Source organism: Azolla caroliniana, unplaced genomic scaffold, assembly GCF_043228905.1.
Source record: "Azolla caroliniana isolate FFs.n. ecotype wild unplaced genomic scaffold, voAzoCaro1.0.p SCAF_2, whole genome shotgun sequence".
Taxonomy (NCBI): Eukaryota; Viridiplantae; Streptophyta; class Polypodiopsida; order Salviniales; family Salviniaceae; genus Azolla; species Azolla caroliniana.
In genome coordinates, this window is record NW_028230437.1 from 26,739,286 (window position 1) to 26,882,626 (window position 143,341).

General features: G+C 39.2%; 14 protein-coding genes across 20 annotated transcripts; 5 read left to right on the forward strand and 9 right to left on the reverse strand.

The window, feature by feature from the left end:
• Window positions 1–4,082: 4,082 nt before the first annotated feature.
• On the reverse strand, window positions 4,083–11,874 carry LOC147867909 (uncharacterized). 2 transcript variants are annotated; one of them, XM_087315820.1, is made up of 15 exons: window positions 10,987–11,874; window positions 10,608–10,704; window positions 9,680–9,891; window positions 8,067–8,374; window positions 7,841–7,896; window positions 7,528–7,646; window positions 7,167–7,306; window positions 6,948–7,040; window positions 6,560–6,607; window positions 6,371–6,469; window positions 6,147–6,299; window positions 5,663–5,728; window positions 5,488–5,535; window positions 4,876–5,382; window positions 4,083–4,622 (listed from the first exon to the last, which is right to left on the reverse strand). In XM_087315820.1, the coding sequence occupies exons 2-15, from the start codon at window positions 10,697–10,699 to the stop codon at window positions 4,536–4,538; spliced, it is 2,028 nt and encodes a 675-aa protein (XP_087171946.1). In that variant the 5' UTR covers window positions 10,700–10,704; window positions 10,987–11,874; the 3' UTR covers window positions 4,083–4,535. The 2 variants fall into 2 exon arrangements, with proteins under 2 accessions (XP_087171946.1, XP_087171945.1); XM_087315819.1 differs by having other exon boundaries at window positions 9,680–9,900.
• Window positions 11,875–27,141: 15,267 nt separating this feature from the next.
• EIF3A (eukaryotic translation initiation factor 3A) lies at window positions 27,142–34,077 on the forward strand. Its single transcript, XM_087315821.1, has 13 exons — window positions 27,142–27,338; window positions 29,200–29,678; window positions 29,761–29,976; window positions 30,116–30,484; window positions 30,618–30,647; window positions 30,751–30,978; window positions 31,082–31,243; window positions 31,322–31,546; window positions 31,621–31,827; window positions 31,915–32,124; window positions 32,205–32,285; window positions 32,367–32,568; window positions 33,257–34,077. Exons 1-13 carry the CDS (start codon window positions 27,290–27,292, stop codon window positions 33,781–33,783), a joined length of 2,985 nt encoding a protein of 994 aa, XP_087171947.1. The 5' UTR covers window positions 27,142–27,289; the 3' UTR covers window positions 33,784–34,077.
• A 3,644-nt stretch (window positions 34,078–37,721) lies between these two features.
• LOC147867911 (uncharacterized) lies at window positions 37,722–39,432 on the reverse strand. Its single transcript, XM_087315759.1, has 2 exons — window positions 38,499–39,432; window positions 37,722–37,979 (listed from the first exon to the last, which is right to left on the reverse strand). Exons 1-2 carry the CDS (start codon window positions 39,396–39,398, stop codon window positions 37,722–37,724), a joined length of 1,158 nt encoding a protein of 385 aa, XP_087171885.1. The 5' UTR covers window positions 39,399–39,432.
• A 7,518-nt stretch (window positions 39,433–46,950) lies between these two features.
• LOC147867912 (uncharacterized) lies at window positions 46,951–48,575 on the forward strand. Its single transcript, XM_087315760.1, has one exon. It carries the CDS (start codon window positions 46,951–46,953, stop codon window positions 48,391–48,393), a length of 1,443 nt encoding a protein of 480 aa, XP_087171886.1. The 3' UTR covers window positions 48,394–48,575.
• A 1,233-nt stretch (window positions 48,576–49,808) lies between these two features.
• LOC147867913 (putative pentatricopeptide repeat-containing protein At3g01580) lies at window positions 49,809–52,356 on the reverse strand. The gene has a single exon (XM_087315822.1). It carries the CDS (start codon window positions 52,333–52,335, stop codon window positions 49,981–49,983), a length of 2,355 nt encoding a protein of 784 aa, XP_087171948.1. The 5' UTR covers window positions 52,336–52,356; the 3' UTR covers window positions 49,809–49,980.
• A 1,335-nt stretch (window positions 52,357–53,691) lies between these two features.
• PSAF (photosystem I subunit F) lies at window positions 53,692–54,738 on the forward strand. The gene has a single exon (XM_087315824.1). It carries the CDS (start codon window positions 53,787–53,789, stop codon window positions 54,534–54,536), a length of 750 nt encoding a protein of 249 aa, XP_087171950.1. The 5' UTR covers window positions 53,692–53,786; the 3' UTR covers window positions 54,537–54,738.
• Window positions 54,739–55,779: 1,041 nt separating this feature from the next.
• On the reverse strand, window positions 55,780–58,435 carry LOC147867915 (pentatricopeptide repeat-containing protein At5g27110-like). Its single transcript, XM_087315825.1, has one exon. It carries the CDS (start codon window positions 58,259–58,261, stop codon window positions 55,808–55,810), a length of 2,454 nt encoding a protein of 817 aa, XP_087171951.1. The 5' UTR covers window positions 58,262–58,435; the 3' UTR covers window positions 55,780–55,807.
• A 775-nt stretch (window positions 58,436–59,210) lies between these two features.
• Window positions 59,211–62,123, reverse strand: LOC147867916 (protein PHR1-LIKE 2-like). The gene is made up of 6 exons (XM_087315832.1): window positions 61,759–62,123; window positions 60,860–60,936; window positions 60,687–60,747; window positions 60,508–60,571; window positions 60,026–60,095; window positions 59,211–59,935 (listed from the first exon to the last, which is right to left on the reverse strand). The coding sequence occupies exons 1-6, from the start codon at window positions 61,985–61,987 to the stop codon at window positions 59,585–59,587; spliced, it is 852 nt and encodes a 283-aa protein (XP_087171958.1). The 5' UTR covers window positions 61,988–62,123; the 3' UTR covers window positions 59,211–59,584.
• A 2,646-nt stretch (window positions 62,124–64,769) lies between these two features.
• Window positions 64,770–75,919, reverse strand: LOC147867917 (Pseudouridine synthase family protein). 4 transcript variants are annotated; one of them, XR_015529393.1, is made up of 14 exons: window positions 75,746–75,914; window positions 74,330–74,387; window positions 71,920–71,947; window positions 71,793–71,839; window positions 71,437–71,527; window positions 71,162–71,324; window positions 68,876–68,960; window positions 68,701–68,767; window positions 68,480–68,555; window positions 67,682–67,749; window positions 65,870–65,939; window positions 65,462–65,731; window positions 65,327–65,391; window positions 64,770–65,221 (listed from the first exon to the last, which is right to left on the reverse strand). XR_015529393.1 is itself a non-coding variant. In XM_087315830.1 (14 exons), the coding sequence occupies exons 1-14, from the start codon at window positions 75,852–75,854 to the stop codon at window positions 65,335–65,337; spliced, it is 1,098 nt and encodes a 365-aa protein (XP_087171956.1). In that variant the 5' UTR covers window positions 75,855–75,918; the 3' UTR covers window positions 64,770–65,334. The 4 variants fall into 4 exon arrangements, 2 of the variants coding, with proteins under 2 accessions (XP_087171956.1, XP_087171955.1); XR_015529392.1 differs by having other exon boundaries at window positions 64,770–65,238; XM_087315830.1 differs by having other exon boundaries at window positions 64,770–65,391; window positions 65,462–65,555; window positions 65,647–65,731; window positions 75,746–75,918.
• Window positions 75,920–77,197: 1,278 nt separating this feature from the next.
• LOC147867918 (pentatricopeptide repeat-containing protein DOT4, chloroplastic-like) lies at window positions 77,198–82,476 on the reverse strand. Of its 3 annotated transcripts, none has more exons than XM_087315826.1 (4): window positions 82,359–82,476; window positions 81,035–81,547; window positions 80,046–80,102; window positions 77,198–79,932 (listed from the first exon to the last, which is right to left on the reverse strand). In XM_087315826.1, exons 2-4 carry the CDS (start codon window positions 81,075–81,077, stop codon window positions 77,945–77,947), a joined length of 2,088 nt encoding a protein of 695 aa, XP_087171952.1. In that variant the 5' UTR covers window positions 81,078–81,547; window positions 82,359–82,476; the 3' UTR covers window positions 77,198–77,944. The 3 variants fall into 3 exon arrangements, with proteins under 3 accessions (XP_087171952.1, XP_087171954.1, XP_087171953.1); XM_087315828.1 differs by having other exon boundaries at window positions 80,046–80,255; XM_087315827.1 differs by having other exon boundaries at window positions 80,046–80,715.
• Window positions 82,477–84,716: 2,240 nt separating this feature from the next.
• On the forward strand, window positions 84,717–87,532 carry LOC147867919 (two-component response regulator ORR24-like). The gene is made up of 5 exons (XM_087339632.1): window positions 84,717–85,058; window positions 85,559–85,711; window positions 86,347–86,613; window positions 86,772–86,848; window positions 86,973–87,532. The coding sequence occupies exons 1-5, from the start codon at window positions 84,950–84,952 to the stop codon at window positions 87,117–87,119; spliced, it is 753 nt and encodes a 250-aa protein (XP_087195758.1). The 5' UTR covers window positions 84,717–84,949; the 3' UTR covers window positions 87,120–87,532.
• Window positions 87,533–89,065: 1,533 nt separating this feature from the next.
• LOC147867920 (translation initiation factor eIF2B subunit delta-like) lies at window positions 89,066–93,043 on the reverse strand. Its single transcript, XM_087315833.1, has 7 exons — window positions 92,410–93,043; window positions 92,192–92,296; window positions 90,817–91,139; window positions 89,980–90,724; window positions 89,800–89,896; window positions 89,461–89,515; window positions 89,066–89,374 (listed from the first exon to the last, which is right to left on the reverse strand). The coding sequence occupies exons 1-7, from the start codon at window positions 92,957–92,959 to the stop codon at window positions 89,321–89,323; spliced, it is 1,929 nt and encodes a 642-aa protein (XP_087171959.1). The 5' UTR covers window positions 92,960–93,043; the 3' UTR covers window positions 89,066–89,320.
• A 12,656-nt stretch (window positions 93,044–105,699) lies between these two features.
• Window positions 105,700–108,910, forward strand: LOC147867921 (uncharacterized). The gene is made up of 5 exons (XM_087315834.1): window positions 105,700–106,763; window positions 107,511–107,611; window positions 108,245–108,328; window positions 108,506–108,616; window positions 108,760–108,910. Exons 1-5 carry the CDS (start codon window positions 105,983–105,985, stop codon window positions 108,802–108,804), a joined length of 1,122 nt encoding a protein of 373 aa, XP_087171960.1. The 5' UTR covers window positions 105,700–105,982; the 3' UTR covers window positions 108,805–108,910.
• Window positions 108,911–113,560: 4,650 nt separating this feature from the next.
• LOC147867922 (protein TIFY 10b-like) lies at window positions 113,561–115,342 on the reverse strand. Its single transcript, XM_087315836.1, has 4 exons — window positions 115,157–115,342; window positions 114,747–114,906; window positions 113,873–113,930; window positions 113,561–113,761 (listed from the first exon to the last, which is right to left on the reverse strand). Exons 1-4 carry the CDS (start codon window positions 115,220–115,222, stop codon window positions 113,662–113,664), a joined length of 384 nt encoding a protein of 127 aa, XP_087171962.1. The 5' UTR covers window positions 115,223–115,342; the 3' UTR covers window positions 113,561–113,661.
• Window positions 115,343–143,341: the final 27,999 nt, after the last annotated feature.

Genomic DNA, 143,341 nt, shown 5'->3' on the forward strand with positions numbered 1-143,341 from the left:
TTGATCTTTCGACGAACTCTGAGCGGGAAATTTGAATGTTTTTGGCGCCAACGGCAATTTCGTGTCCCATAGGATGATCGAAATCAGCGAGAATCGCGGTGATCACTTTTGCCCTGCAACGGCTAAATCTCAACAATGTTGTGTTAACCGGACGAATAGCTTGCTAATGTCCGGGCGATTAAGGGGGGGGGGGGGGAATTAAAACTAAACAAAACTGAAAATTAACTTAATAAAAATGTGAAGTAGTGAAAATTTTAATTAACATGGTTTCCTTTCTATTTCTTCCCTCGTTAAGTGGGTTGCCTACGAGTGTTTGATCACTCGAACTCGGCTTCAAGCGTCAGTCGTATCCCCGGCAACGGCACCAAATAGATGTGTAGGATCTATGTATCGATGGAGTTAACTCCTCGATGTCATTCGTAGAATTCGGACCGGCGTATACCCTTTTAATGGCGAATCGGGTGGAGATGGTTGTCGGACACCTCTGAGCCTCACACTCACTTAACGATTAGTAGATGATTAAGCACAATATCTCTCTCACTCTCTCAAGCTCGCTCTCATAAACAATAGGGTAATGAACGTAGACAATAAGTGTAATGAATATGTTATTAACCCTCTTTATTAAGAGGTCTAGCACCAACAAGGAAGAGAGATTAGTATTCTCTAACTAAACACTTCACTAATCTCTCTTAAGCTTAAAGGTTACAAGAAGGAGGAGAGGAAGCTCTAGCTCTTAATCAATAGGGAGATCTTTACAAATGGAAGAACCCTTACAAAGCCACCACCATGTGGTTTATATAGCATTTACATTTAGGGTATGGACCTTTCACACTTGGATCTCCCTTAGCCCTCTTTCCTCTTGTCATTTCCTCTTCGTAGGTCCTTTAGCCATACTACGTCCTTGTTGATGCGCTCTTCTTCATTACCGGTCGTGGTGCGATCCAAGCGCTTAACACACCACCACCTTGTTGTTGGTATGTTTGGCAAGGGCTACTGCTTCCCAAAATGAGAAGAGGTTGTCTAGGATGCTCCGATTTCTAACGAAACCTGTCTGGGATGGATGAATGAGTTGAGGGAGAAGTGGTGTTAAATGATGTGCCACGATTTTTGCTAGCAACTTATAGACAGTGTTGAGAAGAGTTATGGGCCGCCACTTGCTAATGTCATTGGCACTCCCACCACTTTTAGGAATGAGATGTATCATCCCTTGTCTAATTTCCTCTGGCATGTTTCCAGAGGTGATGATCTCCTCATATGCTTGGAGGAGGTCTTCTTTAATAGTGTCCCAAAGGCATGTGAAAAAGTGAGGGGTGAGGCCGTCAATTCCAGGGCAACTATCTTCATCCAAGTTAAAGAGGGCCTCCCATATCTCAATGATTCATAGGGGACGCACGAGCCATGTATTCATTTCCATCGTGACTTTCTCGGGTATGCTTTGGCGGATAATATCTTCTCTTATGTCTTCCCCTGTGGCCATAGTATATTCGGTAAGTAGACGCTTATAGTAATTTGTGGCAATATTCCTCATTTCGTCGCCATCCTCAGTGGTCGTTCCATCATCTCGGTTGAGGCTGCGCATCATTGTTCTAGCATGCCTCGGGCCTTTGGAGTGGAAGAATTCCTTTGTGGTTTTGTCCCCTACTCGAATCCATCACGCCATGGTTCCATGAAACTCCATGTCATATATTTCCTTTTCCGCCATGCTGAGTTCATGTTTGGCCATGGCAACTTGTCCTGTGATCCAATTACATGACGGGTATCTCTGTTGGAGTCGTTGTAAGGCTATTAGTCCCTGTTTTGTCCTCTGTCGCTTTTCCTGAGCATCTTTGCTTCTAGTCTTGACAATCTCATGTAGGAGAGTTGAAGCTCTTGTTAATTTAGCTAGAAGTTTGTCAGATGCTTATGAGTCATTGATGGGTAATGACCATTGGTTGGAGAGTTGTTCCTTCACCTCTATAACTATGTAAATAGTGTATAGGATGCGAGGCTGGAATGGGCCCCATTTTCGGTGCAATTGAAAATAACCAACGATCGGGTAATGGTCAGAGAAAGTCGTGCCTAGAGTCCACTATTCCGCCTATCTGATCGGAAAAATAAGAGAGAGTCCCTTTTTTGTTGGAAGTTGTCAGAGTGCCAGATGTCTCGCAGGTTAAGGTGTACACATAACTTCTCCCATTGTTTACATTCCCTTCCTTGTAGATCTATGGGGTTGTTGGAACTATCGTGAATGGATTTGATCATATTAAAATCCCCTCCAATGCACCACTCTTCCGCATCCGTTACTTGTAGGCGGAAGCATTCCCAGAATGTTGCCCTTTCTATTCTGCTATTTGGAGCATAAACATTCATGAAATTCCAGCGTTACCCTTGGATGGCCAACTTGCAAAAATGTGTCCTACCAAGTATAAGTAATTCCTGGTGTATTAAGCCTTGGGCTAGATGTTCCCGAATCAAAGTGCAAATACCACCATGATTTCCATCCTCCCCTATTGTTGGCTCCCAAATTGTTCGCCATGATCATGGTAGAAGGTCTCCGACTTCCTTTGATTGTGTGCTATCGAGGTGGTGTTCCTGCAACATGATGATGTCAGCAACAGCAACACTCCCTAATAAATAAATAAATATTCCTCAAGATTCCTTCTCAGTTTCCATCTGTTTTGTTGGTCTAATCGACTTCTGAGCCCTTGCTCGTTCCATGTTACAATCTTCATACTCATGGAATGGGGTGGGAGCATGCCAGTTGTTCCTGGTGCTTTGCACAACAAGTCATGAGTGGGGAGCACTCACCATTTAGACATCCAGTCATTTCCAGGGATAGAATGCTAGTCCAAATCCAAGAATGGAGTTTGTGGGCTATCCGGTGAGCTTCAATAGCCCCTCCCTGCTTCTCATAGAAATAGAAGAAGCCTGGAGTTAGTTGGGTGTCTATGATAGTCCGCAGGTGGATGTGGCAGAGATGAGGTTCCTCTTCATCCATGGTGCACCAGAAATCTGTGTTATTCCAATGCTTCTTTAGTTCATTCATGAGGGCTCCATCTCTAATTTTTGTTCAAAACAAGCTACTTGACTGCATAGGGTATCTTTGATCTTGACTTGGACCAGTCCTCTTGTGCCGAAAGCAAGAATGGAAAAGAAATTGAGGTCGTCGGTACTCCATTCTGACCCTTATTTTGTCCACTGTCGTATGCCTTATACCTAGCCATTTCAAGGCATTTTGTGGGTCTAGTTCAAGGTCCTGGCTAGATGTATCACACTCATTTATGTTTGGGAAGGCTATGATCTGAGGCTCGAATCAACTCTTGCTCCTGCTCTGGCACTATTCCCCGATGGCCTCTGCTCCGCTACTCCTCCGCTTCTTGCTTGTCCATTCCTATATATTTCAAACCTAGAAGTTTGTGGATAGAAGAAATATGATGGTTTTTTGGATGTTCTTTCCAAGAAGAAGTTAACTCCCTTCGGAAATGAAAACTTGCAAATCCACTAGGCAAATATGGTTCATGAGTTCATAAAGCATGATGGTAAAATCAATGTTAAAAAGTTGTCAACCGCAATCATTTGCAGAGTTTAAGAAAATGTAAAATGGTATCATCATAATGTTGGTCGCTACATCACACAAATGTATACCTTACTTCATATGTTGACAAATAACAATAGGTGAGACGGTTAAGCCAATGGCAACGAACTTGAGGGATTGTAAGAGGCACCCCATGACTACATCTAACAAACAAGAATGCAATTAGCGTAAACGTGAAATATAGCAGCAATTTCATGATGAGGTTAAATTCATTGTGTATGTTGAATTCAACTTACATTCGAAGCGTCATATGCTACAACCATGTGCAATTTTTCACATCATAAAATATTATTCTGACTACTGCATCGTATTCAATCAATCCCCTGCTGTAAGGATGGAACAAGGGCTTTTCAGAAGATAACGGAGAGCAGTTTGGAGAAATAATGAGAAGCTCTACAGTATTTTTCTGGGTTTATCTATACCTAAGCTGTAAAGATGGAACAAGAGCTTTTGAGAGGATAAAAAAAAGGTCCGGAGAGTGCATTTTGGAGAAATAATGAGAAATTCATCGGTATTTTTCTGGGTTTCTTCCTCTGATGGGTATTGCTGAGCACAAGTACAATTAGAAGTCAAAGTTTTAGTTTTTAAGACTCAACAAGTCTTTGTGACCGTGAAGTATATCCAAGTTTGGATTCTGATCTTTAACATGATTCATCATCCTCTACACTATAATCTTTAAATCTAAAGCCATTCAAAAATACCTCTAAATTCAATATATTAATTAACATTGACATTCAAAAAGCTCTAATGCCACTAGTAATGTGTCAATGAATAGGACTAGACTCCCCTAGTGACACTCACAACAGAGCTTTTTTGCTCACTCATAGTTTGATTGAACATAGATATATTCTAGCAGCATCCCTAAATAAGCATCCTATCTTTTCCCGTTACAGATAAATTCCTATATTTATATATATCATAAACACCCGAGCACTTTACACCCAATAACTCTTGTGAGTGTTCATATCTGAGAGAAGTTCTCTTTCTCTGATTGATCATTTCCATGCCACATCCTTCTTTGCCGAGCATCCATTAGGCACTGATTAATCTGCAAAAAAATAGTTTATTATGTCATAGGCCACACATGACAAATTTTAATTGATGTAGGTTAAATTTATAGAAGTCTATTAAAATATTACGTTACAAATATTCTGTTAAACAACTCTTTTCTTGTGTTCTTGCTCAATTTAATAGGTTTCACTTCCCCGAAGCTACAAAATTTTACTGGGTTGTAAATGAAAGATGGCAATCTAAAGTTGCAAATAAAACTGAAGAGTGTTAAAATGCGAGCATACTTCTACCTCTTTTAGCTTCACAATCTCCCTATGAGCAGCTGCTAGCAGATCATCTTTCAAAAGGTTACAGCTTTGGTCGTTTTTTCTTCTCTGCATCCTCTGCTGCTGCTGCTGTCGCAAACCACGCAATTTTCTACCACTTTCTTTGCTCTGAGAGCTGTAGTGGCCATCTAAATCATCAATACTCTTTTTGGAATGAGTCTTGTGGCATGAACATAAACTGACAGATCTCACAGTCTCTGTAGTTGGGGTCATGCATTCATTCCCTTCTACCCCTTCTTCAGCCCTACCTTTGACGTATAATTCACAGCTATCAACTCCATTATGTGAATGCCTTATTATTTCATTGGGTTGCAAATCTTTCTGACCCCCCATTTGCATTGAGTTCACACTATTCTTGGATGTCGATTGAGGCTCAGGAGGTAAACACATCTGTTGATTCAAGGAATGAAACTTTTCTTGCCATTCTACCAACTCTACTTGGAGATTTTGATTGCCATGACGTAACATTGCCTGAAATCCACACAAATCGTATTTGATATATTTGTTGGGTTTTAGTGTTCAATAAACACATCTTCACTGCTACAAGTAATATAAAAATTCACAAGCAATACAAACCAGTTCTGTGAGGAGATGTTGTTTTTCAGCTCCCAGCATAGCTCTCACCTTTATGACATGAAAAACATTTATAACTTTTCATTGCATATCAACCAATACACAGAACCATGTTGTATCTCTGGAACTATACAGTTAATAGGCCAAATGGAAATCACCATCAGAATTTGATACTGACCTTACGAAGTTCATGATCATAATCCGCTGCTGCTGATGCCATCCGTTGATTCTGGAGATCTGCTATCTAACATTGGCTAAAAACTGTAAGAACACTTTTTGTGCAGCACCCATTAACTTGAAAATAATTATGATGGTAATTATTTATTCATGACCCCTGCAGATCAACCCTGCTAATGTCATTGACAAACTATCTAGATGTCTTACTACATATGCAATCTTTGTCATGAAGCAAATTATATTTCTTATTGATCTTATTATTCTTAATCCTCCTCCTTGATGTCAAAATTGAAGCACCACAACTTATTATGCAACTTATCCTCCTTGATGTCAAAGTTCAAGTACCACAAATTAGGTTGCACACTTAATGAACTGACAAAAGTTGGGGCAATTCAATCTTAGTAGTGGAATCAGTAGTCGAACACATGGCAATTATTGAAGTATCGGGCCATCTATGGAAAAGCACAGGTATCACCCTGATTTACCTGTTGTTCCAACCGCTGGTTGTGGTTTGCCAATTCTGTCTTCTCTCTTTCAAGATTTTTCAGTCGTTCTTCAGCTGACTGAAGGGTCTTTAATTGTGTTTCAAAAGCCTCTAATGTATTGGCAAGTTTCTTGGACTTCTCATGACACTCAGTCTGATGGAACAAAAATAAAGTTTAAATGGAGAGGTAAGCAAATAAGATAATTTTAAGAGAATGGATCCTACCTTGGCTTCTTCCAGGGATTTCTGCAACATCATTATTTCATTCTCTGAAGATTTTAAAGCATCATTATTGGAATTCGACGAAGTTTTGATGTTCAGTTCCTGCAAAGGTCACAAAGAAACTCTTTGCTTCATAAAATCAACTATCCACTTCAGAAAAGACAAGCTATATCTTTTTCCAGAATAGCATACCAATTGCTCAATTTTCTCTTTCATTCCGTGTAATTGTCCAGCCCTAGCCTGTATATTATGAATCAATTTAAAACTTATTCACTACCACTAAAGAATATGAATATATATGTACTTTTGATAAGACCAGAACAATCCGGTGACTACAAATTAAGTGATCGGAAAGTGACAGAAACGAGGGAAGTATGAATAAAAGTCAATCAGTTTATTAGACTTATAATATAAGTATAGAAGTAGATAAATGTAAGTGTGAATCTACCCTACCAGAGAAATAAATCTGAATATGTAGATTTTGTCAGCTAGATGCAAAGGCATCTCTATTCACTTTAAAAAAATCCACAATCCCATGAGAAATTTGACCACATAAGAAAGAACTGTTATGAATACATACATGATAAAGAGTACGGCATTCCGCAACTTCCATTCTCAGCCTTTCTGATTCCTCTTCTTGAGCTTTGATCACTGAAGAAGCATGCCTTTTAACCTAGACGCAGAAAGAGGGAGCAGTTATATTCATAGAATGAGGTGAAATAAAGACCACAGTTAAGGCCTTATAGAAAAAATCAGCACAAGAAATCAAGGATATGGAATCCAAAGCAAAATGAAGTACTTTATCCAGCTCCATGGTCGCTTCACGTGCCGCAGCAACAGATTTAGCAGCCCTGGCAGTCTGCATTCGCGCTTCTTTGGAAACTTCCATCACAATTTTAGCTCGTAGCTGTTCAAGCTCCCTACACTCATCTTTTGCAGCTGATCATGTATCATAAGAAATCATGTAAGACAACATACATGAATTACCTCGTATTTTCTATAATGAACCACTAGTGAAGCATATATATGGTGGAAATAAATTATTAACAATTTATGTGAATTAAGAGCCAGCCAGGCACGCTGATTTATGTCTTCCTGTGAACAATTCAGAGGCATTTGAACTTGACTGGGAGCATAGTAAGAAAAGTCTGATAACCCACAAATTGTTATCAGATGCTCTAGCTCTTGAACTCTTGACTGGAGACCAGCTGCTGCAGCTTCCACCTCAGCAAGATACTTCCTCAATGCTTCAGTCTCCAGTTCACTTTCCATACGTGCACTGACGCATCCAACAACGCATGGGATCACCACTGTCAGTAATTTTAATGATTCTCCAAAAAACGTAGATTACATCACAGAATTGTTAAACAGTGGAACGTGTCATAAACATGAATTCAAAACTCTTCAATGTTGACAAAAATAATCTCTTAGCAGTATTGGATGGTGATTGGCACGAAACAAGCAATAAATCACCTCTCTGATGCTCGCAATGCAATTCTTAGCTCCGAAATCCTCCATTGCAGACCAACCTGTGTTCACAGGATCTGCTTATTGAATACTTAATTAAAAGAGGTTAATGTTGTTCCTTGTTAATTGCTTGGAAGGGAACATTCCTTCTTATAATAAAGATTCAACGATGATGGCAGCTCTGAAAATTCTTGCCAATTAATGCAAGGGATTAGCATTATCCAAAATGCACCTCATCAGCACTAGGTAAAATAGCATCAAAGACATCAGACTGTATGAGCATCTTTCCGTTTTTGTCTGTCCAGCGGCTTGCACGATCTTTTAGGCATGATGCGTCTTGATGCATCATCATATTCTCACCATCAATATTCCTTCCCCTAACCGATCTAGGACTCTCTATCCTCGAAGAAACCGATGAATTTGAACAGTCATATGTTCTTTCACCACAAACCGACGCACTGGACTTTGTCAATGTCACTGAATTTATTTGAGCAATATCAGAAGATTCAATCCTGTGATTATTTGCCATTGTTCCACTCTCTGCAGTATAAGAATAATCCATGTAAGAAATTTTGTTCTTGGAGTCTCCCTCATAGATAATTGGGATTTCCCTTCAAACGAAAAGGCTATAATATCCTTCAGCCAGGGTAATTAAGGAATTTTCAATGTGTATTATTTTTATGTTACCATCCACCCTCACAATAAGGGTAGTGCACATATACTAAAGTTCTTAGCCAAATAGATGGATGTAAAAAAGAGCATGAAATCCTATTTTTTCTGATTTCTTTGTAAATGACAATAGGTGAATACTATCTTTAAGAGAATATCAAGACAACCCAAGTATTCCTACAAAGAAAGCCAAAGGATACGTTCAAAATAATAAGCTTTTGAAATTGCACAAGTATTCGCATAGAATACAAAATTAACAGTTGTAAGTTTCTGACCTCATGAGAAATTTGCTTGTCTATTAAGTTATAAGAGGAAAATAGAGAAAATCATTGGATATATAGAATTTTAATAAATGTAATGGACATCTTTGTCAACGTGTCATCCTTATTGTCAATGCATTGTCTGATGTATGATGCTACATTAGGACTGTATAGTAGCCAAAACATTCTTAATCCATTGAGACCTTGTAACGTGTTAATAGGACACTAGAGCTAAATTCTAGATCCAATTAACAGTTAGCCTCTACTTGCGTTAAAAGAAATCAATGTAAACCACAAATACAGACAATAAAATTAAGTTTCAGAATTGAATAGCACATTTATGGAGGGTAAGAAATGCTTTGCCATAGGGCATATTTACCATTAGCTCATTCATGAAAATTTTATTCAAGTATTATAAATATTTGAATTCAACCAAGAAAAGAACATTTTTTCCTTTGATCAAGAAAATATGTAGATAAGGAGTAACTAGTATTAGATCTGAGGGAGTAATAATTCCAGGATATATCTGAATTGGAAATAATATTCAAGAAATCTTAAGTGTTAGAATTCAGTGAAGAAATTAATGAATTCTTGGCTTGATCACAACCAACAATGAATGACTATCCAATGTTAGATCTGTTGGTGAACACCACTATTGCTGAATTTGAAACATGTTAGACATACTAAATATTTGAAGTCGATAAAGAAAATGATGCATGTTACGTACAATCTAATGACAAGTGTGTATAATCAGGGCTTAATATCAGTGCCAAGAGTGTATACATGACAATCATTCTTTCAGTATAAGCAATTTCAACTATTGCTAAAACAGAAAAAAAGCATTCAAGCATTCTAATTATTAGAACACAATGAAGAAAACAATGAACGTTCAATATGATGAAGTAGTGATGACTACCAAATGTCAGATCGGAGTGTGTAGGAGAATCCAATTGATCTTTCGATCGTCCTCTTGATCGAAATCCTTCAGGAGCTTCCCACCAATGAGTCATGGACCGTCTGTTAGCTAACCCACAGCTTGTAGTGTCATGCAACAGCATTCCCACCCCATGACAAAGTTCAGAAGTCATAATTTTACTTTTCTCTTTGTGAAGACAATTTTCAACCTCCCTGTCATTGCTAGTTGGCAGGAGAAGAAATATTATTAGCGGGGACAACAGCTAAAGTAAGCTTAAATCGGTCAGGTTATAAATTTCTTTTTTAGACACGAGTTAATGGGGAAGTTTGAGAAAAATGCGACTGATGAATATTAGAGGAAACTTTTATTAAGCATTTTCCAATTTTATCTGTGGGATTTTGTTCCTATTATACATATTTCCCTGTTATTATCGTTCATGGGAGAACCAGTAAAATTGTCCCCAGTGTTCAGGAAATGAATCTTCTCATAATTTCTTCTTCATAGAAGAAATATAAATTAATATAAAAACATGAGAAAATTACCACAATTGTAAGACAGGGATTAAGTGGAAACTTTTTTGTTCCTTCTATGATCATTTTCAATAGGCAATGTCCTTATATTATGGATTTTTAAAAGGAGGTGAAACACTGTCTGCATGTATTAATAATATCATTTTCCAATTTCCTTTTTGTGCATGTATTAATATAGAGCTATGAAAAATATACTATGGTTTTATATATAGGAATTATGAGAAAATGACACGGTTTTAAACAGGAGTTCAGTAGAAATGTATGCTTGATTACATGAAGTTATGAGAAATTGCATATTTTTATTTAGGTACGAAATAAGTAAAATAACATTACCTTATGATAATAATAAATATCAAATGAAAAATTAAAGTAAGTTTTAGTGCTTGAGGTGGAAGTACCTTTTTCTTGAATAATCGTTATCATGAGCTTCATGATCGTAATGGAAATTTTGGTGGACATTCTTGGCATTTTTCTTGGCATGTTCAGACATCGTATCTATACGAACAGCAAGATTCCATGAATTAAAATTGATGAGGAAAAAAACTCTTTTTTTCATGGTTCGAAGCAAAATAATAGAAAGGCTCATATTCTCCATAGAAAAAAATTTAAAAAACTTAAGAAATATCTCTTATATCGGAAACCGAAACACTGACATTTATTCACCAAACAAACGACACATAGAGAAATCGGAACAAATCACGCAGAAGAACACTTTTCTCAAGCTTGAAACAAAACAAGCAGAAAGACCTCCAACACTGAAGTGGGGTTGGAGTTTACCTGCTTATTTCTTTCTAAAACTTTTTAGAATACAGATTTGAATTCTGCCTTTGGCACCGGTTGTGGCGACACCAAGAACAAAAAAATGGCTCAGAATTTCGATAAAGGTAATAGAGATATACAGCAGATTTCCTGCGAGGAGAGCTGACTAAAGATAGATTCGAACGGATATGGTTCTGGTATCGATCGCTCTAATGCCAAGAACAAACTACGCCACGGAATTTGACAAACAAGAACATAATATACACGCACAGATTCGTTGAAACATTCGCGAGGGGATACGCATAGGATGAGAAATTACGAGGAAAATAAGATGATGATGATGATGATGATGATGAGGGAGTAAAATAATGAAGAGGTTCGTGGAACGATATGAGAGATGATTCGAATGATTTTCTGAAGGACAATATGACGCCAAGAAGAGGCCAAACTCGTTCCCCTCAAAGATTACGTTTACTTCTGATGTAAAGTAGAGATAAAAATCCGGAGATATCTTATTCTTCTTCTTCTTCTTGAGGATGCAAAGTATGATGGAAAGCTCGAGCTCGCTTTCGTCGTCGTCGTCTTCTTGCTTTTATTCTTCTTTTGTTTCTCCACTGCTTCTTTCTTCTTCTCCTCCTCCGCCTATTCTTTCTTTCGTCGTCTTCTCCGACTCTTCCTTCTTTCCTTCCTTCCTTTTTATTCTCCTTGATGCTAAGTAGCCATGGAAAGCTGGAGCTCTTTGACTTCTTCTTTCTGTCGTCTTTGCTAGGTCGTCTTTCTCACCTACTGCTTCTGCTTCATCTCTGTGTCTTCCGCCTTTTTTCTTCCTTCTCTGAGACGAAGAAACGTGAGGAAGAAGGGGCGGCGGCGGCGGCAGTAGCAGCAGCAGGTGCAGGAACAGCATTGAAATTTCTGTGGGGTTGGTTTTCCCGCCCATTTTGCTTCACAATTTATTCTAAGCCTTCTTTTCTTTCTTTTAATTACGGTATTCTTTTATTTCTTATTCGTTTCTTTTATTTCTTTCTTTTCTTCTTTGTATGTACATGTTTTTTGCCTCCTCCTCCTCCTCCTCCTCCTCCTCCTCCTTCTTCTTCTTCTTCTTCTTCTTCTTCTTTTCACACACATTACACTCATGTATATCTATACATATCTTATTTGCAAGTCATTTCTTTAGAAGTTATAATCATCATCTCCATTACATACATGCATACCGCCGCCACCGCCTATCCACCAACGCAATACAAGAAGACATCGGACAAAACACATACATTTTCGAGATGACGAAATGGTCACTCACAATCCTAGGACCCGATCCCCCCCCCCCCAAAAAAAAAAAAAATGGAAAACAATGTAGATGGTGCTAAGCATGTTCGAGAAACGTATCATTTCATTAACTTCTTAGATTGGTTCATGCTCCAAATGATCAATAGTCCATGGGCGTGAGTGAGATCTTTGTCGACTTCACATGCTTGCCGCCAACATACCCAATGTGCCACCACCGAGAATAGTCGAGTTGCTTGATTTCATGGACAAAGTTGATTACAATGAAGCGCACGTCAAGTACATAAATCCGGAAAAACTCGAATGAAGCCGAAGCATGTCTCGTGACATGTGAGGAAGGTAGCTCCTCATAAGTACGAGCGAGAGGAATATCCTTGAGGACATTAATGTGCAAGTTGTTTTAGAGTTGCACCATGCCGTTATCCCTTTAAGACATGCTCTTTGTTGTACATATTTCCTCGTGGAACATAAAGTGCGAGTCTCGACTCTCTACGTGAAAAACCATTTTCTATGTTAGTTACGCCAACAATTCCACTTTCATAAATTAGATGAATCAAAACATGGACTTGAATATCAAAGAATATTAAGGCGATTACAATTTTGTAACACGAAGCAAGTTGCAAGTCTTTTCCAATCACTATTTCATATCTTACCCACATTTATTGTCTTTAGTTCTTATTTTATGCCATTGCATAAATTGTTTGTAAACCTTTTGATTCTTTGAAAGGGTGTTCCTCCCCTTAAATGAATTGAGAGTCCTAAATCTCTTCATTTTAAGAAGAAAAACAATGATCGAGAACAAGAACCAAATGTGATTATTTGTATTGTCAATTAGTCCTTATGTTAACGAGATGGTGACATTCCAATGGAGTGGTTTTTATTTTTGACTTTGTTGGATTGAGATGATTCTAGTAATTTTGCATCCCGCATGATTATAGGTTTATTTGGAAATACCCATGGAGTATAACATTAACGATTTACCAATAAATAACATACATGGGTTGATTGGCAGTGACGGGGTTAGACTCAGTTTTACAAGTTACAATTAATCTCGTGTACCATTTATCCATTGGGTCTCTTTGATGGTTATCCTATAATGCTACACAATAATGGAAGGTACATGAATATGATTATGAATGACACCATATCTCAGAATGTAGTTTTCATTCTTAATTGTCATTTGTGTTTACCTTTATGATTAACTCTAAGGAGACATGGACCAGCAACATGCAATCGCTTCTTTTGCACTGTTCAAGCGAAAGATAAAACACATCGTTTCATACATTGTCTAATTGCGTGTAAGATTTGGGGCAACATTTCTTAGATTTGGCAAGTTTTTCACATTGTTATTGACACCAATATATGGTGTGCTTGCACAATTTACCCAACTTGATCAAAGATCAATGATGGAGATTGGTTTCCTCTTTTCCATATATTTAGGATTGAATTATAATTGAAAGTTTTTGTATTTGATGCCAAGCATGGAATCTAGAGCATATCTAAAAAAGTCGAGCATCAAGGTGGCAAATTTGTTTATTGCAGTAACTTGAAATACTTTCCTCAATAGATTGTTGGTCTTGCCCATTAGCGCTTGAACATGTCCCACAGTCCACTACCCAAGCATCGATGACAACAATAAAACTGCTTGTTTTCACCGAGGAGAGCTTAAGAAAAAAAGCACCCACTCTCTCTCCATATTTAAATATCACGAGTACAATAATCTATTGTTAATGATTCCCTCCCCCAAATTCGAATACGTCTACTTTTTTCATGCATAAGAGCATAAATAATAATAATAGCTTTCACCCCAATGGCTTAGTATTATATTTTTGCATACTTGTGATAAATAAAACATTCAAAATGGATGTATTCAAATTTCATACATTTCACACTTAACAATACGATGATGTCTTTGTAAATTTTGCGACCATAAAAAATCGATTATTTAGACCAAAAACGTGAAAACAACCATCAATATACAACATTGAATATTGCAGACGTTGAGCAACTATCTATATTCAACATATGAACTAAACACTTGTGAAGCTAAAGCTTTCTTTGAACAAAAGTCCTCTATTGTTGCTAGTTACATGTTTTACAAAAGCTAAGCACCCCCTTCAAACAAAATGATCGAAGTGCACAATATGAGTATATGCAAGACATGAGCTTCCAAATTTGAGAAAAAATGGACAATGGAACTATAGAAAAGGAGAAGTTTCCAATGGAGATAAAACCACCAAAACAAACTAGAATGACATAGAACTATAACCATTTATTCGAATATGGGCATTAGAAGGCTCTAGTATACCCATGTTGTTACGAGTATGACCATAATTTATCCCGTGAGGATAAAGTGTGAGGGTTAATCAAGAGTGAAAAGAAGGGAGGATTACTTTTAATCCTAGGAATTGAGAGAACCCATAAGGGGCAAGTGTGAAATTGCTCAGGGGCCTTAGGTCTGACAGTAAATACGAGGCCTAGCTAACCTCATTGGAGACATCATTTGATTACATCGAGACTATGATTGTGTGGTGAACAAACTATTTTAGTGAGCACGCCAGTACCGAGTACGATTCGATGCCATGGCGGTAGTATGAGATGTTGATCAAGGCGCGAGTTCATCTCGATCCCTTTGCTCAGGGGTGGTGGGTGGATCTACACCCTTCTTTCTCTTTCTTTCTCTATCTACCTATCTTATATTTCCTTATTTCATGCTTACATTAGGATTAAGCCCTAACAAATGTTGATATTATCATCTAACAATTCAGATAACTTGGGTATGTGGTTCCTCATTATTAGGATTGGCTTCAGATTCCATGGCATGTGTGGCTTAATGAACCTTGGATGAACACATCCTATTTATCGTGGGAAGAAGACTCAACACCTTCTATAAATTTCAGCACCTCCCTAAAGCTTGGCTCGTATTTGGGTAAGAGCAAGCTACGCCCACCAACTCAAATCTCTGCTCACACCTAATCGTTTTATATAAGCCGAATACTTTATGAGTCTCATAAACTTATATCAATTACTACTACTTTCATCCTTTGCAATTTAGAAACTATTGATTCTTTCATCCTTTGCAATCTATAAACTATTGATTCTTTCATCCTCCACGATCTATCTTTTGGAACGGGAGTAGCATGTGCTTCACTTTCTAATCCAATTCTTTGTACTCGTAAGGATTTTCACCTATTTTCTCGTTACACTTCACCTGCGTTTGTGAACAATAGGGTGCTTATTTCATAAAGTTGACTAAAACCACCTCTACTTATGAGGGTATCTACTCTATGACAATCTCTAGTTCCCCTTCAACACCATTTAGTAATAATATCCTGTTTAATTAGTTTTATGTTTAGGAATTTCTTATTCTTTTAAGTTTAATTATAACTTTTCGTCGTTGCGTAAGCCAACTCATTCTTCAATGTATTTGTCTTTATCTATGTTGTTTAGGACTACTGAATGAGACGTTAAAGTCTTGAATTTAAGAACCAATGACCTTTTCCACATCCCTAATTGGCAAATTAATGTTTGAGGAAGCTCTATATAAATATTTTGTGACCTTGTTATTGTTGCGATCCTGGATCCATGGTCGATGTCGATAGGCCATCATCTCCCTTGTTTAGAGCTTCGTAAAAAACAAGTCACTCTCATATCCATGGTCAGTCAAAGGTTACCACCATTTTCGTAACATCCTTCATCCTTAATGAGCCTAATATTGCAACCCTCACCCTACGTGGTTACGTTTAGTTATTTTACACGATTTCATCCTCTTCAACCCCCTTATGTTACAATTGCATGTGATTCAACGTCTTATTGGTTTCTTCATTTGAGAGTTCTCTCCTTGTCTCCATGAAAGCAATGGGGTCCTAATGAGATTATTTGTTTGTTATCCACGAGAGTTCCCTCGATATAAACTCAATGTCACAATCAAGAACCATTTTCTCCAACACCTTTCTTATACATGTCCATGCGTAACTTATACATCAACCCAATTTTATCTTTCTCTTGTCTTTGGTTCGCTTCTTCATAGCACCATTTAGTGCTTCTCTCTTCTTGGGTTCACTTATTGTGGCATGCTTTTAAAAAGAACCTTCGTGTTTCATGTGTTCTTTTTCGTTCATCACCCACTAAGGCTTTGTACATCCAACATGATGCTTTGGCTAGACTCACTTTTCAATTGCCTTATTTTTCAGACCTATGGCTTCCTTCTTCATGGCACAATTTATTACTTCATTCTTATTGGGTTCCCCTATCAAGGTGTGCTTTTAAAAGGGGCCTCCCCTGTAACACATCCGATGTGTTGAGGGGTTCCATGATTGGAACCACAACACCCCACCTCGACGGATTGAGGTGAGGGCCTTTCTCGACGGATAGAGAAGGCGCCCATGACTTGAGGTAAGAGTCATGGCCTTCTAAGTCTTCTCGATGGATGGAGAAGACACCCATGACTCAAGGTGTGAGCATGGGGCTTATGGTACATGTACCATTCCCAAGGTAAGGTGCACATGGGGAATGTGACATCTAGTGCATCTAATACCATAGTACTCAAGTACCTAAGTGGGGAAAGGGAATCTCCCTAGGCATTTGAATAATCTTTAAATGAAGTCAACTACCTATGTGGAAGAAGGGAATCTCCCTAATGACTTTTATTAAATACCATTAGGACGGATGTAAGGTACTTATGTACTATATGGGAAACTTATGAGAGAAAAGGAGGATCTTGTATATAAGTTGGACAGAGGGTGGTTGGGCGGAGTTCAACATATCCAAGTTCTCTCCCTTAATTATATTTTCCCTTAGTCAAAAAACGTAGACACGCGAGTTCGAATCCAATCGGCGATCCACCCTTATCGTGAAATTTCGGTGGTGTTACATGGTATCAGAGCGAACTCACTAAAACTACACTTGCGGCTTGTGGGAATCGTGAATCTTAAGGTAGTATCCTTTCAAATAGCTACAATGGAGCTCGAGATGCCCAAATTTTGGAGAATTTCATTTGGGATTGCGAGCAATTCTTCCTAGCCGCCCATATCCTCAAGGAGGCGGACCTAGTCTTCCATTGCTCAACCTTCTTGGCCGGGGATGCTAAACTATGGTGGCGCAACTTCGTGGATGATAGCATTCGACAAAAGGGGCCCATGCCCGTGAATACGTGGGAAGAATTAAAGGAAGCTCTCAATAAACAATTTCTTCCTTCTAATTCCGAGTGGAAGGCTCGCCAACAACTTGATCTACTTCGTCACACGGGCCATATCAAGGATTATATTAAATCCTTTCAGGCTCTTATGTTACAAATCCGCTCCATGGGAGAAGAAGATCGTTTCTTTGCGTTTACCAACCGATTGAAAGAGTGGGCCCAAAACGAGCTACGCCGACAAAATGTAACGACTCTTGCGGCCGCTTACGAAGCGGCGGATCGCCTGACCGATTGGCATTCTCAAGGTGGCTCCTCCGATGGCAAAGACAAAGAAAAGAGGGGTCCTCCAAATTTGAAGGCACACAATACTCATCCCTTCAAGAAGGTGGCTTATAATTCTCAAGGAGGTGGATCTCGACCCCCCATCAATGGCCAAAATGTTGCAAAGAAGTTTCCTTCCGCGAAGACCACGAATGTGAATTCCTTCAAGCCTAAGGATGTTGCCGTGAAAAGGAAGTTTGAATGTTTCATTTGCCAAGGTGACCATTTCGCTAGAGATTGCCCTCTCAAAGGCCAACTCCACTCACTTGTTAAGGCTTCGGATGACGACGCGAATGATCGAACCATGGGGCACATCAAGCGTTTGTGTGCGTTTCGTGAGGTAAAGAGTGAGCATTCATTACTTTATGTTAGTGCTCTAATCAATGGTCGTTTGTGTCAAGCGATGGTGGATACGGGTGCGTCTCACGAATTCATGACGCCGACCCTCGCCAAAGCATGTGGGCTACGTATGGAGGTGAATTCCAAGGGCACTTGGAAGACCGTCAACGGAAAGGAGGAGCAAGTGGGGCGGATTGCTCCTAATGTTGTGGTTACTATTGGAGAGGTGACCGTGCGCGTTGAATTTAGCATCGTCGAGATGGACGATTTTGATGTGGTTTTAGGTCAATCTTGGGCGAGATTGGCGCGCGCACTACCCTACCCTTTTGGTTTCAAGACGTCATGCCCAACACTTTACCAAAGGAGTTGCCTCCAAAAAGAGAGGTTGATCATCACATCGAGGTGGTGCCGGGATGCACTCCTCCCGTGAAGAGTCCTTATCGCTTAAGCGTTGCCGAGAATGCGGAATTAAAGCATCAACTTAACGAGCTATTAGAGGCGGGATTCATACGCCCTTCTAGATCTCCTTATGGTGCCCCGGTGCTCTTCGTCAAGAAGAAGGATGGAAGCTTGAGAATGTGCGTCGATTATCGAGCATTGAACAAGCTCACTATCAAGAATCGTTACCCTCTCCCCAACCTTTGAGAGATGTTCGACCAACTAGGGAAGGCGCGGTACTTCACCAAGATGGATCTTCGTTCGGGATACTATCAAGTGAGGATCGCCGAAGGTGATGTGGAGAAAACCTCCATGCGAACACGATATGGCTCATATGAGTGGCTCGTAATGTCGATGGGCTTAACCAATGCCGTAGCAACCTTTAGTACACTCATGAATCAAGTGTTTGGGCCGGAGCTCGACAAATGCATTGTGGTCTACCTCGACGACTTGCTTGTCTTTAGCCCTACTTGGGACCAACACTTGAAGGATGTTGAGATGGCTCTCCAAATATTAAGGGAGAACCATCTCTATGTGAAGAAATCCAAATGTGACTTTGGTGTGGAAGAAGTGTACTTCCTCGGCTTCAAAATAGCTCGTGGTGAGCTACAACCCGAAGAGGAAAAGCTTCATGCAATCAAGGAATGGCCTACTCCTCTTTCTAACCTTACTCCTCGACTCTCTACTCCTCTTTCTAACCTTACTAAAAGTGGGAAAAAGTGGTTTTGGTGTGACAAGTGTGCTTGTGCTTTTGATGCCTTAAAAGAGGCATTGTGCACGGCGCCATGCTTGGCGCTACCCGACTTTGACAAGCCCTTTGAGCTTCATATTGATGCATCCGATTATGCCATGGGTGGAGTGCTCATGCAAGAAGGAAGGCCGGTGGCATTTGAGAGCAAGAAGCTCATGGATCGGGAGACGCGATACCCCACCCATGAGAAGGAGATGGCGGCCATCGTCCATTGTCTTCGTACATGGAGGCATTACTTGATGGGGAGGCACTTCACCGTCCACACGGATAACATCACATCAACGTACTTTGCTTCACAACCAAAACTCACCGCAAAGCAAGCTCGGTGGCAAAGACTTCCTTGCCGGTTATGATTTCGACCTCAAGTACAAGCCCGGAAAGCAAAATGTGGTAGCCGATGCTCTTAGTCGAAGGGCCCATTTGGCGGTCATGCATGTGTTGGTTGATACTAATATGTTGCCAACCCTCAAGAGTGCACATCATGGTGATGAATATGCACAAAAGTGTCTTCGTTCGTTTGCTAATGGTGAAAAGGTGACCCACCTATCTCTCAAAGATGGGGTGATCTACTTCAAGCAACAAATACTCTATGTACCTCAAGTAGTGAGGAAAGAAGTAATGTATGAGTGTCATGACACATTGTGGACCGGACACCCCGGTGGGGATAAAACCATGGAAATGTTGACTCGTAGGTACTTTTGGCCACACATGGACCAAGAAGTTCAAGCCTATGTGAGAGGATGCCAAGTGTGCCAACAAGACAAAGCCGAAAGATGCAAGCCCGCGGGATTGCTTCAACCCTTAAGCATCCCGAATCAACCATGGGAATCCCTTAGCATGGACTTCATAATAAGCTTGCCGGAGAGCCAAAACTACACGGGTATCTTCGTCGTCGTGGATCGACTTACGAAGTATGCTCACTTTGTGGCCTATGAAAGCCCCGCGAATGTTGAGTATGTGGCAAAACTTTTCTTTGCCAATGTATTCAAATACCACGGTCTCCCAAGAGAGATTATTAGCGATCGTGATAGCCGCTTCACCGGTAAATTTTGGTCCACACTTTTTGCTTTGATGGGTACTAACCTCAAGTTTAGTAGTTCCTATCACCCACAGACTGATGGTCAAACGGAGAGGACTAATCAAATATTGGAGGATTACCTTCGCCATTATGTTAGCTTGGATCAAAAGGATTGGTCCCAATACCTTGACATAGCGGAGTTCTCCTACAACCTCCATAAGCAAGATTCCACAGGATTTAGTCCCTTTGAACTCAATTATGGGTTCCAACCTTTGTCTCCCGGAGACCTTATGGCGTTACCCTTAGCTAGCATTGTTCCAAGTGCCAACATCACAATGAATAGGTGGTCCACTCGCCTCAACCAAGCTAATGAGGCTATGGAGAAGGCTCAAGCTCGGTACAAGAAATATGCTGACCTCAAACGTAGGCATGAAGAATATGAAGTGGGTGACTTAGTGTTCGTCAAATTGGATAGCGAACAATTTATTCTTCCAAAGGGTATCACTCCAAAGCTTGCTCGACTGTACGATGGTCCCTTTCCCATCATCAAGAAATGATCTCCTTTGACTTACAAAGTCAAGCTACCGGAACACATGGGTGTTCATCCGGTGTTTCACATTTCCTTGCTCAAGAGGAGCTACATGGATGAAAACCATGAGGAAATGGCGGTTCGAAGGGGTCCCGCTTTGGTGATTGACAAAGGTAGCGACTACGTCTTGGAGGCCATCCTTCGTCATTGGGATCGACCAAACCAAAATGGGCCTAATAGGCTCTACTATTGCCAATGGAAAGGCAAACCCACGGAAGAGAACTCGTGGCAACAAGGCGTGACCTTGTGGCAATTTGAAGATGTGGTTAATGCATACAACTCCCATCACCCTTTTAAAATGAAAAGGGGACGCCTTCTTCAAAGGGGGGAATTGTAACACATCCGATGTGTTGAGGGGTTCCATGATTGGAACCACAACACCCCACCTCGACGGATTGAGGTGAGGGCCTTTCTCGACGGATAGAGAAGGCGCCCATGACTCGAGGTAAGAGTCATGGCCTTCTAAGTCTTCTCGATGGATGGAGAAGACACCCATGACTCAAGGTGTGAGCATGGGGCTTATGGTACATGTACCATTCTCAAGGTAAGGTGCACATGGGGAATGTGACATCTAGTGCATTTAATACCATAGTACTCAAGTACCTAAGTGGGGAAAGGGAATCTCCCTAGGCATTTGAATAATCTTTAAATGAAGTCAACTACCTACGTGGAAGAAGGGAATCTCCCTAATGACTTCTATTAAATACCATTAGGACGGATGTAAGGTACTTATGTACTATATGGGAAAACTTATGAGAGAAAAGGAGGATCTTGTATATAAGTTGGACAGAGGGTGGTTGGGTGGAGTTCAACATATCCAAGTTCTCTCCCTTAATTATATTTTCCCTTAGTCAAAAAACATAGACATGCGAGTTCGAATCCAATCGGCGATCCACCCTTATCACGAAATTTCGGTGGTGTTACATCCCCCCCCCCCCCAATAAAAATATCCTCCATTGGTATTAAATAAAGTGGCCAAAGGCAATATACAACAAAATAGTCCAGTATTACAAAAATTCAACATAAACTAACAAACTATCGAACACTCGTGCAGCCAATAGTGGGCTCTTGAGACTACATTCCAAACCAAATGTTCATCAACAAATTCTTAAGACCTATCTCGCATTCCACATTTCACATACATAGTGATATTTAGTTTTTCCCCCCAACATGTCCTTCTTCACAATGTCATCATAAATCTTTGTTCCTTTATTGATGGCTATCCTAGTAATATAGGCCTTGAAGATACAATTGTATGTGATGTCATCCAATACGCATTGTGCAATTGGTCGAAGAAATCAAGAGTGTCTTCATTGCATCCATGTTGGAAGCAATCTTTGATGATCCTGAATCTATCATGATATTTTTGGCCTGTATGTTATCATCAAGATTCACTTCTTCAATATGCCCGGCATTGCCACCACTCTCAATCTTCAAATTGGTAAGCAGGTCAATATTCAGATTTAAAAGGGGCCTTCTTGTTTCACGTGTTTTTTTTTTGGTCACCCAATAAGGCATTGTATATTCCACATAAAGCGTTGGTTAGACTTGCTTTTCTTCCACAATATTTTTCAAAACTATTGTGGTTTGTGCCCTTGCTTTAGCCATATTTGCCTCTTTAGGCCAAAAGTTTCCCCTTATTAATGCCTTTAAGAATCGTTGACCAAAACCTAAACTCTTAGTCTTTTGGCTCATATTCTTCTACACCTAGTCATATTGCAACCATTGTCGAGTAACATATAACCCTAGCACATTTGGCTTGATTTGATCATTCATAAGATCTTTAGGGATTGATTTGTGACCTTATTCCTCCTATTAGGCTTTTTTCACACAATAGACTTTGCCACCACTCACGGATTAATTTATTCCCATGTTGGCTCATTGTTGCCACTTGTCAAAGAGACCACCACCCATACGAGTATTTCCCAAAATCCCGCAAGTATGTATAGTCAAGTCTCATCCTCAACTTCCCATTTACTCACCATCAAAGGTCATTGCCCTTCATTACATTGTGTGATCACCATGTCTAAAAGGGCCAAAGTCATGAGGGTTAACATACCACACACATATGTCAATATTGGTTTCCTAAATGGCTATCTCATAGGAGGGAGTTTCATGGAGTAGTCATTATTTTTTGAGTCACTTGATTCAAAAAGCAATATCTCAACACAACAAAAAGCTGATAATGGGCTTAAGTGAGCACCATGGGCCATACAAAGTAGATTTATGGTTCCCTTGCAATGGAATCATTTAGCATATGTCCAATGTATGAGGCACTATATATTGAAATTAAAGAATTATAATGGATGTGGATGATATGGTTTCTATGGCACCGTTGAAGTCTACATGGATATGACAATGACAATCATGGGAATTTGCAATTTTGTATGGGGCCAAAGATGAATCAAATGGACAAAGGGGTGTTTTTCTATCTCAAATGTGTTTAGTTGTCAAAATTTGACCAATCCGTCTTGTCAACACCTTTGTCGCGATATTTTTGTAAACATTAATGTGAGCTAACTCCAAAGGGGAGTTCTCACTTTCAACCAATTTCACAATTGACTTTTGGCATAAAATTCCTAACATGCAATTCTCACAAATTCATAACCATAATAACCAATATTATAAATTTTCTTTCCAACACATCTACATGCATCTCCCATGAGTGAGTATGCCATACATTTGCATATGCTTTACCCTTTTGCTTATACACGACCAATGTGTTCACTGTTTAGCTCAAACAATATGTCTCCTCACTCAATGGACTCAATTCAATGAAGTCGATTACAATGAACCTTTGCCAAATGATGAAGGCATGGGTGTACTAGTTTATCCCATTTGATGATTCTTATTTAAATTGATATATCTACGGCAATCTTGGAGCCCTTCACTAGTCTCTTTAAGGTTGGGTGGTAGGGGATGTGCACATTGGGCACTTTCCAAAGGTTCTTGGGAACCTTAGAAACCAAACCGCTCCACAGAACTATTGTTATACATGGTTACCTTGGTGTAGGTTTGCTTTGTTAGACACATGGGAATATATATATGAGAATCATACACATTGGAAACTATTTAAAGTGTATATATATTGTACATGACTATATGCTACATATTTTTTAATCAATACAAAGGTTCACCACAGTGCCTTGGCATGACAAATCACCAAGACGAGACTAGTTGTCTACTCTACACAATGACTCTTAAAACTCAAATCAATTGGTTAAGGGTTTTGTTTAATTTCAAAAAATTTGCACATGATGGTTAGAGTGAACTTTTAGGCTCAAAATGGTTTTTAGTGAACTCAAATCAATTGGTTGAGGGTGAGCTTTATACAAGGGTTTTTGTTTAATTTTGAAATTTTGAACATGATGACGAGAGTGAACTTTTACGCCCAAAACCTCGATTCAATGGTTTCTAGTGAACTCTATACAACGGTTGCTATTTAGCTCTACACAATAGTTTTGTTTTAGGTTTTGAACCTCAATACAATTTATTGCTTGAGAGCTCCACATGATGGTTCGTGTTCATGTTTGTGAAGAATTGGGTATGATTCTCGTGTAGCGGAAGAGATGTGTGTTATGTGTATGTGTGAGAGGAATTAGAGGACAGAAAAGAGAACACAAGATAGATAGAAAAAGGAATACTCAAGAAGAAGGTGTATATTCACAAGTAGAATAACAAATACAAAATGTAACATTACAAGGAGTCACAACCGACTTAGTATGAAGTATGAGGAGGGTGCTTTATATATAGTCACCCTCTCTCTTCGTTAACTAACTACAACAACTACTCTCTCTTGGGGAATGTGAAGACTCATAGTCACGGGGAATATGTAACTCATTAGTTATGTGTCATAGAATATGATTTTATGACACATAGTTAATGTGTAGAGAGCAGTGGTGTGACTCTTGAACTTTGAGTAATCATAGATTCTCAAAAGGTGTGTTCACATGTTGCACTATGTTGAGCTTGATTCTCAACAAATGTCGAAAACATAAACATTATAGTTCAAATCCATGTTGAAAAAATCAACATGATGGTGTCCAATGAGCTCTCTATTAACTTGCTAACAACCGACAACTATAGTTGACAAACACAATAGTTGAATGTTCGAATCCAAACGTTTTGACAAAAGATTGTGGTGAAGAGATGGATTGATCAATGCTAGTCTTTCACCTAGACTAGTTACTATGATATACATGTGATCAACAATTAGATGCAATACAACTTGTGAAGTAGAGACCGTAGTCGAACATTTGACATTGACACAATTAGAAAAACTTACGACACAATGTAGTTGACACAATGGATACTCTAACTACTAAAATTTACTCAAAATACACAGATACAATTATAGTGCTCTCAGGCCCTTTTACAGGTGATTCGAGAGTCTCTCTTCCAAGATTACGCTTGCCTAATTCGGCAAGAACTACAACCAAAATTGTCCTAACAAACTTACTATATTTTATACTTGGCAAAATACATTATATTAGTTTATGTCCTTTTCATATTCTGATTTTGTCTTTGTCCTTAAGACTACTGTTCACATTGTCGACTCTGACTCAAACCCTTGGACTCTGGGTAGCCGATCGACTAACACTCTCTGTGATGTTTCTAATTGAGGTTTTAGAACATCAACAACATTATTGCTAATGAGCTCTACATAACGGTTCATGTCGAGGTTTAAAACCTGAATGTGATGTTTTTGGTGGGCTCTACATGATGGTTGCATGTGAAATCTGTACAATGGTTCATCTTGAGGTTTAAAACGTCAATATGACGGTTTCAAATGGGCTCTACGATATGGTTGCATGTGAAGTCTACACAATGGTTCATCTCAAGGTTTAAAACCTCAATATAATGGTTTCAAATGGGCTTTACATGAACGCTTGAGTTTGAGGTTTAAAGCCTCGATGTGATGGTTTCCTATAATGTGCACACAATGAAAAAGTCCTTGAATGGTATCTTTTGAATATTGTCTATTTACATAATGATTAAAGGTGATAACAACGAGTGGCTGTTTTTTGCGTTGTTGCATTAAATGGTTAAGAGAATCCTTAAAATATACACTCAAGCAATTTCATTGCACTAATATTGTATATCTTAGGACTAGATCGTATTGAGAAGGGAATATAGTTACTACCCTCGACTATTTAGTAGTACTAATCAACAGTTATGGTTAGACTTATTGTTAAGTAAATGGATTATGATAGCAATCAAGCTTTTTTTTTTTTTAATCAACGATAGAAATAGAGAAATGAACATTGCGGTGCACTAATCTTCGTTGAAGATTATGTAAAGCTCACCACTAGCTTTGAGTAGTGGTTGCATGTACCGTAGATACCATAACATCTTATTTGTGACGTTTGGTTGATACTTAACAAATGCTCGTTGCATTTGAGAAGTGTGGGATTAGAGTCAAGATAAAATCAATTATCCTCATAATATCTACATACACGGACAAATTGTATCCATTAGACTTAGCCCCTATTAGCAAGTGTATAATGATTGGAACCGTATTAAACCAAAAAGTAGCAAAAAGGCCCTATTAGACTTGAAACTACTTTACCTTTCTTGAGTGCTCACAAAAGCTAAATGCATTCAATACTAATGAAACACATGGTCATTGATGCATTAAAAGGAAACAATCTCTTAGGCCATTCACTATCTTAGGGATTTGTAAAGGATTCGTGAAGAAGAGGGTGAAGGGCTTAAACATCTACCTAATTATATGCACATGGCCATCATTAGAAACAATAATGAAAAGCATTGGCGATGACTAGGCAGATGCATCGAGAGAAAGCAAAACCTTAGGAATTCGTAGAGTTCAACGAGAATGGGAGTTACGCAGCAAGGTGGGCCCGACTAACATCAGAAATGAAGCTAGACACGGTGGAGTCGACCGACACACATACACAGATGCACACACATCGAGAGTCAGGCGAGTGGCCGAAAGGCAACCGAAAACACTCTCTGTTTCTGCGCCGAGCGGCCAAAGAGAAGGCTATGAATGAAGTGAAGACACCAGGGAAGGCTTCAAACGCAAACGCTAAATGCGAGGGAGAGAGGAGTGTGTGTTGTGTTCAGTTCACACACACAGACCACACACACACACGCACGGAAGGAGACAAGCACCACATCACACGCCCACACACACACACACACACTCTTTCTCACCACCGTTTCTTAGGGATTAGGGAAGAAGAGAAAGAGAAGAAGAAGAAGAAGAAGAAGAAGAAGAAGAAGAAGAAACCCTTTTCTCTCTTTCTCTCTCGCCCCCTCCCCCTTCCTTACCTTACCTTACCTCCTTGCAGAAAACGCAGACACAGACGCAGACGCAGACGACGACGCCGACCTGGCCTCGCACCTTCTTCTTCTCCTCCTCCGAACGCCATCCCCCTCACCCCCCTGTACCAGATCTCTGTGTTCCCCCTCCCTCTGCTCGCCATGGCGACTACCTTCGCCAAGCCCGAGAATGCTCTCAAGCGCGCTGAAGGTAGGGTTTCTGCTTGCTGTCCTCGTCCCCTTCCCTTCCTCTATCTCCTCTTTCTTACTTGAAAATTCATGCTCGTTTTACGTCTATGTATCTATGTCCATCCCTGTGCGAGATCGGAGCAGAGTTAGCAACCTATATTGCACTGGGAAAGATAACTTTTACAAGCTTCACGTTTGCTGTTAGACTTTGGATTTTTAAGTGTTTTAGTTACTCTCGTTTTTTGGTGTTTTACCTTTAACGGGCTCGAAAACTAGTACTTTCTCCTTCATTCACCTCCATAGAGACGGGATACGATGTCCTACATATTATTAGATCTTACCGTATATATCAATATTAACTCTGGTTGTTGTATGATTCCTTGAATTAACTTGAGAAGTATGGGAGATTACACGCTCACATGTAAATAAATCAGAGTTTGAATGCCGTATTTCTCATTGACCTAACTTGAAAACTATTGGAGCTGATATTACCTTTGTTGTAGATCTTTTTACGTATGTGCAAATCAAACTTTCAATGTTTTTTTATGTTTCCTTTAAATGACAAACTTTGGGAGATTGTTTTTCATATATGCATGTTAGATTTCAAATAACGATTTATGTTCCCTAGAAATGTCTAAAAAGCGATGAGCTGTAGTTTTCTCTTCACCTTTCACCCTATTACTTAGATGAAGACCTACAGGAAATAGTCTACATATTTGATCTTTCTACATGTACAAATTGGGGTGCTTCGATAACGATTATACAAATGAGAGTTTAGGCTTATTCTTCTCAGCATTTTAGTGTGGGACATGGACAACATATTATATATTTCTACATGTAAAAGATGGACTTTTCATACTGTTGCATGCTTCCTTGAAATCGAAATGGCTTGAGTACCATAGATTTGGTGCTTGCATACTAGATCTTACCACATGTACCAATTAGACTTCAAATGCAGCACCATATTTAAAATGTTGTTTGGTTACTCAAAGTGAATTGTGAAGAATGAGAATTGTGGTATGAACATTCGGTAGTCTACATGTTCAGGTTATCCTTTGGATGTTGTATGCTTTTTTACTTCAAGCCTGGCAGCTACAGGAAAATTGCATGCGTGTTAACAATTATAGGATGATCTATAGGGGAAATGGTCTGAATTCATTGTCTTTCTAACAACACAAATCAGCCTTGGATAGCAGAGGTTAACTGTAGCATTTGGTATAAATGGTGGATGATCACAATTTTTTTGGAACTGAGTTGCTACCACTGTTTTGTAAGATTCCTGAAACTGAAATTAAAGAGAGTTTTCCTCAAGAAGATGCTCATCCATGCCTGAAAGATACTGGAATTGATGTGAGTGAATGACTATTGACTGTCATCCAGTGATAATTGAGCCGTTGGAGAGTTTTAACTTAATTCATTACAGTTTGGTTCAAATTTTAGTTTATATGCCCATATTTTCAATCCAAAAGAGCTATTATCAAAGCATTGCTGAATGGAAAGAGGAGCTTCACAAGCTATCCATGTCTTTTGGAAATTCTTCCCCCATTCTTTTTGGAACTGAGTTGCGACCATTGTTTTGTAAGCTTCCTGAAATTGAAATTAAAGAGAGTTTTCCTCAAGAAGATGCTCATCCAAGCTTGAAAGATACTGGAAACTTGATTCATTACGGTTTGGTTCAAATTTTAGTTTATGTCCCCATATTTTTAATCCAAAAGAGCTATTATCAAAGCATTGCTGAATGGAAAAAGGAGCTTCACAAGCTATTCACGTCTTTTGGAAATTCTTCCCCCATTCAAGTGTTCTAACATTTAGCACTTCTGTTTACTTAATCCTGAAATCTCTTTTTGGTTGGGCTTCTAATTTTGCTTTATTTTCTTTCGTAGAGCTTATGAACGTTGGACAAAAGCAAGCAGCCTTGCAAGCTTTGCACGACCTCATCACCTCAAAGCGTTACCGAGCATGGCAGAAAACCTTGGAAAAAATCATGTTCAAGTATATCGAACTATGTGTCGATATGAGAAAGGGCAGATTTGCCAAAGATGGGCTTATTCAGTACCGTATTGTATGCCAGCAAGTCAATGTTTCTTCACTGGAAGAAGTTATAAAATATTTTTTGCAACTCTCAAGTGAGAGAGCAGAGAAAGCCCAGGCGCAAGCAACAGCTGAAGTTACCTTGGATGTTGAGGATCTGGAGGCTGAGAAGAGGCCTGAAGATCTGATGGTTAGTTATGTCAGTGGTGAGAAAGGAAAAGAACGATCTGACAGAGAATTAGTTACCCCTTGGTTCAAATTTCTTTGGGAGACATATCGCACAGTGTTAGAAATTCTAAGGAACAACTCCAAATTGGAAGCCCTATACGCAGTAAGGTTTCTTGGGCCATCCACTATGTATAATGATTCTTATTTTTAATCTTCTTGTTTTTTAATGATTACATTTTATGCAGATGACTGCACATAGAGCTTTCCAATTTTGTCTTCAATACAAGAGAACAACCGAATTTCGAAGACTGTGTGAAATTCTCCGCAATCATTTGAGCAATCTCAACAAGTATAGGGACCAAAGAGATAGGCCTGACCTGACATTGCCTGAGAGTCTGCAGCTATACCTTGATACCAGATTTGAACAACTAAAGGTTGCAACTGAACTAGAACTATGGCAGGTATTGGAAAGATCGTCTTAATACCTCTTTTGGCATTTTGCAATCTCAATTATAAAACTTTCCCTCAGTTCGTTTGGCTAGTCATCTTCTTCTTAGTATTTTCTCACATAATGATGTATGAAATTCTATTTATAACCAGGAAGCCTTCCGATCAGTGGAGGATATTCATGGTCTCATGATAATGGTTAAAAAGAGTCCAAAGCCTCAGATGATGGCTGTTTATTATGCAAAGTTGACAAAGATATTTTGGGTTGCAAATAGCAACTTGTTCCATGCTTATGCATGGTACAAGCTATACAACTTGCAAAAAAGTTATAACAAGAATTTGACACAAAAGGACTTGCAGTTGATGGCATCATCAGTCTTGTTGGCAACCATATCAGTTCTACCTTATGATCACAAGCATGGGGCTTCTCACCTTGAGCTTGAAATGGAAAAGGATAGAAATGTACGCATGGCCAGCCTTCTTGGCTTCACATTGGACCCAAAGAAAGACGCAAGAGAAGTTGTAAGTTGATCATGTTGAGTCTTATAACTGTTCAAAGTTTATGAATTATTTCATTGTTTCTATTCTAAATTTCTGTCAAATTTTCATTCATTCCTTTTGTTGACACTCATGATTGTGATTTCTATTTTAACAGCTGTCACGATCAGCTCTTCTTTCAGAACTTGTGAGTATTTTGTTCCAATAATAATAATAATTCTATATGAGTAGACAGTTGTTTAAACTGCTAGAGTTCTTATGTATTGATGAGAAATTCTTTTGTTATTTAGATCGCAAAAGGTGTCATGACATATGTCGCACCTGAGGTTAAGGATATATACAACCTTCTTGAGACTGAGTTTCACCCTCTGGAACTTGCTGCCAAAGTCCAACCTTTACTTGCTAAGCTACCAAAAACCAGTGAGAAGCTGTCATCTGCTTCACCTATTCCTGAAGTTCTTTTGGAGCAGTATATTCCAGCTCTTGAAACATTGACTACCTTAAGAGTGTTGCAGCAGGTAATTTCCACAAATTTATATCGGCAATTCGACTGTTATGAGTCACGACTTTGCACACATTTGACTCCCATAAAATGTTGATTCTGGATTTTGGATGTTTTAGGTTTCTCAAGTTTATAAAACGATGAAAATCGGGTCTCTTGTGAAGATGATTCCGTTTTCTGATTTCTCTGTGGTTGAAAAACATGCTGTTGATGCTGTGAAGTACAACTTTGTTCAAGCAAAGATTGATCATTTGAAAGGCGTAGTCCAGTTTGGAAGCCAGGTTTGCTTTAGATGTGTTGAATGTGTCGTAACTTACAATTCCATTATCAAGTTACTGATATTAGAATTTTGCTAGCAGGATTTAGAGTCTGAGAAAATGAAAAATCATCTCACAATTCTTGCAAAGCGCTTAAATAAAGCTGTTAGCTTAGTGGGTTCTTCAGTTCCTGAAAAAGCATCCAAGCAAGTTTTGCCGTACCCAGCTTTATGTGCAGCAGTTGAGAAAGAACATAAAAAGCTTCTCGCTAGGAAAGTCCTGATCGAGAGAAGAAAGGAAGAACAAGAAAGACTTATGCTTGAAATGGTAACTACTTATGTTTCTTCTACTCTTAGAATTTTCGATTCTGATTTCATCTAATTATCTATTCCTTTCTGAAGGAACGAGAAGAGGAGTCAAAGAGACAGAAACAGCAAAAGCTATCAGAGGAAGCCGAGGCAAAACGTCTAGCCGCAGAATCCGCAAAGCGGGAAGAGGCGCGAATCAGGAAGGAAATAGAAGAGAAAGAACTGGAAGAGGCAAGAATGCTCCTTGCGGAGGCAGAGCGCAAGAAGGGAAAGAAGGGCAAGAAAACAGCAGTAGATTCTGTAAGATATTTCAAAAGCTACTAAAGCATCATGTAGTTTTTGGATGAATACTCCTAGTTGGATTGAAATATTTAAATTCTCTTTCAGGATGTAAAAGTTACAAAACAAAGCCTGATGGAAGAAGCTTTAAATGAGCAACAAAGGGAGAGACAAGAATTTGAAAGGAAAATTATGAAGCTTACAAAAACAATGGACCATCTTGAGAGGGCAAAAAGAGAAGAAGAAGCCCCTTTGATTGAAGCTGCATATCAAAAAAGTCTCGAAGATGATGCAGTTTTCCATGAGCAACAGCAACAGGTGAGTGTCTAGACTCTAAATCCACCCTTTTTGATACATTCGAGGATTTTTTAAGAATTTTATTTTGTGTCATTATTCAGCTTGCCATTGAGAAAAGCAAGGAGCAACATGTAGCTGATTTGGCCGAGAAAAACAGGCTTCTTCGCATGTTGGATGATAAGGTAATATTCAAGTGATTTAGATTACTTTCTGATGAGATGGAGAACGTTATGGTTGAGGTTGGAGATGGTTTCCATGCACAGAGCAAGTTTCAAGAACAGGTGGTGAGCCGAAGAAAGGATGAATTTGAGAGCAGGAAGAAGGAGAGAGATGAGAGGGTTGCTCAATTGAAACAGAAACGGTCCCAGGAACGTCTTCTGAGAAGGAAAATGGAGTATTATCGCCGACAAGAGGAAATCCGTATCGTGAAGCTAAGAGAAGAAGAGGCAGCAAGGAAAAAACAAGGTCTATATATTATAGATTGTTAATTTCTGGTTCTTTACTTGCAGAAACGTTTTTCCAGATTCTATTTAGATGTCTTTGTAAATTGTGTGCTTATTATATTAGGATTTAATTCTTAGATTGCATGGAGGATGGAAACTCTGTTTACTTGTCTCTAGGAGCCTTCCTGAATAAGCACCAATCACGCGGTTAGGCATGTCCTATAGCTGTTTGCTATGTTATGGATGACCAAGCTGATCTTTAGTATTGGAGCTTCATACTTATGGTGTGCGTTTATATGTTTACTTTCTTTTTTCATAGTTCACTAGCTTTGGTGAAACAGATTGAGGTTTGCATTCTGTCCAAGTGTGCTTACATTTAGGCTATGCATTTATATGTTTACTGCCTTTTCTTGCAGAACTCCAGATTTTCATTGTTCTTCTGAATTGTCCTATTGAATGCCTTGTTTTTATGTACTATAGTAAGTATATTTATATAGTTCTAGATGAAACTGAATTTGACGTGTGTAAGTCTGCATTCTATCTCTTTATGCTTACATTTAGGTTACATTCTCATTTGGGGTTATCTAGTTTGTACATGTGCTCTTTTTTTAAAACGTATTTATGTATGTACACATGGATATTAGATTCCTTAGATGAACTATTATTCAGGCTTTTTTTAATTAGAAATCTTTTCTGGATATATAATCTAGAGGAGGAATTGAAGAAGAAGGAAGAAGCAGAAAAGAAAGCGAAGTTAGACGAGATAGCTGCCAAGCAGATGCAGAAAATTCTGGAGATTGAGGCAAGAGATAGAAGAGATGCCAAGCTATCAGTAACACCCGAAACCAAATTTGTTCCTTCAGCCTTGCGAAAGAAGACAGAGTTTCCTTCAAGTGAACAACCACCTGCGGAAAAGTGGACAAGTTCAAGAGGTGATGATAGGGCGGGTCTGCCAAGAGTGCATGGTAGAGATGATGAGCATTGGGGAAAAGGTGATCAGCGTATATCTTCTTCTGAAAGAGTTGTTGCTCCGAATAATGGCGTCGGTGGTGAGAAATATGTGCCTCCGATCGCCAAAAATGTGCCTCCGAGTGCAAAAGATGTGCCTCAAAGCACAAAATATGTGCCTCCTAGAGGGAGAAGTGAGTTGCCACCTTCTGTAGGGTCAACAAGTCGTTCTGATAGTGCTCCACGTTCTAGAGCTTTTGGTAGTGGTCAGCGTAGGGGTCCAGGGTAATAATATAATATTCTCTTATCATTAAGGGTCTGTTATTTCTATTATCTTAGTCTGAGGTTCGAGGAATGTGGAAGTTTTGTCTTTGTTTGTCGGATTAGTAAGTGTACTAGTTTGCAGCATAGGTTTTGAGGGGATTGAGGTTGGTTTTTCTACTAGTTTGCCAGTCCATATGCATGTGAGGGTGAGGTGGGGTTGATCATGAGGTTCACAAATATTTTGTTTTCTTTCTTTTCAGGCTTATGTCCTTGTAACAAATAGTTCAATTAACTTTTTAAGGCTCATGTTTATTGGTTCTTTTATTCTGAAAGAAGAAAACGTACTGTGCATCTCTGCTTGAAATATTATTCCACAACACAGAAGTGAAAACGTGACAGTAACAAGATATGATTTGGTTGGAATGATTTTCTTGGAATTGAAGTTAAAAGTTCTTTCATATCAGTGTATTATGCATAAATGTGAAGTTTACAAACGTTTCATGGATATACAGGTGCAAATGTGTGGTGCCACAACACAGAAGTGAAAACGTGACAGTAACAAGATGTGATTTAGTTGGAATGTTTTTCTTGGAATTGAAGTTAAAAGTTCTTTCAAATCTGTGTTTTATGCATAACTGTGAAGTTTACAAAAGTTTCTTGGATATACAGGTGCGAATGTGTGCCATAATAATTGGAATAATGTTACTCTGGAAAAAGTATCATCTTTTCTCATTCTGTGAATTGTTTGTGTATATGGAATGTCAAATATACTTTTGTTTTGCAGATGTGCATATTATCAAGGGGGTTTATCCTCCACTTATAAGCTGTAAAGCATATGTTATATACATTTAATAATGCTCGCTATAGTTGTGAAAGCCCACATTGAATGTTTGTAAGATTCAAAGCATTATTTGATAGTTATTGAAAAAGATAGTTAAGTATATTGTAACCTTCATTTAGTTGACAGATATACTCATTCAACTGATGCTGAATGGTATTGTTTGTGTTATTGGTCTATTTTTTAAATTTCTATTAGATAGTTTGAAAACGTTTGTTAGAAGTCTTCCATCTTCCTTTTCATTAGATAGTGAAATGAGAGATAGATTGCTTCGTGAATGGTCAATTGCATTTGTTTTAGGTTGTCCTTCCATATGATGTCACTTTTATTACTGATTTGCTTATACTCACTTGAAATGTTGTGAACATTGGGGAGCTGTTGGCAATGGAATAACTGTTTATTTTGATGTATGCTGATGAATATGGTCTTTTAATGTGTCGACTGATGTGTTAATATACTTCTTTGGAGTTGTCGATTGAAGTAGGCTGAAAATCACTTATGAATGTGGAGTGTCTATTAAAATTAAAAATTTGTAGGCATGCAATTAAAAGATGTATGGTTTCTTTTACATTTAATGTTCACCATGAATGCTAACTAAAGCGAACAAATGGATTACATCATGTTGTGAACTTGAGCTGTCCTTGGAATTCCCTAGATAAAATCCATAGTATTCGAGAAGCTGTGGGGTGAAGTTGTTAGCCTTCTTTTTTAGTGAACAATCTTTGACGATATATAAATGGGTTGGTGATCTACTTATATTCAGCAAACATAACATAACATTATTTATCTCTTTAAACTTGTCATGGTGAGTCACAATGACAAGTTTTAGTCCAAGGCACTTTGGAATATTATATGCAACAAGTCGAAATGAGTTCTATGAGTTTTGAAATCCGATTGAAACACGGATTAACTCCTCTCCCTTGTTGATGAACTGTCTAGGTTGTGATGGTCCATGGACCGTAACAACATTGTGCACTTCATTATCACTTGCACCTTATATCGGCAACAAGCTTCCTGGACTATCATCTTAATAGACTACGACATGAATTTTGTTTCATGGGCTTTCAAGAAGGCAACACATTGCCTTTCTTGTCTCGTGGAGTTCATGACTCGACTAAGGCCAAAGACATATATTCCGCTAAAATCAGGCCAACTCAAAAGCTTTATAAGATATAACCTCTCTTCGAACAACTCCGAGGTAAAACATATCACTGTAGTGAGAATCTCGAATCCACTCCCCAAGGAAATCAAAGAAGGTTTGGGCCCTTGGGGGATCTAACAGTGTTCTCGAGACGACTGAGTTTTGAAACACTTGTACAATGGGTGATAAAACATCATGGGTGTTTGGCACATTTTTTTTTCGTGAGAGCAACCTTGGAGAACATTTTCCATAACTGGCAAACCAAAACTCCACACAATTTTATTAGCTGCCTTTCACATGAATCTACATTGCAGACAGAGTACTGCCAAATATTAAAATGCTGAGCCCATACTCTCCTGAAATTCCACTGTTTAAGCCGAAAACCTAAACTCACTAGAGTAAATTTCCAATGTTAATAATATTTTAACCCATAATCCTGAAGACCAAATCCTCAACGTTAATCTCTACAATTCATCACCCTAAAACTCTTAACCCTAAGATTGAAACAAGTAAGCCAAAAACGTTGAAGCTCCTAAAACTCTGAACTGGATGTCATGAATTGTCAAGAAATTAAAATGGAAACATTTGTGAGCTTTGTGCCTCTTGGATGCTCCTCCCTAGTTTTTATGAAGCATGAGAAAATGTGAGTTGTAATTGGAGCAATTAGCTACTGATTGGACCTAAAGGGGCAATCAACTATTGACTTGAGCCTAAAGGTCTAAGGGACTTGCTTTGAAAGTCATTCTTTAATCACCCTCACACTTGCCACCACCATTTGGTTGCTCCCAATACTGTGATTTCAATTGTTAAGTTGGGTTGTAACCATCTTCACCATTGCCAACACACTCATGTCAATGATCTAAATCATAGCATGCCACTTCCCCTAACCAAATTCGCCATTTCCAACTTCAAGGGGTCAAACGGATCTTGAATGTTACAAATCTACAATGTCCCCTCCAACTTCTATGCCCCAAGCTGTTGGTCACCCACGCGATATAAGCCGATCACGTGCAGCATTTACACTTCAATGATTTGGAAGATGAACCATATCTCATGAACCCGGAATTGAATGACAAACACCGATTACGTATGGCACTGAAGTTTGAGGATTTGGGATTCAGGCAATTTAGTAGCTTTAAAAGAATGTTCGGGAAAAAGGTTATCCATTCATGATTAACATAGCAGTTGAACTTTTGAAGCCCGAGTCCCACTGGAGAGATGTACATGTAAGTTGGGTTAAATTCCTAGTGTCAATGTGCACATAAATTACACAACATTCACAAGGAGCACACTCAAGCTAGAATTCACAGTACGAAACCGGTCCTCGAGTTGCTTTCCTAAGAGAAATAAGCACACATGAATTTGATAAAACATGAAAGGTGATGCACGAGAAAAATGTTAAATTAAAGGAACACAATCAACTACTAGCATTAGTATTAAGAGAACACATCCGCGGTCACCTACTAGTGAGTGAGAAATAAAAGTGCACGTATTGATCAAACAAGACGAAGGGTTTGCATGAGGAAAATTAAAATGCTTTTGACATCGATCCGAAATCTCGTAAAATAAAGATTTTGAAGGCGTTGAGCAAACATAAACGGAAGAGAATTCTATAAAGATAGTAAGTGTTTTTGTTCTTCTTTGGGTAACAAAAACTTTCTTCGATGATGACAAAGTTGAAGGTTTTCAATATGAAGTGATCTATTAAAATGTAATGGGAAAGTGGCCCCCCTCCCCCCTTTTTATTTGAACCAATGATCTTCTCGAGCATAGTTGTTGTTTAGTACAAGTAGGCAAGCAAATGTATATATAAACAAAGTTATTTTGGAGGAGGGAGGGAAGGGGGAGTATATATATATATATATGTATATATATGTATATGGGGGTGTTACACATAGAGAAGAAGGAGGGATGCTTATTTGATTAATTGGTTAGAGAGTGTGGGTTTTTTTTTCCCCCTAGGGGGATGTGGTATCTCATCCATCTAGATGTAGGCACAATTGTCGGGACGTTGTACGGTGGGTACGAACGGGTTGTCGCAATCGGTATAGATCCCTAGCAAAGCGGCTGTGTTGAGGAGGCTAATGACAGTGGCGGGCGGGAGTGTGGGCGTGCGTGAGAGGAGTAAGAGGTCGGTGATCGGCCCCCGGTCCTGGTCCGCATTGTTCGCATCGCATGTATAGGCGAGCAACACGGAATACTCCCCTATGCTCGAAGGGACAACCCCCTCCAATGCTATGATCTGCAAAGACTCCGCCAATGCTGTGGTCGATACGGTTGTTGAGGCATCGGTGGACGCGGACACGGACTCGGACTCGTTGTCCATGCTCTCCATCATCATCGTCGCCATCATGGCCTCCTTGGAGAGCCTCTCGACCTTGGCATGCCCCCTCCTCACCACCCTAGAGCTAGTGGTCTTGTTGGTTGCCGCGTGTAGATTCGTCCCCGTGCTTGTTATCATCGGTCGGCTCATCCGATAGTCGGCCGCCATCATCTCAACTAATGGTCCTTCGATTGTGATCAACTGGCTTTGCAATGTTGTCGCCTACGTTGGGGGGCATATTCCAATAAACATCATGCTAAGGTCAAGGGGTTGTGTTAAACTATGAATGATTCTCCAACACTAGGAAAGGAAAGGAAGGCTTTTGATTGAGCCCATTTCCCAATGGGAGCATGTATACATAAATAAAATAACCTTTCATGTGAACACACTCAAAAGTCATATTGAAATGATAGAATGAGAGCACAAATATTGTATTACCTGCCCAATCACATCATCTATTTCTTGATTGATCAACGACAACGCATCCCCTAGATAGTCACGTGCGTTCGAATTCTCGGTCGCCGGGATATGAGAAATAACTTGGTTGAGGACGCTACTTGAGAATGTGAGGTTGTACACGAGTAGGGAGGCAAGCTCGGTAACATCGTTGGTCGCCACGCCGACACTCGCCCGCACGGCACGTAGGACCGGGTCTAGGGCTGCGGAGGCACCTGCACCTTGGTTGAGACTTGAGGCGATGATTCCGGTGGCAATGTTGATGGAGCGCGAGAGGCGTTCGATGTGGGAATTGATGCCGCCGACTGAGGCATTGAGAGTCGACACGACTTGGTTGAGTGTGGACGCATCGATTGGGTTGGAGGACGAGAGTTGTTGGGCTACGTCCGAGATGCGGAGGTTCGCCTCGTAGATCTTGCTTTGAGGGGAGATCATGGAGCACATGCGAGCTGCACTTGAGCACACGCTCGCGGACAACGACGCAATACGCGTCAATGCGGACAACGTTTGTTGGCCTTGAACCACTGGAACTCCCGATGTGAGTACATTGACGGTCACAATGTTTTCGGACGAGGCAGAGGTATCGAGGGTAAAGTTTGTGTGGGTGCATGCCATGCCTAGCTCGTTACGAAGTTTGTAGTGGGCAGTGGAGCCGATCTCGTAGTAAGAGCCCAAGAGAGTGTTGAGATCAAGACTAGAGGGGGTGGGGGGCGTGGGACATGTCTTCTTTGGCTCTAACGCTCGATTGCAAAAGTCAGTATTAAAAATGGAAGGTGTATCGCCTTTGCTAATTGTAATGAATGTAGGTTGAGCTACTAGAATCACCATTGCAAGCACATTTAGTATTGAAGGGACATAAGTATTAGCCATCACCCCCTCCATGTGCTCTAAAAACAATAAACTCTCAAGTTCTACACAACTCTTTAAAAGACTAATGTGCTTGGCACAAGACACAATCTCACTTTTATCTTTTCATAGTTTCCCACCCCCACCCTTTTATACATCTCATTTGCTTCAATGAACTCTAGTTCTCTCACATACTTTATTATTATCCTTCCCTTTCCAAGCGTCTCATTTCCTTTAATCATTCATTCCTTCTTTAAAAAATTGCTAATCACACATCTCTCTCTCTCTCTCTCTCATGGGGGGACATTATATAAGCTTATACTATGAGCTCTATCATATCATTGTCCCTTAATTCTTTATAACAAAATTTACCAACCCCTCTCGTCGTATATTTTTTGTGATCTTTTTTTGATGCTATCATCATCATCATTATACGGTCACTATCACCATCCTAGCTTACATTATGCTTGAGCTTTACATGATTGTGTTGCTCTCAGAAAATAGCAACATGAAACACCTAAATTAGATCACATTATGTTTGAGCTTCATATAATTGGCCACTCTTCATTATCATGAGAACTCAATTTTTTTTTTGGTTCAATACTTTACTTGGAAGTACCCTAGAATTAAAAAAACAAAACTTGTAGTATAATATTTTAAACAATGCACACTATTTGTTTTGATATTCTTTCTTTCTAAGTCACATCCCACATTTTAAGTAGTCGGAAAACAAAAATGATTTGGATTTTGGATTTCTGCAAATTATGGGGCCCATTATTTAAAATGTCACACTTCTTTTATAACTAATGGAAGGAGTTTTTTTTGGAAAAAATAAAATAAAAATAAAATAATAAAATAAAATAAAATGTCACACTTCTTTGTTTTTCATGATAAAATAAGCATCATAATTTTAATCATCTTGAGATTCATACATTGAGCATTACAAACATTACACTCAATGGATTGTGGAGGGCAATGTGTGCTTAAAAAAGATCATGAAACTTATAAGAAAGTTGGTGGGTAAGTAGGTGGAAATTCATATGAAACTAATGTTCAAGAGTAATGATAAGCAAAATGCAACTTAAGATAGTTTTTTCATTACGAGAGAGTAATGTTTTTACAAACCAAAAAGCCATTTTCACACCTATATAAGTAAAAACTCAATATAGCACAACTTCAAAGTACCACGAGACACTTCATTTCTATATCTTTAATCGTGCAACTTCATAATATACTTGAAAAATCATCGACACAATGTTTATAAGAACACACACATTTACTTTCATTTTATAGTAAGATAATCTTATAACAATGTGTGTGTGTGTGGATGTAAAGAGCACAACTGAAGTGTAAATACATACTAAGAGCTACGATGTTTATGTGGTAGCATTAGTCATAATTGGGCACTCACCCAGTACTTGCACAATGCAATTGTACTTTCTCATGTTTCTTGTTGACAATTAAATGAAAATTACTTCCAATTTCTTTTTTGACAAACTCCATCACAAAATTAATGTCTTTATTATGAATGGTGCTTTTGGCATTGCCAAATCACTAACAACACGTACATCACAAAATTGGCAACCATTGAGAATCACATAATGATTTTTTTGGCATTGCCATATGCCATGCTAGCAACCTCATGGACGTCGCATAATTGGCAACCACATGGGTGCCACATAATTATATTGTAACCAATTTTAGGATAACATTTAAGTAAACTTGAAACACCACACACACAACTTCAAGAAATAATATGATCTTGTTTGGCCCCCTAGATGCGTTTGATAAAGCAATGGAGCTTGCCAACCCTTGTTCAAACTTGCTTAATACCATTGTTATTCTCATACTCTTTCATTTGAATTCTTTTTAATCAATATTTTCCAAACTAGTTACATATTCTTGTGGTGTCGTCAAGGCTAAACTAATGAGTAAAACCTGTTTGAACCCCATCCAAGTAGTCTGTAGTCTTCAATTCTACTATTTGAGCATGTAATCCGTTTGACATAAAAATGTTTGAAGTTGGCAATTTGTTTTTCTTCCTAAACACCATTCTACTGCATTTCCTTCGATAAGATTCAAGGAACGTACATAAGTTCCTCCCATTGAATTGCCGAGTTGTTTATACAATTCTATCAATCACCTTTACTAGACCAACCACATCTCTTATATAGCTAATTTGTCCCATAACCATCGTCATCTTGCAATTTCATCAGTATAATCACATGACGACTACATCACATGCTTGTGAACAAGTGCCATGCCTTTATTTGCATGGAAAGGAGGGGTTAGAGAATACAATACGAAGGTAAGATGGTATAACACAATGGAAAGAACTAGGATCATGAAAAAAGAGTTTGAAGGTTTGAATCTTGGATAAATATAAAATTTATATTTGATTTATAAGTGGAGTATTTCAAAAATTTGCTCCTCATTTATTTGCAAGTGTTTAGGTCCTAGTGTTAACCCTAATTTGATATTTTCCATTCTCGGCTTTCGTCATTATCATAAATTGATGTGTAGCATTGCATACTCTCCTTCATGTGTAGACTTTTGGTTGGAGAATCCTTCAAAAGATTTAAAGGTTATTCTTAGTATATCTTGGCTTGTGTGATATGCCTATCTTCAATGTTTATAACAAGAGAAACTATGGTGAAGTAGTGGAAATGAAGAGGATCACGACTTGTGTTACCCGACCCCTATCTTTCTTCCACTTTAGCCAATGTTAAGGTTGATATTGACTTTTCACATCCAAGATGAGTTGTTGAATACTTACTTTACTTTTAGTGAGTAGGTATATAGAAATCAAGAAGAAACTAAAATTGGTTTTGATTATGATCCCTCAAAGTTGAACAAACAATAAGCTATCAATGTGATTACCCCCGAAAGACAAATAATATGAAATGTTCCTAGAAAGGCAATTGCAAGAGTATGGCCAAAAGCCAGTCGAGGCCATAGCCAACTTGAACTTTAGTAAAGGAGTATGAAGAAGTTCATCACAAGTCTAATGGTGAAGATGTTCGATGTTGCACAAACATATAGTCAAGCTCCTATTGTGAGGACACATGGAATGAAGAAACCCTTGCAAAAGCCGAATGATAAACTATCATGTTGAAACAAACCAAGAAAAGAATCTAGTTACCAATGCATAACGTAAGTAGTTCTTTGGATAACATAAAGGGCAATACTCTACGAGCAAAGTCGCAATGATTGGAGGTGATTACCTGCATGTACGTATTTCATGTACAACCGTAGGGCGTTTTTTAATACTAATGTAATATTTTTGTCGAAAATGAAATAAAATCTAGTTATGTAGTTTGCGCACAATGTCTTCATGGTGCAATGATATGTGTACATGACGAAGGTAGTTGAAGTCCCAAGCCTGAAAGCTTCGTAGAGTTGCACAAGATCATGATTAACAAGGAGATGTGGGTTCTATATGAAAATGAAACATTGGACCTAGTTTTCAATTTGCTACACAAGAAGGCCATCAAATGCAAATGGTTGTACAAGATAAATTAGAACTCTCATGACAGTATCATTAGGTACAATTATTGCCTATTGGCGAAAGGATATGCCCAAACACATGACATGGAAAACTTGCAAATACTCCCCACACAATCACGCTTGACGGCCAAATCTAACCAATGAGACCAAAGTGAAACATTTCCACATATTATGTCTCCAATTGATTAATAATTCTTCATATTCAAGAATTTTATTAATAAATGTTGGGATTGAGAGTGCATATTTTAATTGCAAGAGAAAAGTGTAAAAGGATTGGCATGGGTTGAACATGTGAGGAATCAAACTCGAATATGGTCAAAGGTGAAGCTATATCGTAGATTTTGATACTTGGACACATAAACATTTTTAGGGAAAAATATGCATAGTCGATGACTCTTCTCCCTTGTTCTCGGATCCCCGTCTCACATAAAAGAGAATGATCATTAAGTGTTTTTTTCTAATTAACGAAGAAGGCGATTTTATATTTTGGTGCAACATATATAACATAATGTGTCAATGATGAGCCTTCATAAATCCTAATCCATGATATATTGGCAATGCAAAAGAGCATTGTTCATGGATGAATCTATTGAGGCATCATGAGGCAAGTGTATTGCGTCCCCTCTTCCAAACAATTTCTTGATATCTTACACCCATTTAGTATCATGCAATGAGTATCAAGTCATGTGAAACGTTGAAAAATCATGGGGTTCTAAACAAAGAGAAGTGGGAGGTGTGGAGACCATTCATATGCATTTTCGTTTGTAGATCGTTGAGATGATTCACGAAGTAACACATTTGATCTGATTCCTCTCTCATATACCTAAGTGAGGAGTTTTTTCGAAAATAAATTAAGCCTTTCTCCTTTTTAAGTAGTCATCAACATATACTTAGACAATCTTTGCCAATAGGTCAACTTATTGTGTTAGTTTGATTCTAGACATGCTAGGATCAACATCTACACACTTTACGACAATCTTGCAAATGAGCACTTTTGGCTCAATGACATGTAGAATTTGAACTTATGAACCCCAGTCATTAAGAGGACAATCTAACCAACTAAACTAGGATACTAGAAAACAGTTTTTGCAACAAGAAACACCCCACATGTCAAATGCAACATGACACTATGAAGTCAATTTTTTTCTTTTCTGTGCTAATTGAGTTATTTTAATTGCTTCTCATGCAATTCTAGGAAGTCGATATGTATATTCTTTAAACTTAAGCATGTACTCCACCATACCCAAATTCATATAATCACAACGGGAAGGGATTGATCTTAAGTAATCGGAACATGAACTTCATAAAAAAAAGGATTTTGGAAAATGTTGATGCTTATTCCAAGTGGACATAGAGATGCCAACGCCCCATGTGTTAACTCTCTAGAGGAGATTAGTGTTATTAAATTGCTGGTACAAGTATTTTTTGAGAATGAAACATTTTTGGATTTGGTAACAAGGTGATGAGTTTAAATTCTCTTTGTCAACACTTTGGGTTCTATATCCGTTTTTTTCCAGATCCAAGACTTGGGGATATAGAGTTTATAAACTTGACAAAAAGAATGATTATTTCATTCATTTATTTTGTTTTTATGGTCACTATAAGTGTCTTGAGGCAGACGATAGTTCTTTCTCCATATCCTTTATCATGACGGAGAAAGAAATTGTGTATAGAATTTGTTATATCCATCAAAATATCATGCGATTTTATTAGTCAAGCCGTTCAAGCTAATATTTGATGCAAATTACGAGGATGCAAGAACATATTGTAAATAAATATAAATGCGTGTACTTATTCCTTCTTTACTATAGTCGATAAATCATTTACATAGTCTACCAAATGTTGGTATTGTTAAAAGTTCATTATTAGATTGAATAGGCACCTTTATCATTGACAATGTGCCATATAAAGGCACAATGTCTATTAGTTGTGCTAGTTATGGTTTCTACGATGTGGTAGCCACCTTATTGGAATAGAAAGGTAAATTGTAATGGGACAATGCACTTGTCACTTGACATTAGTTTTTCATGGTCCTCGCCTGTAGCATATTTAAGTTGACATTGTCATGAAGATTGAGAGCTGTAATTACTTATGATGTGCTCATTAGAGAGTCGATCAACGATCAACAGGAACCCATATTTCAAAACATAGGACATACAAAACATTTGTTGTCAACATTGAAAGATGTGTCTTAACATTAAATGCTTGTGTCACAATAAAGAACTTGTACTCGTGCAAAAAGGAGTTTGACTATCTACGATTATGAGTTGGGCTTTAATATAAGTTTCCAAAAAACAATCATATGAAAAGTTTGATAAGAGAAACTACTAAGCATATATTCAATAAAAGCTACTACGCAAATGTTTGTTGTATTTGTCATTTTGCAAACATTCGACTAGCTTTAAGAATGATAAATCATATAGTTAATTGCCATAATGGAACCAATTAGATCTATAATATGATTTGCCAACCTAACCTAATACATAACTTGTTGTCTCATAGACCCATGGTCATGCATGTATTGGAAATGTGAATGCCTATTACAAATTTCTACCTGGCACTAAGCTTGCTTGATGAGGCAAATTTCGTAAGATTTCTTGTTGTGTTTTATGGCTTGCATTTTTGCAACCGTTTTAAAGCTCGCCTTTCTTGGTTCCTCCATATTAAATACGTCTTCAAGTTTCACGAGCACTTTTTTGTTCTGCTTCAAGGAGGCAAAATCCTAAAACTTGACCTTGGGGTAACCGAATGAAAAAATAGCATAAGTCAACATGTGTTGTTAAAGGAATAACAAGCCCCTTAGGCCTAATTCAGTGAAGAAAATTTCTCCTTAAGAATAATGCAGAAGCGCATGAATGAATGTGTGTTTTTCGAAGTTTTTTTTTTTCCAAAAATGTTTTTCGAAGTTTTTGGAATTGGAAAACAAGAAAATGCGCACATTTTACAGCAATTGGAAAACAAGAAAACCAAATTCATTTGTACACAGAGAGTTTTGCACAATCCACTTGAAATATGTGGAAACGAGAACTACGAAAGCAACTCCAACAAGGTATGGAGTGGACCTACGACGCTACCTTGCCAAGGTGTAGAATGGATGTTCTTTTTTTGCTAGAAAATTACGAAAGCAACTCCACCAAGGTATGGAATGGATCTACGAAGTGACCTTGCCAAGGTGCAGAATGGACGGGTTTTTTCTTTCCCTTTCGGAAAACTACAAAAGTATGCCATCGAGGTGTAGAATGTAATAATGAGGGGTTTGGAAAGACTACGAAGCTACGATTTGCCGTGGCAACAAATGTGAAAGGTTTCAGAAGGCGATGAAATTTACCCCCGCAAGGTGGTATACAAGTTTTATGTACGGGTCAGGCGAAGAAGGGGGGGGGGGGGGGGGCAGTGGTTTTGTTTGAGGGTATGCTTGTAAATATAGAAAACCCAATGGGGGAATTTCACAAGTGTGAAGAACCAAACATAAATTCATCATCATACAAATAAGGGAAAGAAAAGGTAATGATTTTGAAGTGATTGATGGTTGGATTCAAAATATAGTTATGCAACCCCAACAAAAAAACTGATGGAAAAATAATATACACACAAATTTGTTTTTTTGCATATGTTATCTGTTGTTGTATGCATAATGATAAGAAGTAGAAGAAGCAGAAAGCTGAGCAGTTTGAAATGATTCAGTTATATGTATTGAATGCTCTGTTTTTTTGGGGGAAAACACAATCCCTTTGCATACATATGAAGAAAAAAAGCTCTCTGTTTTTCCTCATCTGTCCATCAAAAACCTGCATTATATCTTGCAAGTATGATCATCAAATCTTTGTAATGAAAAGAGCCCATTTACTGTCTCTGTATATATACACACACACACACACACACACAAATTAATTTAGCATCCCCCCCTCGTTTTGTTCAGTTCAGTAGAACTACATAGCTTATATACAAAGAATCAATGGGTTACACCATTACTGGATCATCAAAATCCCATCCATTCATGCTAGTAATCCTATCTTTCTTCTCCTTCTCCTTCTTTTTCATTTTCATCATGAATGCAATGCATTTCTCCTTTCAAATCTCCATGGTGGAGGCCATGGATGATGACGATTACCGCGAAGAAGAAGAAGAAAATTCAATGAAGGAATCAGAGAGAATCGCTTTCTATAAAGTGGCAGAGGCATTGAACCCATCAATTGCATGGAGAGATCTGTACCCAGACCCTTGCCTTGATCCCCCACAAGGCTCATATTGTGAACAATTTGAGGACAATTTCTACTCTCTCACCGCATTAACCTTTGGTCCAATCTATGACAACACCCCATCTTGTTCCTACAATGCATGGATCCATCCATCCATCTCTAACCTCACGCGCCTCCGAAGCCTCACTTTCTACAGATGCTTCATTGGTAACACCACAAGTCTTCCCCCCGATATTGCGACTCTTAAGGAAACCCTAAGAGTCCTCTCGCTCAGAGGCAATGCCGGTCTTGTTGGCCCGATTCCACCTCAATTTGGCAACTTGCTCCATTTGGAGAGGTTTGTGGCCAATGGGAATGGTCTCCAAGGGCTTGTGCCTATGGAATTAGGGGACTTACAATACCTGAGACAACTTGATTTGAGCAACAACAAGCTACAAGGGGAAGTGCCTAGCTCCATTGCCAAGCTGAAAGAGCTTGTGGTGCTTGATTTGAGTAGGAATAGGTTGAGTGGAGAGGTTTCACCTCAAACCTTCATAGGTATGGATAGCCTTGTGAAACTTGATCTCAGCAAGAACATGTTGCAAGGGAGCATTCCTTATAGTATTGGATCACTGGGACATAGTCTCAAGCTCCTGGATTTGAGCTATAACCAATTTGTTGGGGAGATCCCAACATCTTTCTCGAGCCTACGGCGTCTAGAGGAGCTTAACTTGGGCCATAACAAGGGACTAGGTGGAGATATACCCACCCAGATATGGCCACATATGGAGTTCTTGATGAGCTTGGATCTCTCCAATTCTTCCTATGAAGGTCAGATTCCTTCAACTTTTGAGTCTTTGAAAAACCTAAGGTGCCTTGATGTGAAGAAGAACAAGTTGATAGGGGATATACCAATGGGATTAGAGAGGCTCCCATCTCTATACCTTCTCCATCTCAATGGAAACAATTTGTCTGGAACTCTTCCTTTCTCGCTAACATTCGTCAAGAAGCTTGGTCCCAATCTTTTGCTTGGTGATGGAAACTATGGGTTATGCTCTCCTTTACAAAACCGATTTCACAGGAGTGTTAAAGCTTGTCCAACTACTACCACTAGTAGTACTAATACTAGGAACCCAGAAACTCTCCAACTCACTTCAACCTCTTCTTCTCTCCTCAATGATACTAGTGCCAATTCCTCATCCACTCGTTCTAATTCGAACTCTTTCAACTCAAATCATCATCCTACAATTACTAACAATGCCAAAGTTTTACATATTGTCTCACCGATTATACCCATCATAGTGCTTCATTTGGGATTAATTCTCGAAGCAACAAACTTGTGTTAAAGCCAACATTTACGTTATATGCTAATGTGGTGCCAATGAGTTAACCCCCAAGTTCCATCTTCTTAATACCTTGGCTATTATATTTTAATCATTTCGGTTCCTATAGGAACTATTAGGACTTTTACACTAAAATTTCCCACCTTGTCATGGGCCATCCATCTGCAATTTTATTAGCACCATGTGTAAAGATCCTAATAGATATTCCTTTGTCAATGACATCTCTAATGCAAATTCTTGGAAGTGTAAACATAGTCATACTAATCTGGATTATTGTGGAAGATGCTTTCACTTGTATTGAAGGTGACCAAAGATTCACAAAAGTCTATACTCTACATGCAATATGTACTCCCGACAAGTCGCTGGGCTTTTGGATGCTCATATCATGGGCAATCAATTCCAAATGATATGCCCATAAAAGCTTAATAAACAAATAAATAAAGGCAACAAATGTGAATGCACCAAAGCTTTTAGTACGGATATTTATGCTCTAGATATATACAACTTTGAATTAGTATCAGTACATAAAGCATTCTCTCCGTCAACATCTCCTTGTTTATTCAATTGACTTTATGTAGTTGAATTCAAGTTTCCTGGACAACCAGAAAGTCAGATCCTATCACCAACAAATACCATACCATAAATGTCATGAACTCCTAAAGCAAATGTAATTGTATTTGCATTCACAAATCATTGTGAGCAACATGCTGCAATGTTTGTACTTATGTGAGGAATCATATGCAATGGTATTGGTTCATTTCAGTCACAAATAGCATAATTTATGTATGGCACCAGTGTCATATATGCAAAATTTTAGCTTCTGCACTGTCTTTAGTAGAATTTGAATTGATAATAGTACATGAGGGTGTGGAAATCTATGTATCCAAAAGTTAGAAATCCGAACAAAAGTTAAATGGCCGTTGGCTTCTACCATGATGGATACTACTAGAAATCATTGATTTCGGTTTCACTGTGGAGATATTTTGTTCTTCTGTCTAGTTCTTGTAAACATATCAGTCATTCTCATAGGTGAGCATTTTTAGTTATAATCTCCTGCTGATTATAATTGAACATTTTGGTATTTTAAAAATATTAATCCATCTGTCTGTTTTTCTTTCTTTATTCTTTTCAATCATTCACCTTCTTTTAGGGCATCCAAAGATGAGAGCATTTTCCGTTATAATCTCCTGTTGGGTCTCATAGGACATTTTGGTGGTTTAAAGATGCAACCCCATCTATCTGTCCTCATTTTCTTCTTTTCTATCACTCATGATATAAAGACATATGCGGTCGCACCAAAAAGGCTGTAGATGGAGGACATCCAAGGGTGCAACAGCATTTTCAATGATAATCTCCTATTGGGTGTCATAGACCATTTTGGTGTTTCAGAGTTGTTAATCCATCTGCCTATCTTTCTCTTCCTTCTTTTCAATCACTCGCCTTCTTGTAGGCCAGTAAGAGAATACAAGTATGATATCAAGACATGTGATACCATTCAAAGGCCGTTGATGGAGGGCATCCAAATGTGAGACAGCTTGGGGTTTTTGAGATGTAACTATCTGTCTACCTTTCTCTCTTTCTTCTCTTCAATCATTCACCTTCTTGTAGGCCTGTGTGAGCATACAGGTTTGACATTAAGACATATGCGGTTGCATCCAAAGGTTGTAGATGGAGGGCATCACGAAACACTAACTTTCCCATTTCTAGATTACCATGAGTCCGACATGCACCCAATAAGCCCAGCAAAATATTCATGTCGGCCTGCTTTGGCATTCCACTCAACATCATTTTCACTCCTTTGAGATTTCCAGCACGACCAAGTAAATCGATCATAATTGCATAATGTTTTAATGCTGGCGTCAAACAATGCAATCTGCTCATGGATCCAAATATATCCAGAGCTTCTCGTACTAGTCCTGAATGACGAAAAGCTGAAAGAAGAGAAAGGAAAGCAACTCTATCTGGCTCAATACCAGCAAAAAGCATCCTCGAAAAGGTTCTTAAACAAAGAGCACAATTCCCTTCTTGAGAATAACCAGCTATGCATGCACTCCATGCTACCACGTCCGGTTCAAAAAGTCCATCAAAGACTGATTGAGCCTCATTCATGCTAGCACATGTACCATAAGCATGAACAAGTGTATTAGCAAAGAGACGACTAGTATCTTGCCAAGAAGATACAGTGCTGAAATGAAGTTGCCTCACGATTTCTAAGCACCCAAGTCCTCGACACGCTTGCAAAACACTTACAAGAGCAATATCAGTCAAAGCTATGTGTTGTTTTTGCATATCTTTGTAGAATTGCAAAGCCTTATCTCCTAAACCTTCTTTAACGTAAGCAGATAGCATGGCAGTCCATGAGACAACATCACGTTCACATAAATTTTTGAATGCATCTTCTGCTTCTATAACAGCTCCGCACTTTCCATACATGCTCACAAGCATACTTCCTACAAGAACATCAGACTCTAACCCCTTTCTTCTCGCATCAATATGTACAGCACAACCGATTTGAAACGAGACCGACTTTATCGAGCATTCTTCTTCTGTGAGTACAGCTTCTTCTTTATCCGCCAAAACCCCACACGCTTTAAGGGCAAACACGAAAGTTAACTTGTTCGGACAGACACCTTGAAGACACATGTATCTATAGAGTTTTAATGCTTTCTCGCCTTGTCCTTGCTCGGCATATACTGAAATCATAGCTGTCCATGCAACAACATCACACTCTGAAACATCACTACATGCAATCTCTGCTTCCTTAATAGCTCCTAGCTTGCCATAGAAGTTTAATAGTGTACTACCGATAAACACATCTGTTGTGATACCATCTCTTCGAGCATCTGCATGCAAAGCTCGGACGATTTCAATTGGAGCTACATTATTTGATGTATTCTTTCGCACTGCATTGGCCTTTTCATCTTCTGCAAGGATACCACAAGCTTGGACAGCAGAGACAAAGGGTAGCCTATATCGGTCCACGCCTTCCTCTGTCATTTGTCTAAATAGCTGCAAACATCTCTCCCCTTGACCATCATTTATATATGCCGCAAGCATCCCACTCCACGCAGCAACGTCTCGAACCTCCATATCTTTGAACACAATCTCGGCCAAAACAATGTCCCCACATTTCCCATACATACTCACAAGAGTGCTCGCAAGAAAGAGGTTCGAAGTGAACCCTTTCTGTTGAGCTTCAGTGTGTAATCTCTTGCCTTGATCAAGATCCAGGAGGTTAGCACACGCTTTGAAAAGGCTAAGAAAGGTGCAAGCATCAGGTTCGACCCCATCTTGGACCATTAGCTCGTATGTTTCGAGCGCTTCACGATCCTTTGCAAAATCGACACAAGCCGAGATGATAGCTGTCCAAGAGAAAACACTTCCTTTGGGCAAAGACCCAAGCAATTCCCAAGCTTCATCAAGCCCGCCACATTTGGCCAGTGTGACGACCAAGAAATCGGTAAGGAAACCCGAGAGCCGAACAACATTGACATGCGACAAGATGTGGGAGTGGATGTGTTTGGCATGGGAGAGCGCACGTTTTTTTATGCAAGCCTTTAAGAGAGACATATACATACCTTGGGTTGGAACAAAGTAAAGCTGATCCATGAGAGGGAGCAAGGACAGGGCCTTGTCAAGGTGGCCATGTCGGGATAAGGTGAAGATCTCTTCCGAAATGGAGCAAGCCGAGGGGGCTGCGCATAGAGACTGGAGAATCTGGGATAGGTCTGAATCCACCCATGTGGGTTTGTTGTGATTGTCTAGCCACAGGGGCTCTCTGCTGAGCTTGTGGCGGAAATCGGGATGAAGAGGATTTGTTTTGCTGCGTCTGAAATCCCACCAGTCGGAAGGGTTGGAGAAGAGAGATTCCCATACTTTCTCTGCCTCAGCTCCTGCTCCTCCTCCTGCTGTTGCTCTGTGGAACAGAGTTGCTCGAGCTTCCATTTACCTCAAACGCCCAACAGCCAAAGCTCACACATTTTGAATGAATTTGGGATTGGAAGCCATACAAATCACTTGTTTGTTTGTTTGTTTTGTTTGTACACACAAATAATGAGTGCCAATGAGTTTGTTGTCCGTGGCCGGACAAAAGTCGTCCGTTCATAATGTCTGTTGAGACCAGTCGTACCAAGGCTTATACATTTTTAGTTGAAGTTTCGGCATTTGGTTAGCATGATAATTGTGTGGGGGTAGGGTCCCATTGACACCCCACCACACCCAACTACGTACAATATATGAAGCAGCCTGCCTTGATTGTAGAACCTTATAATTCTTTACATCGTATATAGATAGAAGCGTAAGGGAAAGTACCATGCTTGGGAAGGTCTGCCCAATGCCTCCTCACCTTGGACATTATAGGGAAACATCAAGGGAAAAACCGAGAATCGGAACACAATTCTCGACCCCCTTCCACTACCCACTCTTCATGTCCGTCGTGGCACCGTGAGAAGCTCATGGCGATGGACATGGCAAGGAACACCTGAAAGAAAAAAATGGTTGTTGAGAATGTATAAGAAACAAAGCTAGTCAGCTTCTTCCAAGTATGATGTGGGTCATGTTCATGGGGCGCAAGAAATAGATAGTTGGATTTTACTATTGTCCTCGAACCAAATATGGTAATATGTCTACTTGAACTTTCATAGCAAGTGCCATTGGGATGTTAAGGGTGGTAGGTAAGTTGGAAAATCTTACATAGGCTTTCATTGAACGAGGGCACATTTCGTCTCGGAATAGTCCTTTTGAGACAACAAGTATTAGAGGTGGCAAGTCCAATCGATTAACCTTGACTATTGTATTACAATATTAGCACCCTTCCTTTTTTGTGTTCATCACAGGTGTGTATAGAGAGAGCATGCATCATACACACACACACACACACACACACACACACACACACACACACACACACACACACATGTATATGTTCAAATAACTAGATCCATCCATCCATACATACATACATACATATATTCATAACATACATACATACATATATGAGTGATATCTATACATACATATAATACATCATACTTACATTATACATACATACATACATATAATACATCATACTTACATACATACATACATTATTACATATAATACATCATACATACATACATACATGCTGAATGTTATCTGAGTGGAGAGAGTGTGCTTCTGTTTCATTGGCCCCCCTTTTTTCTTCCAATCTCCACACACACACACACAAAAATCCCCTTATCCATCCCCTGCCCTCACCTTATCTTCTTCCACACAACTCTCACTCAGTAGCTGTGAAGAAAGAGAAGAAGATACAAACCTCCCCTCTCTCTTTCTTCACACACATACAGCAAACAACCCTTGTGATTCTGTACAGAGCAACAGCAGATCAGTTCAGTGCAGTGCAGTGCTGAGCTATGGCAGCCTCCACACTCACATTCATCACCCCCTCCGGCCTCTCCACACCCCTCAAGGATCTATCCTCCACCAAATCCTCCTGCTTTGCCAATTCCCCTGCATCCCGATTTGCCCCTGTTCTGCCTTGCAAACCACGCGTGTCGTGCTCCGCAAACCCTAATGCTAATAACCCCGAGCAGAATGATGGAGCCAAGAAGATGGCCACTGCCCTTGCCCTTGCTGCTGTGCTGGCCACGTCACCGATCCAGGAGGCCATGGCTGATGTTGCAGGGCTGACACCGTGCAAGGATTCGCCCGCATTCGCCAAGCGACAAGGGAAAGCCATCAAAAAGCTGGAGAAGAGGCTAGCCAAATACGCACCCGACAGTGCGCCTGCCCTCGCCATCAATGCCACGATCGAGAAGACAAACAAAAGGTTTGCTTTCTATGGTAGCCAGGGGCTCCTGTGCGGCAATGACGGCCTCCCTCACCTCATCGTCGACGGAGACCAAGCCCATCTCAAAGAATTTGTTTACCCTGGTATATTGTTCTTATACATTGCTGGCTGGATCGGATGGGTTGGTAGATCTTACCTGATCGAGATCAAGGCCACAACTAAGAAACCTGCAGAGAAGGAGATAATCATCGATGTTCCCCTCGCGACCCGTCTCTCGTGGAGAGGATTTGTCTGGCCCCTCGCTGCCATTTCGGAATTCAGGAACGGTAAGCTTATCGAAGATGCATCCAACATCACCGTATCTCCTCGATAAGCGCTATGCACTTTGTTGTCACTTCTTTCGATCCTTTTGATGATTGCAGTGGTTACACTTCACTTCATTTTGCTTTTTATGCTATGCTCTATATGCTTTTGTATCTTTTGAAATGTCCTTATGGTCTTTTAGTTTGGGACTAATTATGCGCTTTAGATCTACAATTACTTCAAATCAAAATAATATTTGTACATTCTCTCCATACACTCGTACGATGATGTTGGCATTGGACATGGTGAACTGGTACTAAAAACAGCCCAAAAACGATGTCTATGCCATGTTTCCTCATGAGCTATCATGCTACCCACAAATCAGAGTGGATCTATTGGTTATTGATTATCTCCACATTGATGTGATTTGATGACACTGGAGTTGTTTAGTATTAGTGCCCAAAAATGCTGTTTATGCCATGTTTTGTTATCTTCTCAGTGGGGAGCTCTGGTAGGTTAGGCGATGGCAATGGAGTTAATTACACAAGCTCACATCTAAATTTCTATTCTGCAAAATACTAGAAAAAACAATATATATTGATGCCCATTGATTGATCATCACTATCCACACCAGAGCGCAAAGGCAAAGTAGCTTGAACTCTTTTTTGAAGTTTTGGTTTAGCTGATACTTCTCCCTCTTACAATTCTGCCAATTTCAATGGAAGTGTGTATTAAGAGAGTTAATAGTTCAAAATTCAAATTGTTGTGAAATCAAATGTATGCAGACACTTGCCCTCCTTGGTATAGCTAAGTACATTTAGAAGTTGGATAGTAAACTAATCAATTCTGTCTGTGTAGCAAAGCTGAAGAAATGATCAAAATGTTAGATGATGAAATAGCATATTGTCCTGATAGACTATGGTCAATGTGATCAAATATAAAAAAGGAAGGTGTTCCTTGAACTGTACATCGTGTTCATTCTGTTTTCTCCATGATCTCTTGACATGGATGTTCCCGTCTATACACAATGGTTGTAATTGGCTATGTCCTATGTGTTCCAAGTTCCATGTATGTGTCACATCTGGGCATAATATGGGATCTGTGCAAGCCTGTTACGAGCCACAAGGCTGAGGAGAGATTTAGGATAATCCTCCATCCACACAATTGACATAGTTGATGTAGTCACTATAGCAAAATGGTAACGATTAATATGAGGGTGAATCACGTGGTGAGTGTTTGGCAATTATGAAATCAATTATGATGGTGAATCATGAGAACAAAAATATCTGAAATACAACATGTGGCCTGAAATTAAAATAAATGTTTTGTTAGTATTACACTTCAATCTGCCAATATGGCAGATTCAACATAGATATTTGACAAGACCACATAAGCTGCTGTATTTTCTGGCTTTGTTTCGAGACACTTCTTGGCTGCATGCATTCCCTTCTGCATGTCTCCATGCATTCTACATGCACCAAGTAAGGCCAACCATACAAGCACACAATTTTCCATTGATTTACATTTAATGAAGGCTTCAGCATCACCTAAACGCCCTGCCCTACCAAGAATATCAACCATACACACACAATGATCGTCGGATTGAGTGATGCTGTGATTTTTTGTCATAGACCCAAAACAGTGTATGGCAAGATCAGTCTCACCAGTATGGCTACAAACTGTTAGGATGCTGATATAAGTGATTGTATCAGGTTTAATTCCATAAAGCTCCATTTCCAAAAAGACATATATGGCCTCTAGAATGTCGCCACTTTGTGCAAAGGCACTAATGATGGCATTGCAAAGGACAATATCCCGTTGCCACATTTTATCAAACACATCCTTTGCCTTAGTTATACTTCCACACTTCCCATACATATTAATGAGGGCTGTTGCTACGACAAGGTCTTGCTCATGCCCTAAATATACGATGGAATCATGGATTGCATTTCCATCTTCAAAGGCTGCCAAGTTTGCACACGCATCTATCCCACATGAAAGGGAGACTTTGTCTGGCTTCATACCATGAAGTGGCATTTTATGAAAAACATCTAGAGCTGCTCTATCTTCTCCATTCTCAACATGCACCGCTATATAAGCATTCCAAACAGAAATGTCCTGTAATTTCATCTTCTCAAATGTATCTCCTGCCTTGTGTAAATCCCCACACTTACCATACATCCTGATAAGAGAAGTTCCAACAAAAACATCATGGTGTTCAGGAAGATGAGCAACAGAAATATATATTTCATGCCCTTTCTCCAAAGATTTGATGCTTGAGCATGCATCAAGAATAGCAGTAAAGGTAATGTTGTCTGGTGATATGCCTTCCATCTGCATTTGTTGAAACAGAGACAAAGCACTTTCGTTCTGCTCTTCCCTGGCAAACGCAGTGATCATTGCATTCCATGAAAACACATCGCGTGAACACATTTCAAAGAACAGCTTTTTTGCATCATGTAAGTTACTACATTTTCCATACATGTTTATAAGAACATTCTCAAGCATTATATCAGCAATCTGATTATTATGTAGAAGGACATGATGGACCAAATGCCCTTCCTCTAATGCAGATAAGTTGGCGCAAGCATTGATTGCACAAACAAAGGTGACATTATCAGGCTTCAAACCTTCATGTTGCATGTCATCAAACAAACATAGAGCTTCATCATCTTCTTCATTTAGAGAAAGGACAGTAATCATGGCATTCCAAGAAACAACATCATGCAATGACATTCTTTTGAACAAGCTCTTAGCATCAGCAAGGCTCCTACATTTTCCATACATGTTGAGGAGGGTGTTACCTAAAGAAATGTCTTGCACAATTCCAGAGTTGTTAACTAAAGTATGAACTTTTTTCCCCTCTAGCAAAAGCTCTAGGTTTGTACATGCATCCAATGCACATACAAATGAAATATTGTTAGGCTTGATACCTCGGTAATGCATTTCATTGAAGAGAAATAGAGCCATGTGGCTATACCTGTTTTGGGCATAAGTGGTAATCATGGCATTCCAAGACACGATATCTTGAGAGGTCATCTGGTCAAATACAGTTCTTGCATATACCACTCTTCCACATTTTCCATACAAAGTTACAAGTGAGGTTGCAATCACAATGTCTACTTCAAACCCATGAACCAAGATGGAACCATGAACCTCAAGCCCTATCTCAAAGGATGCAAGATTGGAGCATACATTGAGAATAGACACAAAAGTGATCTTATCTGGCTTTACATCTTTTGAAAGCATTTGGAGATAGAAATCTAGGGCCTCATTGTATCGCCCCCATTGGGAAAAAGCTTTTATCAAAGCATTCCATGACACAATATCCCAACATGGCATCGCCCAAAATACTTTTATAGCTTTATCTAACCAACCATTGTGGCCCAAAGCTTTTAGAAGAATGTTGAAAGAGAAAACATTAGGATAGTCAATTTTGGCAAACACATATTCCACTTCTTCCATACTTCCACAATTCCCATACATTTCAATGACCCAATTTGCAATAAAAGTAATATGATCGAACCCAAGTGAAGTGATTTGTGCATGCACGATTTGACCTTGGAAGAGTGCTTTGGATTTACCATGACTTCTCAAAAGAGAAGCAAGGAAATCATACATATCAGGGTCCCTTTCAAAGTAAGGTCTATTAAGCACATAATTGCATGGTTCCTCTGTTTTTTTCTGAGGCAATACGGCATCGTTAACTTTGATTCTCGCCCATTTACCATCAAAATTTGATGCTATAGCCATCGAAGGTCCATGCTGTTTACCATAAGATTCGATGGATTTCATCTTACGCCATTGGCCCTAAATTTTTTGAAGCTCCCAAGCGTCCCAGTTTCCAACAAAAAACCGTGGAAAGTCTGTAACTCTGTTTAGATTGAGCAGTTAAATGGTTAGTACAGCTCTGAGTGATCCACCTATTGGGAAACATACGTTGAAAACTCTAAACAGAGGGAGAGGATATTTGAAGAAACAGAGACTGAAATTTTACAAAATAATAGGCCTATGATTTTTTTTTAAAAACAAGCCAATTTGTCTCTAACATCATTTGATATTCTACCAAGTCTAATGGAATCGATCCTCGCCAATTCACAAATTTCACTCCCAACGGATCGAAAGTGTCGATGGCAACTTATCTTATTTTCGTTGTCCTAAAACCTCTCGATCTTGTTGGTGCTTTACCCTATCTAGAAAACCCATGACTTCTCCATGTCAATGATCTATTGACGATCATACTTCCTTGTCAAGATGGAGCTTTGTACCTCATGTCACGAGATACCTCTCGTCCCTAAGCTCCAGATCCCATTGTGTGATAAATCAATAGTGTGCTCCTATAGCCTAGGGGAACTTGTTTGTTTGCTCCTAGAGTTACTACATATTGAAACAATGATTGCTTCAATGTTGTGAAGCAAATTTTAAACGTAAGACCCTTGGCTTAAACCACAATGTTGTAAAGCCACCGTCATCCATAACATATTTTGAATTTCACTTGTGTCAAACTCCACTTGTGCAATTTGTTTGTCCCTCAACACTCTTATTTGTATTGACAATGGCCTCAAACTATGTCGTTAAGCATCCAGTTACTTGGACACCTTCAACGCTTATTTGAGCAAGCCACTAATAAAGTATGTCTTCGTCATGTTACGATAGATTTGGTTGAGGACAAGAGCAAGTCTAGTTGTTACTTTCTTGACATCCTTCATATGATAAGACTAAACATTTTGACATCTTTCACATCATATAAAGCTTTGGTAGTCTAGTTCAAATTATTTTTTCGCATGGTAGAGTCCTTAATAACTTATCTATTGATGCATGGATACTTTTCATGTCAACAACTATTCAACTTCTTATTATAAGTTTGTTGTGGTATGAAACAAATTTTTTAATCCTCATTACTAAGGATAAACTAGTAATCACATATGTGACACTATATCAAGGAGCTCATACAAAACACATGCAATGAGAACGATGATTGCAATGTACAACCTTGCCTAGCTGCTTTGTTCTCGTACTATCCGGGGATCCGACTATGGTTTGATTCATGGTGTCAGTCTATGCAATGTGCTGATATAGAAGGAACATGTAATAATCCAAGATGTAATCTAATTTCTGTTAGCAATGGGAGAGATCTTTCCAACTTAAATGGCTCTGACAATTCATCGGCATCGCAATCAGCATCTCATCCGCCCTCAGAGTGCTGCCTTCAGATTCATCTTCTTGATGACTCCTCTTTGATGTGTTGATGTGAGATAGAGAGGGATATGATACAGTTGGGAACTTTCCAAATGAGGAAACCAAGCATTCATTACTCACTTCTGACACTAAATCATCAACCTCCAACCTAACACTCTTAAGCTCAGCGAGGTTCGTTGCTTTGCAACCAAATGTTGCCTCTGCTCTCTCCAGAATTGATTGCAAATACTTGCTCTGAGCTTCCATTCGCATTTGAATCTGTCTCTGGACCTACCAAAACAAATACATTGGGAGCTTTTGTTACAGTTTATAGATGTCAAAGAGACCATTGCTTCCATTGACAAGACCGATGAGTTTTACCTCCAACTGTTCTTGTAGTTGTTTTTGCAAATCCATCTGAGCTTTCAAGGCATTGGCTATCTCTGAGGATCTGCAAAGTATGGTATCAAAATCCCACGTCTATCAAGCTAGAATGATGTAGCTACAGATCATTTCTCTTGCCGAAACATGTCATGACTTAAGAGCATAAGCACATGGATATTGTTATTATTAGGGATTAACTAACGCTGGAGTAGGAAGTCCATTAGCTATTGCACACTGATGGTCTGGACATAAAGACTCATCAGACTTTATGGCATAATAAAAGGTAGGCTGCCATTGTGCACAATTTTTTAATCTATTCAATCAGTACTGTCCCTAAATCTAACTACCATGAAGCCTATCCAATAGCCAAATGAGCCTAAACTAGCCTTAATTAACTCTAACCAGTATAGTTCTGCGTATGCTCATAACAAAACTTCTGCAAATGCTGAGTGCAGTGAGAACAAAGATCAAAACCTTACTCTCTGTTTTTCATCAGCTTCATAGAGGGATTTTGGCCATCTGTTGATACATTTGAGGTTCCACCTAAAAGTTCCAAACAATATAGTTAAGCATCATGATTCATAACAATGTAAGGCACGATATCTAAATTCTTAGAGTTAAGATACCCTTCTTGCATTGAGCATATAGCTTTCCTAACCTTCTTTTGTAGATTCACTGCGGGCATCTCTTACACTAGGCTGCTTTCCAAGCCTATATTTCTGTACATATCATCATCGCAATGATAAGGCACTACAGACGAAAGTATTAAGTTTTGTATTAATTAATGCCATCAAATAATGAACTTCCCCAATAGAAAATCGTAATTCATACCTGGAGATGGCTTTTGAGGTGGTACAGAGTGAGTCCTTTAACATTCATTATCTTCATGACAGACTTGGGAGTGGCCTCTAAACCAAATACAACTCAAATTGTTTAGGATGAGAAAATTATTCATCACAGTTAGAAACATTAGCCATTGACTAGAAACAGGCAAACAAGCATATCATGTTGACTAGAATGGAAGATCCACATAAGTATGTCTTATGTGACTGAAAAACAGAGATTGTGTAAGGAATGAAACCCACATATGAATGTAACTATTACTTTAGGGTTTATCGTGCTGTTGAAAGATGAGCCCTAAGTTTGGCTGACAACATTGGGTCTATTTTGAGACTAGTCTAGATCAAGCAAGGAGTCACCAATTCTCAGGATGATTTTGTTTTTCCTACTTCGTCTGTTCATATGCTTCTTCTGTCAAGTAGTCACCAATTCTCATCTCGCACCACCATTATCGGGTTATGAAGAATCATCCTTTGTGTTTACACACATTCTGATGGCATTGACTCTCCTCACAACTAGTAATCTTGTGAGCCAGTCTCTGAGTAGATGTTTCCCATATCACAACTAGTTACATATAGCATGCATTTTGGTTCAGGGATGTGCACAAAATAGCCTGAGCTTGCTGCCATTACAAGAATGGATGGAATGTACGCATAGATGGCCCTTATAAATATCCATATAAACCCGAAGGTGTACAGTTTCAAACCGTAGCCATCCAGAGTTGTGTGTGTTTCCACTTAAACAGGTTAGACATCGTGCGAAATCAGAGATGACAGTGCGCATACCCTGCTAATAAATCTTAGGCCCTAATCCATCGCAATGTGGATGGATGGCATAGTAGTGTGAGAATGTCCAATAACAATCCATCTTTGTGTGTGAGAAGAACTTACTTTCTGATCCGCCCAGTTGGGCGACTGCATTTACGAATCGTTCATGGAGCTCTGGTGTCCATCTGAGCCGCGGCTTTGGATCCATCATCGAATTCGCAACCATATTAATAGTATTTGCATCTTCGGCAGCAGCATCATAAAGATGTTTTGTTCCAGATATCATCATCAATTCCTCATGAGTCGACAATATATCAGCTGGTGTCTTCTTCTTCTTCTTCTTCTCTGTCATTGCTAGGGTTTCATCAAATTGCTGACATACAAATTTAAGTTCTAACCTCGAAAATATGGATGCCCCAGAAGAAGATTTTTGTGGTTATTATCAAAGAATCAAAGCCTAAAGGCTGGAATGGCTTTCATGTGTTGGATACAAAATCCATCCTTCCAAAAATTTCAATTCTGGACTGCTTAAAACCTGCATAAAGAATTTGATATACTCAAAGGATCGGGTTAGCAAGGTGAAGTGACAAAGAAGAACAAACGAATGAAGAAGAAGAGGAAGAAGATAGAGGTGGAGATGGGTTCTTCTGTGAAGAAGAAGAAGAAGAAGTGATTTGCTTGGTTTTTCTTCTTTTTAGTTCATATTTTGTTGTTTGTTAGGATGAGATAGTAAGGGAGGAATAAACACAAGTTCCTCTGTTTTTTTTTATGTACATAGTGGATAGAGTGCCTCCTCTGTTTTTAGTGGAGAGTGCTTCCCCTGTTTCTAGTGGATAGTGCCAACATTTTGTGGCCATTCCATTCAATGGTTGGTTTTCCATTTCTTCACACACAACACATTATCCATCCATCCCATAACTACATACTAGGGAAGGATGGAAGGGAAAGGGAAAGGGAAGGAAGGGGGTTGGCCAAAGGGTGACCGCCTTGCCCTGCCCTGCCCCACCCTTTGGCCGACCAAAGAAAGAACTCCTCCTGAAACCACGCTCCTCGTCACCCAACGCCCATCCCACTCCACCAGATGAGCCTGGTCTGGCACACACACCATGTATAGTAGTTGAAAAAGGAGCTTCATCGTTTTTCTTTGTGCAAAAGTTGCCCACAACCCTTCCTCCAATTCTGAAAGGGCCAAACCTTAGAAGGAGATCCATCTTCATTGGCTTGGAATGCATGGGTAGTTTTCTGAATTATGTGTCCAACGCTAACCGTCCGAATCATCCCTTATTAAGCATACATGCATATGCATCCAAGAGCTCCTTGGATTGAAATCATGTTGCATTCTTGATTCCACAAATTTGTGCGCCTTTTTTTCTAAATCTTATCTTGCTTTAGTTATTAACACACACAACATGTTGCATCACATATAACGAGAAATAAGTGAAGCAAACACAACTAGACATGAGCAAGCAAGGAAACTTAATGAAACATGTGGATCTTTAACCCCTTGGCCAAGACTTTTGGGGTTTCCATCATTGAGATTTGAAACTAACTTTACGAGAATTTCGGAATCACGCATTTGTGTACATGTCAAATTTTCTAGCATTATCTCCCGCAAACCTATTATTTTGAGAAGCCCACCCCATTAAAAGGACATGAAAGCATACTTCTCATCCCGACCTTTTATTTTGACAAAAAACAACTTGATACTTTCACAATTCACTTATAAGAAGGAAATGTGCCTCTATCTATTTCAACATGACTCATCATCACCATGCACAAAAAAATCATCATTAACTTCTTTGTTATGAAACCTTCTCTTTGGTGATTGTTTACGTTATACATTTTTCTTTGATGCAGTAGTAAACAAGAGGTTTTGTATTAGATTGTGTAAAACACATGTTTTATCAATGCAATGCATATTCACAACCAAACCAATGTTGCATGAAGAGCATAGATCCTAAACTTGTTTCTTTCACATTGATTGCAAAGCAAAGAGTTAAAAGAAAAACATACATCCATCCAATGCACACAAATAATGTGGTCTCATCCATTCGAATTGGATTTTACTATGTAAATGAAACTTTTGGTCAAACCTGCGTACACACACACACACACACACACACATACATATCCTTCTAAATTTGCACATGCACATTACGCTATACACTATATGGAGCATTAAATTGAATTCAACATTTAGAGGCACGACTTTATTTTAGATAATAAATGTGACATGATTTACATGTAAATATTTTTTATCCAATTGTCATTTCTTATAGAAAACAATAACGAAAAACATTAAAAATGTGCCTTTATCGCAAACTATTGGTGTATGGTCCTTTGAAAAACATAGATTGTTAAGATTCATGAACCTTGGGAATTTAACTATTTAGGTATTAATATACTGATCAGATTCAATGGCTTGGATGCACATGTCAACTAAAATAATTGAGCCCTCTAGGATTTTGGGGATATATACATGGCTCTTTTCTAGACAAACATTGCAATAATCATGACTTCATAAAATGTTTTGTATTTAAATTGATTATTGAAGGTTTAAAACATCAAACCATGGCATAAATTCATTAGATACTTTTGGATGTCAATGCATACGTAATTTGAAGAAAGGGACTTATGTGATTACAAGAGGCCTTGAGAAAAGTATTGTCGAATGCAAAATATTTAATGATATAAATCTCATTAAAAAATGATGTGCATTTGATCTAATAGACCCTCATGAGGGATTGATTGACCTCATTTTCAAGCTTAAAATCTAGCTCAACTCAAGAAAAAATAGAAACCAAAGCAAGGACATCACCACCCATAAAGAAGTTATAGGCACTCATATAGAATCCAATGTTCATAAAAAGTGCAACAATCTCTAGAGAATTGGAGATCACTATGCATGGTCATTCACAGGGTACCACCTCTGAAAAAGGATAATGATATCCATGAAACGAAGAAAACCTATCTTTGCAAAGTGCATTTCAACAAGACTCGTTGTATTACAGAATTCATAACACTAGAAACGAAAAAAAACATGACCTAAATCATCTGATGTACAATCCATGTGTGTATGGTTCATTTAGATTTCATTCAAGTGAGAGGTAATTCAAATTAAAACACTAATCACTGAAGGAAACCTCAATCCGAATACAAAGTGTTATTACAAGCAAATAGAGCTCAATATATAATCCATTGAATCCAACTAATTAAGATTAAAGATGAGCTGCAAGTTGAAAGGATAGGTGCGACAAAGAAATTGCAAGTACTATTGGAATGGCTATGATACTAAATCAAACAGACGTGAAAGGAGAATCAATAGTTGGTAAGGTACTAACGAATGGAGATGCATCCACATGCACATTAGGATATTGCAAAGGTTATCAAAATATGACATCGAGGGTTCATGCTGACCATGGTGACATAGGAATTGGCAAGATTATTAGATCCAGCATTAAAATATTGTTATTTTTCATGTTTCCTCTTTTTTGACACAATTGATCTTCATGATTTTCAGAAGAGATACAGAAGTTCAGATGATCCACACGACCTCTAATGGCTTTATATGGAAGTGCTCATCCTCCTATACTAGTAAGTATTCTTTGGGATGAAAGTTTCTTCAGTTTTATACAGAGCAAAGAAAATATAAGATAGATGATGTATGAAGTGATTGATATATTCCATTTACCTTGAATTTCACGTTTCTCCGTCTACATTGAGCACATCCGGACATGGTGCAACTATAATTAGGTACTGTGGAATAAAGCGATTTAGATATCCCATTGATAACCAGAACATGTGCTTAAGAAGCTTATTGCTTTACCTTTCCTGTAATGGGGTGTGTGAATGAAAGCTTGTATGCATGCAGATTATAACCGCACTCACCAGGAACAACATTCAATGGTTTCTTGTAGCCCCTATATCCATCAAGCCCATTACATACAAGCTGATAAGATTATTATTAAAAGAATCATATCAATGAAACAAAATGAATAAAATTGAACTTGCCCATCATCTGGATTTGTTTGACTCTCTTCTGTTAACTCTAAGGAGCTCTCATTAGGCTTACCACCAGAGATGTAAAGTGTATCACCTATTCAAACACCAATTCAATACTCATACGTTGCTGATTTATTAGTGAATCACTGAACATTTTCTCCATGTACATAACAACATATCTCAATTTCACACAATGAATACAAAATAATTCTCATTCAATGCTATAATATACCTACTAGAGGATGACCAATATATGCTAAATGGATCCGAATTTGATGAGGCCTTCCAGAGAATATTTCCACCTAGCCAAAGACAGCATGATATTATCGTTACTTTCAAAATGCTTTCAGCATAAATTAAGCCTTCCATTTAAGTTGCCAAGAAAAATGAATAATATTAAGATCTCTAATATGCTTTCCATGGAAAGTGAGAGGGATCCCATTTGTGAATGTATTAAGTAAATGGAGATTCAATCAAATTCTTATTATTAGTTTGATGAATTTCAAATTTACATAGCTCAATTCTGCAGTATTACATTGAAAGGAGACAGGTAAGATCTCTGCGTCTGAGCTGGAAGATGACAGAAGTGCATCATTTAGAATCTGCAGCTCTCAGGAGGGAGGAAAGGCCTAATTGACAGTGATGACATGTTTCCCACAACTATTATCTCTATATCAAACCTTGACGTCCTCGTGGTATTTCCCATCATTCTAATTATTGTTGTGCTTCATAGCTCTTTGAGTTCCTTAAAATTGTTAGGCATCTTTAATGAGGCTTTCTATTTTGCAACTCATCAACAATGGGAATGTGTAGTTTCAGAGTTGGTTGAGTCATGGCTCATGAACAAACCTCTCTCCTAGCATGCAATTATTTGATGAAATGGCAAGATATAGTGTCCGAGCCAATTAAACAGCTACTGAGCAACTCTATAAGATTCACATGGATGTAATTATTTTTGGTCTCATATGTTAAGATAACATTTCTTGTAACTCAGTCTGGAAAGCGGAACAAGAGACTGCTGAATAAAATGAATCAGAAAGCATCTTGCTTCGACCAAGCTCATCATGTAAAAGCAATTGATTGGTGCCATATGTCATTCTGATTAGTGGTTCACTTAACCTCCTTTTGCACAATCGCGGGAAGTGTATCTGTATTCCTTCAATTGTACAAAGGCTAGAAATGACTAAACAAATGGGTGGACAGCCGACAGAAACACAGGAAATATGAATGTGTGACTTGACTCCATAACATTACCTTGAACCATGTCCAGGCAGCAGCCATTGACACATGCACTTAAAAGTCATGAGCCCACATTCCTTAAGAACATACCTTTGCAATTCACATGCTTCTGCCAACCATGCACAATTTAACTATTAACAACCTCGTATTCTCTTATTATCTTAAAAGAGGCTAGGGAGAATAATACAGATGACCAAAATGACAGATTGCCCAGCAGTATAGACATTGTCTTCTGCAAACTATGCATAATTTGGCACATAACAACCTCAAATCCTCCTACTTGCTTATATAAGGTTAGGGAGAATTCAGATTGAACCAAAATCAGGAGATTTTCAATGGCACATGATTTTGCATCCCAAACCCCCATCCCTTGCGTACCCTGTGACTGAATCTAGGGTCTATTAGCAATCCATATTCCAATTCATGAGATGGATTACTCTCTCATGTCAGTTGATCATTCACACGGTTGGCATATCATAGTCTGGAAATACCTCATTTCATATGCGTGACTACAGAGCACTCTCAAGGAATTGCATATCAAATGGAAAAAATTGCATCATATGTTTTGGATAAGACACTTTCATTACTGATAGTTTGTGTTATCCAAAAAATGTATGAATTGTCATAGCCTTCGGTACTGAGAGCTTTCAATATTTAGTGTCTTGTTTACTGAGTGTGATATACCATGCATCTGCAATATTCTAACTGTTATGTCAGATACCCTTGAACTATATATTAATATCAAATCTGCAAAGTTATTGGGTTTCAGAATTTCTATGTGCAAAAGGGGTATAATGAACAATACCTCCACCAACGTGCAGTTACCCTCCAGATTACGAGACAGTACTTTAACCTTGCTCTGTGATGGTTTGCCTATAATCATAAATGAGACCAATGCAGATTTATATAGATGTCTCCAATTGATATGCATCATCATTCAGAGAAGAGATATTTCAAGATAAGCACATTGTCAGCCTTTTAACAAGAGACCATGGAAAGAAAAAAGCCTTTCATAGAGGATTCTCAATTATCAGATATGATGTTTACTGGCACAATCAAACCTGTGTCACATACACGGACATGTACTTCTTTTTAGTTGACTTTCTGTTGCAGAGGTAGCAACAGCAGATTATAAATATAGCTACATGTTTATACTTAGGAAGACAACATTGGCGAGATGGGCATACATGAATGGATAAACACACAATCTCAATCCACAATTATAGAAATAGACTAGGTAAGGTTATTATAGTGTAATCAACTACGTTGAATAGTATGTACTCATTTGGAAACACTCACAGTTGAGGACGATTCTAATGATGCCTAGAAAGAAACTTTATTATGACGACATAATATCACAACTATAAAATTTGAGGAGATTAACCAAGCTTCAAATTTTGTGCCATAACAAGTTTTCATGCAAAAATGGTCCTTCAATTGTTAAAGATTTATTTCAGCATCCTCAGTAAAATACAAATCACATCTAAAAAAGTATTGTATCTATTAGGAATTATCTCAAGTTAAGTATCAATTTACACTAAGGAACAATTTATACAGCATTAAAATACTAGCTCCAGTAAATAAAATAAAGCAGTATATTTACCACTTGGGCTCGCTACATAAAGACCATTCAATACGCCTGTGTAAGCCACTGTACCAATCGGCTGTGTTATCAGAATCTATAACAAGCAGAATGTTAAAGATGTCCTCTTGGAATAGATGGTATGGCAAGTGAAGGGGATCATAATGAAGGGTACATACTGTAAATGACAATGAGCAACATGATATTGTTGTAGAAACAAAATCATTAAGCTTCAATAATACCTCATCTCTTTCAATGATCCCTGCTGCTAGGGCACGGTAAACTTTTGTAGCACGCTTCTCCATGAAACTGTAATTCAGTTTCAGTAAAGATATAGAAAATCTATTTCAGTTTCAATTTAAGTTAAAAACATAATCCTATCTAACACTCTAATAAATCAATACTTGCAAGACTCACTTGTTATGTGTTGAAGATATTACTGCAGCCAAATCTGAAGAAATTTTTGACTTTGCTTCCTTTGTCTTTGCACAAAGTAGTACACCTGTAAAATCTTCTCAGCTCACACCATATAACCATGAAAAAAATCCACATACAACTTTAAAGAGGAAACGCCCAGTTCAAAACAATGATGTCAACTACAGGGAAATTTGATCACTAATTAACCAGAGATAATCATGATAGAAGATAAATTAACAGTTTCAATGTACTCATACAAAAATTCTGAATTTTTCATGAAGTAGTCAGTATATGAAACAGCCCAATGGCTCTTGCAACATTCAAATTATGAAGGATCACTTTCGGTTCAAGTTAACATACATCCTTCAGGCTTGACTGCTAGTATTATCAAATCAAATGCAGAACAGTGAAGAGTCTCCATGATATAATTAGATTATCACAACAGATTAATGGGGTTTTCACTCCTTGATATTATAATCACTAACCAACTCTACGTTAATGACAATCATCTCTCAGTTCAGAGACATGAAGGCAGTCAATAACATAAAAACTACGATGTCTTGACATTAAATCCTTGTTAAAACCAAGGTTAGGAGTTTTCATCCAAGCACGATAAAGAATGCCGGTTGCTATTTGTGATAAATGATCTTAAGCCATGTAGTGTTCAAGATTGGACAATATCAGAGTCAATAGTTCAATTCTACTACATTACTGTATCACACATTCCACAAGCATCAATATCGCATAATATTGATGGAAAGGTAAGAGTCTAGCTTTCTGATTTTTAAAGTAAGGAAAATAAGAAAACATAATTATGTGGAAATTACATATGCAGCCTTGCATCTCAAATTGTCTTGTGAATGGGATCACTATTGTGTTAAGTTTGTGAATGCTTTCACATAAACAAATGATCCATCCCACACAACACACCATTAGATTTGGAACTTTGCAACCTTCTTTATGACCCATTCATCAGTAAACCAAACCTCACAGTCATCCACTCCCTTAATCTAAAATTTTAAGCACTTCATCTTTCAGGTTAGGCATATATATAGATATATATATAAGCCTGGACAGTTGCAGATGAAAAACACCCCACCAAGAAACAAGTATGCCCTCTCGTAAAATTACTTCCACACTCAAAAGAGTGAAGAAAAATGGAATAAAAAGCTTTCATTGGGCATTTGGAAAACAGATCTTGCTGTAACCATGGTTTGAGAGGAAAATTGGTGGGGACAATCCAAGCTATATTGGAACGAGGGTAGTGCATTTATATTTATGTCATGTAATTAGAACCATTATTTCATTTCAGCATACTAACAATGATTAACTCTATGCTCACAAGCTGTTTTGATAACATTAGCCCAAATCTTGAGGACCTTTCTTTCGCACCTCCCAAATCCATTGAAACTAGGTCTCACTGACAGTAAATTATAAATGTTAAGAGAAAGGGCTTTTAATTAAATCTCCAGATTTTGCTTTTGCCATCTCCATTATCAAGCTTGTCTTAGCCAAAACAACCGATTGCACGGTGCAACTTGTTGGTTGGTTCCTGGAAATTTGGAATTTAAGCCTTCTCTGGTGAAAATTGGGGTTTATTCACATTGATGTTTAAGCGTTATATTGCAAAAAGAAATAGTCAAAGAAAGATGAAACACTATTTTGGCTGATGTGCCCTCATATAAAGAGAGATGAAATTGGTACCATAGGGCATTTTGGCCACTTAAGAGATGTTTGGGCAAGAATAAATTATATCAATGTGAAGAACTAGAGAATATAGTTCTATGGAGGACGGATTTAGTGTATTTACATAGTAGAATAGATTAAGATAGAACTAGAGAATAAATTGGCCCATGAGAGAGAGAGAGAGAGAGAGAGAGAATTATACACCAAGGAGCATAAACTATACTAAGCAAAATGGGGGAATATTACAATGAAGTTACAAATAATACTAAAAGTAAATCAATTGTAATCAACATATCAGCAACACTTTACACAGAAGAGAGGCCTTGGTTTATACAGAACTAGTACAGAAGTACACATAGAAGTTAGTAATAATGGGAGAGTGAGTGGGATATGCAAGATATCCACTTTATCCAATGCAAAGGCATCTTCCTTTTATAATGTCAATGGTTAACTCTAATGCCACATATGCCCCAAGGAGTGTGTTGATGAGCTTGTTATCCAGCAATAGGATCGTGATTGCACCATATAAATATATTTACAGATGTTCAAACTTTAATCCACATTAATCAGCTAAACGCAATAGCAGTGAAAGAAACACACCAGATGTCCCCCGCCCAAGACGATGGACAGGAGAAGGCTGACCAAGAGAAATATTTTCATAATGGTCTTTCCTATATCTCCATTTAAGCTGAGTAAGAACAGTTCGCTGTTGATAAAGACCACCTGGGAGAACTTGTAGACCTGTGGGTTTATTGATTGCCAGCTGATAAAGAAGGGCATTAATTAACCAATACTTTCAAATTTTACAAGTTTTTGTAACCAAATGCTTTGCCAAATTGAACACTCCAGACATGAGCATCCCGGCTACAAATTACCAAATAATCATCTTCATAAAGAATTTCCAACTTCCAAGGGGCTGGTGGTTCTTTCCAAGGCAATCTATGATATGTAAGCTTAAACCCAACTCTGCAAAGTTTGAAGTTGTCAATCCGCGGAGACCCCAGAATTTAGATGCTTACAAAAACAATTACAGAAAAAATAGGAGATAACAATACACACACATGATTATCTTGTCTAAATGGATGCATAAAGCAAAATAGGCATGTTTTCAAGCAGCTAATTGCAACGATACTTCTGAACATCAGTTTCATATTCAGATAGGATGTTGATGTACTCATTAAATACTTTATAATTACATAAACGGAACATGATTCTTTGACCAATAATGTACCTCACAACGGCATCTGGATCTTTCACAACTTCTTCATTGATTTTAATCTAAGAAAACATGGAATAGAAAATTTAACATCACAGCAGAAAGTTTAGGCTTAACATGTATATTTAAGGACACAAATCACCTGTCCATTTTGAATCCTTTGCACCCATCTGCAGACAGCAATAAATGGAAATATTTAGATATTTGGACGGCAGAGAAAATGGAGAATATTTATTTATTGCACATATACCAAAATTGTAAGCATTGTATATATATATATATATATATATAGAGAGAGAGAGAGAGAGAGAGAGAGAGTGTGTGTGTGTGTGTGTGTACCAAATAAAATAGGGTACATATATATACACTTGCTATACGTATAATTCACACAAGGGATGCTCCAAAACCTCACACAAGGGATAGCTATATCTATTACAGTCCATATAAGACCCTTTCTGATGAATCGATGGGAAGTTCCAACCTCAGAACCTTAATGGGGATTAGATTTTACATCCCAAAGGTCAATCTTCTCCCATTCCTTTGGATTGGGTGTCTAAGTATGTTCTCGAGTGCAGACATGCTCTATTGGATATTGTGTGCTTTCTTCACACGGTGTTGTACACAATGAGTGTGTCTCTCCCTGCCTGCTTTATTAAAGAGGAGTTGCTCTTTCCAAAGATGGGTAGGGATAACAGCAATCATTCTTCACCTTATTTGTCTTTTCTAAAGGAAAGAATCTCAAGAAGCATCATCAACAATGATCAACCAGTATCTACTCCACCAGCTATAAAACAATGGCCGAGATGATCAGCTATTCTTGAGATGTGATTTCCTGTCAGTTTTTCCACCATAGTTGCGTCAAACAATATATAATCTATTATACATATTCTATGTGGGTACCCTAAACATACCATTTAAATAATGAAAAGTATATTTATTTATTTTATATATGCCTATGATATATATTTTGTACACCTATAGTAAGGCCAAACTTATTTTGTACTCCTATTCCTATAGTCACCAATCCTGAGCTGAAGCACCAAATCCTACAAAACAAGTTGGCCGCATAGATTCACATAAGGCGAGATAAATTGGAAGGTCGGGGATTCAGGAGTAAAATCTGTGTTATAGGCTAGGTGGCAACTGTAATTCATTGAGAAAATTTTACGACCACAATGGTGGCTTCATTCCTAGAGAGTTTGTTGGCCTCAAGCTGCCCAACTGGTCATTGCACTGGAGTTTGACAACGACATGTCCATATAATCAATGATATACTATCAGGCCCCACCTTGGAGTCATGTCTGGGTCTTTACATCCGCATCTCCATTGATATTTTCTCTTGCAGGTCAAAGTTTAGATAGGCAGGCATTTGGTGGATGAGAAGAAGTCGGCCATTTGATGTTTCATGAATTTAAACGGCAGCACTTCAGCTACAAACAGAGCAAAAATTTGAAGGGTGTCATGCCCGTCAAAAATATACACTTAATAAAAATGTCCGTCAAGTGACATACAAAGTTTCAATTTCCATTTTCATGTGAAAGGCCCCTAAAAATTATACATGTCAAATGACATGTAAAATTCTATTTTCCATGTCATATATATTATATATATGTCACATATTATCATATAAATATATGTATGTACTATGAAGTGTGTATAATAATATATTTATATTATATGTTTTTTTATAACATGCTTAAAATAATATCATCATCATGTAATAATGATATATATTTTCAAATCTTTATTCTATACTAAATTTTAAACAATAACTTTTATTAAATACTCTAAGAGTGTAAACTCTAGGTTTGATTTTAATGTTTTAAGTTTTAAGTTAAAACTTAATTTTTTTCGATAACCTTTTTTCCAAAAAAAATAGCCTTATTTTTTCCAAAAACATTTCCTCGTTTTTTCCAAAAAAAATAACCTTTTCGTCATAGTAAAAACATTAACACGGTATTTATTTTATGTATTTCCTTATCTTTGTGAGGTAGTTATGCTGATTTGTGTATCTTTGTGTTATAGTAATGACATGTATAGCAATGTAGCATTATATAGAGCTTTTCATTTTTTAAATTTGCATGTCAAATGACATGTTAGTTTTTGCAATCTTATGTCATCTGGCATACATCTTTAAAAAATGCCCCTCAAAAAACTTTGATACTAACCTATCAAATTTAGGCCCTGGCTACAAATATAGAAGGATTAAGAAAAAAATCTAGCCTACCCATCAGAACAACTATCTGACTTGAGAGCATAGAGTATTCCCCAAAACTTGTGAAAATGCCACAAACATTTTTTTATTTAGCAAAATGACACTCTTAGATTTAGTTATACAGAAAGTGGAGTTTCTAGAAGTTTCCCTCAATAATGATATGATGACAACGACTCCCTCAAAAAGTAACATGGCTATCTGAACATAAACATCTGTACCCATCTGAACGCTCAAGTTCCTTGAGATAGCAGATTATTATGATTAAAAACCAGAAACAAATGCAGTCTACATATTTTACAAGATTTTGGAAAGATGATATATCAGAGAGAAAACTTGCCCTTCTCTTGGTGCAGATGATTTATACTTTGCGCAATAAAAGTCTAGAACACTGCATGCTGATACAAAAAACAAAAAATAATAATTAGGTGTTGATGTTCCTTTCTACAAATAATAGATATACAACAAGCCTTGAAAATCCAAAGGTACGCCTATGAGAATTTAAAAATAATGCAAAATAATAGCAGCATTAAGAAGTTATTGTATCACCTATGGTGTACATAATTTTGCAACGGAAGTGTTGATCGCATAGCTTCGCTATTGTAAGAGATTGTTTTGCTTACCTCATTTTCAAATGTATAAATCCATCATTCTACACAAATTAGAGAGGCCTAAAATTGATATAATGCCCCCATGCATACACACTACAAGTCTATTTTTCAGCCATGTCAACATTTTCCCAGTCATGTCATTTGTTGTACGTTCCTATTATGCATAAAAACTTCCATTATCAATATCTCTCCTTCTTGTTCTATTTGAGCATCACATGCAGTGCTGCATTTCGATATGTCGTGACCCGGGTCAAAATATCAGTGGACCAAAACATTGTGATTGAAGTTTTGCCATTGGCAGAAGGATCACGACAAGACACCAATGTGGCCATGAGTCAAAGTGGCTCTTCATGGCTGAAGATGTCTTCAAGCTATTTCACAAGTATGCTCATACACCGAATGTAGAATATAGCTGTTACTGTTAGATGCTCTTCAAAGAGCCAGTAACAACTCTAGTGGTTGCATTTACATTTGTAGAGGATGATTGAGATCAGCAATCGGGGAGGATCTCAATAAAGATTCCACGCCTCAATTGTGGAAAGACTGGACATTTGAAGGTAGGCATTTATGGATTTCCTAACAGGAAACAGTTGCAAAGGCACAAAGGAGGGCTTTTATGGCATTTGTTGTATCACTATATACAGATGCACATAGAAAAAGAGATAGATTCAGCAGAAAAACAGAAAATGGCGGCTCCATTTGACATCCATCAGATTATGCAATCGTACCAAAGATTTTCAAATGTACTACCTTTTCATGGGCTTTTCTTTTTTGAAGCAAAATGTTTTGATTTTCCTTTCCTGTTTCTTCAAGGATAGTGTTTTCATATACAAAGAAGGGGAATTTAGAGCAAAAATAGGTCAAACTTCTTTGCTCATGGATTACAAATAATTCCAAACACGGTAAAAACAATTTTAACTTCCTCTTTGTAGATGGATCAAAAAGATTCTATGAATGTAATGGATTTTTGTCCTCATCTATGCTGTTCGAACCTCCCTAATTTTCTCTTACCATCTCAATTCTCCAGCTCAATCTCGTTTTCAGTTATTTGTTCAGTGGGATGTGTATAGACAATCCCATTTATGGTAGGAAAAGAAGAAATTATGTTGACATAAAGGTAAGTAATAAATATAGAAAAGAAATACCTGTGGAGGAAGAAGCAGCAGGGGGCACTATGTCGTTATAGAAGATGCCATGGTTGAGGTCGGGCCATGGCAAACCAAACTCTCTTTCCTGAGAGAGGGAAGGTACCATGATGTAGGATGATGTATTATGGTGATGGTGTGAAGGTGTATGATAATATTAAATGATGTATGATTGTGATGGTGATGGATATGATGATGTGTATGATGGTCATGGTCAAGGACCAAGGTCAAGGTCATGGTCATGGTCATGGTCATGGAAATGGAATTGTAGGAGTATGGTGACAATAATTTGCTAGACACAACTTCCCTAGTCCAAAGGATAGTGTTCTATTTATATGGTGTGCATTGTGTCCTTATGGAGGTTCTTGATTCAAATATGTTCATTTGGGCCACTTTATGATTGTATGCCAACGAATGCCCTTTTTATAGTGGTGATCCCTAGTGCTTCCCCTAGTTATTCTACATTGTTGGAGCATGTCTATAAGCAAAGGGGTTATATAAGAAAATCAAACAATTAGTTTGGGCAATGTCAATGGGACTTTGTGTTAATGGAAAAGTCACTACACCCTTGGAGAAACAACCTTGGAAATTGTCATCATTCTTGAGTTATCAAAGCATAAGTGGCTAATCAACAACCTCTTATGTAAAACTGACGTTAAGTTATTTCTTTGGGGATATACTAAACATATTTGCATACCAAAAATGTGTTTGAGCCAACAAGAAACCGACTAACACTTAAGTTTCAAAGATAGTTAGGTGAAATGTAAGGGAGCTTATTCTCCTTTTAAGTTGTATGATATTTGGAGAAATCTTTTCAATGATCAATGGAGTATATTGTTTGCAATATCTCATCAATATCGTCCAAAATTAGGGTCTTCATTCCAAATTAAGGAATAGCATACGTGTTATGTTGCGGTTAACAACAGGACATTATTCTATAATTCAGCCAATTTTTTAATTGAAATTTGGACCTTTTAAGCTTTTTGAATATTCTCAAATCATTCTATCAATTAAAGAGAGGATATATATGTTGGGAGTTTCAATAAGGGTAAAATAATACTTATAGTATTTTAGTAAATACTTAAATAACTAGTTAGGGGATATTTGAATCATTATGCAATACCTAATTAGGGGCATTATGATATTTACAAATTTTGAAACTTTGGGGATATTATCTTCTAGGATATAAAAGCAAAGATATACAAAGAGCATATGTTGAGTTGGTAGTGGGACTTTACCTATTCTATGGAGCTATCTTACTAAGTTGAATACCAATCGAGAGATATATGCCTTTCGAATAGAGCAAAAAGTTCATTTGCCCGACAAAAAATAACCTCAAGCCTCTTGGTAGGTTGAGCATGCTTGTGTCCTCTCTCAGATTCTATCCTATCCTATCCTCTACATTATACCACTATTTTATTTTGAAATTTGAGTTTATTTACCACCTTAGGATAAAATACATGAGATCTCTCTTTTAATATTTGGTCTCATACACGATGACAACATGCCTTTCACATAGCTACATATCATTTTGGGGCTTTCAATAATGAGCATTGTACATGTATGACCAATCGACATTTGCTATATATGTGTATGAGTAGTGCGCTTGGGCAGCCCAAGATTTCCTACAACCAAACTGAGCTTGTCCACACAGTTGGTGGCTCCTAGGACTACAAGCCGGAAGTTGTTTCTTGAGGATTGCATCTTTTATGAAAAAGATGCACCAAATTCCCCCCACTGTGAAGGAACAGCTCACCTCTAGCCTTTTTGTTTCCATTCCTTCCATCAATCTCTTCATGCGTCCTTTTCCCGAAGTTGATTTTTGTCGGTAATCGAGTCTCAACCAGGTGAACCCAGTTTCCCTCAAAGTAAATGATGTTTTTCAGCTCGCCTTTACAAGACATGAAGTTTTAAATGTGAAAAGGAGCGACTCGTAGTTGAATATCTTACATGTTACATTACACCGAAGTCTTCAGCACTGCACAACAAAAACCTTTGGAATTTCCAACTTTTTAGCACTCAAGATTGCCATCACTCTTCTAAAGAATCAATACAATTCAAGACATCTTCTCGAAATCTTCGTTAGAAACATCAATATGCATGCATGTTCACAACAGTTTTACACTTTCTCTTTGTCAACCCTGATCATTAAGGCTAGCCATCATTCTTTAATTAATTACACACTCTCACAAGTTCTTCTCATGAGTTTGTCATGGTAATCATCATTGTTTCATCTAAGCATTCATCATCCAAGGCATAAACATTTGAAATCAACAATAGTACTGCACTGTTGTTTGGTTCCAATCGAAGAATGTGTGCGGCCGCATTTATTGCTAGTTCTACATTTCCATGAATTCTGCAAGCACCAAGCAAAGCCCTCCAAAGCACTGAGCTAGACTCTAATGGCATATGTTTGAGGAGCCCCTCTGCTTCATAGAATTGTCCACATCGAGCAAGAAGATCAATCATACACCCATAATGCTCTATTGCATGTTCAACATCTGTATACATCATCATAAAAATGAAGTAATACCAACCTTCATCAACTAATCCAGCATGGCTACATGCACTAAGTATAGCAACAAAGCTGACATGATTTAATTCCATCCCTTCATGCAACATTGTACCAGCTAAGCTTACAACCTCCTGACCAACCCCATGTTGGGCATACCCAGCTAGCATTGTATTCCATGAAACAATATCCTTCTCGGGCATTCTATACAAAACCCTATTAGCATCCTTCAGCTTACCGCACTTTGCATACATGTCAATAAGGGCATTTCCCACAAACAAATCATGGTCATATTGACTAATAACAATGCAGCTATGTACTTGAAACCCTTGAAATACTGATGTCAAATTAGCACATGTGTTTACCACACTAACATATGTGATCTCATCCGGATCTATACCTTCTTGGATCATCTTTTGAAACAATTGCAAAGCCTCTTGATCAAGGCCATGCTTGACATGAACAGCAATTATTGTATTCCAAGAGACCACATTCCGTATCAACATTTCATTGAATAATTGACATGAACTGCTTAAACTTCCACATGTAGCATACATATCAACAAGCGCATTTGCTATGAAAATATTTGTTGAGGCATTAGTTTTAGAGATCCGAGAATGGATATGTTTCCCTTGTTCAGAAGATTGTAAAGTTGTGCAAGCTGTGAGGATGCTTACATAGCTAACATCATTCGGAAAGAACCCTTCCATAGCCATCTGATAGAAAAGCTGAAGTGCCTCTCTACAATGGCCATGCTTAGTTAATCCTCCAACCATTGCATTCCAAGTGGAAACATCCCGTTCTGGAATCTCGTCGAAAATCTTCCATACACTAATCCAACCTCTACATTTTGTATACATGTCAATAAGAGCATTCCACATTAATGTATTTAACTCCAATCCACTCTCCATAATATGATAATGTATTTTTTTGGCCTGCTCCAAATCTCCTAGATTACCATATGCATTTGAGATGCTTAGAAATGTGACTATATCCGGTTTAATGTGCATAGATTGCATCTCTGAGAAAAGTGTAAGGGCCTTTTTTGCATCTCCATCTTTGACATAGCCTCCAATAATCACATTCCATGAGGCTGAATCCTTCTTGTCCATAGTGTCAAAATTTTGTTTTGCATCCTCAAAGCTTCCACATTTTATATACATATTGACCAAAGAATTTCCCACCAATGTACTCAGTTTCATTTTACTCTTTCTAAATAGATCATGGATCTGCCTACCTTTCTCTAGATTTCCTAGACCAGCACATGCTTTAAAAGCAGATACAAAGCTAACATCATTGGGCATTAAGCCATGCTCTTGCATTCCCCAAAATGTGTTCAGGGCATCCTCAAATCTCTCATGCCTACAATAGGCTGCAATCATCATGTTCCAAGTTACTTGATTACGCTCTATCATGTTGTCGAATGCAGCTTGAGCATCTTCTATGTTCCCACACCTTGCATACATGTTGACAATGGAAGTTGATATAAAGACATTAGGTCTCCATTCACTCCTTATGATGTGATCATGAAGAAATCTACCATCATACAATGCATTTGATTGAATGCACCCTTGCAATAGGCATACATAAGTTTGAGGGCAATTTTTGTAACCTTGTTGTTCCAACTTTCTCAGAATTTGAAGTGCTTTAGTGAGATGTCCTTGCTTCAAGTGAGCTGCAAAATGACTTTAATTTCAGACTTATACAAAAGCAGTTATTTGGAAAAACACCAACCAAGACACATCTTGTTGCTTCATAAATATCTCAGAATTGCTAAGAAAATGCTACCTTGTGTCATGTTGAGTTTACCCAAGCTCCATGTTTTCTTGAATCGCAATCCAGATTCTGTGACCTTGTCGTTAGCATATGTATATTGTCACATTGTACAGTAGTCACTCTCTTGGTCTCATAGATTACTGCGGCTTTTTGAAGACATTAAGACAGCCTTTTGTTTCATTTCTACATCTGTACTCACATTCTCTGCTTGGTTTATGGTTCCTATATCATTGTTCTTTGATGACAGCCTAGTTTAGATATGATGGTGATCCAGTTTAGGTCAAGTTAAACTCATTTCTCTATCATCTGATTGACGTAAATTTATTTCCTTTTCAGTAAAACATACAAAGGATCATATTTACAAAGAATTTACGTATATCTAGTGCATCACAATCTAGAGCTTTTGCACGTTGGTATTTTCTCCTTCGATTCCCCATATTTCTAGTTTCTAAACCGACAATTCAAGGATCTCTGCAGGTTTATTACCATGAAATGCATTGTATACTAAAGTCATCCTATCAGTTCAGAGTTTTGATGACAGATGAAACCTCCAATATATCTCCGAAATCTTCTTCAGGGGAACATCGCGTCAATACAATAATTGTAAGTTGTAACAGTAGCCTCCAAACCGCAAAGACACATATAAAAAGACATCTCTTCCGCTCCCAAAACTTCAGCAAAGCTAATGTTAATAGACACCCAATATGACCATATATTAGCTGGAATTTACATAGGACAGAGACGGCACATGCAGCACACAACCACACTCTGTTAGTCACAGAAACATCACCTCTATCACACACACAAAAATTCTCTGCTCAAGTTTCTATCTCCTTCCCTTACCAAATCTGGCATGCAACAGATTCTCTATTATACAAATAAACATCCTCTTTTATGAAGCATACTCTCTCCTTTTATCCTACATCAATAACTTAATAAAAAAGACAAACGAAATCATCTAGAAATATGCATATAAACGTGGGGACAAATGTCTTGTATACCTTGGTGATCATACGCTGAAAAGTTTCCAGTGTGGTGTTTCATTCAAACTTCATCAAGCTCGCCCCAAACACACCCCATTCTGCCCTGAATGCCACCTTCACTTGATCCTCTGGTTCCATCCAGACCAGGTGGTAGCAGTTGAATCCATCCAAAAAACTATGGGTGTCATGGCCCACCACTGTGTCCAAAATTGTAGCATTATCAATGGCAGAGGGATCATGTTGAACACTGTAACTGCATTTAACTTCCAATAGCCCACACAGATTCCAAGTTTGTCTTTTTCTTCAAGACAACTACTCTCAGGCTTAAACATGTTCCTCGTTTTACCAAACGGATGAATCCGACTCTTCATCATTTGTTAATTTATTCTCTGATTTCCTGCATCGTTGGGCTTCATCTAATCTCTGCCATTGTTAATTTGGCCTTCTCATTTGACTAGCTTTGGCCGTCCAAGATCTTTTATGACAGCATTACAATCCTCATCTAGGAATGTATTGGCCATCTTTATGTTCCTAGAGACAAGCCCATGGATGACTCATTAGACTCAAATACTTCATGTGCCCATTCGTTATCTCCAAGAGCATTCCAGAAGATGAGGTAAAATATATTGCCAAATATATATGACGAATGGCAAGTTTCAATGTTTGCAAACAATTTTTGTGTATGTTTAGGATCAATATCTCTGAACAATTATCCGAGATTAAGAAAAGAACCAAGGATTTACTAACTATTTGCCAAATATAAGCAAGAAGAATAGCAACAAAACCCTTAGAATTTAAAGGCCCTAGTGCAAATATAACAATAAGATTGAAAGTAGTTAGTTACATGTCCATAAAGATATAGTAGTTAGTTAGAACACTATATCTTTATTCCATGCATCTCGATCCATTCACTTGTAATGATGCAAAAGTAAAAATAATGAACGCTAAAAACTACATCAAAATGTTCTCTTGAACACATGGAAATGAGGGTAAATATCTCCTTTCCTAAATTGTCCCTCTGCCCTCCTACTTTTAGCTATACTTTTTCAAGTAATTTTCCAGTAGCTTTTTAATGGGCACTTTCAGACTTCTGAATGAACTTTTCCAACATCATCTTAACTGAGGACCCTTCCCTTAGAATGAATAAAAAATTTGATTTTTTTCTGCTTTCTAGATTAAATACGCAATGCCTTGAGCACATAGAGAGTGTGAGATTCTCATGGGGATTGAGATGCAATGCACCTCTGTTTCTCATCAAAGGAAATGGTGTATAATACAAAAAAAACCTGGAAAACCTAAAAAGAAAGAATACGCGATTAAATAGAAAGGGAAATGGAAATACCTTTGCAGAGAGAAACTCACTGGACAGAAGAAGAAATTGTCTGTAGCAGAGCATTGGTGTACATAAATTGTGACAATTACTAAACTATGCTTTATTTTATGAGGAATTACAAAAGTACTCTTGTCCATCCATCATTTTATGAAATGTGCACGAAGATGTAAAGAATTTAAGCCCTCCATCATTTTATGATTTATCTACACACACACACATCTTCGCGCACCCTCAACTCCGTATCATTAGTTTGGCACGATAAGAAATGAGTCGAGATTCTAATTTTAATCAAACCACTTCGACACCAAATTTCTCTCTGATTTCGAATGCAATGCTTGACCTTAGCAAGTCAAATTCGAAAGTAACATTTTGGCTTCCTATTAAAAAATTGTTTGACATGCATTGTGCATTGGGTTCTTGGAGTGATGTTGACTAGATGTAGATCTTAATCACGTGTAGCTTTGATTAGATGCCACATCGATTGGGATATTTACTAGACATAGCTTTGTTGTATTGTTGTTAATCCTAAGCTATGATATGTTTTTTAGATGCTTAATATGCCCCTTGTAATTCCATTCCACTTATATACATAATTTTGCAAAAAAGCAAGAAAGTTTTCTAATCTTTTTAGACACATATGTCCCACAAGTTGTTGAGTTGTGTGTATCTATCTATCTATCTTTTTCTTTTTACCCGTATACAATGGTTAGAATCCCATTATTTGCAATGCTTTACTAGATAATATTAGAAAATGTTAAAGGGGTTGCATGCATAACATGTTGTCCTTAACTATACTGACATCACCAAATGAACCCAAGTCACGCCTCACACTCCCTCTGTATCTATAAAGAAAATTTAATAACTTGTTTTGTAGTTTATTAAGACCAAAATGTTTGCATAGTGAGTGTCCTTCGGTCACAATCTATAAGTGTTTAAAGGAACGTTTTATTTGCAATGAAGCCACTTGTTAAGAGGGAAGAAAAACATGAGGACTTAGAAATTGTATTAATGTGAGGCTCCATCCCACGAGCACAATGTGAATGAACATATATATTTTCTAAAGAGGTTCAAACTGCAAGCCATGATGAAAGCAAATCCTCCACGTGTATAGAAGTTGATAGCATTTTAAGGGCACTTTCTCATAATACTCCTTTTTGCATAAAGTTCTCAAAATACCCTTACTATTTTCAAAATCCCAAAATATCTATCTTTTCCAAAATTGCAGCGAGGCCCTTAAAATGTACATGTTATACCTACTTATGACTTCCTAATACTAATCATTCAACATTTTTTAATTTACAGCCTACCATACATTATCTATCAGTATGTATGTATCAGTATGTATGTATGTAGGTAGGTAGGTAAGTAGGTATGTATTTACATATACACACACACATGTGCGTGCGTGTGTGTTTGTATAAGTAAATATAAGGGCATTCCTAGGAGTAGATTGTGACCCTTCTTGTTTGGGAAATGGGAAGTGCATGATGCTTATAAACATGTTTTAGGAAACACATGATTTTCAAGGCTTACCTCTTGTTTTCGTAGATGCAAATGTATATTGTCTCTTCTAGTTCCAAGCTAGCAAATATGTAATATTAAGGGTAGAGAAATTGTCATGAGTGACTATAGATGAAGAAATTATGCAAACACACACATACATGTATATGTATATGTATATGTAATATATACAAGATAATATTATATATATGAGAGAGAGAGAGAGGGAGTGTGTGTGTGTGTGTGTGTGTGTGTGTGTGTGTGTGTGCACGCGCGAGCATGCGTGCAAACATAGATTTACCAGATAAAAAAAAAGAGACTTCAAAAGGAGAGGGAAATTGTCCAAACCAATGAAATGAAATGAAAAATACATCTTTACGACCTAAAATTACATGGGAAGCATATACATGGGACCAAAAGTTGATATACCTTATTGACAAAACCCACTCCAAGGAGATGCACACTTATAGGCACATGTGGCCATTGACACAAAACTACACCAGGATCTGTAAATCCTATAATGGTAGCTTCATTGTAGATGTTAACGAGGCTAGTGACAGTGAGAGGTTCATGATGGTTAGGACTCCAAATAACATGTCCATTCTTATATGCTAGTAACTGTGAAATTCAAATTTAATAGTTGGGACTTGCAGTAAATCATTGAGATTATAAATCAACTCATGTTCTAACATCTTACCCGATGCTTATGTCATCACTATCATCATCATCATCATGCCATTGAGGTGAAATGTAGAAGTAAACCTCTCCCTATACGTGTATAAAACAGAAAATTATGCACCATGCGTTCATCATCATCATCAATGAGTCCATTTAAAACATGTGATATTTATTGTTATAGACTTATAGTTTTCTAATAAAAAATCATGAGTTTTTTTTAATAAAAATAATTTCAAATTCAATATTGAGAGGAGATCGTATTGTTCTCATGAAGTTGGAAATGAGCATGGCCCATGCACATGTTCACATAGGAAGAACCCAACATCTCCCTTTGCACCACACAACCCAAGTAGCAATATAGTTTTCTTTGTTTAGACTTGAGAATTGAGCATTGACACATCGAAACATCGATCGAGAGATCAATGGATAGTGACAAAATCTCTCCTTCCAATATTCATATCCTTATTGTCGATGATGATCCTCTTTCTCTCATGGTTATGGAGCGCATGCTAAAGCGGTGCCAATACAAAGGTTTCCTTATTTTTATCTCTTAATTTCCTAACTACACTCGATACTCTTCTAGCCAAGCCTCCATGGTGTATATATAGATCAATGTGTTTTCATTTAAATTCTGGCTTGAAAGGAAAGAAGATGTAATAACTTATACCTAGTAAAGCCAAAATTTGTCATATGAGAACAAAATAATCTCCTAATAATCTCGAATTCAAATACGAATGTTTTTGCTCGCCTCTCTTTCCTCATTATATGATTGATGATAAGACTCTTCACAATTTGAAAGCATGTAACATTACGCTTTAGGTTAAGGTTCCCATGTTACACACTAGGATGCAACACTATGAGTTTTTTGGTATGTGAGGCAACACATATCTAGCTAGGCGTTATGGTATTAGCATTGATCATTATATATTTTTGTCTGCGCGAGTAAATATGTCTATACTTTTTGTGTTTTTTATGAATGTTATATTTGTGGAGGTTGAGAATGACCTTACTTATGTGTGTTATTTCTACAGTCACTTCATGTAACCGAGTTGCGGCGGCATTAGTGAAGCTTAGAGAAAATGTTGATGCTTACAATTTGGTTATTAGTGATGTCTACATGCCCGATGACAATGGTTTCACACTATTAGAGGTTGTCGCTTTGGAGATGGATTTGCCAGTTATCAGTAATCTCTCTCTCCCTCCCTCTATTTCTCATTCTCTCTCATATTATTATTGTCACAATTGACTTATTGTAGAAGTAAGTTGTTATGCTATCTTGAGTTTTGAGTATCTTATACAACATTAATGTTTTAAACTTAGAACATCATCATCTCCAAATAGTTGAAACAAATATGTCAACTATGGCCCAATTGGCCATAGTTGAGATTTATGTTAAAGCATAATTAATGGATCATCCTTATATATTGCAAGAAGTTTCAAATAATTTTCCTTGTTAATTTCAGTCATATAATTGTCTTTGAATGCCAAAATGACTTATTAGAACAAATCAATACATCATGTAACAATTAGACCAAAGAAATTACACCCAAAATATAACCTCTTCAAAAGCCATGATGAAATTCAAAATCAAATAACTGCATTTGAAATATTTCACCTTTAAAAAGATCTAGGTAAAATTCAAATATGAAAACTTTAACATTCTAAACTTATAAAATGAGAAAAAATTTGCATCCTACCAAGAAACAACACAATATATTGAAAACAAAGGAGAAAGAAAGATAACAACTAGCAATAAACTAATCTTTAAAACTCTACAATGACTTCTAACTTCTCCATTTTATGTATGATTCATGTATAGTGATGTCCGCAAATGGTGAAACAAGTGTTGTTATGAAAGGAATAACACATGGTGCTTGCGATTACCTCATTAAACCTATAAGGTTGGAGGAGTTGAAGACACTTTGGCAACATGTCGCAAGAAGGAAGAGTAAGGGGGCAACCAAACAAGGAGCTCAATCCGTCACTAATGTAGTTGATTCCAAAAACAATGCTACTGAAGAGGTGAAATGGTCTGCAGTTCTCCATGAAAAGTTTGTGTCTATTGTCAGTGAGCTGGGAGTTGAAAGTGCGTATTTTTAACTTAAGTTTGTTTATTGTTTATTTATAACATATGTTTAGCTATTCTATACACCTTGACATGAAAAATAGTGAAGAAGAGATGTTCTTTGTATCAACTTTACCGTCATTATTCAATTCAGTTGATCTTTTTTGGTTTTTTCCCAGATGCTTCCCCAGAAAAGGTTTTAAGTCTCATGAATGTTCCAGGTTTAACAATAGAGCAAATCTCAAGCCACATACATGTATTTATCTCAATGCAACTCTTTGTTGTTTTTGGTTCCACAAACTCATGTGTCAACTTTCTATTTATGCTTTTCCATCTTCTTGCTGGAAATTAAGTCATTTGCAATGATTATGAATGTGCAGAAATATAGATTAACATTAACTAGGTTGAATGAAGAAATAGAACAAGGATCACCGGAGATGGCAATGGAAAATAATAGAAAGGCAAAGATGGAGGCGTCAAAGTCTAAACTCAATTCTACGTCAAAAACAACAAGCAATCAAAATTGAAAGGAAAGTCGGAGCAAAATGCAACAAGAAAGAATGCCTAGTGGCTTAAACAATGATAGTATATTAGCTATTCAGCCCCTTAATGGAGGGTTGAAATATGAATATTAAGTAGTAAATACTCATGTGCCCTAACATGGAGGCCGAAGAAAACATTTTTAGGCTAGTCATGTTTGTTTTACTCTATTGGGCCTTCACAAAATAATGATTGCTCTAGTCTTGGCATGCTCTATGTTAATGATGGAGGTTAGAGTAGTGAGACTTCAGAACCCTACTAATGGATGCTTAAGAAGGGGAACCTAAGTAGTTGTACTAGCATTTATTGGTGCCAAACAAGAACTTTCATGACCAAACTATGAAGTTACATAACACCAACCATGCCATGGACAATGTATAGAAGTGATAAACATGTTTTTCATATGATTTTGTATATGTAAATATTATGGAGTGTTTCATAACTTGTGCATTGTAAGTCTTTCCATTTCTATATACATTCTCTTAAATTTATATAAATGAACATTTTTATAAGGCATTTGGAACTTTTAGAATACTTGGAAAAACATGATTTGGGTTCTTTGATTTCACATGGGATACCCAAATTCTCTTAGCATATTGTGAAGGATAGTACATAGAAATCTGGCTTTTAGATTAACACATTTTTTCCAATTTTATTCATAACTAATCAACAAGGAGCAATCTTACCTAATGTAGTAATCACTCTTGGCTTGCTTTTTCTTTTTATGCATAAAGAGTCACGTATGAGTGGAGATTGTGGGTTTTTATAGTTCAATTGTCTCTCTGACTCTCATTTAAACCAACCATTAGCAAGATGAAATTTGATCAAGAAAGCTTGGAAGTTTGTGAGTGGCATGCTTCAATAGCCAAGGTTGTTGAAGTACATGAATTCATCAAACTTATTTTTATTGTTCACATATTGTTGCATCTAAACAATATACAATTTCTAGCTAAGAAGTTAAGATGCCAAAGGAACTTTGAATAGAGTCATGTAGGCATAGATAAGTAACCCAATGAGACTAACAATCTGACAATACCATTTCTTTACAAGAATATTGTTAAGCAAAACGAAATTCACTAATACAATCCCATGCAATCATAATAGCCTTCTACGACTAGAGTTTAGATTTGTTGAACATCATTATTGCTACCATGACAAAATAGTTACAAAGAAAATCAATCACATAATTGTCATGAAATGTAGTCCTTTTTATCCATTTGAACTGCATCCATTAATTTGTCATGGGTGCAGACTGTAGCCTTTGTAGCATCTTCCAAAGGTCTTTCCTCATCCATCTTTCTGACAATATAAGAAAGCTCAGGTGCCTGAAGCATCAAATTAAATGCTTCCCCTTTGCCTTATTTGTGCTCCCTTTACTTATTGAGGGAAAATGCCCAAGCTCACACCTGAACACCCATGCTCATCAACACAAGGCACACCAGCATGCTACACAAATCACATATTGGAAATAGAAATTGGGGGTGGGCCGAGTATCAAACCAAAATAGGTCACGTGACCTAGGTTGCCTCCAAGTACTAGAAACAAACGAACATGTCACTTTTGAGTTGGTCTCACATATGAGGACATATGGCATGCACTTAAGAAATTTTACCAAAGTTTGTGCTAACTTTTAAGAACTCCTAATGAGGGGGAACCATCATCATGACATTGGACATACTCTCTGCTTGTCTACATCAACCACACAACCAAAGTCATGGAAGACCTAAGCAGTGAAATTTGACAACTAGCTTAGTTTTTTTACTCACAATTTCTTTTGTTTTACCATAAAAAAAAATCCCACCTAGGTGATTGACAATAGTTCTTTGTAGCAAATTTTGATCCCATGGATCATGTTGGGGCCACATGGATGTTTATATATCAAAATTCATCATCTACACATACACTCAACATTTTTATTCAGCTTTTCATTCAGTTAAGCAATAACTTCCATCCTTTGAAAATTGAACTGAAAATACTCAGAAAATTTTACATGCTAGCTACATCGACACGGATTTTATTTGTACGAAATATCAAGGCTGTCATCTATATCACAAATTTCTTCTTTTTTTCTACCCATGTACCTACCAGGTGACCAAAGTAGCTAAGCTAAAAAATGTCTAACATCATATTGATTCCCAAAACCTATATATGTTATACAGTATAACCTCTATTCGTTGTCATGTCCACATTATGGTTCCTTTCTATGCTCTCGCAATATTACTGCCACACTTGTGGGGGGTACCTTGAAAGATGAAATGTTACACACAATCAAGACATTGAAACCATGAAAATTAAAGAGAAAAATTGAAACAATTTCCATCAACCTACCATGCCTAACTCGGTGATGATCACTGACACATAGGTTGCTGGCATTGCGTCATATCTGAATAAAAGAAAAGCAAGAAAAATCATCACATTAGAGATATAAAGGAAAACAAACACCAAGGTACATTTGCTTCTTTGGCATTTGCAAGAATACCCCTAAGTTTTCCAAAATTACAAAACATAACTCCTCTGTAGTACAAAATTTGGCTACTATACAGGGGTATTCTGGTGAATACAAAAGAGTATTTTGGTGTAATGCCCCATTAAAAATGGTAAGAGTACTATAGCTTTTGGAGTGTTGGTCTAGGATTAAAAAAGGAAAAATGACCACCAATAGCATACATCAAATTCAACAGCTTGAGATTGGTGTTTCTCGTCCATCCTTCAAGCTCGCTCAAACTTTTTTCCCCAGGAATTTTGAGGAGAGCATCAGGATCACCTACAACCATTGTCCTATTTAAGCCTATTTTCAATAATAAGAGAATCCAACTACCTTATGTAAGTATTATAAAGCAAACAAACCTAGCTCATTGAAGCATATTGAATCAAGTTGAACACGCTCATGGAATTTGTATGTTTCACAACAGATCAAGACTGGAATAAGGAAAGCATGCGCCACCATAGCGACACAAGCTGAGCCCACTCTAGAATAGACTGTCCCATTAGACAATACTGAGGCAGCCCCAAGATAAACTTTGGTGGCCTCTTGCATTACATAAGAAATTGCATTGATTTGAGCATACGTGCAATTTATACCTCTCGCAAGCAACCTTCGAAACAACACTTTTGCTTCAAATTTTGGCCTTGAATCAACAACAATTACCCTAAAATTTAATCCGAGCTCAAATGCATGAAGAATGACCATTTCCACGACACATGATGTTGCGTATGTGAGAATCACATCCCCATCCCTTATTTTTGTCACTGCCAGCTTTGTTATTTCCTTATCGGCAATGGTGATCTTTTCATGGATGAATTGATAGATGTCAGAGACAAGTTCAGATTTGCATTCTGTTTCGGACAAATGGTTAGGAAGCTTTGCTATTCGGGTCTTAAGGAACCGTATAGCATTCCCCATGCTTATTGATAGAGGTCTACATGTGTTAAGAAATGAGACATTCATGTTCAGCCGTGCGGTCAAGTCGCGAACCAAAGACTTTTGTTCCGGAGTAGAATAATCCTTTATGACCTCACAAAAAGCAAGCAGCATTGCAACACAACGAGCATTGCCACCTATGATATCCCCTGTTAAATATTGCAGACCCACCTACACACAAACTCTTTCTCATGACGCCAACTCCAAAGACCAACAAAAAATAATCAAATTCTGTTTTGATTTCCCAGTTTACTAAGCAAAACCTGATAAATAGAAGGATGTAGGCGCATGGTATCATCGTGAAAGAACTTCTCTTCCAATGAAGGAAGCTGAATTCCATGGACAAATTGAGGTAAATGCCTGAAAAGCTCGACCCTGTTCTTTGTTTCTACTTGCTCAATCAATGATTTCTTCTTTGCTTTGGCAACTCTATGCTCATCATCAAATTGCAGTCGAGGAGCTGGGATCTCCACTTTCCTCTCCTTACTAGAAGTCTTTTCCGCAGACTTCTTCTGGCCAGTCGATTCTTTAGTTTGACTCTGAGCTTTTGATTGCTTCACAGCAACATCAGTAGCCCCACCTTCACCTGTTAAAGTTACTATATAAGCTCCAACACGGTATTTTCCATTTTCCTATAGTCTACATATACGAAATCCAAATGTTTCAATGATGTAGATGATTGATCCTGATGCATGTAAATTATTCAATCCATCAACAATTACAATCTGCTAGTGATATTTTAAACTTTGTTCAAATAAAAGAAATCACGAAAGAAATTTTTTCAATCTAATGTTAGGAAATGTATATAGTCCTCTACATTCATACATTAGCTTGATACAGGCACATGAACCTGGATGGTTCCATTGATAAATCAATCCATGATTTTCAGACTCATTAAAAGCCCACTGGAGTTATACTCAATGCTTTTGAACATACATTCTAAGGTTGCCAAAGATCTAAAACGCATCAGAAAGAATGCACAATCGATGATTTACAGACTCATTAAAGGCCCACTGAACTTATAACCAATGCTTTTGAACATATATTCTAAGGTTGCCCGAGATCTAAAACGCATCAGAAAGAATGCATGAATATCTCCACAAGAAACAGGAAGCAAGTCCAAAAATACTCATACCTGTCAAATTCAGGTTTTACAGGATAAACAAATGTGGATCATGAACACCATTACGCAAAGGAAAAACATAGAGATCACGAAAGGAGGGTTGGACAATGTCTACACATAACCAATTGATTACTCAAATTGGTGTTTCACTGAATTGTTATATTTTCTGCATGTATAAATGAAGTGTCTTTCCCAAGTGCCTATTCATTAATAATACCCTAATGGGGTTCAGTTCACCAATACCTTATGTTACTTGAGCTTCAATAACATATTGGAATACTAGAAAGAAACATCATATTAAGGAAAATACATCCAAATTTCAAATGAGAATCAGCAGCCAGCAAATACCCAGATGAGGAAATCTATAACCAAATCAATGTTGTTTCATTGAGTATCATAATCTTTCTATATAAAATTGAGGTGCCTTTTCATCAACAATTAAAATTGACCTTCCTTTTGAAGAACTTCAAACACAGACACAACAAAAAAGAACAACGTCCAAGAAAAATACTTACTACTCTCTCTTGCCGCTCGTTTTTCTTCTCTATCTGCCTCTTGCTTTGCCCTTCTTTCAGCTTTAGTGGTCCTCTCTTTCAGCTGTTTGAGAGAAGCCTGCTCATCTAAGAAATCGATATATTTAATAAGTGAAATATCATCCTCATTGAATAGGTTTGATATCCTTAACGAATATGATTCATACAGAAAGAACAATCACAGCAAAAATGAATCATACCTTGAGGTACAGACAGCAATGGCTTGGATGAAGAAGAAACAACAACCTGCTCTTGCTTTGTGGAAGAAGAAGGAACAACAACCTGTTCTTTCTTTGTTGAATAAGAAGCAGAAGAAACGACAACATTTTCTTGCTTTGATGATGAAGAAACAACCTGCTCTTGCTTTGAATAAGGAAAAACTTCTCTTTCTATAATGACCTCGTTCAAGCTCATTCTGTCAATGGCCGAACTAACGATGCTAGCGTGTTCATGGCCATACTCAGAGAGATCTATCGAGTCAGATCCCAAAGCAGAAGAAACAGGGGAGGCATCAAGAACAGAGTCTGTGGGCTTATAGCTGCCCTGATGAAAATTCTGTTGTTTTGTTAAAGGAAGGGCAGGGGAGGGTACTGTCAGAGGAAAAGATCTATTATTATCATTGGGATTGGGGTTGGGGTTGGGGTTAGGGTTAGGGTTAGGGTTAGGGTTTTCTGTTTCTGCAGGGGTGAAGAAACCCACGTGGCGGATCACTGGACTCGTAACAATCCGAGTGCTTCTTCTTGGATCCATCTCTGTGCCTGATTCTTCACTGTGATGCTCTGCTCTCTGCTGCTTCTCTCATACTACAAAACCAAAGGGAAGGAGGGGTTGACATACATACATACATACATACATACATACATACATACATACATATCATCAGAAAATGAGAAGAAATGAGGTTTGTGCAATTAAATTAAAATTCACACTCTGGTGCAGAATATGTGCATATGTATAATGTATGTATGTAGTCACACTCTCAATGACTCCTTATCAGTTATAACTTATCACAAATGAATGCTTTCTTTCTCTCTCAGGTTGTCGGCCATGCCCATCTCTCCCTGCCATCGTCCGCAAGTCATCTCTCATTTTCAGGTCATTGCAGTAATAATGGCAGGCAGTGGATGAGAACCTATCGGTGGCATATGGATTTAGAGAGGGGGGAGGAGGTGGTAACAGATGGCTAACTACTACCTTAAACATGTCCCGTTTTTTACCCTCCTTATTTATTGACCCCCTTCACGGACATTGCTCCTCGTCACGTGGCATGTGCAAGGGAGAAGAAAACGCCTGAAACGTAAGTTTTATAATAGGTTAAGGTTTATAGCCGAAGGAGTGAATCAAAGCATTGAAAGAAGCGTTGATGAGTAAATCAATAACTAAAGATAGCTCAAGTGGCGAAAGTTATTCATTTGAGCAATGATGGCAAGGGTTGGAACCTGTTAGGTGTAAATTCTTAGGTGTAAACGGAGGAATGGAGGGGTGTCATCTGTAATATAGAAAGTCTTCATTGTAGCTTGATTTCAAATTTTTATGGTAATCGAAGGAATTTTTTTGACATTCCCGTATCAAATTTTTTATTCTTTGGTGAAAGGTTGTAATAGCTTTTCTTATTATTTGTATTTGTTCAAGGATCGCAAAAAAATACGAGTGAAAATAAATGTAAAAAATAATAATAAAATCAATAGCTAAAAGAAGAAGTTTTGAAACTTAGGAGATTCGTCCCTAGGCTCCAAAGGACTCCATGTCCCCTACGACGTCTCATGTTTAGGTCCTTTAGACATCGAGCGCTTCTTCGTCTCTAGGTTTGAAGCCTAGAGACGAAACATGAGGGGGACAAGAACGCAAAAGAATAAACAAGGAAGAGAAAGGAGGAAATAAGAGGAAGCACGATGGGCCTTGATGTTGCTCTCGAGGAGGAGAGAGAGAGAGAGAGAGAGAGAGAGAGAGAGAGTTGACGATTTTCTTCTTTTTCTTTTTTTCCTTTTTTTATTTTGCTAGACATGGAGTGAAAGCATATCTACAAAAGTTTATGGGAGTACTAATGTGGCAATTTTCTTTATTGGAGCAAGTGGAAATTTTTTCCTAAGTGGAGTGTTCGTCTTGTCTTGCCTATTGGCAATTCAACATGTTCCACTATCCATGTAGTGTAGTTAGTGGGTGACCATACTCCATTGTCACACCCATTGTGAGTTGTGTTTTTACACACATTTATTAATATAATTGTGTGTTTTCACCCAAAAAAAGAGAGAGTTGATGATTTAAGTTGTCGTTGGAGCTACAACCAAGTGACCCCTGCCTGTTTCACACTTATCTCCCCCCCTACATACATAGTACATACCTAAGGACATTCACTACTCGTAAGCAAACGGACCTCCACTTTTCCCTAATTACTCTTCCCCATGCACTCACTTACATCTACATAATATATATATACACGTACGTGTCCACTTAAACCTACATATAGTCATATACTTATACAAGTACATATACATATACTTATAACCTCACATAAACACATAAGAACAAATGCAAACAGTTGGATACATATTCACCTATACAGTATACTTAGACTTGCTCACATACTCATACAACTCACACACGCGCGCACAATCATTGATACATATACATACATATCTATCTATCTATCTATATATACACACACACACACACATTTGCAAGCACATACACTTATATTTATTCTTACCCATATATGTACATACACTCGAAATATACATACATTTATACATATGCATACGTATAAGCACACATTTACATATATAGGCACATTTAAATATACCAACGCATCTTTCCCTGCATATAAATTTGCACATCAGCATCAAATCCGTAATTAGGCATAAATAAAAACACAATCTAAAATCCTCAAGGGCAATCAATGGTTGAAGAACATTCTACATTCGTGATGAGGGAAGCTACAAGCATTTGTTTTTTTTTTCTTGAAGATTCACCTTGGTATTAATGGAAAGATGACCAAAGGCTACAACGAATTCATGCAATAGATTCTAACCCCCATACCCACAGCAACCAACGTGTCAAGTATCCAAAGCCCTCACGTAGGGTTGTTCCAAGACGAGGGGCGGAAAAAGCCATCTTGGTGGAGCATATCTCCACTTTATTCTCTCTCTGAAAGAGGTGAAGACAGAGCTCTGCCTTTTTCCAAATTTCTCGATATTGTTGTTGTTTACGAATCACAACCTTAGGCTCACTAGTTATTGTCTCATATTGACCTCTTAGAGTATGTAAGGGCATTAATCATATCTCCTTGACTAACTCAACCGCATTCTGTTTTACTTTCTGAAATACACATTTACATCTAGCCTTCCACAATACCCAAACTACTAAAGAAGATATTGTAGACCAAACCTTGTCCTCTTCCAAACAACGGATTGTTGTGGTATAAGAGACCTCCAATACATGTCTTCCATCAAAGAGGAGAAGAAAATCAACATACTCCTTTTCATAGTTCTGCATTTCTTTAGCCAATATTCCCCATCTCACAAAACCCCATGTGTACACCTATTTACCATAAATAGGGAAGCTACAAGCATTTGACATGAACAAGCGAAAAATTAATCATTGTTATTCTTTGGAAAGAACAATGTCTTCTCTAGTTTAGGTCCTCGTGGTCCTGCTCACATTTCACACACATGCACATAACTTTACAACATCATTACCTCCCATCAAGCGTTTTAATGTGTTTATGAGCCTTCCACAACGTTCCTTGAGGTGTTGGTGACTAATTAGGTCGAGTTATTCAAGTGTCTACATTTTTCAATTGGGGGTTTCTTGTGTGTGGTACAAATCACGACTATTAAGGTTGAAATATCAAAACAATTCAACTTTCCTAAACTTGATTAGAAAAACAAAACATAATTTTATCATTCTATTGTTGTACATGCATGTGTTTGTCTATGTACTGTATGTGCACACGTATGTGTATATGATCATTTGGTAGATGTTGTATTGTGTTAATGCATTGTTGTATATTTATATGTGTATCATTATATTGTATACAGGCATGTCCAAGTGTATCATTTGTGCAAGTATGTGGTTGTGTGATAGTATATTTGTATAGGTGAATGTATAAAGTTGTATTGTTGTATTATATGGATGCATGTGTGCACATGGGCGATGGATTTTATGTTGTTTATTTGTATTAAAAGGACGAAAGAGGTAGTACAAAAGCAAAGGCATCAATTTTTAGAAAAAAACAATGTGGTGTCAAACCACAACCCTGATGTAAAAAAATGCATAAATATACCAAACAATTAGGAAGACAATAAGGTGGATAATTACCTCAATGGTAACCCAAAGGTGATGACATAGTTTGAGGTGGCATTGCATTATCTATTGTTGTTGTCCAATTTTAACAATGAGAATTAGTTCCAAAGAAGATGAAATGAAGAAAATGGAAGAGCAACCACCCATTCGATCATTTAATCATCTAAGATAGGAAAGTTTTAGGAAAGAGAACTATGAATCCCAAACATGGTAAAGGCATAAAAACTTGAGGAGTTGAAAATCAAATTTGAAGAACAACCAAGGATTGTCAAATTCATTAAACAATTGTTCTATTCTACTATGAATTGATTACCCTTGTAAGAAAATACAAAGCTATGTTCGTGTGAACATATGAAGACATCAAGGGGGTTGATCATAAGTTCCAAAAACACAAAATTTTATTAAAAAAACATATAATATCAACCGAGCAACAAAAATACCAAGTGAATCTCAACTGAGCAAAAAACACAATTTCCACAAAGTCAATTTTATCACTCTAGAAATCAAGCTACACGACTATTACAGAGAATATATGGTTTTCTTATTTTTCTAGGCAATTAGAGAGTATATGGTTCCCTTACCACAATCTCGACATGTGCCATCTTGTTGGGATGGTACCAGAGTATATAATGCATTGGGCTTGGTGATCCATTAAGGTGGATGAATTATTTTCTCATGGACTGGCTATTTAGGTGTGGGCATGTTGATTTGGCTTTACACTTGTCCATTTTAGGGCGTCTAATAGTGTATGATGTGGTAGTCCTCTTGATAAAACATGAAAGCAATAAATGTGTGATTTGGTTTAGGATCACCCCTTCACTAAACCAAATTGTCTCATTTTTTTTTCCAAAGAAAAGATACACCTTGGTATTATAAAATCCTTGGCAATACAAATGTTGATGGCTGGTTCGGCGAGAACAACACCACCACCAAAACAAAGCTAATGGCAACCATAAATCCATCCATCCATTCATGGGGAGAGAAGGACCTAGAAAACATTTTCAATTCTGCTTTTGCTTCAAACATGATGGCTGGTTCGGTTAGAACAACAACACCACCAAACCAAAGCTAATATGCCAACCATAAATGCATCCATCCATTCATGAGAGAAGGACCTAAAAACAAATTGTCTTATTTATTGTCCTTGGTTCAAGTAAGGTGGTGGAAAGCACTTCGAGATTCACATATAGCTTTCTCTTCACTCATTCTAATATATGGATCATGGCTCATCATCTATCATTACGAAGCTCTTCCAACCATCAATTTTCATGGTGTATTGATCTCCTTCTTCTCTCTTGTGTTTACATTGTTCATGTTTCCTCCTTGTCTTGGAAACGGTGATATCAAAGTTGTTTGGTTCCATTACATAGGAATACAAGTTTCAACCCTTGGAGAACTTTTCCATGACTCAGAGGACCAATGCAGTTTCACCACTCTTATGAAGCCATCGGTGCATACATAATTGCCATTTGAATTACAATTTGCAAGCTGCATTTCAACTTTGTTAATTTCAAATCTTGCTACTTGTGAGTTCTTTGGTGCAATGACAATCAAGGTTGATTGTTTGACATGATTTGAGTTGAAGAAAAATTTTATGGGACCTACCATCCAATGTGGTCTTACATGATGAACCATGTTCTTGTTGCGCAACAAACGTGGAGCATAATTGCATATATTGATAAGTGATATGGTAGTTCTTTTACTATACAACCTTTGTCATGGATTCAAGTTCCTCAATTACAATGACTATGCCAATTCTACCTAAGCGGCAGCAAATTAGATGGTATGGGAAGGATGCTAAAGCTCATGTATTGATCACTCTTTATGCGAAGCAACATATTGTTCCATACCTCTAATCATGCATTACTATAATACATGATTACACTACTCTTGCTTTTTTTAATGCAATGCATAATGACGCAGATGTTACTTAATTAAAAAAGCAACTTGAAGACATATATATGGCTGAAAATGAGTCAATGAATATGTATGTTACACGCATTAAGGATTTGAAAGGGTAACTCTCAAACATTTATGAAATCATCATGGATGCATTAGTCATTTCTATATCAGTCAATTGGTTCCTAGAATACTTTCAAAGCTTTGCTACTACAATTTGTTTGGTTACAAAAGAGAAATCCAAATATGTATAATTTTGATGACGTTATGTCTCTTTTTTTGCAAGAAGCGCAATCAAGAGTGAATAGAAGTGGTTATTGCTCGAGGGAACACAAGCACTTACTAATGGAAAGAGAAAGTATGTTCAACTTTGTGTTCATTGCAACTAAAATCTCAATCTTCCTCTTCACTTTTTCTTCTCTTGATGATGATGATATCCAAAAGAAGAAGATATGCAAGTATTGTTGAAAGGCTAGAAATAGCATTGACAAATGCAAGAAGGGAACATATAATAATTCAAAGAACAAAGAGATAATTATGCGATGGAAATGATTAAGGATGACAAGATATAGAGAACTAATTTGTAAATGATTAAAATTATTGTTTTTTGATATTAAGAAGGGAACATATAATAATTGAAAGAGCAAAGAAATAATTATGCGATGGAAATGATTAAGGATGACAAGATATAGAGAACTAATTTGTAAATGATTAAAATTATTGTTTTTTGATATTAAGAAGAGAGCATATAATAATTGAAAGAACAAAGAAATAATTATGCGATGGAAATGATTAAGGATGACAACATATACAGAACTAATTTGTAAATGATTAAAATTATTGTTTTTTTATATTAAGAATAGTTGAAACACAACCTTCTTTGTTTCACTAAGATAAACAACTACACTACCTAATGCAACAATTGCCTTCATGAGCACATAAAGAAGGAAAAAAAGCACGAGGTTTTATTGTAGTGACAAGAAATGTGTATGTGGAAATTAGAATGATGGTTGTGAGTTCAACGTATTGGTAGTGCTTTAATTTCATTGCCTTGTAAGTTTTTTTTTCATGGAAAGGACATTCATTCAAATGTATTGTGTGTATATAAATCCTATCGTTTTTATTTGTTGTTTGTTTTTCAGTGGAAATGTAAATCAATCCTATTGTTTTTATTTGTCTTGTGCGCCTCAATCTGAAGAGCGGACACCATTATTTTGTAGCTTGACTTTTGGTAGAAATGTAAAGCATTGTCGTGGACACTTAGTTGCATTATGTGTTAGAACCTTCTTGAATTATGTATTGGATAGAAGGGTTTTGGAATGACCATTTGATTTTCAATAAGGGAATCCTGAAGTATATGACACTCATATTTGTCTTTTTTAATAAAAGTGACATCAAAGTATATATACCTTGACCAAGAAAGAAAGTGTCTTGATGAACCATTGACAATTCAAACACTTCAGGGACATTCTAGAGCTTTGTATATTGCAACTTGTATATATTTGTTACGATGATTTATGTAGTCATGAGTATGTGCTATCAATGCTTGTTCATACGTGGAATCTCTCCCAACCTTGTATCCATTCACAATCAAATGTATGATTCATGTGGTTGCCTTCATTTGGGAAATTACTCCAACTCATGTACACAAAATAAAACAAAGGAGCCACTATGTATTGTACAAGGGTCCAAATAAATCCCCAACTTTAGGTGAGCACTTCCCTTGGAAACACAATTTTAATTGTGCGAATATGATAAATGGAGTCCAAATGAAAGGCTACTTCTACATGCACATGAGCTCGGGAAGATAATGTCCTTATTCACAATAGATGTGGTTGGTGTTTTATGTCGTTTATTAAGTTTATTATAGAAGGAAAATAATTGGATTAAATGCAATTCTATGATACATCCTATAGAAATCTTATGATTACTTTAATTTCATGTAACTTGATTTAAAAGGAAACTCAATCATTTCATCACATACTTACATCCATTAGAAGACACTACATTTATTTGGTTAAAATTTTCATAAGAATTCACCATGCCAACACTAGTGATATTGTTCATGCTTTTTAAATATTGGATATTTATTTGCTTGGTAGAACCATGGATGTTTTATGTTATTTAGTTGGTCTCCCTCTCAATCTACAATATGATATCCTCAAAGAGTTTCCATATCATAGTGCTTCACATCTTTCATAGCTAGTCGCCTCGACATTTGATTGCTTCTTATTTACTTAGGATAATAATTGACCCTCGAGAGAAACATAATATAGATGTAGTTGTCGTTAGGTCACCAACCCAATTGAATACCTATATATTATCAATTTATTCCATTGATCAAACTTTATGCCAAATCCAATCATACTCGTTAGGGATATTAGAATGTGTAGATCGTATTGCCAATGACTATTTTACTTACCCACCATGAACTTTGCTAGCATCCCAACTATTACCCTAACATCGGCATTGTGGATCATAGATACAAGAGACGAGTGACTAGAACTTGACATTGTTTTCTCATTTCATTATCTTAGATTGATATCCATTGTCGTCAAATTTACAATACTTTGTTAATGCGAAAATTTGATAAACAAATATTTTCATCCCTTTTATACATTTATAGTTATCGATCGAAGTGCATCAAACCCAAATCATTCATGTTTGAGTGTGACTTCAACTTCTTTGTTTGAGGTCTTCAATATTTGCTTCTACACTTCTAATTAGGATGAAAACATCCACGCATATCACAAGGAAGAACTATATGTTCACTTCCTAAAGTCACTTTCTCCCATGATGTAGTGGGTCATATCTATTGGACACCTCCTAATTACATTTTCTGTGAGGAATCTATCCATTAGATCATACATGTAAAATAATTTGTACCTATTTAGAATTTTTTTCTTATAGGTCCAACACACCACATTGCCTTGACCTTAATTATTTTTTCATAAAAAATATCCTCCATTGGTACTAAAAGAGTCCACTATTAAAATGAATATTGCATGTGAATGTGGTTGCATTAGGGTTTAGACCTGATTTCAACATACATTTGGTTTAACATTGGACAACCATATATCCATCGTGGTTTATTCCAAACCCTTTTATCATTGCATTCCAAGATGCAATGTCCCTTGCAGGTTACACAACATTTTGCATATAAGTCGACTAAACTGCTTCCAACAAAAAGATCTTTTTCATATCCTTTCAGTATGATTTTTTACCTTCATTGAGAGCATAAATGCTACTACATGCTTTTCAAACAACAACATATATGCCATAGTCCACATGTATCTTTTTTAATTACATTTTTTCTATATAGTTTCCTATGTGTGAGCTATATCCACAAACTAAGAGTCCAGTAATTAGTGCATTCCATGAGATGCCATCATGTTTAGACTTATAAAAAACCATGCATGCATCTTGAAGATACTCGTATTTGGCATACATGTCAACCAACATACTAGCAATAAACCTATCATTCTCATATCCGGCCAATCAGATCTAGATACGTATATTTTGTCCAATGATAATATGGCTTACTTGAATGCACATGGCTACCATTAGATTATAGAATATGGCCCATGGTTGATTTTCTCATGAACATTTCAAGATTTGGAAACTTCAACTCCGCACTAGTAGGCGAGAGCAAATTAAGTCATATTGGTTGCCAAGACAAGGTCTTGAACTAGTACATACACATTCTCATTCAACCCCATATGGTACTGACTTCTAAGCATATACATATAGTTGTTCGAGTTCTCTGAACTTTTACGTGTATAGATCAAATTCCAACTCTTCCATGGATCTCCATTTCAAAGTCATAAAGGCCATCATATTTTGGGGAACCAGAGTATTAATCGGTTCTAGAATGTACAACAAAGCCAAATGTACATGTGTGGTGAAAAATTAACATAATTCCACTTGTGTGAATATGAAATGTATGAGACGAACAATTATATGATAATCACACAACTTAATATACAAATCTTACGAGGATAAAAACAAAAGCAAGGCTATGCTATGAATTAATGTCAACCAAACATGAAAACCAATGGAAAATAGCTTATGTAGTTTTAGATCATTTCATGATACATGGCATGCATGACAACGCAACTATGAGAACATGACGTAGACCTTATATTAACTTCGGTGAATCAGTCATGTGACACATATAATACACACCTCATAGCTACAATCTCATCACAACGACAATAAAAAGATCATAGAATACAATGTAAGGGGAGATCTAGATTTAGAAGATAGAGAAAGTATCCACTGTTTTTTAAATTATTATTATTATTATTTCAAAACACGAAAGACAAAAATTAGGTAGAAAACAACTCACCTCCCCAAAGCAAAAATTAGTTATGGATAATGGTACAACTATGATAAATTAATAATTTAGACAACACAACAACATGACATTGACCGTCCTCCCAACAACAATATATATTAATCTTCCCTAGCATCAAGCTTTTCTCCCAAGTTTAACACTTGGGGCCAAATACATGATGAAAATTTATAGCAATGTATGACTATCATATTGGAACTACCTTCGTTCTTGCAAGATCAACAATATTAGTGCAACCAATAATTTCATTCGTTGTGGCCCTATTATTGACTACGTTGTGAATGGACCCAACAAATCTCACATCAACACAAACATGTTTGAATCAAATGGCATATGTTGATTTTGATTAGAAGCAATTAAATGCGTTGTTCAAATCCAACCTATCCTAATGAAGTTGGCGGTAAACTAAATTTCCGATTTGTAACTAAAGAATCAACCAAGCTTATCTGTCTTTGTGGAAAATGTTGGTAAAACAATTACCAATGCAATTGATCATTTCCATTCAAGATGATGGTTTTCCTACTAAGGTAAACATGAGGATATCTTGGAGGTGTAAATGTGCATGTGGTGTTTACAATCATTCATACAATCCAAGAGTTATTTTTACTCTTAGCCTTTTTAATATTTGAATTGAGTCCGAGCCATATTTTTGGCACGAGTCTGACATTTGGTTATATGGACATTCTAGTCTTCGCTACAATACATTTATATTAGTGTCGCCTCTCATGACATTCTTGAGCATATTAGTGCCCTGTTTTTTGAATGTTTCTAATTTGACATTGTCAAATAAAAAACACCATTAATCACATTTAGTTACATATTTATCTTATCTTTCCATCATACTCGTGAGTCGTGACTCAAAAATCCTTAGATTTGCACTTGTTTCGTTAATGAAGAGACTCATTGAAGCAACATGTGATGAAGCTCGGTCCATCCAAATTTTGGAATTTTTTATTAATCCGTAACACACTTATATATTTGACTATACGTATGGTGCTTTGTGATTCTCTATTGAGGAACAACTCAAATGGTCATAATATTTGCATGATCATCGTAAGATTTCTTCTTCCATTGATAATTTGCACACATACTTGAGGATTATTGCATTCATATATTGTTTTCCATGGTATATTTTATTTTAGATTATTCACAACCTCGGTGATTGACATGGGACCGTATTGTTGGATGAATGACACATGGTATACTTTTTTATTAAGGTGGCCTTTTTAGGAAACCTAGTTTGTAAAGCCATATAAACATAAGCTCTTTTCATTATTGTACAACAATAACAAATTTCATGTTGAAGTTTTATTTTAATTGATATTCCTTTATGAAGGTTGTATGTTCTTAAACCATTTATTAATGTGCAAATGCGAATTGTTCTACTTCTCGAGAAATCCTTTGCTTATCTACATACAATTCTTCTTAGGTTTACGAAGGTTAAATAATCTCGATGTTCGAGGCATGAATGCATTGCAGTGCGCGTTGCACGTAAAAGAAAGTTGTCAACATGATGCAATGAGATATTGACTCATTGTTAATTGCTCACATAATCAATTTGTGACAAATTGGTCATTGTCTCATTTACGTATATAATGAATATATTGGCCAATTGAAATCTTCAACAACATTTCTTGGACATATCATGTGATTACTACATGTTGGGGTTCTCAATTGATTCTATGGGCTAAGGTATTCCTTTGGAGAGTTGTTGTTAGAGATTTACCATTGGGGAATGCATTAAACAAAAGAAAGATTGCTAGTGGAATGCATTTCTTTTGTTCAGTGGAATTGAAATGTAATAAACATCGATGTCTTTCATGCCCTATGGCTAGAATGGTTTGTGGGTGCATCAAATTAGTTGGATGTTTATGACTGGTGCAACAATATATTCATTCAATTGTGTTTTTGGCATTTGCACATGTGGAGAGTAGTGGAGCGATACACCATTTCCAACTTTTTTTTTGAGTTCTTGAGGTATTAAGGGCTATGGTTCAATTGGAATATGTGGAATGCATTTATTTTCAATAGACAAGTTGGAGGAAATGCGTTGCAAAGTTAAAAAGGACTTATTTTGTAGCAATTGACAGGTTTAAAGAAGTCAGGGAATCTAAACCACGAAGAGAGACAATTGTGCAAGGGGACATGTCATCATATTTTGTCATCTAAATTGGTGTAAGGGGGGGGTGGGGTGGGGTTGAGCAAATTTGTAGTATTTAGATTCGCGGGGCGCTAAAGTTTGTTGTAAAGCTAGTCATGGAGGTGTTTTCTTTCGTAATGGAAGGCATTATTTACGGAGAGAGAGAGATTTTTAATGTCCACGAGAGAGCGATTGTGAGAGGCCGGGCCCATTATGAGAATCGAAACGAGAGAGAGAGAGAGAGAGAGAGAGAGAGAGAGAGAGAGAGAGAGAGAGAGAGAGAGAGAGAGAGAGAGAGAGAGAGAAAGAGAGGTAGAACGAGAGAGAGAGAGAGAGAGAGAGAGAGAGAGAGAGAGAGAGAGAGAGAGAGAGAGAGAGAGAGAGAGAGAGATCCCATGTATTTTCCATGTAGTAGCAAATTGGGTGGGGTGGTGGATCACATGTGATGAATCATGATGCAAACATAGGCTTTTTTGGCCACTTAACAAGTAGAGAAAGAAGAAGAAGAAGAAGAAGAAGACAAGTCGTTGTCCGGACAAGTGTGAAAGCGCAGAAAAAGTCAAGCCCTAAAAATGGAGTGAAGAGCAAGGCAAAAAAAGAAAAATCTAAAATCTAAAAAATAAATAAATAAAATAAATAAATAAAAAGAAGCAGCAAGAAGAAGAAGCAAAGGAAGGAGGCGGCGCGTTGTAGAAAAAAAACAGAGTAAGTAGGGAAGGAAGCTTCGCTCTGCCATCGCTATCTCCGGAAGCGACAGCTCTCCTTCTGCTCTGCTAAACCTAGTTTTTCCTCCTTATGAGCAGGAAATACCCTTCTCTTCCCCTCCCCTTCTCTTATATTGCCCCTCTTCTTATGTATACACACACGCGCATCTACTAAACGCTTCCGCCATCGCTGTCCAAAGTCGACAGCTCTCCTTCTGCAACCCTAATCTCCCCTCTGGGAAAAACCCACTTTTCTTATATATATATATATATACATATATATATCTCCCCTCTCCTTATCCTAGGGAGTTATATACATACCCTGACCTGGTTTAATTTTATCTGACTGATCTTGTTTCGTTTTAGAGATCCCCATGGCTCATCTCTACCCTAATTATTTGCCTTTTGGTGACGACATGAATTTCCATCATCATCAACAAAGCAAAGGTTTGATCAACAACAACAACAACAACAACAATTATTATAATGGCAAACTAGGAAATTTGGATGAATCAGATAATATGGTTCATGCGGAAGATCAGAAATGGAATATGGCGGCTGCAAGGCTAGCTATGAGCGCCAATATGAGAGCAAAATTTGACAACAAAAGTAATGACAATAATAATGCATCACATGCCAGTGTTAATGGAGGGGGGAGAGTTATGGCTTCTTCTCTCAACAATAGTGATAATAATAAGAGTTCAAAGAATATATCATCAAATAGTAGTAATAGGCCAAACTCATCTGGAGGAAAAAATAAGCATAAGGCCAATTCCGCTCCTAACCATAATTCAGCCCAGAATGAGATTGTGAATAGTATGATAAACAAGATCTTGAATATGGATATGAAGCAACACAATCATCATCAAGCTGTCGACTCCTATGTTCCGTCTTCTCAGAAAGGGATTCTTTCACATGAAACCATAGGTTCGAAACCTAGTGGGAACATGATGACTAGTCAGAACTCACAACAAGGAAACTCCAATTCACAACGAGCAAATCCTAATTCTCCAAACAACTCTACACCTGTGGTAGATAAGAGATTCAAGACACTTCCAGCCTCAGAGAGTTTGCCAAGGAATGAAACACTTGGGGGTTACATCTTCGTATGCAACAATGACACCATGCAAGAAGATCTGAAACGGCAGTTGTTCGGTAAGTAGTGGAAAGTATTGTTTCTCTATTATATAAATAATAATTTCGTGTGCTCGGTTTTTGACATAATCTGATATTTGTTTTTATGAGGATTCAATGGATGGTATCAGAAGATTCTATGTCTCTAGTATATATATATATATATATATTTATTTATTTATCCCAGCTTTTACATATGTAATCAGTTTGTTCATTGCATCTAGATTTCTATGTTAACCTTTGAAACCTATTCATGGTATCACAGAGATCTATTTCAATACTAATGGGCTTTGTATTTGTGAATAAGATTTTGTCTAGGCTTCTATGAGGGCAGTATTATATATGTCTATAATTTCTTACTAGTTTTTCATGGAAAGTACAGGTGTTTCTAGAATGTTGAATGGTAGTAATGGCTTCTAGAACGTTGTCAGATGATTATGTGGCTCTTAGGGTTTTCCTGATGGTATTAAGAGGTCAATTGTCTTTAAAGTTGTTTTAAGGTTTGTATCCTCAGATGATGGTATCTGAGGATCGTGTCTCTAGATGAGGATTCTATGTAGTTGGATTCTTTAAGCGAAGTTTGTGGATGATTCGACGGTTTTATGCATTGGAATATGAATCTATGTCTCTAGTTTCTGTGATTAGTCTTATGTTGATGGCATCGTATGTCACTAGGTTTTGTTAACAGGATTAATAGATGGGTTTGATACAGTTATTATGGATAAATGAATATATTCTGATTTGACACTTTCTTTCTTCGAACTGCAGGCTTGCCACAAAGGTATAGAGACTCTGTCCGTACAATACAACCCGGGCTGCCATTGTTTCTGTACAACTACACCACCCATCAACTCCATGGAATCTTTGAGGTTGGTTTTCTTTCCCTTCACAATATTAATAAATTGTGCTCATGGGGCTTTGGGGTTTTAGGACGTTTCTAATATGGGAACATGCCTTATGTATTTCCTTTAATCATTTCTATGACACATTAAAAGTGAGATCTTTAAAGACTTGAAGTTTTGCTGGTTGGTTGAATTTGTCCTATGGAGTCTGAAATTGAGTGAAATATTGGGCTGAGCTTTCTATGACATTTGATGTATTTTTGGCAAATACTACTGGAAACTTTCATAATTCGTTTGAAATATAGACTCATTGAAAGATTTTTTGGCCAATTGCCCGCTGATCTTTTTATGACATTTGATGTGTTTTTGGCAAATACTACTGGCTACTTTCATATTTCTTTTGAAAATTTTCAATGAATCATTCAAAGATATTTTGGCCAATCACCCAGTGAGCTTTCTATGACATTTGATATGTTTTTGGCAAATACTACCGGCAACTTTCTTTTGAAAATATTTCAGTGAATTATTCAAAAATATATTGGCCAATCGCCTGAAAATCTTTCATCTTAAAATGAATACCTAAGATACAGCTGCAAATTCTTCCTTGTCCTTTGGCATTTATTAGGGATTTTGCATATTCTGACATAGTTGCTCTTACAGGCAGCAAGTTTTGGCGGCTCGAACATTGATCCTACAGCATGGGAAGACAAGAAAAACAAAGGAGAATCAAGATTTCCAGCACAGGTTTGATATATTATTATATGCAATCAATATCTTTAATATTTTGATGTCATATGTGTTTAGGATTTTGGGTTTAATGCTAAAATGTAGTAATTACCAATACAATTTATTTTTGGCATATTTCTTTGTGTTTCATGAGAATTTGTTTCAAAGTTGATGGGACTTCTCATTTGAAAATAGGTCCGTATCCGAGTCCGAAGAATGTGCAAACCATTAGAAGAGGATGCATTTAGACCAGTTCTTTTCCATTATGATGGTCCCAAGTTTCGGCTACAACTCTCTGTCCCTGAGGTAAAGTGTCCTTCTTTTCCTCTTAACAATATCCAATCCAATTTTGTTTTTATTTATAACGATCTCTTGCAAATCTCATTTATATTGTTTTTCGCTGTTGTCATAGTTCATTTGCAATGATAATATTTGTTTTGTTTATGTAGACGCTCGCTATTATGGATTTGCTGTCGCAGAATGGATCTGCATGAATCTTCTTTTTAGGCTGAATTTTGGAAGTAATTTAATCCTTACAAAAAAGAGAAGGAATATCATTTCTGCCCCCTTGGGCAAACTGCTTTGTTTTAGATACAGAGGGGGAAAATAGCGAAGCACTTACTGGACTTTTTTTTCTACTTTTTCAATTTACCAACAAATACTTGGTAATATATAACAATCTAAACAATGGGGTCATTTCGTGCAGAAAATGTTGATTGAGATCCATGTATTATATATATAATATTGAAGACCTACATAATAGTCTAGGTCTCCCTCTGGTATATAAGGTTCAAAAGTTGTACTTGTTAGGCCAAGATTTTGTATAATGTGGCCCGTGCAAAGAGAGATTGAGGAATGCAGAACATTTTGGATCTTTTTGTTGACAATCTTCAGAATAATGTATAAACCATCTTGTGTGAGCAATAATTTGAACGTCAAACAATAAATCTGATGCGTTTTATGTGGACACTTGACTTTTCCTCTGCATGATTGCTTACCTTGTTACAATGTTTGTAAGTGTAGAAAGAACGCATCTGATGTGTTTGCGCATTGTGTCAGGCAAAGTTTCCCCCGGGAATATTTTTTAACCTGGTTGGCCAAGCAGGATTTTGTGTGTAATTTGGCACATTGCAAAAGGATGAGGAATATACAGCACCAGCAATCATATTCTTTTTGCTGACATAAATTTGTGTGTAGCCTGCTCTATATGAACATTAACTCCAAATGGAGCAAGAAACTTTTTAGTTGATTTGGTGACTCTTCCTCAACATGATTACTTTGAAAGCAATGCTTGTAAATATTGAAATGATGGCATGGTCTTTTACTAATACAATCATTTTACATAATGATGTTTGTGGTTGTTGAGGATGGATTTATACTTTTGCATAATTACTTTGAAAAACGTGCAATTCTTGTGAACGTTGGATTGCTTTAGTATTTTGTAATAACCATTGAATGTTCATAACAATGAACTATCAAATCTGAGAGCTGCCCAATAGAAATAGAAGACTCCATGATCGTTGGTGATAAAAGAAAATGCCCCATCATATGGATGTTACTAGCAAAGTTAGAATCTGTATTGCTGTTTTGTCAATTTATACAAGTTTAATGCAGAACCAGTTAAAGAGTGGATTTGAGCATTGGATGAACACACCTTCCAAGAATTTCTGGGAAAAAAGTAAATGTCTCTTACACAGGATCAGACAGGAGGATGCTGCATTTTAGAAGCGGTGGAGAATAAAAACGTAGATGCTGTATTAAAATTGATGTGTTTCCACAACAAATAATACAGTTTTCCTGACTGGCCGTTATGATAGATTTTCGAATCTATAGAACTGTCAAATGCCATGAAGATTTTTACAATTTCTTTGAAAAACTACAATTTGCAAGCAAGCTTGAAAATGTTTTTCTACAATGCTTCATTGTTGCCGAACATTAGATGTAATCAATAGCCGAGTTTCACCAAACCATTTTTACTGATAATTGTAAGAAGTCATAAAATGAATGGCTGTCTTTGCGAGAAAAAACTGAACTTAGGTGCAAATCACACATTTCAGAATGGAGGAAACAAGAATAGAGATGTATGAACCCTGAAACCTAAACCCTAAACCCAACCACCTAATTGGAGTGCCCTCAAGTGCTTAATTGTTTCTTAAAAGTAGAATAAAGCCGTTAAGTTAGAAGTAAGCCTCATTCCTAGACTAAGTTCTCTAGGTATCGATACTTTAAAATGAGCTCATAATTAGAATTGATGCCAACCTCGACATCAAATTATCAAACTTGCATTGGACAGGTTAAAATCTCTCTCCAGATGAGAAAGAGGTACCTTTGATCAATAAGTGACAGTACAATGACAGGAGATTTGAGTTTGACTATACTCTAAAAAACATAACAAGTTTGTAAAACTCTATAGCATTTCTTCCCAGTTGTCTTACATTGTGAGCTGCCAAAACCATTATGTCTTGTGTAATTTGTATATGTATGTGTGTGGGGAAGTGCATCTGTGAGCTTGGAGTATTATATACTCCAAGTATGTGTGTATGAAAGTACGTTTTGCGAATTCAGGGTATGAACAAAGCTTAAACTACAAAAGAAAGAGCTCGTAAAAAGGAAACAGATGATGCAAGAAGATAGTAGCAAAGAGATGAGATGCCATTGAGGACAAAGCTCTACTTTTCGATGATTTGGTACACATCCCATTATTGTAATCAATTTTCTCATGGGCCAAATTTGGTCTTAGAAGACGTTAATATATCTTTCTTCTTACAAGAAAAGAATCTATGAAAAATCAGGCAGTGTTAAGAAAACCTAACAAACCAAATTGAAATTTGTTTTATGCTAGCAAATGTCCTACATTCACACCCACCTTGTTCAACATATCGGAAGTTATTTCTCGAAAGACAGTTAATTAAGCAAGCCAATATCTTATGCTCTTCTTTCTCTCGACTTAATATCCGATGTCATATCAATGCAGCAATTTACTTTTAAGTTCTCATAAGAGGGATGGTATAATAGATAATGAATTATAAAACTTTCTTTGACTTGAGTAAGAGAGAGAGAGAGAGAGAGAGAGAGAGAGAGAGAGAGAGAGAAATCAATGAGTGATAAACAGAAATAGGAAGGCATGACATGAGAGAAAAGTATAAATCTACATTTTCAACATGAGCAGGATTTGGACATTCCTCTAACGCGATAGCTTGATCCACATCTCGAGTCTCTCTCTCTCTCTCTCAACAACTGCCCACCCAATTGCATGACAAGCCTCGAGAAGATGGATAGATGTATAATAAACCTTCAGAAAACACTTATAATTTGATAAACAGGCACATGCTTATGAGGAAGCACAATATTGAGATTGATTTATACTACCTCTTCATGAGCAAAGACTTGGCCAATGCCTGATGATATTGTAACAAAAACCCCAATGCCAATCAATCAAGCATCCACAACTATGGCATTCTAATGCAAAATGATTGTGTCATGTTCCCTCATCAACCCTCCTTACTACAACTATTGTAGTTTCAGTCTTTTATCACCTCTTTCTTCAACTCATACAAGGTTAAATCGGCCATCTAGGGGCCTTCAACATGGACAATTGTTTGACCACACAAGACTACAAGGCAAACACCTTATACATGCAGCATACTTACCCCTATCCTTGCACAAATTTTTAATAGGGCCTTTGTGGAGGCCCTCCAACACATGGACCATGCACACGGTTGTGCCCATCCATAAGTTAGGAAAACCCCTTTAACTAGGGAACTATCAAACTATCATGATTGATCACTCATTCACCAAACTTTATGTATGTATTGGAACTCAACAATTACACTGAGATCAAAGAGATATGAGCCATCGGCCATGCAGGATTTAGGAGAGCCTTCTCTACCAGAAGCAGACTACCACTGATCACATCCTAACATTACATTGCTTGCTGAAACAAACAAAGATGCAAAAAAAGTGATTGCATGGATGATTTGAAGATTTCCACAAGGCCTTTGATCTTGTACCAAGGGAATGCCTCCTACAAAAACTCCGTTTCATGCTCTATATAAACAAGTGCTGGGATGAGTTGGGTGGATATCCAAGGAGACTATTGGAAGTAATCCCAAGTACCATTAGTGTGATGCAAGGATGCTCACTCTTCCCAGCCTCTTTCAACAGTACATCAACAAGGTAGCAGACTACATCAAACATGGAGGTGGCATGAAATCAGCATATTAGGTGGACTCATCCACATTTATCTTTACGTCGATATGATATAATCTGATCTCTGAGTCTCCAACAAGTCTACAATATTCTCTCAATGCCTCAGATTGTGCTTCCTGTGAAAAAAGGCTTACAATAAACCTAAGGTTTTTCCACACATCTATACTGACTCACCAACAAGCTATCTTGTCTTCATCCTATCAAGAGGGCAAGTTACCCATCAAGGCCAATTATATGGCTCCAGTCCTCCCCATGTCAGGTGGGCACAAATAGAGAATCCACAAGTCATGATGTCATGGTTGATACGTAGCTGAATTGGTAGACATCCCCAAATTTAAGCACCAGCCGACAACACCATTATCTCTGAACAAGAAAATCACACTCATCTGACCCCATTCCCTTGTCCACCATTCAGGCCATTGAATAACTAGTCTCTCAATAGGAGAGACATCAGCTATGCATGTTTCATCCCAAACAAGTTTGCAGTCTCAATACACATTCTAATGCATACTCCTTCGTAAACCATATTTGAGTTTGCTTTCCTACAGATTCATTGGTAAAAATCTTGAATGACAAGAGTTTCTTACCAGCACACACAACAAGATAATGCTTGACTTTGAACCCATGGATCATTATTGACCCCTAAGGAACAATAATAAAATCTATGTCTCATAGTACTAAGCCATCTTTTCTATAAGCTTGCTCCACCATGTTTCAAATCTCACTGACTAATCCAATTATTTTACTAGATAACCAAGCAGCATATAGAGACCGAGTCCCATTAATTTAAAATAAGACCATGCATAATATACAGATTAAAAGTGATGACCTTCTCATCTCCAGCAGAGAAACTTACCAACTTACCTATATTCATCTAACTATCATGTATGGAATGATTGAGGTCGTATTTTTTTGAAATACTTAAGACAGTTTTCATATATATGGATAGATAGATACATAGAAGATTATGCCAACCACGATCAAAGAATATAAGTATGGAAGGTCGTTTGCTTATGTTAATTCGAGACAAAGGGCTGGACATAAAATATAATAGACATCTTGGTTCAGAATGAGTAGACCGAGGTGACCATATCAATGCAAAGTTGACATCAGCATTAGTCGGCCATTGTCCTTTTCGCACTCTATTGACATGTTTCATTCTCTGAGGAGAACTTTGCCTTCTTCTCCAATGGACTGTTAGTGTCCTCTCCAGACGCAGGTGACTCTAGCTTGGCGTGGACTCTGAAGCAAGTGAGCCACATATTGATAGAAGGATTAGAGACCACTTTGGCATTATATTAATTTTGTTCTGCATTTGGCACTTAAGACCCTAAGAAGTAAGGTGTTTTATACCTGTCTTTTCGTTTCTCTAAGAAGCGGGCGAGGGATGCTTTTCGTGCAAAAGGCAGCTCTGCATATATTCACACCAGATATAACAACCAATTTCTGCATATTTTTTGCATCTCCAATTATGCATACCAGATGAACAAGAAGCAAATGAACCATATTGTAGAAGTATCCCACTACTTAATGACAATGTATGGGCATAACTAGGACTATACCATTACAATATGTGAATGTGTGGCCACGACCTGAGAGTGCCCCATCATGATACATGGCTATATGTACTGCCGTACACTGATATTATGTAGCATAATATCAGTGTATGGCATTGAAAATCATGAGTGCTACATTACACGATGTAGATGCACAGGGATATAATACAGATACATTATGTCAATATGGATGCATGCTTATAACCAAGAAGAAAGTACATCATTAAAACATGTCGATGCATGATCAGAATGTATAGGTCCGCACTCCATTACATCCACAAGAAGTCTTAGAGCTTTTCTCAATGTTCATGGCATATTGTAGATTTGGACCTAAAATTAGACACAGCTATAGGCAAGGCTCTGCCTACCTAGCCAAAGAGAAGTAAAGATCACACCTATAGAACCCCATAACGTTGAACCTCTTAAAGATCCAAAACCTCCAGGGTTGACATAAGGGAAAAGGGGCAAGCCTTGTACATGGCACTAATAAAGGCCTAACGCATGTTGTCTATATTTAAAAATTCTAGTGTTATCTATCTCTCTCTCACTCTCTCTGTACACACACACACACACACACACACACACAAACCTTGTGGGTGTACACAAGCAAAACAAATTGCATAATTGAATAAGGGTGGTTACAAAGACAGAGGGAGAGAGAGAGAGACAACCAGCTTGAGATCTCTTGCACACAATTTGTTGTTTCTTTTCAACATGAGGAGCAGGGTTCAAAGTGGTCGAAGGACGGCGAATACGATCATCATCATTCCCATGATTGTCACATTTACCATTTCTCTGAGGATTATTCAGAAGAAACATGATGGCATGAGCCTGAGGAATTCAGCAAGGAAATAGTTATTTAGAAAACAGAAACAGGGGAGAAAGAATAGAAAGGAATAACAGGGCATACATACATACATACATACATACATACATACATACATACATACATGCATGCATGCATGCATGCATAGGTACGTACATATATACTTACATACATACATACATACATAACAAACATAACATACATACAGAATATATGTATGTATGTATGTATGCATGTATGTATGTATTGTATTACCTTGTCTGCAGGGACATCATCGTAGACATTGACTGTGCCAGAGTAGAAAATGGTGAGTTGGGCCATCACATGTGGTAACAAGAGGAATGCTCTGTTCTCAGTATTTCTACCTGTTTTCTGTGGATAAAAGCTCTTTGGAATAGGAATACTCGTTCTGCCTTTGAAGAGGGAGAGAGAAAAGAAGAGGAAGGAGGAGAAAGGAAGAAGAAGAAGAAGAAGTGTATGAACGTGTCTAAAGTGAGAGAGAGAGAGAGAGAGAGAGAGAGAGAGAGAGAGACTCACTAATTCCTCCTTCCCACTCACTCCTCTTCCATCCTCCCAAGAAGAAGAAGAAGAAGAAGAAGAAGAAAAAACACAGCACATAAACGTGCTTGAAAAATGATGTGTTTTATTTACATTGTGTGAACAAATATACATGAAATGCATGTGGGGTTCCTTTGGACCCCACCCACCCACCACCCCCCCCCAAGCAGGACAAGCCGAAGCCGAGACACGACTTTTATGCTTTGCGTGCCGATGCCTTGTAATCAACATGCCTCTCGCATCCCTCGAAACCCGACTCATTCAACACCGACTTTACATATTCATATATCTGTTCATGGGACGACTCTTGCCAATGGATGTGCCTCGACAGTGTGTGGCCTCGCCTTTTTCTTCCTCCCGTGACCCACCAACTTTTTTAATGCTTGGTTTGTTTTGTAGGTGTGGCATGTGAATCATCAGGCACGTAGACAACAACAGTGTTTGCTTTCCTTTGGACTAGCTCACACTGTAGGATCTTTGCTTCTATTTTAAAGCCGGAATGCCATTTATGCATGGCTTTGTCGTCTACATTAAGGTGTGCATCCACAAAACGCTGATAGTTGCACTCGTTAAAAGGAGTTTTTTCGATGAAAATTAAGTGGACCATGTGTGTGGTAGGTAGGAAACCTTCCGAAGAGAAGTTAATTGTGAACCCAAAACATAAAGTCCTACTTTATATAAAAAACTGTGTGAATGAAGATAATAGAAAACCCTATTCCTCTATTTATTGTGGTGAAATATTTTTGTACGAATCAAATTTTGAAATACATTCAAAGAAACACGAGATACATGGTTTTTGTTCATGTGCATTTGCACAACTTTTTCTTATTATGTGTTTTTGAATAGGAGAAGCACATGGGGCAATTGCTTGACATTGTGATTGAAATGTCTTGTCGTGGGTTTTGATTAATCCATCATGTAGAGAGAGGAGAGGTAGGTGAGGAGGGAGAATATGTAAAAAAAAGAGGTAAAGGGAAAACGACTCTCGATTAGGCCTCAACGTGCGTGGAATGTGGGGCCATAGCTTAGGGATCCAATTATCTTGTTAGCATTTCTTCGCGGCCACAATTTCATTAGTTGCAGGTTGATAATGCGCGAAGGGGGGTGAATTTGCATCTTCATATATAAACCTCCAAGTGTTACCTTGCAACTTGCATACACAAATAAAGATTCTCTACATTGACTAATAAATACACAAAGGTATCAACATTAAGGTTAACATTACAGATTGTACTAGACAAAGATTCTATCCAATTACAAATAAATAGACCTTGTGGTTTAAACTTTAAACTTAACATTTGCATAATGAAAAAGCTTGACCCTAACAATGAACTAAACAATATAAATACACTAACACAACCTGGATCATGGAACATTCTCAAATAATATAGTAACTTTGTATTAGATTGAAAACAATTAACAAAAAAACATTTTCATTGGAAGCAACGTTATTGGCAACATGAAATGGATATAATTAATTACGAAAGAATATGGAATTGTGAGAATTCCGTGAGGACAAGCCGAGTCTAAAAAAAAGTTGCATGTGACACAAATCCCTCATATAATCATCCGTCCATTGCGCCACACGACATTGTTACCCACGTTATGGCAAGTGCTTCGATTAGCCATACAAAGTCATCGTAGACTATTTCGAGACCAAGAAGTGGTTACATACTAATTTCAATGTGAGTCGTTGCGTAATATACTTGGATTTCCTCAATTTTCTCACTCCCAAACAAACATATGGTTGGATTGGTGGGTTGCATGGTACAGTCCTACCCCACCCACAAAATATAGCCATTGTCTTTGGTAATTGGAGAACTTTTCCCAAGTGTGAATCCATGAATAGGAGACATGTGGTCATGGTCACATGTTCCAAATGAAGTATACAAATGTAAATCGCACACATGTTTATATTAATCGAAAACACTAAGATTTTAAAATTAAAAAAGCATTGAGATTTTAGGACAAAAACAATGTCGCACATTGTACTCAATGTTAGAAGTCATTGAAATGTATGTATCATGGTTACTATTAGAAGCCATTAAAGTGTATGCATCATGACTAATATTAGAAGTCATTAAAGTGTACGAATTAGGATGAATTAAGGGTGTTGTACCACATCAACTAGCTTTGAGCAAAGGACAAGGGACAAATACAAACATGTGCCATGAAATATGGCCTTGTGTTATAAGTTATAACTTATACCTCAAAACTCCACCAAACAATGATTTGAATTACCATCCAATTAATTATGAATCACAAATAATGTCTCTACGGTCATATGTGACAAGGGGGTAGTAGCTTAGTCCTCTTTATATAGTTGAACTCTTTAGGCTCCCCGATCACCACATGTCCTAGATTCTCATGGCTTGTCTCAAGTTCTAGGATAACCAAACTCTCATTTATCTTACCTTAAATTCATTCAAATTAGTATTTAGAATTAGTCTCTCGAGATTTTCTTGTAATTATATGCATACAACCCTATGAAATATCAAGTTTATTCTAGAAATGTGTCAATTAGAGTCAAGAACTCCTTTACAAGTGTGAATGCTATTTCACCAATTCTATGTTGAATGATTGCAGTCACATACACTATTACTGTTACTCCTATTGTTCATGTTAACAATTGTTGATGTTGGTAGGTCAACCAATATAGTTGTTGCATGTTAGGGTGTGGCAATGCACGCGGTTTGTTATCTCATTTTTGTTCCAACATTTGGTGCCACATGAAGGCCAACATAAATAACGCATAGGGGGAGTTCAATATTTACACAACATGCCTAAACATGGACCACAAAGTCAAAACAAATTAAACACGCAGGAAACATACAATAACTAGATCATTAAATATTCTGGCTTGTTACCATTATGATTGTTTCCTTAGCTTTCAACCACCATTTCTTGTGGCTAAATTTTATCGACCCCATCTTCAGTGAATATGATTATGCTATTTGTGATAATATCCTCATCAAAGAGGATCTCATCTAACTATGGATAATGGCCCAATCTTGAACCCCCATAAGATCGTTGTCCATGATCATTCTATTGTCTACCCTTTAGTGGGCTTGATGGGTGAGAATAATTGTCAAATATACTCAAGCTATTAAGGAGAACACTAATCCACCCCTTCACCGTTCTAAATGGCTCACAATTCTTGAACGATGGGTGTATAGTAATATTCATGTTCGTGCAAGCATTCAAACGTTTGGAAACGAACACATTTGAAATGGGAAAAATATGTGCTCCTTTATTTTTTCTTTTATTTATTTATTATAATTGTAATTTTGCTCACCCTAGTGGTAAGGAGTCAACACTTTCATTTTGCTCACCCTTTATTTTTTCTTTTTTTTCATTTATTATGATTGTTGTCTATGTCTTGGGTTCGATTCCCAATATTCTCAACACTTTCTCTCTCATTAGTACCATGTCATAGAAACATTTTATGTTAGTGTTATAATAGTTTTTTTGTTTTATTTTTTTATTATTCGAACTAAGTACAATCTAGTGGTAAGTTGTTGTGCTACCATTACTTGTGTCTTCGGTTTAATTCCCAACTTTCTCATATCCTCTTGTTAGTGTCATGGCAAAATTTTATGTTAGTGTCATGTTCCTTTTTCTTCTTTTTCTTTCTTTCTTTCTTATTAGAAATTAGCTCACCTGTAACAATCGGCAACGGTTCGGGAGGGTCCAAACCGAACCGTTATTTCTTTTTGAAACCTGAACCAAACCGCGAAACTGTTAAACATTTTTCAAACCGTTAAACCATTAAACCGTAAAAATTGCGGTTTCGTGGTTTTTATGGTTTCGGTTTTCAACATAGATCACATTTTTAATTTTTTAAAATTTATAATATTTCATTATTTAGAATTTTTAGAATTTTTAATATGTTCCTAAAATGTGAGAAAAAGGTGTAAAAATGAAAAGATTGTTTAAAAACTATTTTTACATTAATTTTTTTAAAAAAAAAAATTAAAATTTTAAAATCGTTAAATCGTTAAAATCATTTAAACCACGGTTTTTGACTGTTGAAACCAAACCGAAACCGAACCGTTTAAAAAAAACCTAAACTTGAACCAAACTGAATCGAACTGTTAAGCCGTTAAACTGCGGTTTCACGGTTCGGTTCGGTTCAAACCGAACCGTTGCCGATTGTTACTCACCCGAGTGGTAAGTTGTTATGCTACTACTGCCTATGTCATTGCAAAATTTTATGCTAGTGTCATGTTCCTTTTTCTTTTTTTCTTTGTTATTAGAAATTGTCACCCTAGTGGTAAGTTGTTATGCTACTATTGCCTATGTCATGTTTTCTTTATATTCTCGAATATACGTTTTATGAGTTTTTGATCGTTTCTTTTTTTCTTTCTTTGTTATTAGAAATTAGGTCACCCTAGTGGTAAGTTGTTATGCTACTTTTGCCTATGTCATGTTTTCTTCATATTCTCGAATATACGTTTTATGAGTTTTTGAATGTTTGATTATAATTTATAATGACATATTTTGATTCAATCTCTATAGTTTATACTCATTTTTTTGTAAAGTTTTAAAGTGAGGATGATAGAGATGTCTTGATTCGCATCCCAAAAGTATGCATGTGATACAATGCAAATATCGCAACCATACTTATGTTGGTGGTTCACAATGGATTAGAGTCCACTTATTGGGATTGAGAGTGAATCAATATATAATATAGACCCTAGTCAATCCAATCCAATTTTGAGATGATTTACCATACATGTTTGATTGAATCATTCTCGAATGCGAATGCACGTATGATACATATGGTTCATTCTATGGGTGTACTATATCTTTTGGAAGTTTATGGTACGAATTGCAAAACTCCAACAAAGTTAACAAATAAGACAATAAAAAAACGCCACAAAAATTGTGATGCACACATAACGCATGTGAGGATAGATCACTAATATTTACATAAGTGAAGGGTATGGTCACTAATGTTAGAAAGGAACTAATGTGATTGGATAGAAGGAATGGTAGGTGCGCACTATCATGATCTTGACAACCAATGACTGGAGAGTCTTTTAGAAATGCACATCTATTCAAGGGGCCTAGGTAGAGGTATAAATATGAGGCCTATCTACCCCCATAAGCACATTCTATCGGAAGGTTGTTGTCGTAAGGCACTGGTTGTGCAGGTGTAGCTTTTGTCGTGACAATCGTGTTATCTCTTCCAAGGTATTGGTCATCCTAATATATGACAATTGAGACGTTTGTGGTAGGTTGGCTATGTCTTGATCATAGCTTGGGGGTGGTCGGGTGTAAAGGGTTCTTCTATCCAAACTATTTACCTTATTTTACTTATTTCAGTCTATTGATTAGTAATAGACTCTTAATAAGATTGTTATATTTCCCTTGTTGTATTATGGCCTGAATTTCTAATTCACGATGTCATAAAAAGGTCACGGTCCATGCATCAAACTGCTAGGGTTTTGTGCGAGGTAGCTCATAACAGAAAGGGAAATTGCTTCACAACAACGGAAAGTCATAATCCCTTGGGATTTCATCTCTGTTGAGTATATTATATTCATGGAGTATAATAGTGCTTGATGATCCACACAAAAAAGAAGGCGAGAGGCTAAGTGTTAATGCCTTGTTTGAACACCATAAATCATCTTTGGTGCTTCCCACTTTGTTTTGGAATGATTGCTTTCCACTTGATTGAGTGGACAACTAGCAAACATTATAGGGAGCGCCATTTTTGTGTCCCTTTTTGAGCTAGTATTGCTTACATATTAATCTATTCTCTTCTTTAGGATGAAATCAAATATATGATCTACCCATCTTTATCAATGCTCAATGCACTCATCAAGCCAAATGGAATATTCTTCTTTGTGAAAGTGTCAAACTTAGGGAATGTTATTTATGTTGGTCTTGCGGTATAGTCACTATTTTGTTGTATCTAGAGAACCATCTATAAGGTTACTTAAACTCGAATAGTAGCTTCATTTGCATCATCCTATTCATTGTTAGGGATTGTCTCCTCTGTTTTATATTGAGGATTATATAGCTCACCGTTTACTATGATCTTTAAGTGTAGTAAATCCAAATTGTGGGAATGTTCACTCTTCAAGTTTCTCATGGAGCTTCCTATAACATTTTGGAATGTTTTTGTTCCTCATGGAGCAACTAACAGTGAACTTTTTGAATTTCAATGTACGATGTCGTGAGGATTTCTGGCAACGGTGAGAAAACCGGGTGGAACGGGCAAAGTCGGTGAAGTGCAACATGTCCACATGTACCTTAGAAAATGTAGATAGAAATAAAAGGGAAATTGTAAGGATGCTAAAACGCACGGGAGTTAGTGAGGAATAAGTGTCATGTGTGCATTGGTGCACTTGCATACGTAGTGGGGTTGTGAAAGTGAGGACGTTTAATGTACCTCTTCGAAAATCAAGGCAAATATCTCTAAAAATGAGGAATATTTGACTGATTTGTAACCCTCCTCGAGTTGTAAAAGAGGGGGAGAGTTCCTCGTTTTTGGTTTCCTACGAGTTGTTTTCTCTCTATTTTATTTTTTTGCATAAAAAATATTCACCATTGGTATTAAACTTAAAGTGGCCAAAGGCAATATACAAAACAGTTCACTATTACAAAGAATATTGCAACATATTTAACTAAAAAACTATTGAACACTCATGTAGCTTCAACAATCCAACCACATTTAGCATCCATATCAAGCAAGGAATTACCACCAACAACACCGGGTTCAAAAAAACCCTCTTTTTACAAGCTGAATAAGGATTTTTGGCCTTTATCACTGGAGTCTATGCCACGACAAACTTGAAATCCAAAGAAACTATTATCACATCCGGAGACACTCCCTCAAGTTGTGAACAAGCTTTGATAAGTGCCACAAAAATATGTGTTGTACCATATATTGCTCAACATTCCTTCTATTTTGATGTAGTTTGATAGCATCATATGGCATTCTCCGTCTCACATAATGCATGCTAAGGACAATGGATGATTGCTCATTTTGATTAGCTAACTTCTCCAAAGCACGTCTCAGCCCTGCTTCCAAGGTTCACAAAAACAGGTTACATCTCTCTAGCATGCATACAAAATCAGCCACCTTTAGAACTCCCTACAATCGGAACAAAACTTTGCCGATGAATTCCAATGGTTGCTGTCGAAAAATGTATGCCGATGACAACAACATGTAGAGTTTGCTACCAAAGATATATAGATTTTCACAGTTTTTCTCCACTCATCTACATCAAAAAAATAGGAAAGCTGTTGAGCGAGGAAGCTCAACCGGATTCGGATTGGCGGAATAAGCCAGAGCCGGATCAATATTTAGAGAGAACCGGATGGGTATCCAGATGATATCCAGAACTAGGAGCCGGATCGGATTGAAACCGGTACGCCGTTAGAGGCCTGTGGATCGAGCCTAGTACGTAGGCATATTTTTGGGAGTCAGTGACAGTCACTCATATGAGCATTGCAGTACTTGTTAGTCGTTTATGGACTTGTATAAAAGTGCTCTCTGTGCACATTCTATGTACACAGAGGATTATTATTTTAGAATAGAGTTTTATGTTCTACTTTTTCTCTGTCTCTCCTGTGTATGCCAAATATTCTCAAGCTTCCATTGAACCTGTTTTTGTATTCTCTGTTGCTGCCCGGCTAAACCGGTTTTGTCAAGCTTCCGCATGCTAACTTTTACATGGTATTAGAGCGCGAGGGTTGAGACTCCTCTGCAACTGACAAACGCTTTCAAAGACAAGCCCTAACACCCGGTGAAGAACAATAGAGAACCGAAATGGACAGATGTATGGCAAGTTCGCTTCCCACAGAAAAGCTCGACCAGAGCAACTATGCATCTTGGTCATATAAAATGCACCAGTATCTGCTAGGGCATGGATATTGGAGCTATGTGGAAGGAACCAACGAGGTAGCACCGGAGCCGGCACACAAAGACTTCTCGGCATGGAAGCAAGGAGCGAGCCGAGTATTTTACTGCCTCGTGTCTGGTTTGCACGATCAGATGCTCTCGACTACATCAAGGATGCAAAAACACCAAAGGAGGCTTGGGAAAATCTACGGAAGATTTTCGCCGCAAGTACCACAACCCGTAAGTTGCAGCTCTGGCAAGAGCTGAACAACATCTGACAGAGAGATATGTCGGTTACGGAGTACACCACCAAGATTAAGGAGATCTGCGATGCACTCTAATTCATCAACGTAACAGTGGAAGAAGACGAGATGGTTCAGATCTGTCTTGGTGGTCTAGCACAATGGTACGGGTCAATCCGGATGGCAATTTGCACCCGAGAGAAGCCACCATCCTTCTTTGACTTACAATCCATGTTGATGGTCGAAGAAAACCACGCGAGTGGGTCGACGACCACTCAATCGGACAACGGGATGTTGTACACAAAGGTGGATCGACCCCGTGGGCGTGGAGGACTAGGTGGGTTGGCACACAATGGAGGTGGCCGGCAAGAACAGAACCGAAGGCACAGAGATGGTGCCGACAACAGTTCCAGACCTTCCACAAGCAGGGGGAGTCAAGTCGGAGCCGGAAACCGGCAGTCGAAAACTAACACGAAATGCTCGTATTGTGCCAAGAAAGGCCACGGAGAGAGCGAGTGTTGGAAGAAGCGTGCCGATTCGGGTAAAGCCCAATCCGGCAAGACCGGACAAGGGAACCTGCAAAGCTCGCACTACGCAGAATGATCAGAAGGATCCGGAACCGAGAAGACTAGAAAAAGGCCAACCTTCGTGATGAAGCACAAGGCGAACTCGATGAAGAAGACCACTTCCGGATCGGGGGAAGTATGGTATGCTGATTTCGAAGCATCAAACCACATGACGAGTCATGAAGAGTGGTTCTCATTTTTGGAGAAACCAGAACAACCGGGAATCGTCGAAACAGGAGACGACACCCCTCACTCAATTATGCATGTCGGAGAAGTCCCTTTAAGCCATGTTGGACAAAAGGGAAAGCTGATGAACGTACTACACGTTTCGACAATCACAAAGAACCTAGTGTCGGTCGAACAAATTGTCGACCAGGGAATACATGTGTGGTTTACGCACCTCAGGTGCTTCATCGAGGAAGAAGGCCGGATAATCGCGCAAGGGTCCAGGGAAGGGAGGATGTTCATCCTCAACACTAATGACATTGGCACCACCATTTTTGCCAAAGGACAAAAGATTGAATCAGACATCGATCTCTGGCATACACGGATCAACCACATCAACTACCGGAGGCTTCAAGATCTGCAATAGAAACAAGTTATGTTTGGAATCCGGATTGCCGAAGTTTAGTGGCCGGAAGGGCCAAATATGTGAAGCTTGCCAACTCGGGAAGCAACACCGGCTTCCATTCCCCACCGAAAGAAACCGGAGCCGTAACAAGCTCGATCTAATCCATTCGGATGTATGGCGACCGGCACAGAACGTTAGTCTTGGCAGGAGTCGGTAATTCGTCTCCTTCATCGACCACTATAGCTGGCACATGTGGATCTACCTCATTGAGAAGAAAAGCGAATTCTTCGACGGTTTCCGAAACCTTCAAAGCTTAGTCGAAAGGGAAACGGAGAGGAAGATAAAGTGCCTGTAGTCGGATGGCGGAAAAGAATACTTTTCCGGCCAATTCAACAGTTATCTGCAACAAAAAGGAATTTAGAGAGAATTTAGCTGCCGATATACACTGGAACAAAATCGTGTGGTTGAAAGAAAGAATCGGTCGATTGTCGACGTTGCAAGGGGAATGCTGAAGGAGAAGAGCATGCCCAAATTCTACTGGGCTGAGGCAGTCCGGCCGGTTGTCTATATCCAAAACCGGATCGGGGATGAGGTGTCAACACATGAGCTGTATTTCGGACGGAAGTCGAATTTGAGACACCTTCGGATATTCGGTAGCATAGCATATGTGCATGTACCAGATGAGAAGCGAAGGAAGCTAGATCCAAAATCGGAGAAGTGCATGCTCATCGACTACTCGCATGAACAGAAGGGGTATAAGTGTTATAATGTCGGGACTAAATAGCTATGAGTAAGTCGAGATGTTGAGTATGATGAGTCGGCATCATGGTACTCCCTATCGACTCCAACTCCCGACGAAGGCCCGATTCTAGAGGATGAGGCTAATGAACTCGGAGAGGTTCAAGAAGAAGATGAAGGATACGGTACTCTAGATGAGAGTCCGAATGAGCGACTGAGTCAGGATGACCAATTGGATGAAGAACCGACGAGTAGTGGTGACTCTGTCGTGCTCTCTCCGCACAAGGAGCCGAGGAGACGGTTCACGTGCAAAGAGAAGGGGAAGAAGAAGATGTCGGAATATGATACCTGTAGTGAAGGGTCGGATCGGAATGAATCTTACCCCGGAAAGGAAGAAGGCGGATCTTTAGAAAGGTAGTCTGAACCGACCAAGAAGGGCCTCAAACCGGCTAACGAAAAGTTACACCGCTCAATCCAGCAGAAGAACCTCGTCTAGATGTACGGATACAATGAGTACATGGCACATCACTATGCATACATGACTAAGGTGTCCGTAGTACGTGAGCTGGAGAGCTATGTTGAAGCAGCAAAAGACACAAATTGGCGTGCTGCTATGGAGGAAGAAATGCCGACAGTTGATGCCAACAACACATGGAACCTGGTTGACCCTTCCCGATAGTGTAAACCGATCGGTTGCAAATGGGTATATAAGGTGAAGTACAATGCCGACGGTTCGGTCAACCGGTACAAGGCCCATTTAGTGGCAAAGGGATATGCACAGACCCACGGAATCGACTACGACGAGACCTTCTCTCTAGTAGCGAAGAAGACGATAGTTTGTGTGGTACTGGTTGTTGCTGCGGTAAGGGGATGGCATCTTTACCAAATGGACGTGAAGAATGCATTTCTTCAAGGTGATCTTGAAGAATAGGTGTATATGATCCAACCCCCCGGATTCCAATCGGAAATGAACAAGTCGGCAATATGCCGACTCAAGAATTCGCTTTACAGTCTGAAGCAAGGCCCTCAAGGTTGGAATGTGAAGATCACAGACCGGTTGCGTAAGGTGGGGTTTGCGGCCTCAAAGTTCGACTTGTCACTGTTCATCCGGACGGTCCGTTTTGTATCCAGCTATATGTTGATGATTTAGTCATCACCAGAGTCAGATTGGATGAAATCGGTAGAGTGAAGTTCCAATTGTCGGTGTCACGGATCATAAACTCAAGAGACAACCAAGAAGATAACTAAATGGACAAGAAAGAAGATACTACTAAAGGAAAGACTCCATAACTGGTGTTGTTCACCTTGAATTCCTTCAAGGTGAACTCCTCTATTTATACTACATGGCATGCACACTTGTTGCACGCATGTGAATCTACAATAGAGCATGTAGGTATGCATGCATGTGCCAAGTGTAAATACTACAAGGGAGCAACTATGCACATGATGCTAGCAAAATAATAAGGACCAATTACATACATAACTAGTACTAGATATCTTGGTTAACTCATTATAGTAGATTATAACATGGTCGTGTCAAGAGTTCGAATCTTGACATTATCCCCCCTCTTACGCCGCCTTCCCAAATCGGCCGCTGGTTTGTGGGGATATCGGTGATGAAAATCTTGGACGACCTCTGGGGCATTTTGTAAATTTGCCGATGGTTCCCATGTGGCCTCAGACATGGGGTAACCCCTCCATAGGACGAGGTATTGCAAGTGTCGACGGTGTCAACGCGAGTCAAGGATTTGGTCGACCTCGTATTCCTCCCCTGTCGTCAATTGCACAGGTGGTGGTGGTGGGGCTTGACGTCCTGGGAGTTGTGAAGCATAATGGGGTTCGAGGAGGGAGACATGAAAAACATCGTGAATCCGGAAGTGGGATGGAAGGGCGAGCCGGAAGGCGACGGGATTGATGCACTCGATGATACGGAATGGTCCCAACTTCTTGTAATCAAGTTTCGCACATGGACGAGTAGTAGAGATGTGTCGACGTAACAACCAGACCATGTCTCCAACGACAAAGTGTGGAGTGGAAGATCGATGGCGATCAGCCTGCTTCTTGTATCGTTCATTAGCAAGACTAAGCTCCAAGGATAAATCATGATGTACTTCTTCCAAAATGCGGGCACGATCCTCCGCCGAAGGGTTCACGGAAGTGGTAGGAAGGGAAATGTTGAAGCGAGGATGTAAACCGTAGTTGGCAAAGAAGGGAGTGACGCCAGTCGATGCATGGAGAGAATTATTGTAGGCGAATTCCGCGAGCGAAAGTAAGTTGACCCAATCATCTTGTTGGTAACTAACCGAGCACCGAAGATACTGCTCAAGGATTTGGTTGACACGCTCCGTTTGCCCGTCAGTTTGGGGGTGATAAGCGGAGGACAACTTGACAGAGATGCCTAAAGTTTGTAGCAGGCGCTGCCAGAAGTGAGAGACAAACTGGGGTCCGCGATCCGAGATGACATCATCGGGGAGTCCATGCAAGCGTACTACATTGTTGAGTAGGAGATGCACCATTCCTTCTCCGGAAATGGTTTTGGAGCATGGAATGAAGTGAGCCATCTTCGTAAACCGATCGACAACGACCAACACCGAGTCATAGCTATTGACCAAGGGTAGATCAGTTATCAGGTCCATAGAGATAGAGGCCCAAGGACGACGAGGACATGGAAGCGGCTGTAGTAAGCCGTATGGCCGATGATGAATGGCTTTGGAGCGAGCACAAACCTCACAACTCTTTATGTATTCTTTGACCAGCTTCCATGGTTGTGGCCACCAATACCCCCGAGAGATTAGCTCGAGGGTTTTCGCGACCCCGAAATGACCTGCAAGTGGGTCATCGTGGCATTCCCGCAACACCCGGGTGCGACATGGGCCCTCTGGGACGTATAAGAGATGATCTCGGAACAACAAACCCTCTTGTATGGTGAAGGTGTCAAGATCCTTCCTTTTGGTCGCCTTGGAGGGGTTTTGCAGACTATCTCGAATCTCGTTGGCGAACGCATCGGTCTTGGATGCATCAGTGATTTGTTGGAGTAAAGAATCATCCTGCAACATACAAGTGGCAAACATATGCAATTGGTCGGGTTTCAACAAACGTCTAGATTGTTGAGCATAAGCAGCATCCCCAGGGCGGAGTGCAAGGTCAGCTCGGCGAGAAAGGGCATCAGCCTTCCCATGTTGGCCACCAGGTCAAAATACAATCTCAAAATCGTAGTCAGCGAGAAATGTAGACCAAGGGGCCTGCCTTCGATTCAAAGTACGAGTGGTGGAAAAATAAACTAAATTTTTATGATCAGTCACTACCTGGACACGATGTTGTGCGCCGGCCAAGTAGGGTCGCCATTCTTCAAAGGCAGCAATGATAGCAGCAAGCTCCTTGTCGTAAATGGGATAATTGATTTCGGATGCCGTAAATTTTCGGGAATAGTAAGCCACTGGGTGCATTAGGTTGTTGTCGTCTGCTTGGGATAAGATAGCGCCAATGGCAAAGTCAGAGGCATCGGTTTCGACTCGGAAGGGTTTTGTGGGGTCGGCATGTACCAGCACCGGGGCAGTGATGAATGCGTGTTTGAGTGAGTCGAACGCATTTTGTGCCTCCGAGGTCCATAAAAATGGAGTGCCTTTATGGGTGAGAGCGATAAGAGGTTGTGCTAGGGTGGAAAATCCCTTGATGAAGCGACGGTAAAAATTTGCGAAGCCGAGGAAGGATTGCACATCTTTAAGTCGCCTTGGAGTCGCCCACGCCTGAATGACAGAGACCTTCTTCATATCCATGGTGATGCCAGTGGGCGAGATGATGTAGCCCAGAAATTCGATCGAGGTACGGTCGAACTCGCATTTCTCGCCTTTGGCATAAAGGCCATGCTCGCGAAGTTTGGCCAGAACTAATCGGACTTGGCGAGTGTGCTCCTCCATGTTTGGCGAGAAAATGAGAATATCATCGAGGTAAATGACAACAAAAAGATCAAGATATTCCCGGAAAATATCGTTCATCATATGTTGAAAAACTGCGGGAGCGTTAGTAAGACCAAAAGGCATTACCTTGTATTCGAAATGCCCATACCGTGTTCGAAATGCGGTTTTCCATTCATCCCCCGGCTTGATGCGTACTAGATTGTACGCGCCACGCAGATCAACTTTGGAGAAGACACGCGCAACTCGGAGCCGATCAAGGAGTTCGGGGATCAGAGGTAGCGGATAGCGGTTGCGCATAGTGAGTTTGTTGAGACCTCGGTAGTCGACGCATAACCGTAGAGAGCCGTCCTTCTTCTTCACAAATAAAATGGGGGCCCCGGCTGGTGACTTAGAAGGTTGAATAAAGCCTTTCGCGAGGTTCTCATCAAGATACACACGAAGGGCCTTCAACTCTGGTGCAGACAACGCATATAGAGGACCAAAGGGTGGACATGCGCCTTCTTGAAGATCAATCGGACAGTCGTAGAGCCGGTGTTCAGGCAACCGATCAGCATTACATTTTTCAAATACATCGGAGAAGTTTTGGTATTTTTCGGGAATAACATGGAGTGTGTTAGAAATGGCGCCACAAACAAACCCATCCTGGACGGATGATGGGGTAGTCAATTCGGAGTCGACCATCTCCGAAGGATAGGAAATTGAATTTACCTTCATACTTTTGCACGAGGATCTTCGCTTGCTAAATGTGATCGAGCGGTTGCACCAATCCATTATTGGATTGTGCGCCTCCAACCACGTTAGTCCTAAGACGATCGGATGTCGAGGAGATGCGATGAGGTAAAAGGTGAGCTCCTCTTGGTGTGAGCCCACCCGAAGCCCTAATGGGATTGTAGCTTGAGTAATTGCACCTGACGAGAGGACGCACCCGTCGATGGCTTCAACTGGAATGGGTTTTGAGAGGCCAACGACAGGTACGCCATGTGCTTGGGCAAACGCGACGTCGATGAAGCAAGAAGATGCCCCAGAATCAAGTAAAGCAACAGACTGAATGGAACTAGAGTTAAACGAAAGCCATACCTCCAATGTGAAATTGCCTGATGGTCCGGCAATGGAAGCAAGAGAATGTGGGCAACGGGAGATGTCCAGTTGCATGGCTCCTACTGCAACCGAACAATGTCGTTTTCCGGATGTTGGGGTCTGTTAGCTCGATGGAATTGTGGGCGAGTACTCCTAGGACAATGGCGAACGACATGACCGGAGGCGCCACAATACATGCACAAGCCATTAGCCCGCCGAAATTGTCGTTCAGCATCAGTAAATGACCGAAATCGGGCTTGATCAATTTCCATGGGGACAGGAGCATCTGCCGAAGTAGGCGAGTGTGAGGATGCTTGGGGTTGTATGACCGGGGCGTGGCGTGGAAGTGAATGAGGTGGAACCCAAGTCCGGCGCTCTTCTTGGCGAAATTCGAAAAGACGATTGTCACAATGGACTGCTTGTGAAATCGCTTGGGATAACGAGGTTGGCTCCGGAAAGTTTAAGAGAAGATTATTGACATTGCTTCGAAGACCGCACCGAAAGTGATCAACTAAAGCTTGATCATCCCAATTGACGTCGCATGCTAGTTGTCGAAATTCGGAAGCATAGACCGAAGCTGCACGTGAACCTTGTTCGAGTGCATAAATCTTGTTAAGAGCTGTACGTCGTCGGTCCGTCTCTCCAAATGTGGCCTCTAACTCGGCAAGGAAGGCGGGAAAGTCCTCCAATAAAGGTGATGAGGTTTCTACCAATGGTGCAAACCAAGCTTGGGCCGGACCGGAGAGAAGGGTGCCCACAAGACCGACTTGTCGAAGACCATCTCCATAACGTTGAGGTTGTAGCCGAATGATAAGTCGAACTTGGTTGATGAACCCTCGGAAACGCGACCTCGTTCCATCAAATTTTTTCTGGGAGGCTAACCTTAGGCTCAAGAAACTGTGACGAAGCTAGGCTAGATGTTGGTAGAAGATCGGGCTCTAGGCTAGGTTGTTGTGGGAGACTAGGGTTCGGGGGTTGTGAGGATAAGGAGGTACCGACTTGAAGTTCTTGTAAAGAATTTCGAAGAGCTTCATTTTCAAGCTGTAGTTGTCGTAAGGCTACCATTATTTGGCCTAACTCACTAGTTGAGTTGGACATAGCTATGGCTTATGAGAGGGAGAGCTATGAGGATGGGAAGGTGAACAAACTGTCACGGATCATAAACTCAAGAGACAACCAAGAAGATAACTAAATGGACAAGAAAGAAGATAGTACTAAAGGAAAGACTCCATAACTGGTGTTGTTCACCTTGAATTCCTTCAAGGTGAACTCCTCTATTTATATTACATGGCATGCAGACTTGTTGCACGCATGTGAATCTACAATAGAGCATGTAGGTATGCATGCATGTGCCAAGTGTAAATACTACAAGGGAGCAACTATGCACATGATGCTAGCAAAATAATAAGGACCAATTACATACATAACTAGTACTAGATATCTTGGTTAACTCATTATAGTAGATTATAACATGGTCGTGTCAAGAGTTCGAATCTTGACAGTCGGACGCATTTGAAATGAAGGACATGATGGACCTTCATTATTTTCTTAGAATCGAGGTGATTTGGACCCCCGATGGCATATTGCTATCAACCGGAAGAAGGCCAAGACCCGGACGTGGTCCGATGTGGTGAAGGGCCTAAAAACGGAAGACGAGTTGTAGACTACCAACTCGGACAAAAGCTGGAACGAATCAGAGGAAGCTGATTCGGTTCAACAGTTGGATTCGGAAGAGCCGGATCGACTAAACGTCAAGCAGACGAGAACGCAGCGGAAGTCGACACTAACACGGAGGAACCAATGGGTCGATAAGCCCCGAAGTCATAGCAACGAAGGAGCTGAGATGGGCATGCTGAGTAGAGAAGCCGACCAAGGAGGACAAGGTGCGCAGAACCGGAAGGGTCGTGGGAAGCAGAACCGGACCAGACAACGAGCGCGACCAAGGCGGGAGGACGTCAAAAGGAGCCGGAGGAAAGGACCGGCTACTGTAGACATTGACACCACGATCCGACCTCAACTTGAGCTTGAGGGGGAGTGTTGAGCGAGCAAGCTCAACCGGATCCGGATCGGTATCCGAACAGAGAACCGGATTGGTGTCCGCATGATATCCGGAACCAGGAGCCAGATCGGAGAGTTGAATCGAATTGAAACCGGTAGGCCGTTAGACCGTTAGAGGCCTACGGATCTAGCCTAGTATGTAGGCATATTTTTGGGAGTCAGTGACCATCGCTCGTATGAGCATTGAAGTCCATGTCAGTATTTCTGTTGGTCATTTATGGACTTGTATAAAAGTGTTCTGTAAGCACATTCTATGTACATAGAGTATTTTCGAATAGAGTTTTATGTTCTCGTCTCTCTCTGTCTCTCCCGTTGTCGTGAAGATTTTCGTCCATAGGCGGAAACCGGGGTGGAATAGGCAAATCGGTGGTGTGCACCATGTGCACATGTATACTAGGAAATGGTGCATAGAAATAAGAGGGGAAATTCTATCCCACATTGTAAGGTCCCTCCCTCCTTTGCCTATAAAAGGAAGGGAGGGGTCACTTATGAGGGGTTGCCTATTTTGAGGGAGAGAGGCATACCACTTAGGTCGAGGGTTTCCTATTCGGTTTTAGGGTTTCGGTTAAGGTTTTCCTCTTGGGTTTTCCTTTAGGGTTTTGATATAGTCGTTTGGTGCGGCCATGGCGGCCACCATTGTAAAGCGTTTGTTTTTCCTTAAGCTAACTTGTTGAGCATCTTGCCCGTCTATTCTACGTTATTGTCTTATTCTTTCTCACCTCCTCTTGAGCTAAGCTTCCATTTTGTGTCTTATTCTTTCTCCTCCACTCCCTAGTCCAAGACCCCCGTGGTCCCGCCCCTTCTACACGCACGCGCGTAACAACGCGACATCTTTGGTGAACCCGACGTGAAGGGCGGCAAGGGAGCATGGAGATGGAAGAAGACTTCGACTTCGAGGAGATGATGGCAAAGATCGTGATGGAAGCCGGACGGAAGATGGCGAAGCGAGATGCGGCTCAACAAGCCGTCGAAAGGGTGGTCGATCGAGTCGGCCGGTTCAATGGGAATGAGGTCCTAAAAATTTTGGGAGCCTACAAGGCCGAGATGGCGAAAGGGGCCGTAGACTAGGCAATGCGGCTAGAGTATTTTCCTCGAGTGGCGGCCATATCGGTGCACAAGGAGGTCAAGGAGCTACGAGAAGCTCATGAGTCGTGGGTGTCCTTTGAGGGAGCCCTATTGGAGGCATACGGGTACACGGAACCGGAAGGAAGAGGTCGACTTGAGTTCGATCAGTGGGTGTGCCGGCAACATGATGCGAGGCGGTCGACCACAACACGGCCCGCGAGCGGCGGAGAAGAGAGAACGACGAGTGAGTACGCACTACCACCGGAAGAGAGCTCAACGCAAAACGGTTCGGAGGAGCTCGACCTAGAGGTGCTAATACAGGAGGCATGCGAGCTTGTGAAGGCGAAAATCAGAGCTGAAGAAGGGCTTGTTATGGAGTTGGGCTAGAGGCGATCGGAGGATGCGGACGAAGAAGCCTTCCTAGACGTAGAAGACGGGGCCTATACGGAGGCCGAAAGAGCGTATGACGGCAACATGGGAGAGGGTGCGGAGCAAGCGACCCTCTTGCATTGCGGTGAAGGGACGGCCATGGAGGCCGATAACTACGGATTCGGGACACGGCGGCCCAAAACATCAAGCGGGAAGCCCAGTGGCCGAAACGACGACGAAGGGGAGGCGGCAAGCATAATTGAGGCTTGCATAATTGGAGGCAGGTTAGCCGCGGACAACGACGTCCGAACGGAAGCCGCTACGGACACAACAAGCGGCGGTGCCGGGTCGTTACCCACACCGGTCCTAGAGTCTCCGGCGGCCGGCCCGAGTGCCGGCATGAGACCTAGAGTGACGGGCGGTTGCGGCGGCAAGGCGGGCTACCACGACGGCGAGAACGACGAGGAAGAGGTGGCGACAAGCGTAAACGGAGACGGGGTAGCCACGAACGACGATGACCGAATGGAGGTGGCTACGAACGAAACGAGGGGCGGTGCCGAGTCCTTACCCACAATGGTCCTGGAGGCTCCGGTGGCCGGCTCGAGTGCTGGCGTGAGACCTAGAGCGACGGGCGGTGGCGGCGACAAGGAGGGCAACCAAGACAACGGCGAGGAAAGCGAGGAAGAAGGGGCGACAAGCATAATCGAGGCTTGCGGAATCGGAGATGGGGGAGCCGCGGACAACGACGTCCGGACGGAGGTGGCTACAGCAACGACGAGCGGAGGTGCCGGGACCTTACCCACACCTATTCTAGAGATTTCGGCGGTCGACCCCGAGAGCCCACGTGAGGCCGGAGAGACAGAAGGTGGCGGCGGCAATGCGGACGATCGAAACAACGGCGAGGAAGGTCATAGCAGACGGAGGAGAGACCCCTCGACATTGGGGCCGGAGACTATGGTGGTTGCGCTCGAATGCCAACATAAGACCAGAGAGAAGGACGGTGGTCGTGAGGAGGCATGGCCCGGAGCGAACACGTGCGAAGATGAGGATGCAAGGCCCGTAATGGGGATATACAAGAGGACCGACTGAGAGGTTGGGAACGGCAAGGAGGAGAGAGTCGGGAACCGACCCGACTAGAAAATGACCTGGTCGATAATCTGACACGACCGGAAGACGAGGCGGAAGAAGATTGGAGCGGGGTTCAGTCAACCGGGCCCGAACCGAAGAAGAGTCGGCAAGGCTGGATTTGTGCGGACAAACATGTACCGAACGGTTACGATTACGAAAGGGAGCCGACCAAACCGGAACTCGATCGGCCGAGACCGATCCGGGCAAAGGCTAAGTCGGCATGACTGGAGGTCGAGGCGAACGGGCTACAACACTCGGTGGGAGCCGGTGAGCGCGAGAAGGAGGCTAACCGGGCACGGTGATTACGGCTTGGCGGAAGATCGAGAGCAAGAGGAACCCTCCACACCTATTCTTGAGACTTCGGCGGTTGCGGATCAACATAAGACCGAAGAGACGGCGGGTGGCGGCGAGGAGTCGGAGACTGGAACGGACGAGGCTACCGGAACGGGTACCCGGTGCGTGAAGACGGACGAGCATGGCCCAGACGGCAAGCCGGAGTCGAAAGGGGCTACGACAATAAAGGATGAAGAGACCGACGCGGGGGTCGGGTCTACGACGGATGAGGCGCGTAATACGAAGTATGCACTACGGCGTAAAAAGGAGCATGCACTACGGACGGCAAAGGGCCAAGAAGCAAGCATGCACCCAGAAGAGCGGCAACGAGTGACCGGAAACGGCGGACAGGTCGAGCCTTTGAGAGGCAAGCACGCGGCAAGAAACAGAGCGGTGAGTTGCCGGGGTCGGCGGATGAACGACGAGAGCGAAGGATGGTGCGCGGAGAACAACGGGGTACACACCGAGAAGAGAAGACGCGTCGGCTTCCCGGAGGGCATGCAAGGCCAAGCGGGCCAAGAGGGCGCAAGTCGAGGCGAGGCGGTAACGACAGCCTCAAGGGACACCGACACGGAGGTCGGGATGACGGTACGCTCTATGACGGGAGAGCATGACGGGCAAAGGAGAGGCAAGGAACGTGAAATGGGGTCGCCTAAGGGCAAAAGAATGAGCGCATTTTCGGGGGACAACATCGGCGCACGAGAAGAGCCTATGGAAGGCAAGCGCGGAGCATGAAGAGTCGACACGCCGAGGTGTTCAGCATGCGGAGACGATAAAACCAAAGGAGGAACATACGCGGCACGAAAAGGGTGGAATCCGGAGTGTGATCGGAGAGTTCGGGAACGCACCCGGAGGACATACGAGCCTTTGTGAGGAATGCACGCGGCGAGAGACGGAGCGGTGAGGTGCCGGTATCAGCGGATGATCGGCAAGCATGGAAGGCTATGTCTTCAGAACCGGAGGAGGTGTGTGGAGAGCAACGAGCTATGCGCCGGGAAGAGGAAGCGTGGCGTCCCGGAAGGCATGCGAGGCCAAGCGGGCCAAGAGGACGAGAGTCGGGATGAAGCGGTAACAGGAGTCGCGAAGGACATTGACATGGTGGTCGAGATGACGGTACGCTCTACGACGAGAGAGCACGGTGAGCAAAGGAGAAACGAGGAGCACGAAATGAGGTCGCCGAGGGACCGAAGAACGAGCGCATGTTCGGGAGACAACAAGCGCACACGGAAAGAGCCTACGGAAGGTGAGCGCGGAACGGAGGGAATCGGCACGAGGTGTTCGAGATGAAGAGAGGATCGAGCCGGAGATAGAACACAAGCAGTACGCAAGGGGCGGAATCCGGCGAGCAAACGGTGTGACCGAGGGCCTAATCAGACGACCTACATGGCGGACAAAGAAAGAGTGACCGGATCGGCAATGGCGTTCAGGAGGACCGACCGGGGAGGAAGGCGCGTACGGTGGATATGGCGGTTCGGATGGAGTCGATGTTTCGGGGACACATGGTGGACGTGGTGGATCGGTTGGAGCCATCGGTTCGAGGACGTGCGACGGATATGGTGGAATGGGATGCTACTGTCACGGATCATAAACTCAAGAGACAACCAAGAAGATAACCAAATGGACAAGAAAGAAGATAGTACTAAAGGAAAGACTCCATAACTGGTGTTGTTCACCTTGAATTCCTTCAAGGTGAACTCCTCTATTTATACTACATGGCATGCATACTTGTTGCACGCATGTGAATCTACAATAGAGCATGTAGGTATGCATGCATGTACCAAGTGTAAATACTACAAGGGAGCAACTATGCACATGATGCTAGCAAAATAATAAGGACCAATTACATACATAACTAGTACTACATATCTTGGTTAACTCATAATAGTAGATTATAACATGGTCGTGTCAAGAGTTCGAATCTTGACATTATCCCCCCTCTTACGCCGCCTTCCCAAATCGGCCGCTGGTTTGTGGGGATATCGGTGATGAAAATCTTGGACGACCTCTGGGGCATTTTGTAAATTTGCCGATGGTTCCCATGTGGCCTCAGACATGGGGTAACCCCTCCATAGGACGAGGTATTGCAAGTGTCGACGGTGCCAACGTGAGTCAAGGATTTGGTCGACCTCGTATTCCTCCCCTGTCGTCAATTGCAGAGATGGTGGTGGTGGGGCTTGACGTCTTGGGAGTTGTGAAGCATAATGGGGTTCGAGAAGGGAGACATGAAAAACATCGTGAATCCGGAAGTGGGATGGAAGGGCGAGCCGGAAGGCGACGGGATTGATGCACTCGATGATACGGAATGGTCCCAACTTCTTGTAATCAAGTTTCGCACATGGACGATTAGTAGAGATGTGTCTACGTAACAATCAGACCATGTCTCCAACGACAAAGTGTGGAGTGGAAGATCGATGGCGATCAGCCTGCTTCTTGTATCGTTCACTAGCAAGACTAAGCTCCAAGGATAAATCATGATGTACTTCTTCCAAAATGAGGGCACGATCCTCCGCCGAAGGGTTCACAGAAGTGGTAGGAAGGGAAATGTCGAAGCGAGGATGTAAACCGTAGTTGGCAAAGAAGGGAGTGACGCCAGTCGATGCATGGAGAGAATTATTGTAGGCGAATTCCGCGAGCGAAAGTAAGTTGACCCAATCATCTTGTTGGTAACTAATCGAGCACCGAAGATACTGCTCAAGGATTTGGTTGACACGCTCCGTTTGCCCGTCAGTTTGGGGGTGATAAGCGGAGGACAACTTGACAGAGATGCCTAAAGTTTGTAGCAGGCGCTGCCAGAAGTGAGAGACAAATTGGGGTCCGCGATCCGAGATGACATCATCGGGGAGTCCATGCAAGCGTACTACATTGTTGAGTAGGAGATGCACCATTCCTTCTCCGGAAATGGTTTTGGAGCATGGAGTGAAGTGAGCCATCTTCGTAAACCGATCGACAACGACCAACACCGAGTCATAGCTATTGACCAAGGGTAGATCAGTTATCAGGTCCATAGAGATAGAGGCCCAAGGACGACGAGGACATGGAAGCGGCTGTAGTAAGCCGTATGGCCGATGATGAATGGCTTTGGAGCGAGCACAAACCTCACAACTCTTTATGTATTCTTTGACCAACTTCCATGGTTGTGGCCACCAATACCCCCGAGAGATTAGCTCGAGGGTTTTCGCGACCCCGAAATGACCTGCAAGTGGGTCATCGTGGCATTCCCGCAACACCCGGGTGCGACATGGGCCCTCTGGGAAGTATAAGAGATGATCTCGGAACAACAAACCCTCTTGTATGGTGAAGGTGTCAAGATCCTTCCTTTTGGTCGCCTTGGAGGGGTTTTGCAGACTATCTCGAATCTCTTTGGCGAACGCATCGGTCTTGGATGCATCAGTGATTTGTTGGAGTAAAGAATCATCCTGCGACATACAAGTGGCAAACAGATGCAATTGGTCGGGTTTCAACAAACGTCTAGATTGTTGAGCATAAGCAGCATCCCTAGGGCGGAGTGCAAGGTCAGCTCGGCGAGAAAGGGCATCAGCCTTCCCATGTTGGCCACCAGGTCGAAATACGATCTCAAAATCGTAGTCGGCGAGAAATGTCGACCAAGGGGCCTGCCTTCGATTCAAAGTACGAGTGGTGGAAAAATAAACTAAATTTTTATGATCAGTCACTACCTGGACACGATGTTGTGCGCCGGCCAAGTAGGGTCGCCATTCTTCAAAGGCAGCAATGATAGCAGCAAGCTCCTTGTCGTAAATGGGATAATTGATTTCGGATGCCGTAAATTTTCAGGAATAGTAAGCCACTCGGTGCATTAGGTTGTTGTCGTCTGCTTGGGATAAGATAGCGCCAATGGCAAAGTCAGAGGCATCGGTTTCGACTCGGAAGGGTTTTGTGGGGTCGGCATGTAGCAGCACCGGGGCAGTGATGAATGCGTGTTTGAGTGAGTCGAACGCATTTTGTGCCTCCGAGGTCCATAAAAATGGAGTGCCTTTATGGGTGAGAGCGATAAGAGGTTGTGCTAGGGTGGAAAACCCCTTGATGAAGCGACGGTAAAAATTCGCGAAGCCGAGGAAGGATTGCACATCTTTAAGTCGCCTTGGAGTCGCCCACGCCTGAATGACAGAGACCTTCTTCATATCCATGGTGATGCCAGTGGGCGAGATGATGTAGCCTAGAAATTCGATCGAGGTACGGTCGAACTCGCATTTCTCGCCTTTGGCATAAAGGCCATGCTCGCGAAGTTTGGCAAGAACTAATCAGACTTGGCGAGTGTGCTCCTCCATGTTTGGCGAGAAAATGAGAATATCATCGAGGTAAATGACAACAAAAAGATCAAGATATTCCCGGAAAATATCGTTCATCATATGTTGAAAAACTGCGGGAGCGTTAGTAAGACCAAAAGGCATTACCTTGTATTCGAAATGCCAATACCGTGTTCGAAATGCGGTTTTCCATTCATCCCCCGGCTTGATGCGTACTAGATTGTACGCGCCACGCAGATCAACTTTGGAGAAGACACGCGCAACTCGGAGCCGATCAAGGAGTTCGGGGATCAAAGGTAGCGGATAGCGGTTGCGCATAGTGAGTTTGTTGAGACCTCGGTAGTCGACGCATAAGCTTAGAGAGCCGTCCTTCTTCTTCACAAATAAAATGGGGGCCTCGGCTGGTGACTTAGAAGGTTGAATAAAGCCTTTCTCGAGGTTCTCATCGAGATACACACGAAGGGCCTTCAACTCTGGTGCAGACAACGCATATAGAGGACCAAAGGGTGGACACGCACCTTCTTGAAGATCAATCGGACAGTCGTAGAGCCGGTGTTCAGGCAACCGATCAACATTACATTTTTCAAATACGTCAGAGAAGTTTTGGTATTTTTCGGGAATAACATGGAGTGTGTTAGAAATGGCGCCACAAACAAACCCATCCTGGACGGATGATGGGGTAGTCAATTCGGAGTCGACCGTCTCCGAAGGATAGGAAACTGAATTTACCTTCATACTTTTGCACGAGGATCTTCGCTTGCTAAATGTGATCGAGCGGTTGCACCAATCCATTATTGGATTGTGCGCCTCCAACCACGTTAGTCCTAAGATGATCGGATGTCGAGGAGATGCGATGAGGTAAAAGGTGAGCTCCTCTTGGTGTGAGCCCACCCGAAGCCCTAATGGGATTGTAGCTTGAGTAATTGCACCTGACGAGAGGACGCACCCGTCGATGGCTTCAACTGGAATGGGTTTTGAGAGGCCAACGACAGGTACGCCATGTGCTTGGGCAAACGCGACGTCGATGAAGCAAGAAGATGCCCCAGAATCAAGTAAAGCAACAGACTGAATGGAACTAGAGTTAAACGAAAGCCATACCTCCAATGTGAAATTGCCTGATGGTCTGGCAATGGAACCAAGAGAATGTGGGCGACGAGAGATGTCCAGTTGCATGCCTCCTACTGCAACCGAACGATGTCGTTTTCCGGATGTTGGGGTCCGTTAGCTCGATGGAATTGTGGGCAAGTACTCCTAGGACAATGGCGAACGACATGACCGGAGGCGCCACAATACATGCACAAGCCATTAGCCCGCCGAAATTGTCGTTCAGCATCAGTCAATGGCCGAAATCGGGCTTGATCAATTTCCATGGGGACAGGAGCATCTGCCGAAGTAGGCGAGTGTGAGGATGCTTGGGGTTGTATGACCGGGGCGTGGCGTGGAAGTGAATGAGGTGGAACCCAAGTCCGGCGCTCTTCTTGGCGAAATTCAAAAAGACGATTGTCACAATGGACTGCTTGTGAAATCACTTGAGATAACGAGGTGGGCTCCGGAAAGTTTAAGAGAAGATTCTTGACATTGCTTCGAAGACCGCGTCGAAAGTGATGAGCTAAAGCTTGATCATCCCAATTGACGTCGCATGCTAGTTGTCGAAATTCGAAAGCATAGACCGAAGCTGCACGTGAACCTTGTTCGAGTGCATAAATCTTGTTAAGAGTTGTACGTCGTCGATCCCTCTCTCCAAATGTGGCCTCTAACTCGGAGAGGAAGGCGGGAAAGTCCTCCAATAAAGGTGATGAGGTTTCTACCAATGGTGCAAACCAAGCTTGGGCCGGACCGGAGAGAAGGGTGCCCACAAGGCCGACTTGTCGAAGACCATCTCCATAACGTTGAGGTTGTAGCTGAATGATAAGTCGAACTTGGTTGATGAACCCTCGGAAACGCGACCTCGTTCCATCAAATTTTTTCTGGGAGGCTAACCTTAGGCTCAAGAAACTGTGACGAAGCTAGGCTAGATGTTGGTAGAAGATCGGGCTCTAGGCTAGGTTGTTGTGGGAGACTAGGGTTCGGGGGTTGTGAGGATAGGGAGGTACCGACTTGAAGTTCTTGTAAAGAATTTCAAAGAGCTTCATTTTCAAGCTGTAGTTGTCGTAAGGCTACCATTATTTGGCCTAACTCACTAGTTGAGTCGGACATAGCTATGGCTTATGAGAGGGAGAGCTATGAGGATGGGAAGGTGAACAAACTGTCACGGATCATAAACTCAAGAGACAACCAAGAAGATAACCAAATGGACAAGAAAGAAGATAGTACTAAAGGAAAGACTCCATAACTGGTGTTGTTCACCTTGAATTCCTTCAAGGTGAACTCCTCTATTTATACTACATGGCATGCAGACTTGTTGCACGCATGTGAATCTACAATAGAGCATGTAGGTATGCATGCATGTGCCAAGTGTAAATACTACAAGGGAGCAACTATGCACATGATGCTAGCAAAATAATAAGGATCAATTACATACATAACTAGTACTACATATCTTGGTTAACTCATAATAGTAGATTATAACATGGTCGTGTCAAGAGTTCGAATCTTGACAGCTACGACAGTTCGTGTGGAAGGGACGGGCGTGCTTGAAAAGGAAACGAAGCCGAGCAAGGCCAACGAGGACACGGCGGACCTCGGTTTTATCACCATGGCCGAAAAATCTCACCTCTTCTCCCTTCTTGGCACATATCGGTGGATGTGCGGTTTGGTGGGGGCGGATGTCGTGAAGATTTTCGTCCATAGGCGGAAACCGGGGTGGAATAGGCAAATCGGTGGTGTGCACCATGTGCACATGTATACTAGGAAATGGTGCATAAAAATAAGAGGGGAAATTCTATCCCACATTGTAAGGTCCCTCCCTCCTTTGCCTATAAAAGGAAGGGAGGGGTCACTTATGAGGGGTTGCCTATTTTGAGGGAGAGAGGCATACCACTTAGGTCGAGGGTTTCCTATTCGGTTTTAGGGTTTCGGTTAGGGTTTTCTTCTTGGGTTTTCCTTTATTGTTTTGATATAGTCGTTTGGTGCGGCCATGGCGGCCACCATTGTAAAGCGTTTGTTTTTCCTTAAGCTAACTTGTTGAGCATCTTGCCCATCTATTCTACGTTATTGTCTTATTCTTTCTCACCTCCTCTTGAGCTAAGCTTCCATTTTGTGTCTTAGTCTTTCTCCTCCACTCCCTAGTCCAAGACCCCCGTGGTCCCACCCCTTCTACACGTACACGCGTAACAACACGACACCGTGTATGCTAAATATTCTCAAGCTTCCATTGAACCTGTTTTTCTATTCTTTGTTGCTGCCCAGCTAAACCGGTGTCGTAGTGTATTTCGTACACTACGTGAAAAAGTAAAAATAATATAACCGATTTAATTACGTATAAATAAATAAAATAAGAATATCAAAATATTTATCACGTGCATAGGGCAAGATTCGAACCTTGTACCTCCACATAGCCAAACCTCAACTTTACCATTATACTACCTTACCTTTAGTGTTTTATAAATAGATTTAATAACTATAAGTGCTTTATTTGCGCCTACCTTTATTAAAAGGTAAATCATGCATTTTTAGAGTGCGTGAATATTTTATAGAAAAACGCAAGCAACTAAAAAGTGACTCATGCACATCTAGCGTGCATGAGCACTATATTTAGC

Coding starts and splice junctions, on each gene's coding strand:
- LOC147867909 (XM_087315819.1), bottom strand. CDS start 10,699: ATGTCTGAACATGCCAAGAAAAATGCCAAGAATGTCCACCAAAATTTC. Junction 9,901..10,607: donor AACGATTATTCAAGAAAAAG/GTACTTCCACCT, acceptor CCTGCCAACTAG/CAATGACAGGGAGGTTGAAA. Junction 4,623..4,875: donor AGATTGTGAAGCTAAAAGAG/GTAGAAGTATGC, acceptor ATTTTTTTGCAG/ATTAATCAGTGCCTAATGGA.
- EIF3A (XM_087315821.1), top strand. CDS start 27,290: ATGGCGACTACCTTCGCCAAGCCCGAGAATGCTCTCAAGCGCGCTGAA. Junction 29,977..30,115: donor CTGAACTAGAACTATGGCAG/GTATTGGAAAGA, acceptor ATTTATAACCAG/GAAGCCTTCCGATCAGTGGA. Junction 30,485..30,617: donor AGAAAGACGCAAGAGAAGTT/GTAAGTTGATCA, acceptor CTATTTTAACAG/CTGTCACGATCAGCTCTTCT.
- LOC147867911 (XM_087315759.1), bottom strand. CDS start 39,398: ATGGAGGGGGTGATGGCTAATACTTATGTCCCTTCAATACTAAATGTG. Junction 37,980..38,498: donor TAGATGATGTGATTGGGCAG/GTAATACAATAT, acceptor GAGTCTTTGCAG/ATCATAGCATTGGAGGGGGT.
- LOC147867912 (XM_087315760.1), top strand. CDS start 46,951: ATGGTGGAGGCCATGGATGATGACGATTACCGCGAAGAAGAAGAAGAA.
- LOC147867913 (XM_087315822.1), bottom strand. CDS start 52,335: ATGGAAGCTCGAGCAACTCTGTTCCACAGAGCAACAGCAGGAGGAGGA.
- PSAF (XM_087315824.1), top strand. CDS start 53,787: ATGGCAGCCTCCACACTCACATTCATCACCCCCTCCGGCCTCTCCACA.
- LOC147867915 (XM_087315825.1), bottom strand. CDS start 58,261: ATGAAATCCATCGAATCTTATGGTAAACAGCATGGACCTTCGATGGCT.
- LOC147867916 (XM_087315832.1), bottom strand. CDS start 61,987: ATGACAGAGAAGAAGAAGAAGAAGAAGACACCAGCTGATATATTGTCG. Junction 60,572..60,686: donor CAGTGAATCTACAAAAGAAG/GTTAGGAAAGCT, acceptor TGGAACTTTTAG/GTGGAACCTCAAATGTATCA. Junction 60,096..60,507: donor AAGCTGATGAAAAACAGAGA/GTAAGGTTTTGA, acceptor CATACTTTGCAG/ATCCTCAGAGATAGCCAATG.
- LOC147867917 (XM_087315830.1), bottom strand. CDS start 75,854: ATGGTACCTTCCCTCTCTCAGGAAAGAGAGTTTGGTTTGCCATGGCCC. Junction 71,948..74,329: donor TCATCTGCACCAAGAGAAGG/GCAAGTTTTCTC, acceptor TGCTGTCTGCAG/ATGGGTGCAAAGGATTCAAA. Junction 65,732..65,869: donor TATTGGTCATCCTCTAGTAG/GTATATTATAGC, acceptor GTGTTTGAATAG/GTGATACACTTTACATCTCT.
- LOC147867918 (XM_087315826.1), bottom strand. CDS start 81,077: ATGAAACACCACACTGGAAACTTTTCAGCGTATGATCACCAAG. Junction 80,103..81,034: donor TTCAGCGTATGATCACCAAG/GTATACAAGACA, acceptor ACAAGGTCACAG/AATCTGGATTGCGATTCAAG. Junction 79,933..80,045: donor TAAACTCAACATGACACAAG/GTAGCATTTTCT, acceptor GTCATTTTGCAG/CTCACTTGAAGCAAGGACAT.
- LOC147867919 (XM_087339632.1), top strand. CDS start 84,950: ATGGATAGTGACAAAATCTCTCCTTCCAATATTCATATCCTTATTGTC. Junction 85,059..85,558: donor AAAGCGGTGCCAATACAAAG/GTTTCCTTATTT, acceptor TTATTTCTACAG/TCACTTCATGTAACCGAGTT. Junction 85,712..86,346: donor GATGGATTTGCCAGTTATCA/GTAATCTCTCTC, acceptor ATTCATGTATAG/TGATGTCCGCAAATGGTGAA.
- LOC147867920 (XM_087315833.1), bottom strand. CDS start 92,959: ATGGATCCAAGAAGAAGCACTCGGATTGTTACGAGTCCAGTGATCCGC. Junction 92,297..92,409: donor ATTGCTGTCTGTACCTCAAG/GTATGATTCATT, acceptor TCGATTTCTTAG/ATGAGCAGGCTTCTCTCAAA. Junction 89,375..89,460: donor TCATCACCGAGTTAGGCATG/GTAGGTTGATGG, acceptor TCATCTTTCAAG/GTACCCCCCACAAGTGTGGC.
- LOC147867921 (XM_087315834.1), top strand. CDS start 105,983: ATGGCTCATCTCTACCCTAATTATTTGCCTTTTGGTGACGACATGAAT. Junction 106,764..107,510: donor TCTGAAACGGCAGTTGTTCG/GTAAGTAGTGGA, acceptor TTCGAACTGCAG/GCTTGCCACAAAGGTATAGA. Junction 108,617..108,759: donor TACAACTCTCTGTCCCTGAG/GTAAAGTGTCCT, acceptor TTGTTTATGTAG/ACGCTCGCTATTATGGATTT.
- LOC147867922 (XM_087315836.1), bottom strand. CDS start 115,222: ATGGCCCAACTCACCATTTTCTACTCTGGCACAGTCAATGTCTACGAT. Junction 113,931..114,746: donor GTGCAAGAGATCTCAAGCTG/GTTGTCTCTCTC, acceptor GAATATATGCAG/AGCTGCCTTTTGCACGAAAA. Junction 113,762..113,872: donor TTAGAGAAACGAAAAGACAG/GTATAAAACACC, acceptor CACTTGCTTCAG/AGTCCACGCCAAGCTAGAGT.